At 37.2% G+C, this 144,179-nt stretch overlaps 1 non-coding gene across 1 annotated transcript; it reads right to left on the reverse strand.

Moving 5' to 3' along the window:
• Positions 1-89,162: 89,162 nt before the first annotated feature.
• On the reverse strand, positions 89,163-89,285 carry LOC123459937. Its single transcript, XR_006636669.1, has one exon. It is a non-coding gene; the product is annotated as a small nucleolar RNA SNORA31 (small nucleolar RNA).
• Positions 89,286-144,179: the final 54,894 nt, after the last annotated feature.

Here is a 144,179-nt window from a genome sequence, read left to right on the forward strand (position 1 = left end):
TTCACAATATTATTCTGCCTATCCAGGAGCATGGGAGGTCTTTCCATTTTCTCAAGTCCTCCTCAATTTCTTTTTTGAGGGTTTTTATATTTTCAATTTATAGATCTTTTGCTTCCTTGGTTAATGTTATTCCAAGGTGTGTGTGTGTGTGTGTGTGTGTGTGTGTGTATTTTTCACTATTAAAAATGGGACCTTGTCCCTTATTTCTTTCTCTGTATCTTTGACATTTGCATATAGAAAGGCTACTAATATTTGTGCATTGATTTTGTATCCTGCTACTTTGCTATAGGAGGAGTCTCTCGGGTCTCTTACAAAAACAATCATGTCATCAGTGAATAGAGCTAACTTAACTTCTTCCTTTCCAAATTGTATTGCTTTTATATCTTTCTCCTCTCTTATTGCTTGAGCTAGGACTGCCAGCACTATAAAGAGTAGCAGAGGTGAGAGTGGACAACCCTGTCTTGTTCTTAATGGGAATTCCTCCAGTCTCCATTAAGAATTATTTGGGCCTTAGGAGCTTTGTATATTGCCTTTATTATGTTAACATATGAGCCAACCATGCCAATTCTCTCCAATGTTTTGATCCTGAAGTGATGTTGTATCTCATAAAAGGCCTTTTCTGCATCTATCAAAATGATCATGTGTTTTTTGTGTTTAACCTTGTTTATGTGGTGTGTTACATTGGCAGATTTCCGTATGTTGAACCACTCCTGTGTTGCTGGGATGAATCCCACTTTGCCAAGGTTAATAATGCTTTTGATGTGTTGTTGGATTCGATTTGCAAAGATTTTGTTCAGGATCTTTGCAACTAAATTCATCAGGGAAATTGACCTGATGATTGAATGCTTCTATGATGACAGGGATGATTCTCAGTTTGTATTACTACTTTACCATATATAAGATCACAGTTTCATCGGTCAATTTGTTGCTTAAAAAAATGTACCATACTTTTATTTTGCCATAGCAAAGAAATAAATCAAAACACTTTTGTTATCTTGTTGGACATGGCCCATTTTTGTGGCAACCTAGCACCCATATGTGAGTACCTGGTTGGTAAATTATCTGCAAATATCCAGTTCCAAAGAAAAAAACATTTGGAGGTAGATTCATCACCTTTTAACTTCTCATTCAACAATAAACTGTTTAAATAAATTTAACACATTTTAAATTATTTTTAATATTTGATGTTTGGAGGTACCTCTTAGCTGCTACAATAGAAGTCTGAGCAGTTAACATTTACCAAGGATGCTTATGCAGAGCCCTCTCTTTTCTTTCTGGGTTAGAGAAACAGGAGTTCCAAAGACTTCATTCTGCAAACTCTTCCCTATGTACTTCTCCACTTCTGCTGGAAATCTAGAGGATTTATTTACTATTTATTTATTCCTGCTGCTGGTACTCTCATGGTCAAAAGTTCTTTTCAGGGCTGGAGAGATGGCTTAGCGGTTAAGCGCTTGCCTGTGAAGCCTACGGACCCCGGTTCGAGGCTCGGTTCCCCAGGTCCCACGTTAGCCAGATGCACAAGGGGGCGCACGCGTCTGGAGTTCGTTTGCAGAGGCTGGAAGCCCTGGCGCGCCCATTCTCTCTCTGTCCCTCTATCTGTCTTTCTCTCTCTGTCTGTCGCTCTCAAATAAATAAATAAAAAATTAAAAAAAAAAAAGTTCTTTTCAAATTGTAGGATGATTACATTTCATTTCCAGTTTGGTAATATGGAAGTTTCTTCAGTTTAAATGGTGCAGATCTATCTCTACCTGTAAAGGGGTGAGAGAGCATATACTTGACTTTTCTCTCTCTCTCTCTGTTTTTTATTTTTATTTTTTGGTTTATTTGTGAACTAAACTCAATTCCAAAAGTAATTAATGTTTATTCATCAAGAGAATAACTAGTTGAGATATGGATTAGTGAGATTTTAAAGAAATTTGTTTCTAACCTTTTCTTTCTCTCTCTCTCTCTTTTTATGAATTAGCTTTGTACTCATCAAATACAGTCTATTTGGTACCATTGCTAGGCTCATCCATGATCTACCCCCTCCACCTGGCCTTTTCTTGTTGAGGTATATAGGTCATGCATTCTGGAGTTAGCCCACAGTTATGGATAGAATAAATGTCTCGGCATATCATGACCCAACATGTGGCTCTAACATTCTTTCGATCCCCTCTTCCACAAAATTTCCCTGAGCCATGTTGGGTTCATTTTTGGTCTGCTTTGATGATGACGTGTTGGGGGACTCTGGGTTTATGGATCTCTGATTTGGTAGGAGTTGATTTTTCTCTGTGTTGATCTCCTTCACCCTTGTGCTAGTACCCGGTTCACCAAAAAAAAAAAAAAAAAAAAAAGCATGATTTCTTGTTTCGCCAATTGTTCTTAGTTTCAGCTGGAGCCTTTTTGAGGTATGATGGGGTGGCTCTCTCCTTAGGCTCTACATCTATCTGAAAAAGAGAAGCAGATTCTCCAACGGAGAGTAAGTTAGCACCAGGACAAATGAGATAACCCTTACGTTTTTATAGAGAATTTAATAGGTGTAGGCCCTCTTGTAGCCCACGATTGGCGGTAGCTTTATAATGGAGAGTGGGCTTATGTTTTCATATGGTTCTGACTTGTTTCCCAGCTCCAGCTATGGGTCCCATACCACTGATGGGATCAGTTAGCTAAATCAAGAGTAGTTGGTTTTCCATCATGGCTGTGTGCCACTATTGCATTTGTGTGAGCATCATGACAGGTTATTTACTGCTAAGTAGGTTGCACCATGTGTTGCTTGGACAGATATTGGTCATTTCCCCACAGTTGCCCATGTAGCACCTTCTGGCACTAGACGCACTGACTGTCTGAAGACTGACTCTTCCAGCTTCCAGCCATGCCATTCCATTTTATGTCAACCACATAAGATGTCATCAGCAGTAGGGTCTTAACTTTGGTGGGTCATCAACTACTCAGACAGAAATCTGTCTTTCTTTTCGGAAACCTTGTAGGTCTCTCTAATCAGAAGCTCATTGTGGATGATAGCCACATGCTGGTACTGGGAGTTACAGGTCAGTACCCACTAAGAAAAGGGAGAAAAAGATAAGTAATATAAAAGAGTTAGAGAGAAGAGAGAGAGAGAGAGAAGGAGAGAGAGTGATAGAGAGAGAGAGAGAAGCTATAGAGGATTAAGGTTAGTCTTCATAATAACTTCTCCAGTGTCTTGTGGCTCAGGTGTTCTCTCTAAGGGCCTGGTGAAGGTTCAGCCATTTGGTCTGCCATTTAGGATGTAGAATTTTATGGCACCATTGCCATTTGGGTCTAGATTTGTGTTTCCCACCTCTTCCCTTGCCCTCTCCTCCCTCCCCACCCATCCTATTGTCTAGTCTATGAGATGCTTGCTGGGTATGTCAGGCATCTTGGGTAGATTTAGGTTAGGGGCTGTAGGTGAGTGAGACTTTGTGGTGATTTTTTTTTTTTTTTCTGTGATTGGGTAAGTTCACTGAGAATGATTTGTTCCAGGTTCAACCATTTTTCCTCAAATTTCTTTGTGTCATTTTTTTCTTACTACTGTATAGAATTCCATTGTGTAGATATACCACATCTTAGTTATCCAATCTTCTAGTGATCTGGGTTGATACCAGCTCTTCGCGATTACTAATTGAGCCACTACAAACATGGTGGAGCAAATCTCTCTGGTCTGTGGTTTGAAGGTTTTAGGGTAGATACCCAGTAAGGAAATAACTGGCTCTGTTGGTATCTCTATATTCAACTTTTTCAGCAGTCTCGTGACTGCTTTCCAAAGTGGTTGTACCATCATACATGCCCACCAACAGTGGATGAGTGTTCCTACTTCTCCACATCCTTACCAGTATTTATTTTCATTTGATTTTTTGATGTTTGTTGTCTTTACTGGGGTAAGGTGGAATCTCATATTTGTTTTATTTATTTTATTTTATTATTTCTTGATTTGGTTTGATTTGATTTTTTTTTTTTTTTTTTTTTTTTTTTTTTTTTTTTTTTGGTTTTTCAAGGTAGGGTCTCACTCTGGTCCAGGCTGACCTGTAATTAACTCTGTAGTCTCATGGTGGCCTTGAACTCATGGTGATCCTCCTACCTCTGCCTCCCAAGTGCTGGGATTAAAGGTGTGCGCCACCATTCCTGGCATCATAGTTGTTTTAATTTGCATTTACCTGATGATTAGGGATGATAAATGTTTTTTTTTTTTTAAGTGTGTGTTTGTCATTTGTATTTCTTCTGCTGTGAACGGTCTGTTCAGCTCTTTGCCCCATTTTGTGAGTGGGATGATTGAGTTTTTACTGTTTAGACTTTTGAGTTCTTCATTGATTCCAGAGATTAGGCCTCTGTCAGTTGGATAACTAGCAGTATTTTCTCCCATTCTGTGGGTAATCTACTGACTTTGTTTATAGCATGCTTGTTTGTAAGGAAAGTCTTCAGTTTCATTTGATCCCATTGGTTGAGTGTCTGTTTAAGATCATGAGCTACTGGGGGTTTGTTCAGGAAGTCTTTTTCCATTCCTATATCACAGACTGTCCCTGTCTGTTGCTTGTGCTAGCTCAGGTGCCATCCCCTCCTTCTCTGCTGTGCCGGCTGACCACCATTGTCCTGTTGCAGGTGAGTTCAGACTGCTTCCTGGTCCCAGTGTTCCACCATGCAAGATTTTGGGCTGCCTCAGTGCTTGGTGCCTCAGTGTCCCTCCTAGCCTGAGCGCAGATAGCTTTGATGAGTTACTGCATCAGAGCTCAAGCAACTTTAGTATCCCTGCCTGTCTGGAGATCAAGTGGCTTTGGCAAGTGACAGCCAAAGCTCAGGCTGCTTGGCAGCTGTCTCAAGCTGCTTCAGATTCCCATTGTTCTTGAGCCCAGACTGATCCACCCACCTACGTCACCATATGCTGTGATGGGCAGACCACAGCACAAAAGAAATAACATGAAAAATCAAATGTAAGAAAATCCAGTTAGATCAGCCAGTCCTACAATGAACATCTCTAATCAAAACATAGAAGCATCATTAGGATCAGAATACCAAAATGAAGCTATGAGCAATGTAACCCTGACCAAGCTACTGGTAGAAATTGCAGAAAAGCAATAAAGGACCAATAATCATGTGGATGCTGCCATCACTAAACTAGACCTAATAGATAAGAAAATGGAAAGAGTTCAAAATCAGTTCATACAATGGAGTTCTACTCAGCAGTTAAAAAAAAAAATAGAATTTATTAAATTTGCAGAAAAATGGATGGATTTGGAAAGGATTATACTAAGTGATGTAACCCAGGTCCAGAAAGCCAAGCACAACATGTTCTCCCTTATATGTGGATCCTAGCTACAGATGATTGGGCTTCTGTGTGAGAAGGAGAATACTTAGTAGCAGAGGCCAGTAAGTTAAAAAGGAGATTTAAAGGGAAGAGAAAGGAAGGGAGTAAGGTACTTAGTAGGTTGGTATTGTATTTATGTAAGTACAATGATTGAGATGGGGAGGTAATATGATGGAGAATGGAATTTCAAAGGGGAAAGTGTGGGGGAGGGGGAAGGAGGGTACTACCATGAGATTTTTTTTTATAATCATGGAAAATGTTAATGAAAATTGTGAAAAGAAAAAAAAAATAAAAAAATAAAAAAAGAGATATGAGGGGAGTGGAAAAAAAAGAGGATGTCAAAAATCAGGTGGTACTGCTAAATGAAGACATAAAGAAATGCAAGGATAAATTCCAAGAAGCATCAAGAAAATCAAAAAATGATATGAAAAGGGAGCATGACAAAGGAATGGAAATTATACATAGAAAAGTAGTAGAAAATGCAAACCTAATTGAACAAGTCTAAAACTCTCTAGAAGCTCTCAAGAATAGAGTCAGCCATGTGAAGGATAGAAATTCTGATCTGGAAGACAAGATGGAAGAAACAGTTCGAGAGTTCAAATATTTCAGTAAGTTCAAAAGTTTCTGTGAACAGAACACGAGGAAATTGTGGGATACACGTAAATGTCCTAATATAAGGACCACTGGAATACCAGAAGGAGAAGAAATTCAGACCAAATATATGGAGAACTTATTTAACAAAATAATTGAAGAAAATGTCCCCATTCTCTTAAAAGAAAGGCCCATCAAGATACGAGAAGCTAACAGAACTCCAAGCAGACTGGACAGACCAAAGGAGAAACTGTCCAAGATATATTGTCATTAAGACTCTAAACATTGACAAAGAGAAAATCCTAAAAGCTGCTAGGCAAAAAACAGCACACTATTTTCATAGGTAACCCCATCAGAATTACTCCAGACTTCTCAATGGAAACCCTGAAAGCTAGAAGGGCCTGGAGTGAAACTCTCCAAAGTCTAAGAACCTATGGCTTCCAACCCAAACTACTCTACCCAGAAAAAGTATCCCTCATAATAGATGGTGAAAGAAAAAACTTTCCATGACAAAACTCAGCTTTACAATTGTATGAACACAAAACAAAACCTACAGAGAGTATTTCAGGAAATTCTCCACAGAGAAGAAACAAATAATCAGGCTAAAATGCCTACAAGAAGCAGATCACAAAAACCAAACTCAGAGTAGGCACAAAAAACTTCAAAGTCCATGAAAACACCAAAGCACATATACCATCACAATATGGCAGGGATCAAAACAAATCTTACAGTCATTACCCTGAATATTAATGTTCTTAATTCACCCATCAAGAGACACAAGCTAACAGGATGGATCATAAAAGATCTGTTGTCTTCAAAAAACCCATCTCACTACTAAAGACAGACACCTCCTCAGGGTGAAAAGGTGGAAAACAATATTCCAAGCAATCAGGAGTAATAAACAAGCAGGTGTAGCTATATTAATGTCAGAAAAAATAGATTTCAAACCAAAAATAATAAAAAAAGACAAAGAAGGTCATTTCCTACATATCAAGGCAATGATCCATCAAGAGGATATTACAATCATAAATCTGTATGCAACAAACACAGGGGACCACAGTTCATAAACCAAAACCTACTTGACAATAAAACAGAAATAACCACCAACACCATCATAGCTGGGGACTTCAATACACCATTATTAGTAATAGACAGATCATCCAATCAGAAACTCAACAAGGAAGTAAGAGAGCTCAACAAAAACCATACATTACTTAGACCTAATGGACATCTACAGAACATTCCATCCCAAATCCACAGACTACACATTTTTCACAGCAGCCCATGGAACATTTTCTAAAATAGACCATATACTGAGTCACAAAGCCTGCCTCCACATATTTAGGAAGATTGATGCTAAATACTGGTAAGAATTCCCAAAATTTGCTTGCCACTGTTCTGATAGAACTGGAACCAGCGGTTTATGGTGATGGTGAAAATACTGGGTCCATAATTACATAAAAAAAATCAAACACAAATTGTTAGAACATAAGAATAAGACAAGTTTTTTTTTTTCTTTTTGTCTTGCTTTCTTTCTTTTCTTTTTTTTTTTTGTCCTATCTAGTTATACATCTTCCAAATAATAGCTGAAAAAAAAAAGATTGTTAAAAATTCAAAGAAAGTTGTTTGTGAAGCAATGCTATTCCTATTTCACATTCAATTTTGTAGTTATCAGCATCCCCAATCCTTTTATTTGTATTTTAAGCAGAATAAACTTCCATATGATAGCTGAAGAGTGTCCAGAATTCAATGGCAACTATAGCTCATAAAGAAATTTTGTGTGTATTTCAACCTTTTTGTATTTATCACCATCCTCAATCCCTTGACTTGGATATGAGGTTGAATAAACATTTATATCAAGTGAGATACTCTGATAAGAACTAACCAGTCTTTCATCAGAAAAGTAATCTGATTAGCTAACTTAATTTAGCTAAAATTTTCGAATAAGTTCTGCAGTTCAATTACTTTTTATCCCTTTATCATTCACCACTATCAAATACCTCTAGGTTATAATTTAAGGCAATAAGAAGGCTTTACAACAGATATCAAATGTTTGGCTTACAGCTGTCCTTATGCATTCATAATTTAATTCTACAAAATTAAAAAAAAATACACACATATGTGAATATAAAGAAAAAAAGCCACAAAAGTAAAGGTTTGGGGGAAGGTTGAAGATATCTCAGTGGCAGGATACTTGGCTATCATGTTTGAGTTTCAAAGTATCAAAACTGTTTCCTTAGGTCCTCTTTAACATGTACGAACTACTTTTAGATAAGTGAAAATACTTTTACTTATACATTATTAGCAGTGACATCACACTACTGATATAAAAGTATTTGTTCAATTAACAATGCGATTGATGGTTAAGGACCAAATTTTATAATAATATACTTTTCAATAAAATTTAAGTATGGAGTCAGGCATGGTGGTTCATGCCTTTTTTTTTAAGATACATTTATTTTATTTATTTATTTATTTATTTAATTAGTTTTCTATTCTGCAAGTACAGGCAGTTTGGTACCATTATTAGGCTCATCCGTTACCTGCCCCCTCCCCATTGGCCCCTTCTCATTGAGATATATGGGTGGTGCATTGTGGGGTTATCCCACAATTATTGGTAAGGTAATTGTCTCTGCATATCATGACCCAACATGTGGCTCTGACATTCTTTCCTCCCCATCTTCTGCAAAATTTCCCTGAGCCATGTTGGGATCATTTTTGGTCTGCTTCAGTGATGAAGTGTTGGGGCCTCTGGGGCTCTGACTCTCTGATTTGGTAGGCGTTGATTTTTCTCTGTGTTGGTCTCCTCCCCCCTTGTGCTGGCATCCAGATCATCAGGAAAACAGCACCCTTGCTTGTTTCCCCAATTTTCCTTAGCTTCAGTCAGGGCCCTTTTGAGGTATGATGGGGTGACTTTCTCCTTAGGATCTGCATCTATCTGAAAAAGAGAAGCAGATTCTCCAACGGAGAGTAAGTTAGCACCAGGTCAAATGAGATAAACCTTACTTTTTTTTATAGAGAGTTTAATAGGTGTAGGCCCTCTTGTACCCCATGATTGATGGTAACTTGATATTGGAGAGTGGGGTTATGTTTGGATATGGTTCAGACTTGTTTCCCAGTTCCAGCTATGGGTCTTGTACCACTGAGGGGATCAGTTAGCTGAAGCAAAAGTAGTTGGTTCCCCACCATGGCTGGGTGCCACTATTGCACTTGTGTGGGCATCACAACAGGTTATTTGCTGCTACATAGGTTGGACCATGAGTTGCTTGGACAGATATTGGTTTGTTCCCCCAGTTGCCCATGTAGCACCTTCTGGCACTAGATATCCTGAGTGTCTGGAGACTGAATCTCTCCTGGTTTCCTGCCATGCCATTCCATTATACATGTCAGCTGCATATGGTGTCTTCAGCAATAGGGTCTTACCACTAACCTTTGGTGGGTCATCAAGTACTCTGACAGAAATCTGTCATTCTTTTAGAAAGCCTTGTAGGTTTCTCTGATCAAAAGCTCATTGGGGGTGATAGTCCCATGCTGGTATTGGGAGTTACAGGTCAGTGCCCCCTAAGAAAATAAGGGAAAAGGTAACTGATTATAGGAGTTAGAGAGGCGAGAAAGAAGAGAGACAGAGAGAGAGAGACAGAGAGACAGAGAGAGCAAGAGGGAGAGGGAGAGGGAGGGAGGGAGGGAGGGAGGGAAGATGTAGGTTATTTGATCCTACCCTCTCCAGTGTCTTGTGGTTCAGGTGTTTCCTGTATGGGCCTGGTGAAGGTTCAGCCATTTGGTCTACTTTTAGGAAGTAGAATTTTATGGGACCCTTGCGTTTGGGTCTAAATTAGTGTTTCCCACCCCTTGGATGCCTTCCCCACCCTTCCCATCCCTCCTAGTGTCTAGTCCATGAAATGCTTTCTGATTATGTAAGGTATCTTTGGTAGATTCAGGTTAGGTGCTATACATGAGTGAGAATATGTGGCGATTTTTTTTCTGTGATTGAGTAACTTCACTGAGAATGATCTGTTCCAGGCTCAACCATTTTTCCTCAAATTTCTTTGTGCCATTTTTTCTTACTGCTGTATAGAATTCCATCTGGGTTGATTCCAGATCTTAGCTATTAAGAATTGAGCCACAGGACTTCCGGTTAAGATGGCGGTGTAGGTACCACGCCAAAGCAGCCTAGGGGGGTAAAAGACCCAAAAAACTCAGCAAAATACACACTTTTACTAAAAACTGAGGTGTATAGGAAATTGAAGCGGCAGTGGAGAAATAGAAGAGTTATAGACCATACAGAGCCCGCACAGGCAGGAAAAGCGGCTCCGGCAGCTCAGCCAACCACCGCGGCCGCGGTGCAGCAGAAAACCGCCAGACTCGGCTCGAGCCGCAGGAAAAGCCAGGTGCGGGATTTTCCCCTCACACCGCGCTCTCCGCAACTCGGGAAACGTGAGGGGAGAGCGGAAGCGAGCAGCGGAGGAGCAGACCGCGAGGTAGAAGAACACGTGGAGCAGCGAGACAACCAGAGCAGCCGCGGCTCCCTCCCCTCCCCCACCACCTGAACCCAGCTCCAGCGAACACAGCAGCGGCCCGGGACCTGGCCACGCCAACTTGGGCTGACAGTGGGACCCAAGCAGGAGCAGAGTTCGGCAGCAACTTCAGCGGCTCCAGCACCGGTACCAGCGGCCCCAGCAGCAGCGGACCCAGGAGCGGAAGCGGCGGCAGATCCCGCAGCAGCGGCTTCGGGGGGAACAGCAGCGGTGGACACGGCAGCGGCAGCTTCAGCAGCGGTGGTGGCTCCAGTGGTGGCAGCTACGGCAGCAGCAGAGGCAGCAGCAGCAGCTCGGTTTGCCCTGTAGGAAAAGCAAGTGCCCAGCTCCAGAAATCAGAACAGCAGCCCGACGACCCAGGCAGCAACTTGACTGAGACCAAAATCACCCAAGGTAACTGGGATTGCACCAGGGAAGGGTCTCACTTGGTCACAAGCTGACTTGGATACCTCAACAGACCAGAAATCTAAACCTCTTTGTTGATAGAGGATCTGGTCATTATAATAACTACTCTTGCATACATACTCGGGGCTGTTCTTGATTGAATGTGTACAGTGTTTAGTTAAATTTTAGAATCTACCTGTATTTTATTCCACTCAGCCTGCTTGAATACTCCTATAGCAGGGAAACTCAACCCCTAAGAACATCTTTGTAGATACTCTGAGAGTCTTAAGAGCCACACCTAATACCTTAAGGTCCTACCCTGAAAATATATTACATCAAATCAATTGATACAGCTAAGAATACACAGCTAGCTAGAAAATCCAAGCATTAACTTAATCCAAGATGCAAAAATATATACATTATAACACAAGAAACACTAAAAAGCAAGACGATATAAATCCACCTAAAAGTATTAATGCATCAGAAATGTCCTCCAGTGAGAAAGAGTTAGAGGAAATGCCTGAGAAAGAGTTCAAAAGAATAATTATAAATATGTTCAAAGAGGTCAAAGAACACATGAATACAAACAAAGAAGAAATCAAAGAGGAAATCAAAGGAATCAAAGAAGAGGCAGGACACCACATAAATAGGGAAATAGAAATAATAAAGAAAAACCAGTCAGAATTACTAGCAATGAAGAACACAGTTAATGAAATAAAAAACTCTGTAGAAAATCTCACCAGTAGGATGGATGAGGGAGAGGACAGAATATCTAAGCTAGAAGACCAGGTGGCAGACCTAATGCAGTCCAACAAAGAGAAAGACAAACTTATAGAAAAGTATGAGTGGGAATTTCAAGATATTTGGGACACTATGAAAAGATCCAATATAAGAATTCAGGGCATAGTAGAAGGAGAAGAACTCCACTCCAGAGGCATAGTAGGCATCTTCAACAAAATCATAGAGGAAAATTTCCCCCAAATTGGGAAAGAGGTGCCAATACAGATACAGGAAGCCTTTAGAACCCCAGCCAGACAAAACCCAGAAAGAACCTCTCCTCGCCATATTATAATCAAACTTCCAAACACACACACCAAAGAAAAAATATTGAAAGCAGTTAGAGAGAAAAATCAAGTTACCTACAAAAGCAAGCCCATCAGGATTACAGCAGATTATTCAACACAAACTTTTAAAGCCAGAAGGGCTTGGAGTGATATATTCCAAGTTCTGAAAGATAACAACTGTCAACCAAGGTTACTTTATCCTGCAAAGTTATCCATTCAAATAGATGGAGAAATAAAGACATTCCATGACAAAAGCAGGTTAAAGGAGTATTTGAAGACAAAACAAGCTCTACAGAAAATACTTGATAGAATCCTCCATGCTGAACAAAAGGAAAAGCACACATATAAGGAACCTAGAAAAAACAAGCTATACTCAAATACCAGTTAACAGAAGAGAGCACAGGTAGAACCAGAAACACACACACACACACAAAAATGGCAAACATAAATACACACCTTTCAATAACATCTCTTAATATCAATTGTCTCAATGCCCCTATGAAAAGACATAGATTTGCAGACTGGGTTACAAAGCAGGATCCTACAATTTGTTGTATCTAAGAAACTCACCTTTCTACAAAGTATACACATTATCTTAGGGTGAAAGGTTGGAAGACGGTGTTTTAAGCAAATGGGCCTAGAAAACAAGCAGGGGTTGCTATCCTAATATCAGACAGGGTTGACTTTGGTCCGACGTTAGTCAAGAAAGATAAGGAAGGTCACTTTATATTGATTAAGGGCACACTCCAACAGGAGGACATTATAATCCTAAACATATATGCACCTAACATGGGGGCTCCCAAATGAATCAAACAAACACTATTAGAACTAAGGTCACAGATAACACAAAACACAGTGGTGGTGGGTGACTTTAACACCCCACTCTCATCAATTGACAGGTCATCCAGGAATAGAATAAACAGAGAGGCATCTGGACTAAATGAGGTCATAGAAGGAATGGACCTAACAGATATATACAGGACATTTCATCCAAAGGCTGCAGAATATACATTTTTTTCAGCAGCACATGGAACATTCTCTAAAATAGACCATATATTAGGACACAAAGCAAATCTTAACAAATTCAGGAAATTTGAAATAATTCCATGCATTCTATCTGACCACAATGGAATTAAACTACAAATCAGTAGCAAGAAAGGTTATAGAGCATACAGAAAATCATGGAAACTAAACAATACACTACTAAATGATGAGTGGGTCAATGAAGAAATCAAAAAGGAAATCAAAAAATATATAGAGTCAAATGATAATGAGAACACAACATACCAAAATCTCTGGGACACAATGAAGGCAGTTCTAAGAGGTAAATTTATAGCCTTAAGTGCCTATATTAAGAAATTAGAAAGGTCGCAAGTAAACGACCTAATGCTTCGCCTTAAAGCCTTGGAAAAAGAGGAACAAGGCAAACCAAATATCAGTAAACGGGAAGAAATACTAAAGATTAGGGCAGAAATTAATGAAATAGAAACAAAAAGAACAATCCAAAGAATTAATGAAACAAAGAGTTGGTTCTTTGAAAGGATAAACAAGATTGATAAACCCTTAGCAAATCTGACCAAAAGAAAGAGAGAAGAGACACAAATTAACAAAATCAGAGATGAACAAGGTAACATCACAACAGATTCCAGAGAAATTCAAAAAATCATAGGAACATACTATAAAAGCATATACTCCACAAAGTATGAAAATCTGAAAGAAATGGATGATTTCCTTGATCTATATGACCTACCTAAATTAAATCAAAATGAGATTAATCACTTAAATAGACCTAAAACAAACATGGAAATCTGAACAGTTATCAATAATCTCCCAACTAAAAAAAGCCCAGGCCCGGATGGATTCACTGCTGAATTTTACCAGACTTTTAAGGAAGAGCTAACACCATTGCTTCTTAAGCTTTTCCAGGAAATAGAAAAAGAAGGAATTCTACCAAACTCCTTCTATGAGGCCAGCATCACCCTGATCCCAAAACAAGGCAAAGATAGAACAGAAAAAGAAAATTACAGACCAATCTCCCTCATGAACATAGATGCAAAAATTCTCAACAAAATATTGGCAAACAGAATACAAGAGTATGTCAAAATGATCATTCACCCTGACCAAGTAGGCTTTATCCCAGAGATGCAGGGATGGTTCAACATACGCAAATCTATAAATGTAATACATTACATAAACGGGTTGAAGGACAAAAATCTCATGATCATCTCATTAGATGCAGAGAAAGCATTTGACAAAATCCAACATCCCTTCATGATAAAAGTCCTGCAGAGACTGGGAATAGAAGGAACATATCTCAATATAATAAAGGCTATTTATGACAAGCCTACAGCCAACATATTACTAAATGGGGAAAAACTGGAACCTTTTTGACTAAAATCAGGAACAAGACAAGGGTGTCCATTGTCCCCACTTCTATTTAATATAGTTTTGGAAGTCTTAGCCATAGCAATAAGGCAAGAGACACACATAAAAGGGATACAAATTGGAAAGGAAGAAATCAAGTTATCATTATTTGCAGATGACATAATTCTATACATAAAGGACCCTAGAGACTCTACTAGCAAGCTGTTAGAGCTGATCAAAACCTACAGCAATGTAGCAGGATACAAAATAAATACACAGAAATCAGTAGCCTTCATATATGCTAACAACCAATACACAGAGGATGAAATCAGAGAATCACTCCCATTCACAATTGCATCAAAAAAAATAAAATACCTTGGAATAAACCTAACCAAGGAAGTAAAGATTCTATACAATGAGAACTTTAAAACACTCAAGCGAGAAATTGCAGAAGACACTAGAAAGTGGAGAAACATCCCTTGTTCCTGGATTGGAAGAATCCATATCGTGAAAATGGCAATCTTACCTAAAGCAATCTACACATTTAATGCAATCCCTATCAAAATTCCAAAGGCTTTCTTCATGGAAATAGAAAAAACAATCCAAAAATTCATTTGGAATCACAAAAAACCTCGAATATCTGAAATAATACTGAGTAACAAAAATGAGTCTAATGAGGCTGGTGGTATCACCATACCTGATTTTCACCTATACTAAAGAGCCATAGTAACAAAAACAGCATGGTACTGGCACAAAAACAGACGTGTAGATCAGTGGAACAGAATAGAGGACCCAGATGTAAGCCCAAGTAGCTATAGCCACCTGATATTCGATAAAAATGCCAAAAATACTCATTGGAGAAGAGACAGCCTCTTCAGCAAATGGTGTTTTGAAAACTGGATAAATATCTGCAGAAGGATGAAAATAGATTCTTCTCTCTCGCCATGCCCAAGAATTAAGTCCAAATGGATTAAAGACCTTAACATCAGACCGGAAACTTTGAAACTGCTAGAGGAAAAAGTAGGGGAAACCCTTCAACATATTGGTCTTGGCAAAGACTTTCTGAATACAACCCCAATTGCTCAGGCAATAAAACCACAGATTAACCACTGGGACCTAATGAAATTACAAAGATTTTGCACCGCAAAGGACACAGTGAAAAAAGCAAAGAGGCAACCTACAGAATGGGAAAAAATCTTCGCTAGCTATATATCTGATAGAGGATTAATATCTAGGATATACAAAGACCTCAAAAAGTTAAATAATAAGGAATCAAACAAGCCAATCAAAAAATGGGCTATGGAGCTAAATAGAGAGTTCTCAAAGGAAGAAATACGAATGGCATATAAGCATCTAAAAAAATGTTCTACGTCACTAGTCATCAGGGAAATGCAGATTAAAACTACATTGAGATTCCATCTCACTCCTGTCATATTGGCCACCATCATGAAAACAAATGATCATAAATGTTGGCGGGGATGTGGAAAAAAAGAAACCCTTCTGCACTGCTGGTGGGAATGCAATCTGGTCCAGCCATTGTGGAAAACAGTGTGGAAGTTCCTAAAACAGCTAACGATTGATCTACCATATGACCCAGCTATAGCACTCCTAGGCATATATCCAAAGGACTCATCTCATTTCCTTAGTAGTACATGCTCAACCATGTTTATTGCTGCTCAATTTATAATAGCTGGGAAATGGAACCAGCCTAGATGTCCCTCAACAGATGAGTGGATAATGAAGATGTGGTACATTTATACAATGGAGTTCTACTCAGCGGTAAAGAAAAATGAAGTTATGAAATTTGCAGAAAAATGGATGGACCTGGAAAGTATTATACTAAGTCAGGTAATCCAGGCCCAGAAAGCCAAGCTCCACATGTTCTCTCTCACATGTGGATCCTAGCTACAGATGACTGGGCTTCTGTGTGAGAATGAAAATACTTAGTAGCAGAGGCCAGTAAGTTGAAAAGGAGACATAAACGGTGGAGAAAGGAAGGGAGGAGGATACTTAATAGGTTGATATTGTATATATGTAATTACAATGATTGTAACGGGGAGGTAATATGATGGAGAATGGTATTTCAAATGGGAAAGTGTGGGGCTGGGGAGGGAGGGAATTACCATGGGATATATTTTATAATCATGGAAAATGTTAATAAAAATTAAAAAAAACAAAAAAAAGAATTGAGCCACTACAAACATGGTTGATTAAATCTCTCTGGCCTGTGGTTTGAAGGTTTTAGGGTAGATGTCCAGTAAGGGAATAACTGGGTCTGTTGGCATCTCTATAGTCAGCCTTTTCAGGAATCTCTGTATTGTTTTCCAAAGTGGTTGTACCATCATACATTCCCAGCAACAGTGGAAGAGTGTTCCTGCTTCTCCACATCCTTGCCAGCATTTATTTTGATTTGATTTTCTGATGTTTGTTATCTTTTCTGGGGTTAGGTGGAATCTCATAGTTGTTTTAATTTGCATTTCTCTAATGATAAGGGATGATGAACATTTTCTTAAGTGTGTGTTTGCCATTTGTATTTCTTACTCTGTGAACTGCCTACTCATCTCTTTGCCCTATTTTGAGAGTGGGGTGTATAACTTCTTACTGTTTAGATTTTTTTTTAAATTTTTTTGTTACTTTTTATTTACTTATTTGAGAGTGACAGACAGAGAAAGAGGCAGATAGAGAGAGAGAGAATGGGCATGCCAGGGCCTCCAGCCACTACAAACAAACTCCTGATGCATGCACCACCTTGTGCATCTGGCTAACGTGGGTTCTGGGGAATGGAGCCTCGAACCAGGGTCCTTAGGCTTCATAGGAAAGTGCTTAATGGCTAAGCCATCTCTCCAGCCCCTTACTGTTTAGATTTTTGAGTTCTCTGTAGATTCTAGAGATTAGGCCTCTATCAGTTGAATAACCCACAAATATTTTCTCTCATTCTGTGGGTAATCTATTGGCTTTGCTTACTGTATGCTTGTCTGTAAAGAAACTCTTCAGTTTCATATGATCCCATTGGTTGAGTTAATGTTTAAGATCATGAACTACTGGAGTTTTGTTCAGGAAGTCTTTTTCCATTCCTATATCATGTAAAGTACTTCCTAAATTTTCTTCCAGTAGTATTTGTGTTTCTGGTCTTATATTGAGGTCTTTGATCCACTTGAATTTGAGTGTAGTGTATAGTGTAATGTGTGGATCAAGTTTCAATTTCTTGCATGTGGCTATCCAGTTTTTCCAGCACCATTTGTTGAAGATGCTGTCTTTTTTCCAGCCTATATTGTTCGGGCCTTTGTCAAATATCCAGTAGCTATAGTTGCTTGACCCAAAGTCCGGATCCTCCAGTCTATTCCATTGGTCTATACTCCTGTTTTTATGCCAGCACCATTGCTGTTTTTATTACTATGGCTTTGTAATATAGCTATAGATGAGGTATGGTGATGCCACCAGAGGTATTTCTTTTGCTGAGGATATGTTTGGGTATGCGAGGCCTTCTGCCTTTCCCTATGAAATTTGAGATCATATTTTCTTTTTCTTTTTTTTTTTTTAAATTTTTTTTTAATTTTTTTTGTTCATTATTTATTTATTTATTTGAGAGCGACAGACAGAGAGAGAAAGACAGATAGAGGGAGAGAGAGAGAATGGGCGCGCCAGGGCTTCCAGCCTCTGCAAACGCGTGCGTCCCCTTGTGCATCTGGCTAACGTGGGACCTGGGGAACCGAGCCTTGAACCAGGGTCCTTAGGCTTCACAGGCAAGCGCTTAACCGCTAAGCCATCTCTCCAGCCCGAGATCATTTTTTCTATGTCTGTGAAGAACACTGTGGGGATTTTAATTGGAATTGCATTAAATCTATATATTGCCTTTGGTAGGATTGTCATCTTCTCAATTTTAATTCTACCTTTCCAGGAGCACGGGAGGTCTTTTCATTTTCTCAAGTCCTCCTCAATTTCTTTTTTGAGTGTGTTAATATTTTTGTTTTATAGATCTTTCACTTCCTTGGTTAACGTTATTCCAGGGTATTTTATTTTTTGTGTTGCTATTGAAAATGGGACTATGTCCCTTATTTCTTTGTCTGTATCTTTGTCATTTGCATATAAAAGTGTTACTGATTTTTGTGCATTGATTTTTTTATCCTGCTACTTTGCTATAGGAGTTAATCACCTTCAGGACTTTTGGGATGGAGTCTCTCAGGTCTCTTACATATAGAATCATGTCATCAGCATATAGAGCTAAATTACCTTCTTCCTTTCCAAATTGTATCCCTTTTATTTCCTTCTCCTGTCTTATTGTTTGAGCTAGGACTCCAGTACTATATTGAAAAGCAGAGGTGAGAGAGGACAACCCTGTTTTGTTCCTGATCTTAATGGGAATTCCTCCAGCCTCTTTCCATTAAGTATTATTTGGGCCTTTTGAGCATTGTATATTGCCTTTATTATGTTAAGATATGTACCAACTATGCCAATTCTCTCCAATGTTTTGATCATGAAGTGATGTTGTATCTTGTCAAAGGCCTTTTCTGCATCTATTGAAATGATCATGTGGTTTTTATATTTAAGCCTCTTTATGTGGTGTATTACATTGACAGATTTCCATATGTTGAACCACCCTTGTATTCCTGGGGTGAATCCCACTTGGTCAAGGTGGATGATGCTTTTGATGTGTTGTTGGATTTAGTTTGCGAGGATTTTGTTCAGAATCTTTGCATATAAGTTCATTGGGGAAATAGGCTGGTAGTTTTCTTTTCTTGTGGCATCTCTGCCTGGTTTTGGACTTAGGGTGATGCTAGCTTCATAAAAGGAGTTAGGTTTCTTTCCCTGTTCTTCAATTGTGTGGCACAGTTTTAGGAAGATTGGTTTGAGTTCTTCCATGAAGGTTTGATAGAATTCAGCTGAGAAGCCATCTGGTCCTGGACTCTTCTTTTTGGGAAGGTTTTTTATTACTTTTTCAATCTCCATGAGTGTGAAGGGTTCATTGAGGTGATAAATCTGCTCTGAGTTTGGCTTTGATAGATGGTATGCGCCCAGGAATTTATCCATCTCCTCCACATTATCCAGTTTTGTAGAGTAGAGGCTTTTGAAATAAGTCCTGATTATTCTCCTGATTTCACTTATGTCTGTTGTGATCTCTCCTTTCTAGTTTTGAATTTTGTTAATTTGAAGCCTCTCCTTTTTTTGCTTGATCAAATTGGCCAGGGGTTTTTCAATCTTGTTTATGTTTTCAAAGAACCAGCACTTTGTTTTGTCAATTGTCTTAATTGTTTACTTGGTTTCCAACTCATTACTTTCTGCTCTGATTTTAATTATTTCTTTCCTTCTGGATTTCTTTGGGTTGGATTTTTCTTGTTTTTCCAGTGCCTTTAGGTGGCTCATTAGGTTATTGATTTGGGATCTTTCTGTCTTTTTTATGAAGGCATTGAGTGCTATGAATTTTCCTCTCTGGACCACCTTCATTGTGTTCCAGAAATTTTGGCATGATGTGTTCTCATTTTCATTCAGTCCCAGGAATTTTGCAATTTCCTTTTTTATTTCATCCACTATCCATTTATTGTTTAAGAGTGTGCTGTTCACTTTCCAGCTGCCGTTGTGATTTTTGGTGGGTCTTTTGTTGTTTATATCTTGCAATATAGCATTGTGATCTGGTGCATGCCTGTAATCTTAGCACTAAGGAGGCAAAAGTAGGAGGTTATCAGGATTGTGATTAGTTCCAGGCTAGTCTTGGACATCAGAGTGAGCTCCAGGCCAGCCTGGGCTAGAGTGAGATTCTACTTCATAAGCTGTGAGTAATGTAAAAAAATGATTATCAAAAATGTTTTAAAGAGGGCTGGACAGATGGCTTAGCGGTTAAGCGCTTGCCTGTGATGCCTAAGGACCCCGGTTCGAGGCTTGGTTCCCCAGGTCCCACGTTAGCCAGATGCACAAGGGGGCACACGCATCTGGAGTTCGTTTGCAGTGGCTGGAAGCCCTGGCGCGCCCATTCTCTCTCTCTCCCTCTATCTATCTTTCTCTCTATGTCTGTCACTCTCAAATAACTAAATAAAAAATGAACAAAAATTTTAAAAAAATGTTTTAAAGGACTTTGGTAATGGTTAATTGGGTAAAGTATATACCATGCAAGCATGAACACATGATTTTGGATCCCTAGTACCCATGTAAAAATGCTAGTTCTGGGGATTACAAAACTTCTCATTGCTTAAGGCACTTGCCTGCACAGCTCATGATCGATATGATCGATGTTTAATTCCCCAGTACCTATATAAGGCCAGATGCAGAGTTTCACATGCATCTGGAGTTTGCTTGCAGCAGGTAAAAGCCCTAGAATTCTCTCTCTCTCTCTCTCTCTCTTGCTTTTTCTCTCTCTCTCCCTTCAAATAAAAATAAGTAAATAAAATATTTAAAAATAAAAAATAATGAATCCATAATTATGGATTTCATATTAAACTGATATGCATTAGGAATTAATGTGTTCAAAGACACAGTATTTGAAAATGTATTGCATGATTGTGATCAAGCAAAGACATAAATGTGTCAATGTGGCAGTGAAGAGATTCTGGTGATCTTTTCACCACATACATACACATACAACTATTTGAATAACTACTAACTCCTCTACCTACCTTCTCGGGAGCTAAAGAAGTCAATCATATAAGACCCTGTATTGCCATATAGAACAACACAAAATAAAGAGCTACATATGGAAGTTGAAAGTAAAGTTCCCAGTGAGACCCTCTTTCAAATCCAAGATGGTTAGAGAGGCCTCCTGTTTTGGGCGATAAAGAATTAAGTCAAGGCCTTAGACTCGAAAGCTTGTACCAATATGATTGAAGGAGACTCAAGAGAAAGATAGGTTCACTTAGGTAGTTTTAGTTAGGGACAGGAGCTCAAAGAGAGAATTTGTCACCCCACCTTGGTAGGAACGGAAATCATGTTTGGTTAAGTTTCATCCACAAGAGCTGTAGGGTTTCCCTTCTGTATCCACAGTCTAATACTACATGAAGTAGGCTGCCCATTGAGAACAACCATTTGAATGTATAATCCAATCAGGTCTGACAAAAGGATCAATTTTCAATTCTCTTTAAAGGCTTGTTTTTGTGCTGATCTCTGTCCTTTCCCTGCACAGTGATCTCTGTCTTAACCCTAACTCTGTCATCCCCCTACCAAGACTTCATGAATAGGTGAGATTACTGTTGGCCTGGGAAGTTTTCTGCTTGCCTCTACTTTATTTTTGGAGGTGACTTCTCATTGTAATTACATGCAAGGTTTTTCTCTGATCTCTGAGACTGCTACCTGTGTGTTTCCTTTACACTCTATACCTGCCACATGGATTTTCTCCCTGTGTAATTTCTTTAAACTTGGTGGTACCATAGGTACAACTCTTTATTACCCATTTCTTTGAATTTCCTAGTCTCTGCTTTGATACTTTCTGTCAGCTACTATTTTCCTTTAAGCCGTCACCACTTGCTCTCTCAACTTTCTTTCATGGGAGGCTTAGGGTGAATGCTGTGCCTTCTACATTTTTTTTTCTTCTAAATCTCCTAGGTCCTATCTTTCATGAGCTTGTGGCTCTGCTCCATCCTCTACCTAGACCTCAATTTCTGTTAAATGAACATTGTGAATGATGCTGTGCCTCCCACACCAGTGTTTCCTATCTCCCATGTGCTTATTGTGACTCTGTTCCAGAATTTTTCTAGAACCTAAATAAACCCCATGATTTATGATTTCTCCCTAAATAAGCTCAATAATTCAAACTTATCCTAGAGTTCATTTTATTTATATTGATGCTAACTCTGTTTTTCAGAGTTATTCTGCTATTCTGGTCCTGGAGGCCACAGTAGTGATGGGACGTGTGAAACATTTCTGCTTTGACCAATCAGGGGTACGGGGCTCTAGAACTTCCAGCAGGGAGGCATTAGTGGGAAAGGCAATAGCTCATGTTTGGCATGGTCAACCAAAGTGCAGGGCAGAGCAGCAGCAGGGAACAGCTATGTGAGGAGGAAGCAGGGACATGCAGTTTTTCTTCTTCCTGAGTGATTCTGCCAGAAATTAGACCACATCCTAAGCCAAGCCAGGTTCTGCCTGGGACCCCCTTTGACCATGTGGGTAGGGGCAGCAGCTCTGAAGGACTTTTCTCCATTTTCTCTTTCTGCTGCAAGGTATATCCAACAATAGGTACGGGAAGAGACCAGGGCTGGATCCAAGCAAAGCAGTAGTTCATGAACCACAATAGCCTTGTGTATTCAGAGTTGGGATGACAGCATTGAAGTTTTTGGCCAGGCATCAATGAGATGTCTACAGTTCATTTCCTGTCATGTCACTTGCATCTAAATGTGGTGCAAGGAGCTAAGTGTTATACAAAGCATATGGCTCTGCCTTCAGCTTTGGTGTTTGAGGCGAACACCCTAAACATCCAGATTCTCAAGGGCTGCACCTCCACGCTTCTCCATGGCCCTTGTTCATACAATGATAAGGGTCCAGGTGAAATGACCACAGCCATTGTGTTCAGCCAAGGTAGATTCACAGACAACTCCATCCTATCTAGTGCAGCCTGATGTCTGTGCGGATTCTACAAAATGTAAATACAAGGTGTCCTGATGCTTGGAACTGTCAAGGTTCGGACAGCCTTCTAGCCTTCCACCTGTTAGTTTCATTCTTTTCTTTGTGGAGGAAGTGAGTTCTTATACTGACATTTTAATAAGGAACAAGTTCGTGGTAGATGTACAGTGATTGTTAAGGAAATTATTTGAAAAATTCTAGAACTATGATAGGAAATTGGAATGTGTAGTGAGATGGTGTGATATAACCCCACAAATGTTTCCTTAACTAGTCCTTTAAAACATTTATTTTTTTTTTTATGTTCAGTGCACAAAGACAGCTGGTAAACTGAGGCACAATAGTGAAGACAAAAGACACTATACATGTGGAACACATGTTAAAACTGTACAATAGAATAATTTAAGATGACAATGCTGGCAGATACGTCTTTATAGTCAACAAATTTGTTTACACACAAACACAGGTCTATGTATATATGTGTGTATTTGAATCACTCATTGATAACAATCTCTAAATGATTAGTCCATAGTAGTGACTTCCAGTGGTTAAGTAAGAGAATCATGTGTGGTGTGGATTCAGATGAAAGAAAGACTTCTTCATTTTTTTTTTAATTGGGACTTTCTAATTCATTTCAGACCCCATATGGTAAATGTCTTTATTTAAAAAGTCATAGAAGCAGAAAAAAAGAGAGATTATGTATGTTCTCTGTGAAGTCATACTAAAATTAGGGAATAAAAACGATTCTGTCAGATGTGGTGTTCAATTTACCATCTGGGACCTAGACTCTCTCAAAACAAACAAAAATCATAAATAAAATGAATTTTATTTTTAGCACAAATATACATGTGCATTCTCTGTTTCAGTTAGCTTGTTAAAGCAAACATTTTAGTACATACTTATATAAAATATTAAATAATTTGAAGCAAATTCATGTATCTTATTTTTCCTCACAGATAATCTGAGGGAGGCAAGAAATGCTATCATTTTGTAGCTGAGGACTCTGTATGTTCAGTTTCAATGACAATATTATAGACTTGCAATTGATAATAAAAGAGTAAGAAATTGAATGTGACCTCAACCTGCCCTGTGTATTGTACTTTCCATAATGCCTCAGTTTTATGACTGTTTTATGATAACATTTGCAAAAGAGATTTAAAATAATTCATTTCACTGTCCTACTGTTAGTCTGTCAGAATTCAAACTCAAACCTACCTTTCCTCCTATTTAGAGAGTATTATTTTACTGTGGTGTCTTTCTCCTTTATGTTTAAGCATTATTTTCTCCTGGGAATTGGAACACTTTGCAGATATTATCCAATTAAATCTCACAAATTTCCCTTTGAGGTAGATATGGAGTAATGGTTAATCACTTCCTTTCTAAATTTATATCCCCATTAAGAGCTATAGAGGGCTTTGCAAAACTGATAGCTTATAATTAGCTTTCTTGGATTTTACGGGGGAAAATTATCATACCAGTAGGGCAGCCTCCATTAAATTTGTATAATAGCATTAGAAAAGAAGAAACATAGAAATGGCATAACACTTTAAAAACATGAGCTTTAGGTTCATACTGTGATATCTAATTGGTCACAAGAAATTTACCATTATGGCTGGATATTAGACAAATTTTGTGGTACTTGTGCCACTAGCATCATATTTTCATTTTAATTTTAATGCAGATACACCACAAATATATATATATATATATATATATACACAAATACATTACATTTCTCAAAATTTAATGGAAACTATGGAAACTAAGACACTTACAAAGCTCTGATATGATTTTCTTTAATAATTTGTATAACTAGGTTGCTTTAACAACTTTTATGTTTTCATTTCTATCTTGGGACTATTGTTTCAAAAATATAACTAGCTCTTTAATAGCAAACATTTTAAAATGCATAACTTTTCACTCAATGTATTCAATATACGTGTACATTTTGTTTTGTTTGCTCTTGTTTTTATCCTAGTCACACATTATGCCCAGACATCGACATAACCCGCAACAATGTGAACTTTCACATCTATCTTCTTAGACTCAATCCTCTTTCCTATTCCTTATTGGAAAAATATCTCAGTTAGGCTGTTCTATATAGTTTAAACTTTTATGTTTTTCTTAATATACATAGTTCCTGAGAAAGACATTAACTCTATGTTGTGTTAATCAAGAACTTACAGAAAATTAATTGGATATTAATAAATGATTCAAATCATGTGTAAGACTAGTATAGATCTTCACATTAATTTACTTCAGCAATTTGTGTTAATAGAGATATGTTGGAGTGGTACCTTTATTTCACTTAAGGTTATTTTTATATGTTTCTCCAGTGATATACAAATAATAAGATGGTTTATCTTAGCCTAGAATTGATTTTTGGATTCAGACATGCCTCAGTTTGCCCTTTGGTTTTGTTATTGAACATTTTCTTGCCATCTTATAAATACAAGTATATTTATTAAATTTAAACACATAGAATGTCAGGATATGATAAAGGCAGATAAAATACCCAAACTGCATAACTGAATCAGACTTCAAACTGCATAACTGACTCAGACTTAGTAGTAAGTTTTTCAGTTTTGCTACTCATGGACAGTACTTGACTAGAATGGTATTGTATTAACCCTTAAGGAACTAGTCTCATACCTAAGCTTGAAAGAAAAGAAACAAAGCAATTGCTGAAACACTGTGATGATAAGTGTAGGGGAGGCACGATGATTATCTTCAGGATGCTACACACTGAGCAGCAGAGAATAAAGGTTGGGAGGTAGTTCAGTGGTGCAGTGCTTGTCTTGCAAGTACATCACCCCAAGCACAAAAATACAAAACAAAATGAAATGAAAACCAAAAGACCAGAGAATAAATACCCAGAGCAGTTAGCAAAACACCCATTAGAAACAAAGTAATATGGCTGGAGAGATGGCTCAGTAGTTAAGGGAATTGTCTGAAAAGCATAATGACCCAGGTCTTATTCTCCAGTACCCATGTAAAGCCAGATGCACAAAGTGGTGCACACATCTGGAGTTCATTTTAAGCAGCTGGAGGCCTTAGTGCATCTATTCTCTCTGTCTCTCTTCTATCAATCTCTGCTTGCAAATAAATAAAAAGTGGAAAACAAAAAGAAAGTAACAGAGTAAGTGTACTGAGCTTTCTTTCTACCTTTTGACCCTGCTGGTATCTTGAATTGACCAACCCCGGCAGAGATGAGGCCATCCAGAAGTTCTGGATGAATGGATTTGAGGAGATACTCCCAAAGCTTGAATAATACTAGGAAAGGGCAAAGTGTGATTATGAATGGTAAAGCACAAATGTATAGAACAGGGACTGTTAATGTATTTCTATTATGTCTTCTGGTACTGTATCTGAGCTAATTCATTTGAAGTGGCTGTGGTCTTAAGATTTACTTTTCTGGGCTAGAGAGATGATTAGTGGTTAAGGCACATGCCTGCGAAGCCTAAGGACCCTGGTTCAATTTTCCAGGACCCATGTTAGCCAGATGCACAAGGGGGCACATGCGTCTGGAGTTCATTTGCAGTGGCTACAGGCCCTGGCATGCCCATTCTCACTCTCTCACTCTCTCTCCCTCCCTCCCTCTCTCTGTCTCTCATTAATAAATAAATAAAGGTAAAATCTTTAAAAAAATTACTTTTCTCTTACTTCCCTATAACATTTATGTCTTCATAGTAATTAAAAAAGTACATATCATGTTTAGGTGACTTAGAAAGTACATTTCAATACGTAAAGGAAGTTCCAGAAAATATACAGATCAGGTGACAGTTTTTGTTGTTGTTGTTGTTTGTTTTAGTTTTTTTGAGGTAGGGTCTCACTATAGCTCAGGCTGACCCTGGAATTCACTATGTATGTCACAGCAATCCTCCTCCCTCTGCCTTTCCAGTGCTGGGATTAAAGGTGTGAGTTTGAACAAAGAAAGACTTATAGAGTTTGTTGTATATCAATCACCTATGAACTGAAATATTTCCTCCTAGGTGAAGGAAGGAACCACAGGAGGCTCAGGAAATCAACAAGTCTGGGGGGGGGGGAGTTGCAAATCCCTATCTTTAAGATATATAAACAGAAAACAACTCAGAAAGAAGAAACTCTGGGAAGATAATAAACATGGTAAGAAAAGTTTTAAAAAACAGCTTTTTAAAAAAAAATCAGATTGATGTGGTATGTGGTAGTCCTATTAAGTAGCCTGTTAAAAATCCATGCTTGCACCCAAGACGGTCACTGCGTTCACTTCTGTGATGCGCCCTGGCTGGAGGAGAACACATACTTGATGCACTTTCTGATGAAGACTCCAATGACCAAGCTTCAAGACTAGGGGACTGGGACTGTCACACAGTGGCCCAATGCTTAGCCATAGATGGACATTTATCTCACCCCCTCCAAGGCTCAGACACATCATGGAAAAGGGGGTGAAAGGAATGTAGGAGCCAGAGGAATGGGTGGAGTGTTATATAGCATTTATTTTTTTCCAAATTGAAAAATGCCTTTCTGGGGGAATGTAAAAAGCTCAAAAGACTCAGAAAGTCAATAAGTCTGGAAATAAGGTTGCAAGACCCTTCCCTAAATATATGAAAAGGGAATGCAACTGTTTAGGAAGATAATCTCCCACAAACTGGGTGGCCCTGCAGGTTTTGCAGAGAGATGCAGATTCCGTGTATCTTTGCCTATGCTGATGTGGCTTTTCAGTGACATAACCTTTGCGTCATCTATTGTTCCCCTAACCCCTTACTATGCCCTCTAAAGTAACACCAGTGAACTCACAGGTTCATTAAAACAGGTTTTGGTGCAATCATACTTTGGTCTGTCATCTGTGCCCCAGCTGTGGTAAAAGATATGTATTCTTGTCTTCCCAGGGAAAAAATAGGTTCCTGTGACAGAGATAATAGCACACTTAGTTTTAGGGCACAGAGTTTCTCTCTGTTTTACAGAGCTCTAAGCAATCTATAGGCCCTTGGTTACCCAAGCACCAGAATGGCAATCTTTGTCTTTCTATTCTCTCATCTCAGAAGGATTTCTTTTCATCCTCTGAGTGGGCTTTCTGGCTTACTGGGCTGCTTTTTAAGGCTGCTTTCCTCCAGGAGTCAGAGTGAGTATCTTGGTTCTTTTAGGATATTGTTTCTTTACTTTCATGACTCTATTAGAATAGTATGATTTACTTTGTCTGTCTTCTGTCTCCTATCATCAAGGTTTCCATCCTCCTGCAGTGACAATTATATCATTTCAGTTCCTATAGCTTATTTCCTTTCTATTTTCATTCTCTTCACAAAAAGAGTCAACTGCATAGTGTATGTCTGTGGAATATTTTTGACTCTCATCTGTATTGCTGCCCTTTGGTGTCACTGAATTACAAACACCTGAACACATAATTCCTCACAGTGTCTCCTTCTCTCTCTCTCTCTCTCTCTCTCTCTCTCTCTCTCTCTCTCTCTCTCTCATTCACTGGTGGTGAACATGGAACGAAGACTTGAGAGATTGAAGAAGAGGGAACATGTTTAGTTTTTGCTTTTCCACTTCTGTTCATGTAAACAGTAGCAGTAATAAGCTCACTGACCAAGCACCCTGGTGTAAGCATAAATGAAAGGATCTCATAGCCCTAGCCAGCAGGGTGGCACCAGAAACAGGCAGCAGCAGAAACAAACACCCTCTTATTCTCAATAGCAAAGTGCTCTTTATTATGGCTAATGTACTAATAGTACAAATGTCTTTGCTTTCAGGGCTCCTGATTGTGGCTACATATTGGGAGCATAGACATTTTTGTTTTGTTTGATACAATTTCACTGTTCCACAGCCTGGCGTGGAACTCACAACAATCCTTTAGTTTGAGCCTTCCAAATGCTGAGATTGTAGACATTAGCCACAACACCTGCCTTGGTTGTACACATCTCTCTCCTGCATATCATCTACAATGCAGATTTCAACAGCCACAGGAAAGTCCTGACCCCAACAGCCTGAGGGCCTAGGACTCACCTCATGCAGTTGAGTTCTAGTATGTAAAGAATCGATGCCCTAAGAGAACCAGGATACTCATTCTGAATCCTTCCCTGAAAGAGAGTGAGGTACATTTGATGTTCTCATCCTTGCATAACCTCCATCATTTTATGACTTACTTAAAATATTTGAAATCAAGCCAAATTGCCTATGTAGTTTATCATTTCCTGATTATATGCCAAAAAGCATCTTTTAAGTTATTTCTTTATGTCACTACTTTAGTTATAGTTAAGTTTTCACCATATAATGGTGAACAATTGCCTTTGATTTGATTGAAACAACTTTTCACTTCTCTCATTTGACAATTCAACATTACACTGCTTTTCCTGACCTCTCCCCAACAATGGAGTATTGCCAGTTGTAATGCATTCCCATGCAGCCCATTGATTGTTAATTGTTTTATTTCAAAATTCTTGAAAATAAATTAATATTTGTATAAGAACTTAAGTTATAGATAATTTACATATAAAGACATCATTAAACACTAAAACTATTGATAATCAAAGTAACTTTTATAATAAATATGCACAGGTACAGAATTGGGAAAACATTCTTTCATGCCTCTCTCTCATGTGTTTGTGGGATTATTACAATTTGTTATTCTCCAAACTGGATAATAAATAGCCACATGTCCCCATCCAATGGATATTTTTATGTTACCAATGAACCAGAGCATGACTTGTGTAAAGATGAATTGCAAAATTATCATATCCAGAAAAATTAATATGTGTGAGTTGTCTCACTTACATTTTTGCTACAGGCATTGTTAATAAGTCTCTCACACAACTATCACACATATTTATAGTTGGTTAAATGTGCTTTAAAGTTTTTAATTTTTTTATCTTTAAAAAATATTTTTATTTATTTAAAAGAAAGAGAAAACAGCAGATAGAGGGAGACAAAAGGAGAAAGAAAGAGAGAGTGTGAAAGGGCATGCAAGGGTCTCCTGGCATTGCAAAGAAAATCCAAATGCATGCACCACCCATAAACCTAGTGTTAGAGTCATGTTCACATTGCTGGCAGAAATCATCCAACCAAGAACAGCTTGTGGGGGAAAAAAGAGGTTTATTTTGGCTTACAGGCTTGGTGGGGAAGCTCTGTGATGACAGAGAAAACAATGACATGAACAGAGGGTGGACATCACTCCCCCTGTTCAACATAATGTGGACAATAACAACAGGAGAGTGTGCCCAACACTGGCAAGGGGCACTGGCTATAATACCCAAAAGCCTACCAACAATATTTTCCCTCCGGAGGTGTTAATTCTGAAATCTTTATCAGCTGGTGAACCTAGCATTCAGAACACCTAAGTTTATGGGGGACACCTAACTCAAACCATCACATTCTGCCCCTGCCCCCCATAAACTGATAACCATACATGATATGAAATGCAATGCATTTATCTAATATTAAATGTTCCCATAGTTTTTATCAATTCCAATGATGTTCATATATCCTGATAGTATTGATCTTCTAACTGAGCAATGACACCCCCCCAAAAAAAAATAATGGCACATAATAAACATTCTTACTGCAAAAGATGGCATTGGACATAGCAAAGGGATATACAACCAATACATGATTTAAAATAGCCAGGACAAACATCAAACTCTGTAGCTTCAAGTACAACATGCTAGTCAGTGACAAATCTACAACTCCGATAATTCTAACAAGCAACAAGTCTCTGGAGTTCCAATTCCACTCCTCCAGCTAGGCTACTCACAGTCCTGGAAAACATAATCCGGGGCTGGTATCTCTCCTCAGCAGCCATCTTGTGGTCCCTGCATCTCCACTGGGTCTCCACTGCAATCTACCATTCATCCTCATGGCTCCATCTGGTCTCCACACAGGCATCAAGAAAGCCTGCCTCACACTGCCAATGGCCATTTCCAAAACACAAGACTGTGTTGCAAACTCAATGACCCTCTCTTTCCTGCATTTATCATACTCTATAATACCAGGTATGGTGTCACTTTGTTAATCCAGGGGGGAATAAAGCACACTTTGAAGAACAAGACACTCCTTGAGCACTCAGGCCCTTTCAAAAGAGTCGACATTCTTCCTGTCCCCCCTGTGCAGTTCAAATGGCCCAATTTCAAAGATTGTGATCTCTCAAACAATTTTCAGGTGAGCAAGCAGCAGTTTACACCCAAAGGTTTCATTTTTGTCTGTGCCATATTCCTCTGCTCACACCAGTTTATTTCTATGAAAAGCAATCATGCACAATTTCTCAGGACATGGGCATAAAAGCAAGCTTTTCACATAAACTGCATCTAGCCCAGTCTAAGCAAAGCTCTTTCTCACCCTCATAAACCAAACTTCACATTCCATAGTCCTTGCTGCATTCAGGTATTTCAATTGTGACCAGAATAGTCCATCAAGCTGTACTTACAGCATTGCAAGGCATCTCTTAGGCCAAGGTTCCAAGTCCTTTCACATTCCTCTTGAAAATCAGCTCCATAAGGCCAAAGCCACACAGTCAGGTGTCTAGCAGCAATCACACTCCTAGGTACCACTTTCCTGTTGCAGTGAGGTTCTCATTGCTGGAAGAAATCACCCCATCAAGCTTGTGGAAAAAATGAGGTTTATTATGGCTTACAGGCTTGTCGGGGGGAGCTCCATGATGGAAGGGAAAACAACATCATGAGCAGAGGGTGGACATCACCCCCTGGCCAATATGAGGTGGACAATAGCAGCCAGAAAGTTTGCCAACCACCAGCAAGGGTAAACTGGCTATAATAGCCCTAATCCCACCCCCAACAATACACTTCCTCCAGAAGGTGTTAATTCCTAAATTTCTATCAGCTGGGAAACCTAGCATTACAACACCTAGGTTATAAGGGACTTCTGAGTCAAACCACCACACCTAGGTCCTAGGGAATCAAACCTGGATCCTTTGGCTATACACATAAGCACTTAGCATTTAAGTAACCTCTCCAGCCCTAAAATTTGTATCATTCATAGAAAATCACAAAATTTATGTTTGAAAATTTGTATGTTAAACATTAGAGAAAATCTGATTAATGACATCTCACCCTAAAAGTTTCAATAATGTTAAATTTCTAAAGTGAACATTTCTGAAAACAATGGTTTTAAAAACAAGCTCTTCCATATGGTTCCTTTCATTCACTCTGTGTTAATTACTTAATAATTATTATAAATTACTATAATTTATTAAGTTATAAATTATCAAAACACTTATGTAATGAACAGTAATCATTTTATTAAAAGTATCTATTTTTCACCATTTTTTTATTCATAACTATCATGATTGTAAACAATATCCCATGGTAATTCCATCCCTCCCTCTGCTTTCCACTTTGAAACTCCACTCTCCACCATGTCCCCTCCTCCTCTCAGTCAGTCTCTCTTTTATTTTAATGTTATGATCTTTTCCTTCCATTATGATGGTCCTATTTAGGTTGTGTCAGATACTGTGAGGCCATGGATATCCAGGCCCTTTTGTGTCAGAAAGAGCACATTGTAAGGAGTCCTACCCTTCCTTTGGCTCTTATATTCTTTGCACCACCACTTCCACATGGACCCTGAGCCTTGGAAGGTGTAATAGAGATATTTCAGTGCTGAGTACTCCTCTGTCACTTCTTCTCAGCACCATTGTGTCTTCTGAATCATCCCAGTGTCACTGCCATCTGAAAAGAGAAGCTTCTCTAACCAAAAGTGAGAGTAGCATTAATATGTGGGTATGAACATTAATAGAAATCCTTACTGAGCAGTTTGGTGAACATAGTATATGCATTTAGCCAGACAGCATACCCTTATGGATCATGACTACCCTTGTTATAGGTTTTCAGTATTCCTTCCCATGAAGCAGGCCTCCATTCAACTTAGAGGGCAGTTGGTTTACCCCATAACAGATGTGTCACTATTGCACCTGTTGGCTCATTTGGCCAGGCTGACAAAATATAAAGATTGCAGTATCCACTGTTGAGTATCTTCACTGGTGATTCCTCTCTCCCACTGAACTGCATGCAGTTGGCTTTTTCCAGCTTTTTGTCAGCTGGTCTATGTAGAGGAGGTTTTCAGCTCAGCTCCAGCAGGATTTCTCAGTTACCTTACAGTCCTGATATGTGGAATCTTCAGCAATAAGGTCTTAACATCCATTCCTAGTTGAAAACCAAGGGCTTCAGCAATTGTCGGTAATGTTTTGAGGGTACCAGACACCTCCCTGGCCAACAACTCACTGGAAGGTATCCAATTCCTGGCACTGAAAATTTTCTAGTAACAATCTATGGCTCCTCAGTGTTCCATTGTCCAAAACAGTAGGTTTCTATTTGATTCCATAATTATTCTTTCAAAGCCAAACTTAACTCTGTCTTACCTTACTTTATGTGCTTTATGGATTCTACTGTTTATAGGTATAAAGAAATATGTCACTGCTCCTTGAAGTGCTTAGTGTTCTGTATCTCAGAATATTTTTTTTTTTTTACTGCATTCTAGTTGTTGCTATACAATTGTATAATTACAAAAGCTTCAGTTTTCCCATAAAACAATGATGAGGTTCTTTAGAGCTGAATGCATAGTAATGACCACACAAGAGCAAGTCTAATAAAACTGATGTGAATGGAAAATGTGAAAGAATATTTTATTACTTTGTTCTACATAAAACAAAACCTCTCCTCTCTACTCCGTATCTTTTTCTCATATTTACATCTTACTTTCTCTCTCTAATCTTTCATCTTCTTTCTGTCCCTCTGTCCCCTCACCCTCTCTCACACATATAAAAATAGATACATATTTTTTATACAAGAAAATATTTTGTTGAATTTCACATTTGATATCATGCTTTATGTAAGAAATAGAACATGCCTCTTTTATGGTATACTATGTCCAGAGATCTATATATGTTCCTCATCTCCTGAAATTTTTGCAGATTGATTCTACTTAAAACAAGTCAACAACTCCTAGATATTTGCTCAAAGTTGGAAAAGAAATCTTAACAAATATAAAAAAAATTGAAATAATTCCTTACACTCTATCTGGTCACAATGTGATCAAATTACAAAGCAATAGAAAGCAAAGCTATAGAGCATACACAAAATCATGGAAACTAAACAATACACTACTAAATGATGAATGGGTCAATGAACAAATCAAGAAGATCAACCAAATCACAGAGTCAAATGATAATGAGAATATAACATACCAAAACCTTTGGGACACAATGAAGACAGTCCAAAGAGGGCGATTTATAGCTTTAAGTGTCTATATTAAGAAATTAGAAAGGCTGCAAGTAAATAACTTAATGATTCACGTTAAGGCCTTGGAAAAAGAAAACAAGGAAAACCAAAAATCAGTAGGCAGGAAGAAATAATAAAGATTAAGGCAGGGCTGAAGAAGATGAATTAGGAGTTATAGCATTTGCCTGCAAAGAAAAAGGACACCAGTTTGACTCCCATGGTCCTACATAAGCTAGATGCACAAGGGAGTATATGCATGTGGAATTCATTTGCAGTGGCCGGAGGCCCTGGTGCATCCATTCTCTTTCTGTCTGTCTCTCTCTCTCTAAATAAATAAATAAATAAATAATATTTTTAAAAGGATTAGGACAGAAAATAAAGAAATAGAACCCCCCCGCCTAAAAAATCAATGAAACAAAGAGTCGATTCTTGGAAAGCATAAACAAGGTTGATAAATCCTTTGCAAATCTGACCAAAGAAAGAGTGAATAGACACAAATTAATAATTTAGAGATGAAAAAGTTAACATCACAACAGATACCAGAGACATTCAAAAAATCATAGGGACATGGTAAAAAACATATACATCAATAAGTGTGAAAATCTGAAAGAAATGGATGATTTAATGTAATCTACCTAAATTAAATCAAGATGAGATTAACCACTTAAATAGACCAATAAAATGTATGAAGATCCAAACATTTATTTAAAAAAAAAAAATCTCCCAACTAAAATAAGTCCAGGCCCAGGTGTATTCACTCATGAATTTTACCAGACCTTCATGAGAGAACTAACACCAATGCTTCTCACACATTTCCCTAAAATAGAAAAGGAAGGGATCCTACCAAATTCCTTCTATGAAGTTAGCATCACCCTGATACTAAAACCACAAAACATAGAGCAAAAAAAGAAAATTGCACACCAATCTTCCTCATGAACATAGATGCAAAAATTCTCAACTAATTTTGGCAAATGGAGTACAAGGATATATCAGAAAGATCAATCACCCCAACCAAGTAGGTTTTATCCCAGAGATTCAGGAATGGCTCAACATATACAAATAGTTAAATATAATACATTATATAAATGGACTGAAGGACAACAATCACAATATCATCTCATTAGATACAGAAAAATTATTTGATATCCAAAATCCCTTCAAGATAAAAGTACTTCAGAAACTGGAAATAGAAGAAACATAGCTCAACATGAAAAATGCTATTTCTGGCAAACCTACAGCCAAGATAATAGTGGAGAAAAAACTTAAAGCTTTTCCACTAAAATTAGGAATAAAAGAAAGGTATCTTCTGTCCACATATTTATTTAATATAGTAGTGGAAGTCTTAGCCATAGCAATAAGGCAAGAAACTCACATAAACGGTATACAAATTGGGAAGGATGAGATCAAGTTATCATTCTCTGCAGATGACATGATTCTATACATAAAGGACCCTAAAAACTCTACCAGCAAACTGTTAGAGTTGACAAACACCTTCAGCCATGTAGCAGGATACAAAATAAATGCACAGAAATCAGTAGATTTCCTATATGCTAACAAACACACAGAGGATGAAATTAGAGAATTACTCCCATTCATAATTGGGTCAAAAAAAAAAAAAAAAAAAAAAGAAAACCTCGGAGTAAACCTAACCAAGGAAATGAAGGATCTCTACAATGAAAACTTTAAAACACTCAGGTGAGAAATTGTAGAAGATTCTAGGAAGTGGGAAGTCATCCTTTGTTCTTCGGTTAGAAGAATCAATATTGTGAAAATAGCAATCATACAAAAAGCAATCTATGCATTTAATGCAATCCCCACCAAAATTCCAATGACATTCTTCAAGGATATAGGAAAAAAAATCTAAAAATTCACTTGGAAGCACAAAAAAACCTTGAATATCTAAAACAAATTTTAGCAACAAAAATGAGACTGGTGGTATCACCATACATGACTTTAACCCATATTACAGAGCCATAGTAACAAAAACAGCATGGTTCTGGAACAAAAACAGACATGTTGACCAATGGAACAGAGGAAAGGACCCAGATGTAAGTCCAGGTAGTTATAGCCACCTGATATTTGATAAAAATGCCAAAAATACTCATTGGAAAAAAGACAGCCACTTTAGCAAATGGTGCTGGGAAAACTGGATATGTAATCATGGAAAGATGAAAATAAATCCTTATTTCTCTCCATGTACAAGAATTAAGTCCAAATGAATCAAAGACCTTAATATCAGCCCTTAAACTCTGAAACTGCTAGAGGAAAAAGTAGGGGAAACCCTTCAACATATTGGTATTGGCAAAGACTCTCTGAATGTAATCCCAATTGCTCAGGTAATAAAATCACAGATCAATTGCTGGGACTTCATGAAATTATAAAGGTTTTATATGGCAAAGGTCACTGTGAATACAGCAAAGAGGCAACCTACAGAAATAGGAGAAAATCTTTGCCAGCTATACATCTGACAGAGAATTAATATCTAGAATATACAAAGAACTCAAAAAAAAATAATAATAATAAGATATCAAACAACCCAATTTGGCCAGCTAGGCCAAAAGAGCCAATGGGTAAATTAGTGGCACATCTGTCATGGTGGAAACCACCTGCCCTCCAATTGAACTGGCGGCCTGCTCCATGGGAGGGAATACATCCCTGATACTTAAAACTTAAAACAGGGGTAGTCATGAGCCCTAGGGGTGTAACGTCTGCTGCTGCCTTGCTAAATGTATATATTATGCTTATCAAACTGCCCAGTAAACACTTCTCTTAATGCCCACACCCTTGTATTAATGCTACTCTCACTTTTGATAGAGAATCTTCTCTTTTCAGATGGCAGTGACCTTGGGATGACTCAGAAGGCATCATGGTGCTGGAGAGAAGTGACAGGAGTGTGTAATATCTCTAGCATACCTTCCAAGGCTCAGGGTCTATTGCAGAAGAGGTGGCGGAAAGAATGTAAGAGTCAAAGGAAGGGTAAGACTCCTTACAACGTGCTCCCCAAGACACAAAATGGCCTGGATATCCATGACCTCATAGTGCCTGACACTACCTACACAAGACCATCATAAGAGGAGGAAAAGATCATGACATCAAAATAAAAGAGATACTGATTGAGATGGGAGGGGATATGATGGGGAATAGAGTTTCCAAGGGGAAAGTGGGGGGGGGGAGAGGGTCTTACCATGGGATATTTTTATAATCATGGAAGTTGTTAATAAAAATTTGAAAAAAAAGGGTTATGGAACTAAATAGTTCTCAAAAGAAGAAATACAGATGCCATATATACATTTTGAAAAAAATGTTCTACATCCCTAGTCATTAGGGAAATGCAGGTTAAAACTAGGTTGTGATTCCGCCTCAGTGCTGTCAGATTGGCTACCACCATGAAAACAAATGACCATAAATGCTGACGAGGATGCAACAAAAGAGGAACTCTTCTACACTGTTGGTGGGAATGAAATCTGGTCCAGCCATTGTGGAAATCAATCTGGAGGTTCCTGAGACAGCTAAAATAGATCTACTATATAACCCAGATATACCTCTCCTAGGCATATATCCTAAGGACTTGTCTGACTACCTTAGAGATACTTGCTCAACCATGTTTATTTGCCACTCTATTCACAATAGCTAGGAAATGGAATCAGCCTAGATGCCCCTGAACTGATGAGTGGACAATAAAGATGTGGCACATTTACACAATGGAGTTTTACTCAGCAGTAAATAAAAATCAAGTTATGAAATTTGCAGGAAAATGGATGGATCTGGAAAGTTTTATACGTTGTGACGTAACCCAGGCCCAGAAAGCCAAATATCACATGTTCTTTCTCATATGTGGATCCTAGCTACAAATGAGAAGACTTCTATGTGAATAGGAATAAAACTCAGTAGCATAGTTCAGTAAGCTAGGAAGGAGATTTAAAGGGACTAGAAAGGGAGAGAACTAAGGATTTAAGAGGATGGTATTGGATATATGTAATTAGAAAAACAGATTAATGGGGTGAAAAAGCCTAAGTGAGATCAGGGAAAGAGACTGAGTAAAGAAAAGGAGGAGGGAGGGATAATCAAAAATCTAAGTGATATAAATAAATCTTATAGAAACACATAGAAACATACTTTTTCGATAGAAACATGCTTTTTGATTTTCTTGTGCATAGACTTCATTTGACTACATGCATATGTTATGTTAACAGCAATACATTCCTTATAGTTGCTCTATAATGAATGCTTTATAGAACATCATCTATCATCAAACATATTTTCCATTCATACAAGTTCTCAAAGTAGCATATATACTGACAAAGGGAAACAAACCAAAATATAAAAAAATAATTTTTAGAAAATATTTGTCATAATTAAGTATAAGAATATCAAAGGAAAGATTATGCCACACTCATACACTTAAAATTCAAGATATGTTATACATAATACAAACTTTGGGAAGTACTAAAAATGTATACAAAAATAAGCAACATTCATTTTTAACTATATAATGGTTATAATCAGTTTTGACCTATAACCTGCTGAATAAATTTTCAATGTTTTTCTTTTTATCTTTCAAGCATCTACAAGCGAATATCCTAGTGTAATAGATTCAAGTAGAATTAAGTGCTTGTGTGTTTCTTTAAGTTTTAAATACATGTAACACCGAATTCCAGCCATAGTATCTCAAAGATTGTAATTTAACTTTCACTGTCTTCTTATGTGCTTCAGAATTCTCAATGTACTTTTCATCCAAATTTCATCATTTTTTAAGATCTGAACAAGTATACATTTTTTCCTACATTCCAAAAAAGTGTATAGGTATTGTTTAATGCAGATATTTTTGTATCTTGCTGATTATTCCATAATTTCAGTGCTATTGAACACTCATAATTTGTCTACCAGCTTAAATCCAAGTTAACCTAATATACCATGATTATGGCCAATTTATTACTCTCTGCATACATACTATTGTTATTAGCACAATTCAATAATAGCAAACTTCCCTTTGGGTGTTTTATTATTATTAAGATATGATAATATATATGCAATTTGTCTGTTATAATTGCCATTGTATATATTACCCCTTGTCCTAAATTTGTATCATTCTCCAAAGTATTATATAATTTTTTATTAGTATTCTTTTGTTGTTGTTTTGTTTTGTTTTGTGAGGTAGGGTTTAGTTCTAGTCCAGGCTGACCTGGAATTCACTATGTAGTCTCAGGGTAGCCTCAAACTCACAGTGATCCTCCTAGCTTTCTCTCCCGAGTGATGAAGTTAAAGGTGTGTGCCACAACACCTGGCTTACCTTCTTCTTTTTTTTTTTTTTTTTTTTAACCTTCAAAATTTGGTGGTTTTTAAGGTGATTATTGATACCTTATCCTTTATGCAACATGTTGATTCTCATTTGCCTATGTCATGAGTGTTATTGTTATTAAACAAATGTGATGCAGTCCCTGAATGAACAGTATTTCATGATAAGAATATAATGCCAAAACACAATCTGATGTAGTTGTACACCTTCCACATCAGACATTGTCACACTCTTAATCAACATTTCAGTATTTTACTAGATAGAGATATTTGATCCCATTGGTTCTGAGTTATTCTCATAAGTGTAATAACCATTCAGACAGACCTTAACAATTTGCCTGTGGTATATTGTGTATATATTTTTTTCTTTTTAATTTTTACTTATTTATTTATTTTTTTAAATTTTTATTAGCATTTTCCATGATTATAAAAAATCCTGTTAATTCTCCCCCCCCACTTTCTCCTTTGAAATTCCATTCTCCATCATATTACCTCCCCATAACAATCGTTGTACTTACATATATACAATATCAACCTATTAAGTATCCTCTTATGTATAATTTGACTTAACTTGAGCTATAAATTTAGAAAACTTACCGAGGAGTCAATATACATTCACTTACCTGATGATGTATACTACATTGCTAATGAATACTTCTCAAAATAAGTTGGTTTTTCCTATGTTTCAGATGAATACACCTGATTCAATGATAGATGTCTTCATGTACTTTTTCTTACTGAAAACACGTTCTGGTGACTTCTTCTCAATAAAGCTTGAGTAACTATGCAAATTTTAAAATGATCATTATGTAATGGAGCCATTGTTTCTTGGTGTTCAAACATTTCTTATACTCTAGGTAAAGAAATTATTAATTCAATTTCTGTCTGATTTAAGGGTTTATAATTTATTACCAATGCTATATATTCTGAATGCATTGTCATGTGTGGTATTTCCCTGGACTATCTAGAATAGATCAGTATGAAATGTACGCTACTGCTTGCCCACAACTGTATTATTTTCAAAAGTTATTTGTATTCTGATAAATATATGGAGTATATGGTCTTTTCCTTCTCCTTCTTCTTCCTCTTCTTCTTCTTCTTCTTCCTCTTCTTCTTCTTCTTCTTCTTCTTCTTCTTCTTCTTCTTCTTCTTCTTCTTCTTCTTCTTCTTCTTCTTCTTCTTCTTCTTCTTCTTTTGTTTTTTCTTTTCAAGGTAGGGCTTCCCTCTGTCCCAGGCTGATCTGGGATTAACTATGCAGTCTCAGGTTGGCCTCAAACTCACAGCAATCCTCCTACCTCTGACTCCCAAGTGCTGAGATTAAAGGCATGCACCACCATGTCTGGAATCACCTTTTTCTTTCTACACCTAGATCCATAAATTAAAAAGCTATGTTAGTAAATGATAAGAAACTGTTACAACATAAAAAGGTGTAGTGCTACATAACTCAAACCATATGTCCATTTCTCTATAGACATTTACAGTGTGATCTCTAGATGGAAAACCTAAGTGCAGTAGTATCAAACATATCACTTTACATTATATATATCTGTTGGGAAGAGTTTACTACTCCACTCATATTATGTAGGTTACAGTCTCTTAAAATGTATTCAAAACAATGCCACTCATGATCTAAAAAAATATATATTTGTTTAATGCATTATATAATCCAACCAGTATGCTAGGATCTAAGAAAATCCTGTTAGATAATAATCTCAACATTTGCCAGATATAACATCTCATAGGTGCATACCAAAGAATAAAACAGGCATATGAGAACAAGTGATTATAGGGTGTAATGTCAGCATCCAGGAGGGAGAGAAAGAAGGATAGTCACAAGGATGATTATTTTTGTATTTTATACTAATCTAAGTGAAAGCTTGTGGTATTTCGTTGAATACTATGACAATTTGTAGATATTTTGAGTGAGATGATTGAACACAAAATGTTGGGAAAAGAGAGGAAATCAGGAGGGTTTTATAAATTTTGATATAAGCAATAATATAGGAATAGGCTACAGCTGAAATCCCACAGATTGAGCAAAACATGTGTACAAGAGAATTGAATAATAGCATTGGAACATTCTACTCAAGATGTCTATTTGCTATCTAATTGGGCATATCTAGTTAGCAGTTGAGTAATGGGAGCAGTGATGGGTTGAATTCATGTTTGAGCCAAAATATAAATTAGTGAGAACATGACATCCAGTTGATATTTAAAATTTACAAAAAAATCAAAGGAAATGAAAATAAATAAGAAATTTGAGGTTCAACAATAAGGAATTCCATGAAGATGCACAGAAAAATAGGAAAACCCATTTAAGATTCCTGAGTGTGAACTTTACCAAATAGTGAAACTAACTAATAACTAGCACTTACAATTCTGGAAACTGAAAATTAAGGTTTCAGATCTGACTACCTTTGCAGACAACAGAATTAACTCACTCTTGTTTAACCTGACAGAAATTCCACAGGGTTGGCCCACTATACATACAGTTTCCACATCTATAACTTGCTTCTCTTAAGCATTCAGAGTTCTTAGAATAGCTCTGTTCCTAAAGAAGAAAGAAATAATGTTTTGCTCTCAGTTAACACTAAATCTTCTTTTCTTTAGCACTTGTTATAGGCATACTGGTGCCAAGGTTGAACAAAATATTTAATTTAGTGTTGTTAGGTTTTTATTTTTCTGTAGTAGTAAAAAGCAGGTTCAGTCAGGTAGGGGTTTCAGAAGGTCTCAGTTTATCATGGTGGCATCTTATATAAATTCTTCACATCACAGCAGAGATAAAAAGCTCAAAATTTAAATAGAGTAAGTGATATTCACATATCTATATTAAAGCACTTCCTAATTACTGACAGCCACAGACAATTTTAGTTGTCAATGAAAATAATCTCCCCATACTCACATAAGGTGAGTAAAATAAGATTAAATAAAATATAAAATCTCTATAACATTAACATTGTTGCTAGGGTATAGAGTGCAAGAGAGAAAACAAGTGAAAATAGTATTATTTTAAACTTAGTAGTAAAATAAGAGGCCAGAAATTGTTATAGATCATAACACAGACTTTCAGAGAATTTGTCATTCCAAAGTGAGTAATAGTTTCAGGCACTGGTGCTCCAACATGAGTTATGCCCACCTTGGGTAAACCTCAACTATCAAAGCTTTCATTACTCTCACCTCATCAATATTTGGGAGGGCAAAAGGCTACTCAAATTAAAAAAAAAAAAAAGACATTGAGCTCTGACTCTATTTTTTTGTTATTGTTGTTGTTCTTTTGGCTTAAGAACCTTCCAAAGTAGAGTAAGAGAGATAATTTAAATGATTTTACACTAGTGTTGGTTTCCAGAGATTTCATCATGGTTGCAGCAAGCTTTTTATTTTTTCTTTTTCCTCACACAAAATAATATCAACTCTTACATTGATGTTTTGCCATGGCTTACTTGATATTTTCATTCACTCACAAAGATCTGAAATTGGGATTTGCCTAATCATTCTCATATTTCCTTAGACATTTATGTTTTTATTCCATCATCTTAAAATTTACCTTTCTCTTCTTGTTTTTCTTACATGTTAATCTCAATTGTGGTACTTTTAAGCTTTGTAGTTTGTTTCTATCAATAACTGTCATCACTCTGAAGTCTCTGATCCTTCATCATAGCAGCAGTATAGAACGTGGCTTCTAGTAGACATGTAGGGAATTATTTGCTGAGTAATTTACTGGGTCTACTTATATGTCTAACTGTCATGACTTTTATGAGAAATATATTACAGCCATTGCTATAACATTAAGAAACACTATCCAACCCATTGTATAAGCTTCCATTTTTAGTTAATTATCCTTTTATCTCTTAAAAAATAGTCTTTCTTCACATGGAATAATATTTCATATATAGGCTTATATATAGAAAATATTTTCACAGTGTTTAATGAAGTATTATCATAAATCAAGCACTAAAAATAGTTCCTAAGAAGTTGGGACAAGGGTCCCTTTTGGAGGAAAACTGAAGTTTTTAATCCCATTATAAAAAGTTGTTGGTTCTTGATATTGCAATAAGATATAAGAATATGATATTTGCCACTTAATAACTCTACATTTTATGCTCATGTATTTTTCAATTTTGTTCATTGCCAGAATTAAATAAAAATTGGACAATCAAAAATAAAATGGTGGAAACAGAAGTGATGTCATTGTCTACTGCTGTGAGATATGCATAAGTTTGTTTCTGATTGTTAAATGTCTTATTTCACGTCCTTATTTCACTATGTCTATGATATATCTAACAACTGAAAATCTGCTGCTCCAAATGTTATTGAATCTTTTGAAAAAAAATTGAGGAAGATATGATTTTCAAAGGTTAAAAAATACCATACATAAATCCTTCCTTATTCATTATTTATATTAGAAACCTTGGCAATTTTAGTTAAAAGAAACAGTTTTTAAAATGTTTGCCCATTTCTAATTATTATAAAAATAACAGTTTCAAATTATTATGCTTACTGAAAAACAAAATGAGCTCTACTATCAAAACTCTTAAACTTAAGAAAGATATATTATGCCAGAGAAAATGACTTTAGCATTACATGTATTATGAATATTTCTGAATCAGCAATACTTTTCATTACTACCAGAAAATTACAAAGATCGTCATATTACAAAGAACATATTTTCCTAATAACATATTAGTATCAGTTGGAATTAGGAAAATATGTAAGTCCACCCAAGTTGAGTAAGTATAATATTTGCAAACTGCACAAATTGAACACAGTATATATGAAAATTGAAAGAATATACATCCTTTAAATTTTCTCAAATAATATTTTAAATTAAGTATTGTACAAGATATAGAAAACATTATAATATGCATGAACGTGAGCAGATCCTGACTGCCTGGCCACTGGGAGATAAGTGCACTTGGTTAATCAGGAGACCAAGGTAATTAAACTGCTAAAGAACACAGAAACAATGAGCTACTAGGAATTTAATACTTTAAAATATTGACAAATTCAGTCCTTCTCTCAGTCAGAATACTATATGAGGTTCAAAAAAGTCTATCATACCTATTCAAATGCAAATGCCCAATTAAATTGTTTGGACAATATAAACAATGTACATGTAGAATATAGGGGCAGAAAATAGGAATGTACAAATAAATAAAATCACTGAGTTTTATATTAGTCAATGTATATCTCTTCCTCCTTTTCACAAAAAAGAAACCATTGAATATTAATTCAATTAAATTCATAAAATATTTGCGGAATGCCAAGGCACATTATTCTTCATGGTTTCTCTCCTACCCATGTAGCTAAGTAGCATTTAAAGAGAGTATTTTAGCAATCCAACATATAAAAACAATTAATGCACTTATCTTTTGACTTAGGTGCATACATATTTTGTTGTTTGAAATACTACAATACTAAGTATAAATGTTATTTGATGAATTTCATTATGAATTTTTTTCTCATTTCAAACATGTTTATGATAAGAGACATACTTATGGTAAATGAAATCCAAAATATAAAGGTCATAACATGTGAACATATAAACATGAGCACACTCACAGCAATGCTTCTTGATTTCATGCAACATCAGTAAAATGCAGCATTTGTGTCTATTAGATGTAAATATGCACTAAGTTTTCAGTCAGTATCTCCCATGTATGCTCAAATTCCCTTTGCACAGAGGCATGAAAGATTAAAATTTATTTACATTCATAATGTGTCAGTGGAAAGCCAATGCTGTTCTCTTTCTGTAGGTTCATCATCATACAGAAAAGAAACACCTCATTCCATTAGATATTAAAGCTGCTGATATGGACTTCCTACATTTGTCTGTCCTTAACCATTACCATTATGGCACTAAATTATCATTTCTTTGCTAGAATTGTCCTGGCCTGAGAACAGCCTAAGCCCATTTGTTTCAGCTACATGAATTGCTCAGTATGGTCATCTCTCTAAAGCTCTGATCTGAATGCACTGGTAAGAAAGAGGGGCAAACTGGAGAGGAAATAATTTCTAATATTGATGACTTTGCTGCTTAATAACTGTATGAACTCCATGCCAGAGATTTTCCTCTCAAAAGAAGTTACCATACCCTGCTCTGTTCAGTGAATCACTATACCTAAAACACCCATTGGATACACACAGTAAGTTTATTATTATTATTTGAAGTTGAAGACAAGTTTTATTTTCTTACTATGTAGCCTCTACTTCTTAGCATTGTCCTTGGAATTGGAAAATAAATATTTTAACAGATTCTGACCTCCTTGCTCACATCATTTTGCATGAGTACATGTGACCAGATAGTATCTGCATATCACCCTCAATGATTTTAGGTATTTGGAGGATTATTCTGCTTGTTGCCAGCTTAGGGTAAACCAAGTAACAGAACAATAAAAAAACCAAAGTTTTTGAAATTTTGATTGTACCAATCATAAATCACAAAACTTTTGTAGCAAGGTAGTGTGGCAGAGTTGTCAGGAATTAGAATAAGTTTGGAATTCACAGATAGGATTTGAGTATTTCCACTCATCAGTTCAATGATGTTTGATAAGTTACTTGAAATTAGGAGATTCCATTTCTTCAACTATAATCAAAATAGTAATAATAAATTTGTTAAGCATTTTGATAGAAATAATCCAACATTTTGTAATGTAGAATAATAACTTATTTGAATATACATTTGAAGATGAGAGTACTTCACTGATATACAGATGACAAACAGATCATTGCATGCTCCACAACCAATCAGCCAGGCAAGAAATAAGCACTCACTGGTGCAATAGTAGTATGAAAGTTATGCAGGTAAACATCACCTTTTGATTGGACTGGGCTCACTCTTTATGATGGCATTAATGCCCATGACTGTGGAGGTTATAGGCCATAGAAGATACTACTGATAAATCGCATATTGAAACTGGCTTCTCAATACTTATGTTTATATCTGTAGATTAGTGCAGCTCTCATATTTCATATAGTGAGCAAAGTTTAATGTAGAGACACATATCTGGCTAAAGTGCTGAGAGTAAGTAAGCATCATTATTCAGTTTGAAACCACACATCTCTCTCACACTTCACAAGCATAAGGAACACTGAAGAAGAGTGGGTATGAAAGAGAGAATATCAGAGCAACAGGATGTGGAGGGATGCTATGGAATATTATCTTATTGAAAAAACATAGTAATTACACTCATGTACTCCCAGCAGTTATTGTTTTCTGCATAAGACTGTGACCATTAACAACCCATCATTGATGTGGAGGGGCCTATAAGACCCTACTCCTCTCTGAAAAGTTGTGGGCTGCTAGGGAAAGAAGAGGCATGTTCTTCAGTAATGTATGCACTGGCAAAAACACATAGTCTGGTAAATAATCCTCATGTATATTCATGTAAGAAATCCTGAGCTCAATGGGACAGAAACATGTACACATGCACACACACACACACACACACACACACACACACACAGCAGGGAACTAGAAAGAGGACTGGTAAGATTTTAACAGATGAAAGTGGGATAATTAATAGTAATGGGATAGTTATGTTCACAGAATATCATATAAACATATGATATTGTCAAAAAGAAGATCAATTAAAACATTTGGAAACAAAAATAAGGGGTAAAATTAACCCCTCATCTTGGATCCATTAATTTATTGTGGTCAACACTATGGATTATTTACCAGAGGTACCTAATACTTACTCCCAATCATATAGGATTAGCCATGTTTAGCTCTTCATTTGTTAGTGCTCAATGTGCTCTCAAGAAATACAATCATGTGGCAGCAAAAGAAATTCTGTCATTTTAGATTAAATGGGTGCCTTGCTATTTGTTCAAGTGAATTGTGAAAATTCTGTTATTTTGTATGAAACAACAATAAAAGCAATGAAAATAAAATCAGTAGTAATTATAGAATAGTTAATACATATTATATATTTACTTTAATTTTCCATAGATATTTTATCAACATGACATAATTCAGTTTAAGTTTTGAGATTAAAATAAATTAGTGAGTTGAATTACTCACTATAATTCAGGTTTATCAGTTACCTTGAAACCAGATTTCCATCTAATGTCAATATTTGTTTCTTCACTTTGCTAGTGATTAATGCCGTTGGTGTAATGAGTTCATTCAATTACCTCATCCTGATGGAGCTTAATTACAAGAAGTTTTACTTTTTATCAGTCATTTCCCTTAGCAGTTTCATATCTATTATTTGTTCTTAGTGGGAAGCAGATCATGTTTTGATATCCTGAGCACATTTCAAATATTTCTAAAAATTTAAAATCCTAAAAGTTTCTCTAATTTAAAGTCCAGATATATTTGATTTACATTACTTACTTTTTCCTCTTCTCCATACTCTGGATTCAACCAATGCCTTCACATGCTGGAAGAAAGGAAAATATGACCTATCTTTCTGCCCCTCTTTATTCCCATCCTGTTTAGCAAGTAAATTGCTTGATCTTGCTGTGATTTATTTCAGTCTTCTACATATATATGAAGCTTTTTCAGTATTGAAAACTTGTATTTAGGTAAGAATAGGAGATATGAGGTTTTGTTGTTGTTGTTAAATAATCAATTGAGTATTGATTTTGTACTTTCCCTGGCTTGTTTTGCCTAGAGGGTTGTCCCTCGAGAAGAACAGAACATATCTGTGAGTCCCAACTTGAGAGTATTTTCCATGCTTCTTTTTGAATAATACTTGGTGTAAGATACATCCAGCATTAACTTTCATATATTGAGATGGCTGAAACCAATTTTCAGCACTCTGATTAGATCTTTCATTATTAAAAGGAGGATATAAAAGTTCATCATCCTCAGGCTTGGATCACAACAGACATCATGAAGCCAATAGGATGTTTCAGACATTATCTTGTATGTGTCTATCAATGGCAACATTTAGTTGGTTTGCATGTTGTACAAAAATAAGTATATTCTAAAATTTGGAGTAATTTAGTATCATTTTTAATACAAAGCGAAATAAGTGGCATTATGCAAGACTTCATGAGCATCATGGGTGAGAACCAACTAAGATTGTAAATACATGATTGTTTACTTTAACTTTTTAAATTATAAGAATACCAATAGGGTCAGGAAGGTAGCTCATTGGTTAAGAGACCTTTCCTCTTAACTATAAAGGAATCTTTGGCCAAAGACCACCACAAATTCCAACTCTCAGGGATACACATAAGCAGCTGAGAATGGCCACACACATTTGTAACACTTGTCCATCTATGGTAGATGGAGACTGGAGAATGAATGGGCTTGCTTTAGGTTGAGGGATAGATACTGTGGTGGTTTGATTCAGGTGTCCCCCATAAACTTAGGTGTTGTGAATGCTAGCTTCCCAGCTGACGGATATTTGGGAATTAATGCCTCCTGGAGGGAGTGTATTGCTGGGGGCGGGCTTATGGGATTTATAGCCAGTGTCCCCATGCCAGTGTTTGGCACACTCTCCTGTTGCTATGGTCCACCTTATATTGGCCAGGGGGTGATGTCCACCCTCTGCTCATGCCATCGTTTTCCCCTGCCATCGTGGAGCTTCCCCTCAAGCCTGTAAGCCAAAATAAAACTCTTTTTCCCAGAAGCTGCCCTGGTTGGGTGATTTCTACCAGCAATGCGAACCGGACTGCAACAGTAAAGTGGTACTGAGGAGTGGGGTTGCTGCTAGACACCTGACTGTGTGGCTTTGGCCTTTTGGAGCTGATTTTCAAGAGGAATGTGGAAGGAGTTGAAACCCTGGCCTAAGAGATGCCTTGCAGTGCTGTAAGTACAGCTTGATGGACTATTCTGGTCTGAGCTGCAAGACCTGAATGCAGTAAGAACTATGAACTGTGAGGTTTGGCTTATGAGGGTGAGAAAGAGCTTTGCTTGGACTGGGCTAGAAGTTTGTGTGAGAAGGTTGCTCTTGTGCCCATGTCCTGAGAAGCTGTGCAGGGTCGCTTTGCATAGAAATGAACTGGTGTGTGCAGAGGGATATGGCACAGAAAGAAAAATCTTTGGGTGAACTGTTGCCCGTTCAGCTGCAACTGACAGATTACAACCTTTGAGACTGGGCTAGCTGACCTGTGCTGGGGCAACAAGAAGAATGTAGACTCTTTAGAAGGGGCCTGAGTGCTCAAGGAGTGTCCTGTTCTTCAAAGTCTGCTTTATTCCCCCATGGATTAACAAATTGGCACCCTACCTGGTATCATGGAGTATAAGAAATGCTGGAGAGAGGGTCATTGAGTTTGCAACATGGTCTTTTGTTTTGGAAATGGCCATGGGCAGTGTGAAGCAGGTTTGCTGGTTGCGTGCACAGAGACCCCATGGGGCCATGAGGATGAACCGTGGATTGCAGTTGAGACCCAGTGGAGATGCCTGGACCATGAGATGGCTGCCAAGGAGCTGCCGGCCCAATGAAGTTTTCCAGGACTGTGAGTAGCCTAGCTGGAGGGGTGGAATTGGAATGCCAAAGACTTGTTGCTGGTTAGAATTATCGGACTTGAAGATTTGTCACTGGCTAGAGTTGCTAGACTTGAAGCTACAGAGTTTGATGTTTGCCCTGGTTGTTTTAAATCTTGTATTGGTTGAATGTTTCTTTGCTATGCCCAATGCCATCTGTTGCAGTGTGAATATTTATTCTGTGCCATTATGGGTTTTTTGAGGTTATATTTTGGTATTATTTCTCAGTTAAAGGATCTTGAACTATGGGGATTAATGAACATCATTGGGATTGATAAAAAAACTATGGGGGCTTTTAAAGTCAGACTGAATGCATCATATTTTACATCATGTATGGTTATCAGTTTATGGGGACCAGGGGCGGAATGTGGTGGTTTGATTCAGGTGTCCCCCATAAACTTAGGTGTTGTGAATGCTATCTTCCCAGCTGATGGATATTTGGGAATTAATGCCTCCTGGAGGGAGTGTATTGCTGGGGGCGGGCTTATGGGATTTATAGCCAGTGTCCCCATGCCAGTGTTTGGCACACTCTCCTGTTGCTATGGTCCACCTTATATTGGCCAGGGGGTGATGTCCACCCTCTGCTCATGCCATTGTTTTCCCCTGCCATCGTGGAGCTTCCCCTCAAGCCTGTAAACCAAAATAAAACTCTTTTTCCCAGAAGCTGCTGTTGGTTGGGTGATTTCTACCAGCAATGCAAACCGGACTGCAACAGATACCAACTCAAAGATATACACCGATGAGAGATAAGAGAATAACACTAGCCATTCTCCTCTAGCTTCAGATTAATATTAAATGATTTTAAAAAGATCAGTCATAGCACAAATGTAGAATGCAAAATGCTATTTGATCTTTCAAAAGCTTCAATTAGAAAACTATCAGTTAATTCTCACAGATTGTGACTCAAAGATTAGTACTAAAGTATCACTTTCTTCTATGGAGTATAGGTGTACTTATGAATTTTACTTGAAAGACACTTATGAGGCACGTCTGATATGCAAGACATGGTGCCTGATACTCTGAATCATAAACCTAAATAACTGAGTGCTGATCTCTAAATGTGTTTACAATATAGTATAGAAGACCAAGCTAAAACATCATTTAAAAAAAGGAAGGAGGGTGAAGGGTAAAGTAGGCTAATGGAACTAAAATGGACACATGGAATGACAATGATTTTTAATTTATCTTCCATTACATGAGAGTCAACAATAGGCGAGTTGCCTACATTTTATATAAACAGAAATTCTGTAGAAGAATCTCAGTTCTGACAAAAATAGTCTAACCTGTGTTTGAGATATGGCTAAACCTGAGTGTATGTACCTTTAAAAATACAAGAAGAGACTTCCAGTTAAGATGGTGGCGTAGGTACCACTCCAAAGCAGCCTCGGCGGGGGGGGAAATACCAAAAAAACTCAGCAAAATCCACACTTTTACTAAAAAGTGAGGTGTATAGGAAATTGAAGCAGCAGCGGAGAAGTATAAGAGATCCAGAGCATCCAGAGCCTGCACAGGCCGGCAAAAGTGGCCCTGGCAGCTCCACCAGCGGCAGCAGTGGTGGCGATGCACCAGAAAGCCACCAGGCTTGGTTCCAGCCATAGGAAAAGCCAGGTGCAGGGAGCTTCCACTCACAACAGATCTCTCTGCAACTCAAGAAATGTGAAGAGAGAGCGGCAGTGAGCAATGGAGGAGCAGACCATGAGGTAGAAGAACACGTGGAACAGCGAGAGAACCAGAGCAGCTGTGACTCCCTCCCCTCCCCCACTGCCTGTGCCCAGCTCCAGCAAAACAGAGCAGCGGTCCGGGACCCAGCCATCCCAACTTGACCCTACAGCATGACCCAAGAAGGAGCAGAGTCCATCAGCAACATCAGTAGCTCCAGCACCAGTAACAGCGGTCCCAGCAGCAGCAGATCCAGTAGCAGCAGCAGCGGCAGACCAAGCAGTAGCAGCTTCAATGGCAGCAGCGGCAGTGGGCCCAGGAGCAGCAGCTTCTGCAGCAGTGGTGGCTCCAACAGTGGCAGCTACAGCAGCAGCGGAAGAGGCAGCAGCAGTGGTGGACCCAGCAGAGACAGCTTTAGCAGCAGCAGTTCCAGCAGTGGGTGTGCTGATCTGCAGGGCCACAGTTGCCAGGCTTGGTTTGCCCCACAGGAAAATCCAGTACCCAGATCCAGAAATCAGAACAGCAGCCCGACGACCCAGGCAGCAACTTGACTAAGACCAAAATCATCCAAGGTAACTGGGATTGCACCAGGAAAGGGTCTCACTTGGTCACAAGCTGACCTGGATCCCATAAAAGACCAGAAATCTTAACCTCTTTCTTGATAGAGGATCTGGTAATTATAATAACTACTCTTGTATATGTACTTGGAGCTGTTTTTAATTGAATGTGTACAGTGTCTAGTTAACTTTCAGAATCTACCTGTATTTTATTCCACTCAGGCTACTTGAATACTCCCATAGCAGGGAAACGGAACCCATAGAAACACCTTTTTAGATACTCTGAGAGTCTTAAGAGACTCACCTAACACCTTAAGATCCTACTCTGAAAATATATAACATCAAATCAATTGATACAGATAAGAATACCAAGCTAGCTAGAAAATCCAAGCAATAACTTATTCCATGATGCAAAAATATATACATTATAACACAAGAAACACTAAAAATCAAGACAACATAAATCCACCTAAAGTACTAATGCATCAGAAATGACCTCCAGTGTGAATGAGTTAGAGGAAATGCCTGAGAAAGATTACAAAAGAATGATTGCAAATATGTTCAAAGAGGTCAAAGAACAAATCAAAGGAATCAAAGAAGAAATCAAAGAGGAAATCAAAGGAATCAAAGAGGAAATCAAAGAAGATGCAGGACACCAATTTAATGAAATAAAGAAGGCAATACAAGACATAAATAAGGAAATAGAAATAATAAAGAAAAAAACAGTCAGAATTACTAGCAATGAAAACACAGTTAATGAAATAAAAACCCTGTAGAAAATCTCACCAGTAGAATGGATGAAGGAGAGGACAGAATATCTAAGCTAGAAGACCAGGTGGCAGATCTAATACAGTCCAACAAAGAGAAAGACAAACTTATAGAAAAGTATGAGTGGGAATTTCAAGATATTCAGGACACTATGACAAGATCAAATATAAGAAATCAGGGCATAGTAGAAGGAGAAGAATTCCACTCTAAAGGCATAGTAGGTATCTTCAACAAAAACATAGAAGAAAATTTCCCCCAAATTGGGAAAGAGGTGTAAATGCAGATACAGGAATCCTTTAGAACCCCAGCCAGACAAAACATGGAAAGAAACTCTCCTCGCCATATTATAATCAAACTTCCAAACAAACAAACAAAAGAAAAAATATTGAAAGCATTTAGAGAGAAAAATCAATTTACCTAAAAAAGCAAGCCCATCCGGATTACAGCAGGTTATTCAACACAAACTTTTAAAGCCAGAAGGGCTTGGAGTGATATATTCCAAGTTCTGAAAGATAACAACTGTCAACCAAGGTTACTTTATTCTGAAAAGCTATCCATTCAAATAGATGGAGAAATAAGGACATTCTATGACAAAAGCAGGTTAAAGGAGAATTTGAAGACACAACCAGCTCTACAGAAAATACTTGATAGAATCCTCCATGCTGAAGAAAAGGCAAAGCACACATATAAGGAACCAGAAAGAAGCAAGCAATACTCAAATACTAGTTAACACAAGAGAGCACAGGTAGAACTGGAACCACACACACACACACACACACACACACACACACACACACACACACACAAATGTCAAACATCAATACACACCTTTCAATAATATCTCTTAATATCAACAGCTCCATGCCCCAACAAAAAGAAATAGGTTTGCAGACTAGGTTAAAAAGCAGGATCCTACAATTTTTTGTCTCCAAGAAACTCACATTTCTACAAAAGATAGATATTATCTTAGGGTGAAAGGTTGGAAAACAGTGTTTCAAGCAAATGGGCCTATAAAACAAGCAGGGGTTGCTATCCTAATATCTAACAAGGTAGACTTAAGTCCAATGTTAGTCAAGAAAGATAAGGAAGGTCACTTTATATTGATTAAGGGCACACTCCAACAGGAGGACATTACAATCCTAAACATATATGCGCCTAACATGAGGGCTCTCAAATTCATCAAACAAACACTATTAGAACTAAGGTCACAGATAACACCAAACACAGTGGTAGTGGGTGAATTCAATACCCAACTGTCATCAATTGACAGGTCATCTTGGGAAAAAAATAAACAGAGAGGCATCTGTACTAAATGAGGTCACAGAAGGAATGGACCTAACAGATATATTCAGGACATTTCATCCAAATGCTGCAGAATATACATTCTTTTCATCAGCACATGGAACATTCTCTAAAATAGACCATATATTAGGACACAAGCAAATCTTAATAAATTCAGGAAAATTGAAATAATTCCTTGCATTCTATCTGACCACAATGTAATTAAACTACAAATCAGTAGCAAGAAAGGTTATAGAGCATACACCAAGTCATGGAAACTAAATAATACACTACTAAATGATGAATGGATCAACAAGGATATCAAGAAGGAAATCAAAAAATTTATAGAGTCAAATGATAACGAGAACACAACATATCAAAATTTCTGGGACATGATGAAGGCAGTTTTAAGAGGTAAATTTATAGCCTCTAGTGCCTATATTAAGAAATTAGAAAGGTTGCAAGTAAACAACCTAATGCTTCAACTTAAAGCCTTGGCAAAAGAAGAACAAGGCAAACCAAAAATCAATAGACCGGAAGAAATAACAAAGATTAGGGCAGCCAGGCGTGGTGGCACACACCGTTAATCCCAGCACTTGGGAGGCAGAGGTAGGAGGATCACCATGAGTTTGAGGCCACTCTGAGACTATATACAGTGAATTCCAGGTCAGCCTGAGCCAGAGGGAGACCCTATCTCAAAAAAAAAAAAAAAAAAAAAAAGTTTAGGGCAGAAATTAATGAAATAGAAACAACAACAACAACAAAAAACAATCCAAAGAATTAATGAAACAACAAGTTGGTTCTTTGAAAGGATAAATAAGATTGATAAACCCTTAGAAAATCTGACCAAAAGAAAGAGAGAAGAGACACAAATTAAAAAATCAGAGATAAAAAAAGTAACATCACAAAAGATTACAGAGAAATTCAAAATATCATGGGGATATATTATAAAAGTATATACTCCACAAAGTATGAAAATCTGAAAGAAATGGATAATTTCCTTGATTTATATGACCTACATAAATTAAATTAAAATGAGATTAATCACTTAAATAGACCTAAAACAAACATGGAGTTCCGAACAGTTATCAATAATCTCTCAACTAAAAAAAGCCCAGGCCCAGATGTATTCACTGCTGAATTTTACCAGACCTTTAAGGAAGAGCTAACACCATTGTTTCTTAAGATTTTCCAGGAAATAGAAAAGGAAGGAATTCTACCAAACTCCTTGTATAACGCCAGCATACTCCTGATACCAAAACCAGGTAAAGATAGAACAACAACAACAAAAAAAAATTACAGACCAATCTCCCTCATGAACACAGATGCAAAAATTCTCAACAAAATATTGGCAAACAGAATACAAGAGTATATCAAAAAGAGTATTCATCCTGACCAAGTAGGCTTTATCCCAGAGATGCAGGGGTGGTTCAATATTCACAAATCTATAATTGTAATACATTATATAAACAGGTTGAAGGACAAAAATCACATGATCATCTCATTGGACGCAGAGAAAGCATATGACAAAATGCAACATCCCTTCATGATAAAAGTCCTACAGTGACTGGGAATAGAAGAAACATATCTCAATATAATAAAAGCTATTTATGACAAGCCTACATCCAACATATTACTAAATGGGGAAAAAATTGGAAGCTTTTCCACTAAAATCAGGAAAAAGACAAGGGTGTCCACTGTCCCCACTTCTATTTAATATAGTTTTGGAAGTCTTAGCCATAGCAATAAGGCAAGAGACACACATAAAAGGGATACAAATTGGAAAGGAAGAGATCAAGTTATCATTATTTGCAGGTGACATGATTCTATACATAAAGCACCCTAAGGACACTACTAGAAAACTGTTAGAGCTGATAAAAATCCTACAGCCATGTAGCAGGATGCAAAATAAATAACAGAAATCAGTGGCCTTCATATATGCTAACAACAAACACACAGAGAATAAAATCAGAGAATCACTCCCATTCACAATATCATCAAAATAAATAAATAAATAAATAAAGTACCTTGGAACAAACCTAACCAAGGAAGTAAAGAATCTCTACAATGAGAATTTTAAACACTCAAGTGAGAAATTGCAGAAGACACTAGAAAGTGGAGAAACATCCCTTGTTCCTGGATTGGAAGAATCAATATTGTGAAAATGGCAATCTTACCAAAAGCAATCTACACATTTAATGCAATCCCTATCAAAATTCCAAAGGCATTCTTCATGGAAATAGAAAAAACAATCCAAAAATTCATTTGGAATTACAAAAAAACCTCGAATATCTAAAATAATACTGAGCAACAAAAATAAGGCTGGTGGTATCACCATACCTGATTTTAACCTATACTACAGAGCCATAGTAACAAAAACAGCATGGTATTGGCACAAAAACAGACATGTAGATCAGTGGAACAAAATAGAGGGCCCAGATGTAAGCCCAAGTACCTATAGCCACCTGATATTCGATAAAAAAGCCAAAAATACTCATTGGCGAAAAGACAGCCTCTTCAGCAAATTGTGTTGGGAAAACTGGATATATATCTGCAGAAGGATGAAAATAGATTCTTCTCTCTCACCATGCACAAGAATTAAGTCCAAATGGATTAAAGACGTTAGCATCAGACCTGAAACTCTGAAACTGCTAGAGGAAATCCTTCAAGATATTGGTCTTGGCAAGACTTTCTGAGTACAACCCCAATTGCTCAGGCAATAAAACCACAGATTAACCACTGGGACCTGATGAAATTACAAAGATTTTTCACTGCAAAGGACACAGTCGTAAAAGCAAAGAGGCAACCTACAGAATGGGAAAAAAATCTTCGCCAGCTATATATATACGATAGAGGATTAATATCTAGAATATACAAAGAACTCAAAAAGTTAAATAATAAGGAATCAAACAAGCCAATCAAAAAATGGGCTTTGGAGCTAAATAGAGCATTCTCAAAGGAAGAAATACGAATGGCATATAAGCAGCTAAATAAATGTTCTACGTCACTGGTCATCAGGGAAATGCAGATTAAAACTACTTTGAGATTCCATCTCACTTCTGTCAGATTGGCCACCATCATGGAAACAAATGATCATAAATGTTGGCGGGGATGTGGAAAAAGAGGAACCCTTATACATTGCTGGTGGGAATGCAACCTGGTCCAGCCATTGTGGAAATAAGTGTGGAGGTTCCTAAAACAGCTAAAGGTTGATCTACAATATGACCCAGCTATAGCACTCCTAGGTATATATCTGAAGGACTCATCTCATTTCCTTAGAAGTAAGTACTCAACCATGTTTATTGCTGCTCAATTTATAATAGCTGGGAAATGTAGCCAGCCTAGATGTCCCTCAACTGATGAGTGGATAATGAAGATGTGGCACATTTATACAATGGAGTTCTACTCAGCGGTAAAGAAAAATGAAGTTATAAATTTTCAGAAAAATGGATGGAGCTGGAAAGGATTATACTAAGTGAGGTAACCCAGGCCCGGAAAGCCAAGTGCCACATGTTCTCTCTCATATGTGGATCCTAGCTACAGATGATTGGTCTTCTGCATTAGAAGGAAAATACTTAGTAGCAGAGGCAAGTAAGTTAAAAAGGATATATAAAGGGAAGAGAAAGGAAGGGAGGAGGGTACTTAATAGGTTGATATTGAATAAATGTAAGTACAATGATTGAGATGGGGAAGTAATATGATGGAGAATGGAATTTCAAATGGGAAAGTGGGGGGGTAGGGAATTATCAGGGGATATATTTTTATAATCATGGAAAATGTTAATAAAAATTGAAAAAAATAAAGTTAAAAAAAAAGGAAAGAGAAGGTTCTCTACCCCCCACCCAAAAAAATACAAGAAGATTGCTGGTGGAATGGCTTAGAGGTTAAGGCATTTGCCTGCAAAGCCAAAGGACCAAGGTTTGATTCCCCAGAACCCACGTTGGCCAGATGGACAAGAAGGTGTACGTGTCAGAAGTTTTTTTGCAGTTGCTGGAGGTGCTGGCATGCCCATCCTCATCCCCTCTCTCCCTCTTTCTCTGTCAGATAAATAAATAAATAAATAAAATATTTTTTTAAAAAAATACAGGAATAAAAGGCACTAGCTTCACCCATTCATGTACCTGCCAATCAAACAGAGTATATCCAACAATGTTTTCCCCATTTTAGAACAAGTACATAGGTACAACAAGTTCATGACGGAGCATAGCAAAAGTGGACCTTTCCAAAGAAATGATATTTCACTATGAACATGAAACATATTTCTGTCCTACATAGATTCATGTCAAAGTAAATGTTTCTGAAAATTCAACCTCAGTCTTACAAGGGTTGTATAGAATTTGGGGTATTGTTGTGCTATTGGCTTCAGTCTATATTATTGGTATTGTAACTTTATAGTAGCAGAGCATTAAAACAGATATATTTCTGTGTGTGGTTCACTTGTATATTTGAATCTGGAATGTATATTGATTTAAAGTGCACAATGAACTAGTATCACAATTGATGTTTTTGACCACAATAATGACGTAGATAATTGAGCTTGAAATATCTTGATCAGGCCAGGTGTGGTGGCCCATGTTTAATCCCAGCACCTGGGGAGGCAGATATAGGAGGACTGCCATGAGTTTGAGGAGACCCTGAGACTACTTAGGGAATTCCAGGTCAGCCAGAGCTAGAGTGAGACCCTACCTCAGGAAAAAAAAAAAAAAGTCTTGATCAGAATGGCTTTAGGACAACATAGTTTCTTTCTTAGCTGTAAAGCTGAGAAAAGGTACAGAGTTTTAGATCATATTTATAAGTGTGGGAATGCACATTTATGAATATTTGCACATGTGTTCATATGTACACATGAGTATGCATTCAATGTGATTAGGAAAATGGTGCCTTATGAAATGATCTATAGTGCTACTTGACCACACATTGCACTATGTGTAGGCATTCCAGTTCAATTATCATGTCTCTTGATAAATCTATATTCACAATATATATATCTGAATCATACAGGCAAAAATACAATGCATGACATATTTTGTTGAAGTACCGTGAAATTATGTTTAAAATTATTTTGTGAATTTTACATACCAGAAAAAGGAAACTATTTTGCTGCAGGCATCTGACCTCAATGAGTTGGAAAACTGATTTTAGAATAAGTTTATGGAATCTAAAAGAGAATAAGACAAATGTCAAAAAGTAAGCTGGTTGACATGTAGTGAATAAGGAATAAAGATGCCAGAATATTCTCAAGTGCTGAAATCAAATTTTATATGAACAATCTCAATGACAAATGAAACATAAATGAATACTTTTATCAATGAGCAGAAGTAGTTTGTGTCCTATCAACATTGTATTTGGGATAGCAATTAAAGAAGAAACACAGTGTGCATTTACTTGTTATAACGAATTTGAAGGAAACATTCAACATTAACTCTTTGTTTATCTCTTCATTCAAAATTTTATACAGGTGCACAATGCATTTTCATTATAAACCCCTTCCATTACCCAGTACTTTCTCTAATTGACCCTTGTTCAACCCTGCCACTGAGTGACATCTTCTTTTCAACTTTAATGCCTTATTTTTTTGTTTTGTTCTGTTTTTTGTTTTGTTTGTTTTTGCCCTTCCCCACCACCCATGTTGGAATATTGATAGACTGGATGTTGTGTGAGTATTGTGCAGGTAACAACAGCATGAGATTATGAGTAAAATGGTCTCTTAACATCTGGAAGGAAGTGTTCCATCACAATTCTCCCAGTTCTCTGACTCTTGCCTTCTCTCTTCCCTTTTCTTCAGTGTTCTTTGCACCTTAGAGTCTTAGAGGTCATGGTGTCTCACTTAACTCTGAACTCTCAAGAGTCACACATTATCAATATTTTGGTAAATTTTTAGTATTCCCAGCAATCACTGGAAGAAAGCTTCTCGGACCAAAGATGAGTGCAACATTAGTCTATGGGCATAAATATAAGTATTTATCAGACAATTTTATGGGCACAATTCCATTTGCCCAAAGAAAAGTAGAATCTTATCTCCAAAGATGTATTATGTTACCAACCGTAGACATTTTACTGAGTTTTCAGTAGCAGGTGTCACCATTAAAAGTAAACAACATGATTTACTTACCTTCTTTGAAACTTAGTGTTCTGCTTAGATATCAAGGATATTGCTTTTCACATACTAAACTCTTATTTATAGTTATATCATTTTTCTTCTAAGTTATTATTCCTTTTTCTTTGCACAAGAAACAAGGTGTAGTATAAGAAGGAAAACAATGAAATTCAAATGTCTGTGACTCTCCAGTGCTAGGGCTGCGAGGACATGGCCCCATGCATGGCTCATCTCACTTGGGTTCTGGGATCCAGCACAGGTCTTCAGGTTTATAAGACAAGAGCTTTGCCCAGTGAGCCATCTCCCAAGCCCCTCTTCAAGGATTTTTGATAAGATACAGAAAAGCTGCCACCATCCTAAAGATAACTTGCAAGCTAACCTATAGAAGAGAAATTGAGCATGCTGTTTTTGAGTCAATGTGCATCCATTAGCAAGAAAGTATTGGCAAATTGAAGCTACAAATGAAATAGTTGGGGAAATAGTATTTCTGAATATTGATCTTTCCCCTTCACTTCCATGGTAATTGGATCAGCTAGGAAAATATTTTGAATTACAATTTAAGCCTGATTCATTTTAATAGAAAATTTACTGACATGGTAATTGTTAGGGGGCAAATCATGTTATGAACCATAATGAGGAGAAACCCAGAGAATGTACATGCTATGAAGGGGCCTTCAGCCATAATCCAACACTAGCTGGTTCAGAAGTAACCCAGCATCTAACATTCAAATGTCCACATAGAAAATATGTTCACAGCTACAAGTAGTGAAAGAAGACAAGTTTCTTTAGGCATTACACTGAGGAGAAAGCTGATGATAGAAAGCTCTTTTTATATAAATGACCTTCAATGAACATCATGAAACTCATGTTCAATTTTTATATGTTATGTATGAGAGCCTTCATCAGTAATTGCATGATAGAGAACATCAGGAATTAGATCAGGAGAGAGCCCTATGTCTCTGTGTGAACTGACAATGAAAAGACATCTGGCAGGAAATCAGACCATTTATTTATTGAAAACACTGAAAGTAAAAATAGAATAAAGACCATGTTGTAGAAAATATAGGAAAACTTTTGGGCAAAATCTGCACATCAATGAACACTGGAGAACTTGTTAGAAAGAAAGCCTATGGAAAGAGCCAGGTGGGGTATATTCCAATACCTTCTATCCCAGCACTTGGGAGACATTGATAGGAGGATCAGAGGTAGAAGTTCAAGGCCACCCTGAGACTACATAGTGAATTCCAGGTCAGCCTGAGCTAGAGTGAGGCCCTACCTTGAAAAAGGGTTTTTCCCTGAATACTGTTACTTGTCTACTATTAAATCATCTTCTAAGACTTTATTTAAAATATTTATGTTGAAAATGCAAAACTAAGGGATAGCTTATCACCCTGATACTTGTTGCTAAACAACCTATTGTTGATTATGTACTTTCTTCCTGACATATTTTTCCTGTTTTCTTAGTTTTGCTAGAGACACCATGAAGCAGATGTTGGTATGGAATCTCTTCTTAAACATTGCATTTATGTGTAGCTTTATGTTGTGTGTGGGAGGAATAATGGGTATAGCGAGGACTCCTGACACTGTAAACAAGCTCCAGTGGCATGGCCTTTTTTTTTTTTTTTTTTTACATCTGGCATTACATATGCACCAAGGACTTGAACCCTGACCATCATCCTTTGCAAGTAAAAGAGTTTAACCACTGAGTTATCTCCTCATCCCATTTGCAAAAATGCACTGTATATGGGCTATATAATTAAGTAATGATTCAAAGAGAAATCAGTGGAAGAAATTTTCAGTTTTTCTTTTAGATTCTTTTGTTTTTTTTTTCAGATTAAACTAGCAAAAGCCCTTCCTTCTTGCCTTGTCATTGTGTATACTAACTCCCAAGGTTTTCATTTTACTAACTGGAAGAACTTTGTTTCCATGAGGTACCATATCATCCACCTATGAAAGAACCAACCACATGAAATATAAAATTTTTTTCCAGACCAGAATGCCTGATTCAAAAAAGAAAGCAGATATAAACAGATACTAGTGTGAGTAAAGGAACAGCAAATACTTATTGTTTACCAAACCTCATCCAAAATGGAAACAGTCCCTCCTAAATGGAAAGGTGAGGTGCATAAGATAGAAAATTAACAAAATGTACAAGTCTCAGGAAGCTCCTGAAAATAATGTCATTTATAAGGCCTCTCACTAAGGTTATATAAGCAGCAACAATTTTTGGAAAAAGGAGATTTCCAGAGTATCCATGTTGCCTACAAATTATATAGGGATCTCCAAGGATAAAGCTTTCCTGAGTTGTCACCAATGCTACTTTAAGCCTTTTCATGCTAAATCTGTCTTTAAATAGCTTATTATACAAAAACCTTACTCATACTACTGTAAGTAGCCACAATAAACTCACTGGTTCACTAGCTCCACTTGGGTAGAATGGTTTCTTTGGTCTGTTGGTAGTGCTCTGACTGGAATGAAGGGTATGTTTGTTAACATGTTCCCAAGTAAAGTAACACCACACTTATTATGATGGTCACAGGTCATATTAATAGATGGTTGCATCATGTACTAACAATAGAAATATATTTCTTATTTCTCTCAAGACTAAGAACTCCATGTTCAAGGCACCAGTATGTGCATGTCCAGTAAGGGCATCCCTCTTGGATGATGGACAGCCATCTTCTGATCCATGCTGATGACAGAAGAAGCTGTCTGAGGTCTCAATTATAAATGTATTAACCTACCCATGGACTGATCACCTAACAAAGTTTTCACTTACAAATATCATTTCATTGGGAATGGCTCTCAGCTTATGCATTTTTGGAAGACAGACATTCAATTCATAGCAAAAATTCATGTAGTATATCATTAAATATTCTATACTTAGGAACCTAAGACTAGTGACTTAGCAAAATATACATTTCTTTTCAAAATAATGAGTAATTTCCCTTATGGTTTCAACAACACAATCTCAAAGGCATACACTTCTTTGAGACATCTTTAAAAGAGTACCACATTACCTCCAATGAATGTTGTTGCACATATAAGAATGAGAATATTTACAACTACAGAATACTTTCATAAGAAAACTAAGGACAGAATTTGGGGGAAAAGAAGGCTATTGCATAGTAGGTCTTTGAAATTTGTGTTACACATAATCTCCATGGTTGCCAAAGAGTTAAGTCTAGCAAATATTTAAAATGACTGATGTGTATATCTTAATTTTTCTTATTTTCATTTAGGCATATGTTGCAAGGAATAAAATGTATAAAGTCTGAAAACTAATTTCAGAAAGAGCAAGGGAAAAAATAATTTTTTAAAACTAACAATAAATAATGTTACTTAAAGATATCACAAAATATACAATCATACTTTGATCTCTAATGAGCAATGTGACTGCCATATTATATTTGATAACACATTCAAGTATGTGTCTGTGGTCAGAAGATCCAAGACACTGTTTCAAAAGCTAGGTAATAAAAATTGGAGCAACTACAAGTACATTAAATATGTAATCATTTCTTATTAACATAACATTATAGTATAAAATCATATGTCATTTATATTGTATAAGTTAACCAGAGGTTAGTATGATCAGAGGTTATAAAGAAATACCAGGCCATTTTATAGGAAACATGAGTTTGTACACAGATTTTGATACTCATTGAGAATCCTGGAAATAATCTCTAAGGCCATTTAGGGACAACTGTATAAGAAATTTATGTTGTGTATTAAAAAAATATAATAATTACTTTCAATTATTTTATGGTATTCCTGGTGCAATCAGCTAATATATGAACATAATCCCTCAAATATATTCAAGAACTGTTGATTTCCAAATGAGAACATTAATTAGGATTTAATTACACATTTAAAAGTGTAAAAATAAGAGACTTCTAATTATATGAACAAGTGGGTTGCAATTTATGTACAGGGTTTATTTCAGAATGGTACCCATGCATTTCTGGTGAACAAATACAGTTAGCTCAGAATTGTCAGAGGCATGTTCAGGGGAGCTCTAATTTTGAAATGAACAAACTCATAGGCTCTTTCAAATAATAACACAAAGTATCCAAATCTTGTAAAATTTTCTTACCAAATCCAAATAATCAATAAAATGTGAAGCTATTTCTAAACATTGGGAACAGGGTAATTGTCATAGGACTATTTTGTCCAACTGTTTCTGTCAGACCTATACAGTTTTTTTTTTTTTAATTTTTTATTTATTTATTTGAGAGTGACAGACACAGAGAGAAAGACAGATAGAGGGAGAGAGAGAGAATGGGCGCGCCAGGGCTTCCAGCCTCTGCAAACGAACTCCAGACGGGTGCGCCCCCTTGTGCATCTGGCTAACGTGGGACCTGGGGAACCGAGCCTCGAACCGGGGTCCTTAGGCTTCACAGGCAAGCACTTAACCGCTAAGCCATCTCTCCAGCCCCAGTTTTTAATCTCAGTACAAAACTTCAAGATATGTTAGATAGGATGCAAATTTATAAAGTATAGCAGTTCAGAAATTTTTCTATATTATTGGTTTCATTCAAAGGTTACTTTATAATATTTTCTCACTTTTCTAGCATGGGTACATTTCAACTGATTTTCAGTAAGGATGAGTATACACATAAACAAATATTTAAGGTTGATTTTAATAACCAGAGTTGGAATTTTATCAAATGCATTGGTATATATTAATAAGACCCATACTTTTTTATTTCCTGAAGTAATTTTATTTTATTTTTTTATGTCAGCATGTACTTTTTATTTTCTTTATTTTTTTCTCAAATTTTATTAACACTTTCCATGATTATAAAAAGTATCCCATGGTACCCTCCCTCCCACCCCCCCACTTTCCCTTTGAAATTCCATTCTCCATCATATCCCCTCCCCATCTCAGTCTCTCTTTTATTTTGATGTCATGATCTTTTCCTCCTCTTATGATGGTCTTATGTAGGTAGTGTCAGGCACTGTGAGGTCATGGATATCCAGGCCATTTTATGTCTAGAGGGAGCACATTGTAAGGAGTCCTACCCTTTCTTTGGCTCTTACATTCTTTCCACCACCTTTTCCAAATTAGACCCAGAGCCTTGGAAGGTGTGATCGAGATGTTGCTCAGTACTCCAGTCATTTCTTTCCAGCACTATGATACCTTCTGAGTCATCCCAAAGTCACTGCCATCTGAAAAGAGAAGATTCTCTACCCAAAGTGAGAGTAGTGTTAATCTGAGGGTATAAATATTAAGAGAAGGGCTCATAGGGCAGTTTGATAAGAATAGTATATACAATTTCCAGATATCAGAAGATGTTACACCCTAGGGCTCATGACTACCCCTGTTTTAAGTTTTCAGTATCGGGGATGTGTTTCCCCCCACCCATGGAGCGGACATCCAGTCCAGTTGGAGGGCAGTTGGTTTCCACCATGACAGATGTGCCACTATTGTACCCGTTGGCTCATATGGGCTGCCTGGCCAATTATAAGGCTTGCAGTGTCCACTGTTGAGCATCTTCACTGGTGGTATCTCTTTGTCCCATTGAATGACATGTAGGATGGCTTCTTCCAGCTTTCTGTCAGCTGGTCTACATAAAGGAGGTTAGCACCTCAGTTCCAGCAGGATTTCTCAGTGGCCTTGCAGTTCAAGAATGTGGAGTCTTCAGCAATAGAGTCTTACCATCTATTCCTGGTGGGAAACCAAGGGCATTGGCAATGGCCTATAATGTTTTGGGGCCATCAGGGACCTCAATGGCCAATAAGTCACTGGAGGTATCTCATCCCTGGCACTGAAAATTTTCTAACAACGGTCTATGGCTCCTGAGTGTTCCATTGTCCGAAACCAAAGGATTCCACATGATTTATTTGCATCCTCTTAGATTTTGATTAGCCCTCCCTCCACCTTTCCATTAGTCAATCTCTTCCCCTGACCTCACTTTGGGCCTTTTCACCCCTGTTAATCCATTCTTCTACTTACATATACACAATACCAACCTATTAAGTAACCTCCTCCCTTCTTTTCTTTTTCCTTTATATCTTCTTTTTAACTTACTGGCCACTGCTACTGAGATTTTTTTTTTCCTTCTCCCACAGAATCCCAATCATCTGTAGCTAGGATCCACATATGAGGGAGAACATGCAGCGCTTGGCTTTCTGGGCCTGGGTTACCTCACTTAGTATAATCCTTTCCAGATCCATCCATTTTGCTGCAAATTTCATAACTTCATTTTTCTTTATTGCTGAGTAGAACTCCATTGTATAAATGTGCCACATCTTCATTGTCCACTCATCAGTTGAGGGACATGTAGGCTGGTTCCATTTCCCAGCTATTATAAATTGAGCAGCAATAAACATGGTTGAGCATGTACTTCTAAGGAAATGGGATGAGACCTTTGGATATATGCCTAGGAGTGTTATAGTTGGGTTATATGGTAGATCAATTTTTACCTGTCTTAGGAACCTGCACACGGATTTCCACAATGGCTGAACCAGATTGCATTCCTACCAATAGTGTAGAATGGTTCCTCTTTTTCCACAACCCCGCCAGCATTTATGATCATTTGTTTTCCTTATGATAGCCAATCTGACAGGAGTGAGATGGAATCTAAATGTAGTTTTAATCTGAATTTCCCTGATGACTAGGGATGTAGAACATTTTTTTAGATGCTTATATGCCATCCATAGTTCTTCTTTTGAGAACTCTCTATTTAGCTCCATAGGCCATTTTTTAATTGGCTTGTTTGACTTCTTATTATTTAAATTTTGAGTTCTTTGTATATCCTAGATATTAATCCTCTATCAGATATATAGCTGGCAAAGATTTTTTTTTCCATTCTGTAGGTTGCCTCTTTGCTTTATTCACAGTGGCCTTTGCACTACAAAATCTTTGTAATTTCATGAGGTCCCAGTGGTTAATCTGTGGTTTTATTGCCAGAGCAATTGGGGTTATATTGAGGAAGTCTTTGCCAAGACCAATATGTTGAAGGGTTTCCCCTACTTTTTCCTCTGTCATTTTCAGAGTTTCAGGTCTGATGTTTAGGTCTTTATTCCATTTGGATTTAATTCTTGTTCATGGATAGAGAGAAGAATCTATTTTCATCCTTCTACAAATACATATCCAGTTTCCCCATACCATTTGCTGAAGAGGCTGTCTTTTCTCCAATGAGTATTTTTGGCATTTTTATCAAATACCAGGTGGCTATAGATACCTGAACTTATATCTGGGTCCTCTATTCTGTTCCATTGATCTACATATCTGCTTTTGTACCAGTACTATGCTGTTTTTGTTACTATGGCTCTGTAGTATAGATTAAAATCACGTATGGTGATACCTTCAGACTTATTTTTATTGCTCAGTATTATTTTAGATATTCAAGCTTTTTAGTGATTTCAAACAAATTTTTGAATTGTTTTTTTTTTTCTCTCTTTCTGTGAAGAATGCCTAATTGCATTAAATGTGTAGATTGTTTTGGTAAGATTGGCATTTTCACAATATTGATTCTTCCAATCCAGGAAAAAGGGTTGTTTTTCCTTTTCCTAGTGTCTTCTGCAATTTCTCGCTTGAGTGTTTTATAATTTTCATTGTAGAGATTCTTTACTTCCTTGGTTAGGTTTATTCCAAGGTACCTTATTTTTTTTGATGCAATTGTGAATGGGAGCAATTCTCTGATTTCATCCTTTGTATGTTTGTTGTTAGCATATAGGAATGCTACTGATTTCTGTGTATTTATTTTATGTCCTGCTACATGGCTGTAGGTGTTTATCAGCTCTAACAATTTACTGGTAGAGTCTTTAGCATCCTTTATATATAGAATTGTGTCATCTGCAAATAATGATAACTTGATTTCTTCCTTTCCAATTTGTATCCCTTTTATATGTGTCTCTTGCCTTATTGCCATGGCTAAGACTTCCACTACTATATTAAATAAAAATGGGAGCAGTGGACACCCTTGTCTTATTTCTGATTTTAGTGGAAAAGCTTCCAGTTTTTCCCCATTTAGTAAAATGTTGGCTGTAGGATTGTCATAAACAGCCTTTATTATATTGAAGTATGTCCCTTCTATTCCCAGTCTCTGTAGGACTTTTATCATGAAGGGATGTTGGATTTTGTCAAACATTTTACTGTGTCTAATGAGATGATCATATGATTTTTGCCCTTCAGCCCATTTATATAATGTATTACATTTATAGATTTGCATATGTTGAACCATCCCTGCATCTCTGGGATAAAGCCTCCTTGGTCAGGGTGAATAATCTTTCTGATATGTTCTTGTATTGTGTTTGCCAATACTTTGCTGAGAAGTTTTGTATCTATGTTCATGAGAGAGATTGGTCTGTAATTTTCTTTCTTTTTTTTTTTTTTTTTTGTTCTATCTTTGCCTAGTTTTGGTATAAGGGTGATGTTAGCTTCATAGAAGGAATTTGGTAGGATTCCTTCTTTTTATATTTTATGGAAAAGCTTAAGAAGTAATGGTGATAGTTCTTCCCTGAAAGTCTGGTAAAATTCAGCAGTGAATCCATCTGGGCATGGACTCTTTTTAGTTGGGAGATTTTTGATACCTGTTTGGATCTCCATGCTTGTTAAAGGTCTATTTAAGTGAGTATTCTCATCTTGATTTAATTTAGGTAGGTCATATAAATCAAGAAGATCATTCATTTCTTTCAGCTTTTCATACTTTGTGGAATATATGCATTTATAGTATGTTCCTACGATTTTTTGAATTTCTCTGGCATCTGTTGTGATGTTACTTTTTTATCTCTAATTTTATTAATTCGTGTCTCTTCTTTCTTTCTGTTGATCATATTTGCTAAGGGTTTATCAATCTTGTTTATCCTTTCAAAAAAACCAACTCTTTGTTTCATTGATTCTTTGGATTTTTTCTTTGTTTCTATTTCATTAATTTCTGCCCTAATCTTTATTATTTCTTCCAGTCTTCTGCTTTTTGGTTTGCCTTGTTCTTCTTTTTCCAATGCTTTAAGTTGAAGGATTAGGTCGTTTACTTGTGACTCTTCTAATTTCTTAATATATGCTCTTAAAGCTATAAATTTATCTCTTAGGACTTCCTTCATTGTGTCCCAGAGATTTTGGTATATTATGTTGTCATTATCATTGGACTCTATAAATTTTTTTGATTTCCTTCTTGATTTCTTCATTGACCCATTCATGATTTAGTAGTATGTTGTTTAATTTCCGTGGTTTTATATATGCTCTATAGCTTTTCTTGCTATTGATTTGTAGTTTGACTCCATTGTGGTCAGATAGAATGCAAGGAATTATTTCAATTTTCCTGTATTTTTTAATATTTGCTTTGTGTCCTAATATGTGGTCTATTTTAAAGAATGTTCATTCCATGTTCTGATGAAAAGAATGTATATTCTGCAGCATTTGGATGAAATGTCCTGTATATATTTGTTAGGTTCATTCCTTCTATGACCTCATTTAGTCCAGATGCCTCTTTGTTTATTTTTTCCCAGGATGACATGTCAATTGATGAGAGTGGGGTGTTGAAGTCACCCACTACCACTGTGTTTGTTGTTATCTGTGACCTTAGTTCTAATAGTATTTGTTTGATGAATTTGTGGTCCCTGATGTTACGTGCATATATGTTTAGGATCATAATGTCCTCCTGTTGGTGGGTGCCTTTAATCAATATATAGTCACCTTCCTTATGTTTCTTAACTAATGTCGTTCTGAAGTCTATCTTGTCAGATATTAGGATAGCAACCTCTGCTCTTTTTCTAGGTCCATTTTCTTGAATCACTGTTTTCCTACCTTTCACCCTAAGATAGTATCCATCCTTTGTAGATAGGTGGGTTTCTTGGAGGCAACAATTTGAAGGATCCTGCTTTTTAACCCAGTCTGTGAACCTATGCCTTTTGGTTGGGGCATTGAAGCCATTGATATTAAGAGATAATATTGTGTTCTTCATTGCTAGTAATTCTGACAGATTTTTCTGTATTATTTCTATTTCATTATTTATGTCTAGTATTGACCTCTTTATTTCATTGAATTGGTGTCCTATGTTTTCTGTGATTCATTTGATTTCCTCTTTGATTTCTTCTTTGAGTTCTTGGAACATATTTGTAATCCTTCTTTTGAAATCTTTTTCAGGCATTTCCTCTATCTTTTTCCACGTGGAGATCATTTCTGATGCATTAATACTTTTTGGTGGATTTATATTGTCTTGGATTTTGTTGTTTCTTGTTTAATAATGTATATATTTTTGCATCCTGGATTATTTGATAATTGGATTTTCTAGTTAGCTGGTTATTATTATATGTAACAGATAATCTGATGTTATGTAACTTCAGGGTAGGAGCTTAAGGTGTTAGGTGTGTCTCTTAAGACTCTCAGAGTATTTACCCACGAGTAGGTATTATGACAACCAGATCCTCTAACTCTCCCTTAGGGTGTGTGGTGCCCCACCCATACCCTTAGTCATGACAACAAGGAGGTTAAGATTTCTGATCTGTTGAGGGTTCCAAGTCAGCTTGTGACCAGGTGAGAACCTTCCTTGGTGTAATCCCAGTTAACTCCACTCCTATTGGGTCCTGATGTCAGTTCAAGTTGGTGTGGCCAGTCCCGGGACCACTGCTCTGTTCACTGGAGCTGGGCACTGGCAGTGGGGGAGGGGAGACTGTCGATGCTGCTCTAGTTCTCACACTGCTCCACGTGTTCTTCTACCTTGTAATCTGCTCCTCTGTTGTTCACTGTCGCTCTCCCTTCATGTTTCTTGAGTTTGCGGAGAGCTGTGGTGTGAGTGGAAAATCCCCTCACCTGGCTTTTCCTGCAGCTCAAGCCAAGCCTGGTGGCTTTCTGGTGTGCTGCTGCTGCCATGATCAGCGGACCTGCCAGAGATGCTTCGGCCAGACTGTGTAGGCTCTGGATACTCTGGATCTCCCCTACTTCTCCACTGCTGTTTCAATTCCCTATACACCTCACTTTTTAGTAAACGTGTATGTTTTGTTGAGGTTTGTTTTTTGGCTTTTTCCCCGCTAGGCTGCTTTGGCATGGTACCTATGCCACCATCTTAACCAGAAGTCCATCTTGAAGTGAGATCCATATTTTGACCAAGAATATTTATTATTAAGGAAATTCTGGAAATAATAAGGATACTAAAAACAATGGAAATAATAAGGAAATAATTAGATATTTTGCTTTTATTTGAGGTACTAAATATTATTTCATAAATGCCTATGGCCATTTATATTTTTAATATCGATGATATCTTTCCCTTTATATATGCAACAAAGAGCTTCAATTTCTATATTTGTTCTTGCCTTTTCTTATCTACCTAGAATATCACAAGTATAGATTAGGACAGAGAAAAACAAAAAGAGAGGGATGACCAGAACCATGTTACAAAAATAATTTACTTAATGTTTTAATGAAAGTGTCATCCTTCAGAAACTATGGTATGTCCAAAAGGATGGTGAGAATAGAAATAACAATTATTACCTAAAAATATTTAATGGGCATGGATGTCTAAGGACACAAATCAGGCTTATTGGAAGCATCCATACAGGGAATTAATTCCATTTTAGTAACTCATGAGACTATATAGATTTATATTCTGATAAATTGTGTTGCTTTGTTCAGATACCAGTAATGTTTCCTAAGTATTTAGTATTTATATCTAAGAACAGGAAATATATATTATTCAGTATACTCTGAATTTTAATTAAAAATTTAAAAAATATTTAATAATTACCATCTCTACTACTATTCCACTAATAAGGAGCTACTTCTTTTTCCTATACTAGAGTAAGAAAATAGGAAAATTGCATGTAATTACTTTATTTAAAGGAAAGAGGACTGAGCTTCATTAACAATTTCAATTGCATAAGATTGCTACTTGTGCTACTTGAAGCATTGCTGGGAAGAACCCAAAGAAAGCAGAATGTTTTCACTGAACTCATCACTCAGGTACTGGGCTCTGAGCTAATGCTGTAGTTCACATCTTTAAAGAGGATCATGAATATAAAGATGCATGGAGAAGGACCTATGACTAGACATTACTAGTTGTACACTGTACATGCAGTTAGATGCCAAAGGATGAGCAAAAAAAGAAAAATCCAATAGGAAAAAAAATGCATATTAGCAAAATAAAATTTGTATATCCCTTCCAGTTTTTGCTCTTCCAGTTACAAAACTTAAAATGAAAAACTAGCCAGTGTGGTGGTACAAGACTTTAATCCCACCACTCAAGGAGCAGAGGTAGGAGAATGATGTATGTCTGAGGCCCTGGGAATACAGAGTGAATTCCAAGTCAGCCTGGGCTAGAGTGAAACCCTACTCCATCAGAAAACTAGAAAAGAAAGAAAAAATGATAATCTTGCAGTGAATGTTGGCAACACAATAGGGCATTGTTGAATCTCTAGCCATTCTGTTGAGAACAGATTTCACACAATTTTAGTAATAGTCAAGTTTGGGGTAAAGGATTCTTTGTATTCATTCTACTGAAGAAATAAAATGAGTTGCAAAAGCAAGTTACCAGAAGACATACATTTCTTATTCTATTCAGAAAAATTATAAAATCCATAAAATTGCATAACAGGAATATCTAACACATAATCACCAATTAAGAGCAAGCCCTTTAAGTTTCAATGTTGCTATCATTTCTCTTCTGCCTGTATAAGTCACATTTTTTGTAGTTCATGAATAAGTATAATGAATACAATTAAATTTCATTCCGAGTCAAGAGGAAAAAAAATCAGCCAGTAGAAATATATGCAAAATTATATAGCCTTGTGCAGAAATATGTATATGTACATATATATAAATGTATTTTATATTATCTATATAATGTCAATACAGCAATAAAACAATATTAATTAACACACTGATATACTAGAATGGACAAATTTGTTATTTACATAATAAACAGAATTTATTCAGAAGCATGGAAAAGCTAGTGAAGATTAGTGAATATAGATTCAAAGTAAGAAAAATTTGTCAGATGGTAATCTAAATAACAATGCTGAAATATAGTTAATGCATTTCAGTGATCTGATGTATAATAGTAAGTTTTATTATACATGTTATAGAATTACATAAGAAATAAGGAGAAACAGTAAATAAGAAAAAATGAAGAGGTAAGAGTCAAAAATGTAAAGGAAAGGATAACTAATTTTAAATTTCAAAAGACTTCATTTACTGTTGATATGGGTATTTGGGGTGCCCTTTAGGTTTTATGGATTATTTTTCATTTATTGCCATAGTCTTCTCTGACAAAATCAATCCCAAATATTGTCCTGAGAAGTTGTGCAGCATTACTCTGCATAGAAATGAACTGGGTTGATATCCATGGCACAGAAAAAATGAAATCTTTGGTCCTAAACTACTGCCCACTCACTTGCAAGTTGTTTGAGAGATTACCATCATTGAGATTGGGCCAGCTAATCTGCACTGGGGCAAAAGGAAGAATGCAGACTCTTGAAGGGGCTTGAATCTCAAGGAGTGACCTGTTCTTTAAAGTCTTCATTATTCCCCTCTGGATTAACAAATTGCCACCATACCTTGTATTGTGGAGCATAAGAATTGCAGGAAAGAAAGGGTCATTGAGTTTGCAAAATGGTTTTGTGTTTTGGAAATGGCCATGGGTGGTATTAAACAGCTTTGATGGAATTCCTAGACCTGAAGGAGTCATGAGGGTGAGCCAAGGATTGCAGTGGAGACCCAGCAGAGAGGCTAAGGAAGGCTGCCACCCTGTATAAAGTTTTCCAAAATTTTGAGTAGCCTAGCTGAGTGGCAGAATTGGAATGCCAGAGAATTGTTGCTGTTTAGAATTATCAGACTTGGAGATTTATCGTTGTCTAGAGTTGTTGGATTTGGAGTTACAGAGTTTGATGTTAGCCCTGGCTTTTTTGACTCTTGTATTGGTTGTATATTTCTTTGCTATGCCCAATGCCATCTTTTGCAGTGTGATTGTATATTCTGTGCCATTATGGGGTTTGCGGGAGGGTTGGATACTAGGGCTCAGTTAAAAGATCTTGGACTATGGTGATGTTTGAACATCATAGGGACTGATAAAAACTGTGAGGACTTTTAAAGTTGAACTGAGTGTGTTGTATTTTACATCATGCATGGCTATAGGTTGATAGGGGCCAGGGGCAGAATGTGGTGGTTTGATTCAGGTGCCCTCCATAAACTTAGGTGTTCTGAATGTTAGTTTACAAGCTGATAGAGATATGGGAATTAATGCCTCCTTGTTTCATGGACTTTTTTTCATTTAGTGCTATAGCCTTCTCTGACAAAATTAACCCAAAATATCTTACAGTGTTCTGGCACAGTTGATGCTTATACTTGGAAACGTTATAGACTCTGTCCACCAGGAAGTTGAGAAGTGGGCCTTTCTGCCATGCTGTGAAGTCTCCTTTGTAGTACACAGAGAGGGATAACATCTAAAAAGTATGACTGAAGTTTGGCATTTTTTCACCCTTATGAGCATATAACATTATAATAAACATGAATAACCATTTTCCTTTTAAAGCTAAATGCACTGAAATGACCTCATTAAATACACTGTAAACCCATCTAGTCATTTAGCATCATCTGAAAAGACGTCTATGTACCTGTGCATGTTTTAGCTTTTAAACCTTGATATGTTCTTCTACCTCTTATCTCAGAGCCAGGGGACCACCTTATCTCAGAAGGATCTTGGAGGACACATGAGTTAAATTGGCTTTGGGTGCTGAGATTAGGAGATCCTAATCCTTTTCAGAACTCTGGTCTCAAGGAGTTTAAACAGCATGTAATCACTTAAAATAACATATTGCAGTGAGTTAGAAAGAGCAAGAGAAGGCTGGAGAGATGGCTTAGCAGTTAATGTACTTTCCTATAGAGCCTAAGGACCTGGGTTTGATTCCCCATCTGTCTGTCTGTCTGTCTGTCTGTCTGTCTCTCTCTCTCTCTCTCTCATAAATAAGTAAATGTTTAAATTAAAGAGTAAGAGAAAATATACAGAGCCAAAAAAAATTGAATATCGATCCTGATTTAGTCTCAGCAGCCTTGTTGTATTAGTCAGGGTTCTCTACAGGAACAGAACTGCTAGAATGAATTATTTTAAAAAGGGGATTCATTGGATCAGCTTACAGTAGTCCAATAGCACTTTCAGGCCCTAGAATCACCGAACCTGGTAGCTGCTCAGTCCAAGTGGCCAGATGCCTCAGCAGTCCCATCCTGGCACTGCAGATGGTGCCGGAAAGCCTGGAGGCTTCCTGAGGAGCCACTGGGTTTCGATCCACGAGGGTCTTCAGTTGATGCTGGTCTTCAATCCGCACTGGTCTTCAATCCATGCTGGAAGGTAGTGAGCAGCTCCTGCAGCCAAATGGAAGGAAGGAACTGTTTTTACCCAGAGCTTCCTTATAGCAAGTCCCCCTCTGAACCGGACCACCCACTCTGGGGGAAGGGCTCACCCTGGGGGAAACACTTCCTCCTTTAGTTGATCCTTCCTAGAAGCAAGTGGATTACTAAACTGATCAAGTTGACAACACCTTAACTATCACACTTGTGTAGCACTTTTATTTACTTAGAAAATAATCACTTTGGGACCTCAGTCTCAAGTCTTAAGATGGAGGTCAGTACCCTGGTCTCACAGTAGCCAAGACAGCTGAGGTGGTATAACATCCCCCATATTAGTCTGGGTATAAATACAACTAGGGAAGAATAATAGATAGACACAGAGGTAAAGGGGTTTCTCTCAGAGTTTTGGAGGAAACTAAAACTGAAGCTAGATAAAAGCCAAAGTTACTCTAGCCAAACACTTCTGGAAGAGCTTCAGATCATATGAGAAGAGATGTCTCCCTTTTGTGCTCTGTGCCTCTTCTAAAGACCAAGGGACAGGACTTCAATGGTCTGTCTTGGATAAACTACCCATGCAAGTACAAACTTGCAGAGTAATCTCTCTTATCTTCACTTTCCTGTTTTTATGTCTCTGCCACATTTGGTTCTTCCAGTTACTAAAAGCTTTGTCTCTTTGAGTTAAGAAAGCCCATACATAAGGTCCACTTAAGATAGGTTATGGTTGCCATCTAGAAAATGAAAACATATGAGATTGATGGGATATTGTCTATTTTTCTCCTCCTATCTCTTACCCCTGTGTCAAGAGGGCAGGCTCTGAGCTAGGAGTTGGCTATCAGCATGGCCTAACAGAATGCCCCTGGGGCCTTTCCCCAAGTCATGGGAATGGACCATGTTTACCCATGGTTCATGGTTCACAGGCCTGTTTTTTGATTGTTTCTCTCTTTTTTTAAAATATATTTTTGTCCATTATTTATTTATTTATTTGAGAGCAACAGACACCGAGCAAAAGACAGATAGAGGGAGAGAAAGAGAATGGGCGTGCCAGGGCTTCCAGCCACTGCAAAAGAACTCCAGATGCGTGCACCCCCTTGTGTGTCTGGCTAATGTGGGACCTGGGGAACCGAGCCTCAAACGAGGGTCCTTAGGCTTCACAGGCAAGTGCTTAACCACTAAGCCATCTCTCCAGCCCTGATTATTTCTCTTGTAGCCTAAGTATCTGTACCTTTCAGAGTTGCTCAACTACAAATCCTCATAAACATGAGGTTTCTTGTGAACTGTTTTCACTTTTTGGATAGACACAAAAAGTCTTCAAAAATGTCTCACCCACAAAAGCAGTACTTTAAGAAAAATAATAAAATGAATAAAATAAAATAAAATACTCAGGAGTAAATATTGGACCTTATATGACTGGGAAGTCAAATGAGTTCTAATAACTTCATGATGCAGGGAGGGTCTCAATACAACAAATATTCTCTTAAAATATTACTTTTTACTGCTTTGCTCAATCTAGACAGGAACAAGCATGAAAACACAAAAGCTGAATCCCCATTTAAAGAAGGGATTTCTGTTGGTCCACCCAAATTGAGAAAGGAATAATGTCAGTTAGCACTACGACACAGAAATAGTATCTGCAGCTAAAACATCATCTTGCCTTAGCAGTTTGGTAATATACCATAATCCCATGTGGAAATTTTACTTTCTTAAACTAATTGTTTGCCCCTCTTCCACCAGTGCAGTGGCTTCTGGTCTGGTTATCTAAAAGCATTGCCTCCGTTTGTCTCCCCTAGGGTGGATCACATTTTTATCAAGACACAAACTCAGTCAGTATTCAACAGAGCACTACAGCATGCTTCCTGTTTCTGTATTTACAGGTTGGCAGAAAGAGAAAGCAGAATGTTTAATATATATTTCCCACAGAAGTTTATTAAATCTGTGACCTCCCTTGTTTGCAAGTGTTCCCAGTTCCCAAGCATATAGGGAAGAAGAGATTTAGGGAGGCTCACAGATTAAAAGACAAAGAGATCTATGGGGAGGGGACTCTTTGAGGAAAATGAGATAACTGAAGCCAGGTTCCCTCTTAAATTTCTCACCCTACAGGGACAAGAGCATTTCTTAACTTTGGATACTTTAATGTAAATCCAGGGCCCTATTTCCCTAAATTTCTTCACTATGTTATCCAAACTATTGTCACATTGAATAAATCTTGGAAAGATACTACATAAAGGAAGAAAGATATATCATACCAAGGTTATCTTGGCAAAGTAGTTCACATCATAGTGGCCAGGAAAGAAAGGGGAGAAGGAGGAAGGGGCAAAGGGAATATAAACTATATGATCTAATTTTATTTTTGTCTTTATTATTCCATCTGAGCTCTTCACCTGTGGGATGATGCCACCCACATCATAATAATTTCTCAGAAACACCCTCACAGACACACCTAGAAATGTATTTTCCTAAATCTCTTTACCACTTCTCAGTCAAATCAAGGTTAGTTTTCAGAAATCTAGCTACAGTACATTTGATATTCAAACATGTCTCCTGAAGTAAAACACTCCACTTCCATGCATGTAAAGGCTCACACTACATCATATTGCAAAATGCATTTAGTCCACCTTCAAAAATCCCCATCATCTTAACAGTTCCAGTATTTCTCAGAAGTCCAAGTAAGTCACTTCTGAGTGTCAGTGCAAATTCTTCATTAAAAAAAAAAAAAACAAAAACCTGATATCATTCCAAGAAACAGCAGTGAAGAGTTATTTAACACTTCTATTACAAAAGTAGAGAACTAGGGAGGGAGGGGGATGGTTAGGAAAGAAAGACCAGGTCATAGTGGAAGAGCAAACCAGCAGGGCAATCATTAGATCCTGTAAATTCATGACCAGCATCTGGGACATGCAGAGCTATCACGTAAACTTCAATGAGTCTGTGCAGCAATTCTCCTGTGGTATTTTCCACCTGCTGCATGCATGGGCTCTCTCTGGTAGTTGCCACTCATGACATACACCTTTATTCACCAATATTCAAGTTTCAAACCACCTCTTCTTCCTCAGTTCTGGTTGCTTCAGCCTCACAGCTTCACACTTCTCTCTCAGGCCCTAATTGTTCTAAAAATGTACTGCTTCACTAGTGAGTATCTGCATGCTTTCAAATTGTTCACACAAGCCAGTTTAAACAGCTTCTGAACAATTATCAAGAATAACCATAGCAATAGCTTATGTACCCTGATTCTGATTTCCTGAATTAGGGCAGTTGTTGATGATGATGTTGTTTCCCCATTGATTTAATAGTCACTGAGCAAAACAGGTTCAGTATTGAAGGATACATTTTGGCCCATGGCTTCAGAAGATGTTCAGAGGATTAATTCTAATTATGTAAATTGATTTCTTAGAAGGGATTTCTTAGAAGATCACCTGATGATCTAGTTGGAAAAAGGAGAGACAGAGAAAGACAGAGAGAATATGTTTCTCCTTTTCACTCTATTATATTCAACCTGAGTTTATAATCTATGAGATGATGGCACACATATTCAAGTTAAGTATTCTAAAACTTTGTTTAATTATATCAGGACACACCCTTACAGACATACGCTTATAGACACACCCACAGTTGTGGGTCATCAATATCATAGGCACTTCTCAATTCAATTAAGTTGACACTCAAGATTAACCAATCCACTACTGATATTAGTGTCAATTTTATTTTTAAATTAAATAACCTCATATTTGTAGAGTTGTTTTTTTCTTTAATGTAGGAATAATCTAATGGGATTTCTTAAGTTCTTCTGGTGACAGCCAGGAGAATAAAACAAAGTGAAGCTTCTCACTAGAGGATGAATAGCCAGCTATCAATTGAAAATATTTGGATAGTGACTTATGTTTCAAGGATATACTAAAGTTTCTGGATTGGAAAAAGATATACCAAACAACTTAGAGTAAGTTAAAGTTGGTGAATATGATTTGATGGGGAATGCTCATCATTCACAAATATTTAGACTAATTACTTAGTCTTGTCTCACAGACAGCAATAAAGTTTTTACCTTGCATATTCCAGTGGCCCATGTGTTAAAGATATCATCCCCCATATGATATCATAAGAAAGTTGTGGACACTTTGCTAATTTGAACCTCATGGCAGGTCTTTAGGTAAATCATGGGGATGATAGGATAGCAATCATTCTTCTTCCTTTCACCTTCATTTTGCTTCTTAATTTTGAGGTGAGTGGTTTTGCCTCCAATATGTACTCCCTCCATTAAATCATGCCTTGCTACAGGCCAAAAAGCAATGGGACCAATCAATATGGGTTATAATCTCCAAAATCATGAATATAATAAATGTTTTCTCATTTTAAGTTGATTATCTCAAGAATTTTTATAATAATGGAAAGTTCACTACCCCTGTAAATAAGGAGTATGAGGTATTACACATCACATAGTAAAGACTAATTAGTTCTCAAAATTGTAGCAAAACTATAATACATCCTGCATCTCTACTATAGACCATTAATTCATGAAGAATATTTTATTATTTGTGTTTGTGTGTATACTATGTGTAGAGTGTGTCTGTGTGTATGTCTGTGAGATGTATGCATATGTACTTGCAGATGGACACATGCTACACACACTTATTAAGAGAACAGAGAGAATGTCAGGTATCTGCTCACTCTTCTCACTTACTTTATTGAAATAGGGTCTCTTACAGAACCTGCAGCTTGCACCATTTTTTGGGGTAGACTGGCTGACCATTGAGCCCCAGTGATCTTGTCTGTAGCCCCCTTAGCACTGAAATTACTGACATCCATGGCCACATCACCACAACACTGCAGTTATAGCCATGCATGGCCACTACAGCCATTTTACATGAATACAGGCTTCATGCCTGGGTAGCCCGTGCTCATATCCACTGAGCTATCTGCTAGAGCTCATTTGTCTCTCTCTTTTTTTTTTTTCAATTTTTTTGTTTATTATTTTTATTTATTTATTTGAGAGTGACAGACAGATAGAGAAAGAGGCAGATAGAGAGAGAGAGAATGGGCATGCCAGGGCTGCCAGCCACAGCAGATGAACTCCAGATGAGTGTGCCCCCTTGTGCATCTGGCTAACCTGGGTCCTGGGGAATTGAGCCTCGAACCAGGGTCCTTAGGCTTCACAGGCAAGCACTTAACCACTAAGCCATCTCCAGCCCTCATTTGTCTCTCTTCTTATGTTGAATCAATTTGTCTGTCTCCCTTTTAAAAGTCAGTCTGCTACGTCAATGATTAATCTTGAACATCATTTAGCTTGTGTCCATGAGGAATACTAGAACCAGAATTAAAACACTCTATTTGCTTATGCTTCATGTAAAACATCAATTGCTTATCTGTCTGAATAATATTATATGTTCCATAAATATAGGCTCTGTGAGAATACAAAAGACAAGGCAACAACAAAAGAGGAGAAGAGTCTATTTGACATTTCTAAATGCAGAACAGTCTAAGGAAAGGATTGGTAATTAGAGTCAGTCTTAAGGTAAGTAGCATTGAAAACTATAGAATAGTGCAAATTTTACGGTCAGGTATCTAGATATAAATGTAAAAATTTGATGTATCCAACTAAGAAATTCATTTCTTATTTCAATGCAAGGAGTCACTTAGCATTACTGTGAAGTGTGAGAGCTGGTTCACAGCTAATTAGGTACAGAGGAAGCAGGGGAAGATCAAAGATGGGACCTAGAGAAAAGGAAAAGTAGAAGTTTCTGAACTCATCATTCCAATGAGACTTGAAGCCAATACAATTAAAATCTTGTAAAATTCATTTGAATAAGATAGGAAATCATTATTTTATAAACAGAGAGGCTGTTAGTTGCATAAAAGAACATAATGAAAATGTAGAAAATGAGGGAAATAATGAATAGAAAAATCATATCAGGGCAACAACAGAAGTTTATATTCAGATCCACCAGGGATTAAATTTAATTTCTTGTGGCACTGATGTGAAGGCCTCTTTATATAGAAAGATAATTATGTCCCATAGCAAATGAAATCCTCTCAATAGTGAGAAATCCAGCCCCATTAACATCACCATCTCTCCAAATCTACCATTTTAATGGTAAAAATAAAACTTGCTCTTATTGATAGGATCTTTAATTTCTGTGATGGCTATTTTTCATTCAAAATACTTTATAGGCCCTAAACTAACTAGTGAATCTCCCCACTTATTAAAATTATATTGTTATAAAAATAAAGGAAAGGGATGAAAGAGAAAGTTAGTAGGGGTGGGGAGTAAGGGGAAGGTAGAAACATCAAAAAGTTTTTAGGCTTGAACTAGTCTTGATTGTAAAAATAATATATTCTATACTTTTTTGATTCATTTGAAATGTATACCTCAATCTTCATTCACAGGTAACTTGAGCTAGATAGTTTAGATTTTGTAAAGCATACATGGCAAAATTTCTTATAAGTGTTCTAAGGGTAGAGCATATTACAAAATAAAGATTGACATATGTATTAATTACTATGTTCATGGTTGTAACAAAATGCCTCACATAAGCAACTTAAGGGAGAAAGGACTTATGTGGGCTTGTGGTTTAAGATATAGTACCCCTAGTAGGAAGGTATGGCAGTGGGGATATGAGATGTTTGTTGATATTGAATCCACAGTTAGGAAGTAGAGTGAAGAATTCTGGTGTTCAGCTCATCTTTTTCCTTTTATTTTGTCCATGGCTGTATCCCATGGGATGAGGTTGCCCACATCTAGTACAGTCTTAATAGTTCAATTAAAATGTTGTGGAAATACTGTTATGGACACACTCAGAGGTATAGCTCCTCAGTAATTCTAAATTCAGCTATGTTGACTATGGAGATTAATTATCACAGTATTAGAAATATTTTATCACAATATGAGAAATATTTTATTGGGATGGAAAGATGACTGACATTTAAGTGCACTTCATGCTCAAGCCTGAAGGATCCTGAAACTAAGAAGGTTTGAATCTCTAGATCCCAACATGGATAATGAGATATGGCCAAATGCACCTGCAACCTCCATAGCCCAGAGATCTGAGGCCCAAGAATCTTTGTAGCCATAAAAGCTCCAGAACCAGTAAAGAGATTCTGGACTAAAATAAGACTTGGTGGAAGAATTATACTATAGAAGTCCCAATGTTCTGCTCTGGCCACTATAGAGAAGTATCTCACGACCATTTGCAGTTGCACATGAGTGTATGGAGTACCACGCCCCCCCCCCCCCACACACAGAAAAATATTGTATTTGAATTTAAAAGAATGGAAATAACTTAGTTTTAGAGATAAAATAGCTTTAATGAACTAGAGAGACAGCTTTGCTGTTAAGGCCCTGGCTTGTGAATCAAAAGGACCCAGGTTTAGTTCCCCAAGAAAAATGAAAGCCAGATGTACAAGGTGGTGCATGTGTCTGGAGTTTATTTACAGTGTGAAGAGAAAGGAAGGGAGGGGGCACTTAATTAGATGAGATGTGTGTGTGTGTGTGTAGGTGAATAGATTAATGGGGGTGAAAAGGCCCAAGTGAGGTCAGGGAAAGAGATTGAGTAAAGGAAATGTGTAGGAAAGGCTAATAAAAATCTTAGAGGATATAAATAAATCACAAGGAAACCTACTTTTTTGGACAATGGAACACTCATGAGCCATATATTGTTACTAGAAAATTTTCAGTGCCAGGAATGGGATACCATCAAGTGAGTTGTTGACCAGGGAGGTCCCTGATGTCCCCCAAACATTACAGGCCATTGCAGAGGCCCTCGGTTTTCCACCTATAATACATGATAAGACCCTATTGCTGAAGACTCCAAATACTTGGGCGGCAAGGTCACTGAGAAATCCTTCTGGAACTGAGCTGATAACCTCCTCCATGTAGACCAGCTGACAGAAAGCTGGAGGAAGCCATTCTGCATCCAGTTCAATGGGAGAAAGAAAAATAACCAGTGAAGATACTCAACAGTGGACACTGCCAGCCTTATATTTTGCCAGTCAGGCCAAATGAGGCAATGGGTGTAATAGTGGCACAGCTGCCATGGTGGAAACCAACTGTCCTCTAATTGGACTGGAGGCCCGCTTCATGGGAGGGAATATATCCCTGATACTGAAAACTTAAAACAGGGTTAGTCGTGAGCCCTAGGGGTGTAACATCTGCTGGTATCTGGCTAAATGTATACACTCTGCTCATCAAACTGCCCAGTAAGCACTTCTCTTAATGTTCATAGCTATATATTAATGCTATTCTCACTTTTGGTATAGAATCTCTTTTCAGATGGCAGTGACCTTGGGTTGACTCAGAATGCATCATGGTGCTGGGAAGAAGTGACAGATGTGCTCAGCACTGAAATTTCTCTATCACACCTTCCAAGGCTTAGAGTCCCTTGTGAAAGAGGTGGTGGAAAGAACGTAAGAGCAAAAGGAAGGGTAGGACTCCTTGCAATGTGCTCTTCCAGACACAAAATGGCCTGGATATCCATGACCTCACAGTGTCTGACACTACCTACACAAGGCCATCATAAGAGAAGGAGAAGATAATGACATCAAAATAAAAGAGGGACTGATTCAGAAGGGGAGGGGATATGATGGAGAATGAAGTTGCAAAGGGGAAAGTGGGGGAAGGGAGGGCATTACCATGGGATATTGCTTACAATGATGGAAGTTGTTAATAAAAATAAATAAATTAATTAAATTATGTGCAAGAAGAGAGGGAAAGAGTGAGAGAAGGAGAGAGAGAGCACATGAGTGAGAATAGACAACAGGGCCTCTTGCCATGGCAAATGAGTTCCAGATGCAGATGCATCTGGCTTTGTGTGGGTACTGGGGAAATGAACCCAGGTTGGCGGGCTTTGCGTGTAAGCACTGTTAACTGCTGAGACATATCTCCAGCGCCTACAATATCATTTAACTGTGCTGTTTCTTCATTGATTTTATTTCATTCTCCAAATGGCTTTACTTGTTTGGGTGCATATACGTTTAGAATGGTAATATCCTCTTGATAGTTCTTTTAATGTATATGTAGAGACCTTTATTATCTCCTCTAATTTGTTTCAGAGTTCTCTTTCCATTAGCTTGGAGTATCTTTTCTCATTCTTTCACCTTAAGGGCCTTGTATTTCTCTTTATTATCTTTCTAAAACAGAGTAGATAATATGACTAAGGATTTTTTAAAGTAAGTTTTATCTTTGTTTATCTATTTGAAAGAGAGAGGAAGTTAGAGAGATAGGAGAAAGAGAGAGAATGGGATGTGTAGAGCAGAGCCTCCAACTGCTGCAGACGAACTCTAGATGTCTGTGCCCCCTTGTGCATCTGGCTAACATGGGTCCTGGGAAATCAAACCCCAGTACTTTGGGTTTGCAGGCAAGCACCTTAACCACTAAGCAATCTCTCCAGCCCTAAGGTTTTTTACCTAATAATTAGAGACTCATGAAAACAAAACAAAACAAAAAAAGCCATCAATCACCTCAAATCTATTTTTTTTTCCTGTAAAAAGACAGTGAAAATCTGAATTTATGGTGTTTAACAATACCTAATGGCTATATGAGGTATAAAGCAAAGCAATCATCCCTCTACTCAAATCTTATTTTTTGTTTGTTTGTTTTTTGTTCCCATCTGTGCTGGGAATCAACTCCAAGGCTTTGTATGGGTGTGAAGCTACTGTTTGATCACTGAAGTACTCCCCAGCCCAAGAATCCCTCTAAACAGTCCCTTTCCAGGAGGAAAGTGGCTATACTTCCCTGTGATGGACTTTGTAATATAAGCAGAGTACTTTCCCCTAACCTGAAACAACTCGCTCTTTTCACTTGGTCACCTAAATTCTAAAGGGAGGCATTGAAGACAATGCTCCCCTCCTGTACACTAGCACCCCTCTCACTCACAGTTAGTGTGTTGTCACAGAAACCTGAGAAGGCTTTGCTCCACTCTACAGACTGTCATGGAAAAGGTGGGAATGTGTGTGAGGGGAATGAATTCACCCAGAATAGGAGTGAGTGATTGTTCACCCATTTCCCCATAAAGCCACATGAAACCTTTCTCCTTCAAAAACGGGGCATTTGGGGCTGGAGAAATGGCTTAGTCTTTAAGGCACTTGCCTGTGAAGCCTAAGGACTCATGTTCAATCCCTCTTCAGATCCCAGGTTAGCCAGATGCACAAAGGTGAGGCAGGAGCAAGGTCTCACATGCCCACTAGGTGGTGCAAGTGTTTGGAGTTTGATTCATTGCCTGAGGCCCTAGCATGTCAACTCTCTCTTTCTCTCTCTCTCTCTCTCTCTCTCTCTCTCTCTGTCTCTCAAAAAAAAAAAAATGGAGCATATGAGAGGAGAGTCTACTGTAATAAATTTGGCTTCACAAAAAAAAATAAAATAAATAAAAAAACATAAGAGTTGACTCATAGGATGACTGTAAACTCTGATAAGTCTAAACCCTCCAAGTGACAGCAGAAACCCGGGGACACAGCTTCATTCCAAAGACTACTTATTGGCAAGATTTTTATTTTCTGTGGTCAAGGTTAATATTTTTTTTCTCTTAAAATCTTGAATGATGGTCAATCCACATTATGGGTAGTAATATTTTATTTGGATGTACTGATCAAAATAATAATATGCTCAAATAGAAAGCCTTACAGTGATTTTTAGAGAAGTGTTTGAGCATATGTCTCAATACTGTGGCCTAACACATAAAGTTAACAATTGCAGAAAGAAATAAGAGATATGTTTCAGATTGGGTGTGATAATGATACTTTTTTTTTTACTTTTTTTATTTTTTTGATAATGATACTTTTAAATTAAAATAATGGTATAGGAATGTTTTCTGTGTAGAGATATGACCGAAATTGAATGGCATATTGTAGTAAAACTTATTTGGTACCTAATGCAATAAGATAGAACAAGTCCACAGATAAATCCTTATATTGTTAATAAAAACAATTCTGCTACTAAGTCATAGCAAATAAACCAATCAAGACCATGATTCATTAACTTTATATCTATAAGACTTTTGAAAAATGTTATTGATGTCAGAGTTCGCAAGTATTTAAATCAGGTTATTTATCTGTGTTTCATTACTGTGGCTATGATGATAAAGGCATTGAAGAGTAGAGAACTCCTAGAATAACACTGGGCACAGAGAAACAGCTCAAGCATTGGGACACTGCCCAGCATAGCACTGTCTTCCAAAGTTCATGATACTTACAAAGACTAGCTCTAATCTTGAATCTACATGAATAACCAGACATAACTTGTCTTTTTGTTCTATATCTATTTCATCTTCTGAAATGAGCATAATAATAAAATCAAAACACTATCAGAATACAGCTGATAAAGTGATTATTACTTAATTATTAGTGTGTGGGTCAAGAATCTGCAATTTTATTTAATTCTGTGTTCCCTCACAATCAAATGCCAACCCCTTGTATTATATGTTTCAGATTCACTGACTAAGGAAGCATCAGTGGCCTGTATATCTTAGGATCTAAAACAAAATTTTCATAAAATTCGATATCATCTTACATTCTTACTGGGTCAAATTAGTACTACCACTGAGGTTAAAAATGAAGGGCAGATTGGAAGGAAATAGCTACCACAGCAATCAAGGTGATAGGGGACACGGATTTGAGATTTTCAAAGTGATGGGGTAATCTCAGAGATCACTTTTGCATTCAGCAGAATCATGGATTCTGGTCCCTTTGCTTGATAACTTCAGCACAGGTCTCAGTTGAGCCTACTTATTAGCAAAAGTGGCAGTGAACTTCTCTGAAGCTCCCACTAGCAGTTGTTTGACAGTGAGAATAGAGACTCAATATTGATAGCAGCACCATGCAGTGTAGAGTCTGTGCTGATGGGAGACATTACAAGAAACTACCAAAGTCATGCCCCATTTTTTAGATATTATTTAGGCCCAAAAGACTCTTTGTCACTTTAATCCTAGTGACTTGAGGAGAACATAGATAGTGTTCCATTAGTTGAACTTTGGAGTGTTAGTTTTAAATGTTTCTCATGTCCATGTAATGACTTATTTTATCTTTTATCATGTATTCAAATATATTTAAATATTTTAATTTGGCTTAGTTGGTAGTGGGGATTCAAACCCAAGTTTTTGGGCTTTGTAGGCAAGCATTTAACCATTGAGCATTCTTTCCAACCCTGTATTCAAATATTTTTGACTACCTGTATACTAGGTATTGTCTTAAGCTTTAAGCATACAATATCAGAGAAAATTGGTGACACTATCTGATTTGCATATTAAAAAGATAACTTTTAAACAAGCATATGATAAGTTATTTAACATCATTAGTCATCAAAGGCATGCAAATCAAAATCACAGTGTTAGCCCATCATATGCAATAAAGTAATTAAGCTACAAAAACAGTTAATAGCAAGCCCAATACAATGCTGAAAGGGAGGAAACATGATGCAGATGCTTTTGAAAACATGTCAACTCCCAAATGATTATACACAGAGTTAAGTTATAACCCAATAATTCCATTCTTAGCTATAAACTCAAGAGAGATGAAAACATAAGTCCACACATAAATTTTTTGGGGATGTTCATAGCGACATTATTTATGACTGTTAAAGATGACAATTACCCCATGTCTCCCAGATAAACAAAATACAGTGCACACAAACAATGCAACAGTTTTGAACAACCAGTGATAAACTTCAATCAGTCCCTTCTATCTGTGGGTTTCATACACGTGAATTCAACCAAGTGTGGAGAGGATATATTAAGCTTATACCAGCTGCATCTATACTCAACATGTACAGCACAGTTTCTTGTCAGTGTTTTCCTAAGCAATACAGCAAAATAGATGATCTTTTTATTGTGTCCAGTATCAAATGATTCTAACTATATAGGAGGATGTCATGTCTGTATTGTTAATGCATATACTATGTCATATTGTATAAGAACTGAAATACCCAGGCATTTTGGAATTTTTGAGTGGATTCTGAAACCAAATCTCTATGATGACACAGGAATCACTGTACTGATGCATACTAGAACATTCTTGAGCTGTGATAGTATTTGGCTATGTCAAATATCCACTCAGAGAAACTACACATGATGACCCACCCATAGAAAAGTTGAGTATAGGGATTGACATTGAAATGAATTAGATAGTTGCTTATAGTTAATGAGAGGAGGACTAGAGAGCTCAAGTTCTTGATATTAGAAAAAAGGTCTATAGATAATTATTTTCTGTCATTGCACATATTTACTAGCATACTAATCACAACTAAATTTTATATGTACTAAATTAACTATGAATGCTACACTAATTAAATCTCAAAATCAAAACAATACATACTTCCTATTGTATTGTGAATGGACTAGAGTCGTGAACCCCAACAGAACATAGAATGTAATTTCAGTAATCCAGTGAGTTATGATAAATACAGTAACAAGGGAGTAAGTGATGAAGAGAAAAGAAAGGCAATTAGTTCATGTAATGCTGTTATGAAGTTTAACAAGTAGTTTGTGAATTACAGGAGAAGAAAGAGAAAGAAGAGACATTTTAACATAGTTGCCCTAGTGGCTGCACTAGTAACTTGTTGTTGCTATGAAAAATACCTGACAAAATATTTAAGGGAGGAAGGGTTTTGTTTTGGCTCATAGGTTAAGGGTACAGTGAACAATGGAGGGAATGGAGCCACAGTAGGAGGTTGATGTGCTACTCAAATTATATTATATTTAGGAAGCAGTCACAGATGAATCCTTATGCTTTGCTTGCTTTCATCTTTGTTCAGTACAGGACCCAGGCCATGGAATGGTTCTACCCACTGTTATAGTGGGTCTTCCCAATTAAATAAATCAGTTTTCTTCTTCATTTGATGTACTCCCCAATTCAATCTGAGCCACCACAAAGACAGACAAAAGTGGAGGGGTTATTTTCCTTTTGCCTTCTTCTGCAAGCCAAACAATCAACCACAAATTGTTGAACAGTGGATACAACAATTAATCAAATTTAGAAATGCTTATAAGTTTGACACCTAGATGATACTACATATTGTCAAGATGACAATCTATTAACTATCTGTAGTCCATTCCTTGTCAACTTGACACCCAAACATAGCACTTTTAAGTCACAGCCTGGCACCCTTTGTCACCATAGACTCATAGCAATCTTATAAAATGCATTCAGTCCAACTTCAAAAGTTCCCATGGCTTTTAGTGGTCTCAAAACTCTTCAAAAGTATGAAGTATGGGGTCTCTTCTGATACTTAGGAAATCTGAGAACCACTATAAAATAAAAAATTTAAAAGCACTTATATTACCTTTAAAGTACAGTGGTACAGAGTAAACATCTTTATTTCCAAAAGGAGGTTTGGACCAAAGCAAAAGCATGTTATGGAATCCACTGGGCTCTCAAGGGCTTGAGTATCAAAGCCCCTTCAGCTTTGGCACATGCATCACACTTAGCCACTGTTGAGCATCTTTTCGGCTTTGCCTTCCCATCCTCATGCACTGGTTTGTAAAGGAATTTGGCTCTGCCATGCTTTGCCTGACCCCAAGTGACCTTTTAGAAACTTGTCACAAGGCTTCATGACTCCCTCATTCTTGTACCTTTCATGTCTACAAAGCCAGTTCCAAGTGCATGACACTGCAAGTTTTTCTGCTAGCTTTAGATGTAGGCAGCCCCCTTGGACCACAGTTGTATCATCTTCTGTATGTTGACCCTGGGGAAACACTTCACTAGGTTTTGTAGTTTTACACTTAGGAGTCCATTCAGTGGCATTTTCAGTTTAAACTTTCTTTTTTCCTATCTAGTAATACAAATGATCTTATATTTTTGTCCAGCTTGTTGTTCTGTCACTGTGGACCTGAATCAGAGCAGTGAGCAGTGATAATGACACAGCCTAAATGCTATTCTCTCTTGAGATTTCTTCCCCTGAACAAGTTAGCTAATTACTTGTGAATTCAGCCTCATTCAAGTTCTCCAGGGCATGAGCAAAATGCAGTCAATATATAATATAACATTAATTGCCTCTAGCCTAGGCTCTAGTAGAGTCCTGGTTCCCCTTTGAAGCCTGGTGAGCTATTACTCCATTGCCCATGCTTCTCTTAGCATATTACCAGCAACAGAAAGGCCTATTAAGGTTTATCTCCAACTCTATAGGGCTTTTCTAGCTCAACGTGCCAAAAGCTTTTATATTTATTTCATAAATGAGTTCCAACAGCCTATGAACCACATGGCTTTTGTCACAGTAAAGGACCAAATTCTCAGTATAAATTTTATATAGTAATTATATTTCACATTACTCTGATAAAAGTAACTTAAGGAAGGACTGTTATTTTGGCTAGTAGTTTGAGGATATGGTCTGTTGTTGTGTGAATGTCATGGCAACAGGAACATATATATCTGGTCATGCTGAGTCCATAATCAAGAGGCAGAGAGGAATGAATGCTGTCACTTACCTCTTTTTTTGATGAAAATATTTTTAGTTATATATTTGAGAGAGTGTGTCCCAGGACATCTTGCCCCTGCAAGCAAACTCCAGGCACATGCATTACTTTGTGCATCTGGCTTTATGAGGAGATTGGGTAATTGAATGTGGCCAGTAGGCTTTGCAATCAAATGCCTTTAACCACTGAAAAATCTTCCCAGCTCACTTTCTTTTCTTTATTCAGCATGAAATTCCAGCTCCTGCAATGATACCTTCCATAGGAAGGGTATGTCTTCCTATCTGAATTAAACCAATTTAGAAAGTAGCTCACAGATGTGCCCAAAGGCACATGTTTATCTATCAAGCATGTTCAATGTATTGTCTAAGAGCCACATGTGCTCCACATTATTTATGAATGTGGACCAATGCAAAAATCAGGCTGAAAACTTTATGAGATTTATGTGACTTAATTGGCAATGTTGCCCACTGCACATGTTATACATGACAGTGCCATGTTGACTTACCAAAGGTTTAGACAAACCAGGTAGGTGGTTGTTTGTAGCTACTATCAAGTTCAAAATCAGTATTCATTATCACAGTGGCTGACTGAGAAATGATGTGATTTTCTGAGAAGAGATATTTTCTGGGTATGAAAGGGAAATGAGAAAGTTAGGACCTGATCTGATTCAGGAGAAATTTAGACTTTTGCCTTAGGTTAACTACTCAGTTGAGCATTCAAATCTGAAGTTCAAAAAAGAAATAAAGCATTGGAAATTTTTCCTTGTATTAATTCATATATTAATACATACTTTATTATGCACACAATGGGGCCAGAATAACTCCATAGGACTTGATGGAGAAAGTCACAAAGCTGTCGTGCCTATTTTCATCTTTAGAAGGGCATTGGCAATGAAAGGCTCTGTGTCTTCACTATTAAAATAAAAAGCAAATTGAATATATTTAACAACGTTTACCCCCATTAAGTGTAAAATGCTTAATGCAGTAAAATATTTGCTCTAGCAATGATTGATTTCACATAAAAGGTATAGGTATCTCTACTGAAAATCAAGCATTACAGAGTTTTACTGTGTAAGGAATCTAGAAATTTTCCAGAAATGCCTTTTCTCTGGAACTATGAAAGAAAGGACCATGCAGAATTTGCATCAGACTGTACAGATTACAGATAGAATAAAAGTAAGTAACCACCTCAGTTTCATTATCATTATAACCCCAGATGTAGGGCACTACAAATTAAATATCCTGTTCTTTCTCTATTTTTTTTTATTTTTATTTTTATTAGCATTTTCCATGATTATAAAAAAAATCCCATGTAAATTCCCTCCCTCCTTCCCCCACTTTCCCCTTTGAAATTCCATTCTCTATCATATTACCTGTCCATCACAATGAGTATTTTGGGCATTTTTATCGAATATCAGGTGGCTATGGGTACTTGGTTTCACTTCTGGGTCCTCTATTCTGTTCCACTGATCTACATGTCTGTTTTTGGGCCAGTACCATGCTGTTTTTGTTACTATAGCTCTGTACTATAGGTTAAATCAGGTATGGTGATACCACCAGCCTTACTTTTGTTGCTCAGTATTATTTTAGATATTTGAGGATTTTTGTGATTCCAAATGAATTATTGGATTGTTTTTTTCTATTTCCATGAAGAATGCTTTTGGAATTTTTTTTCTTTTTTTTTTAATTTTTATTAACATTTTCCATGATTATAAAATATATCCCATGGTAATTCCCTCCCTCGCTTTTGGAATTTTGATAGGGATTGCATTAAATGTGTAGATTGCTTTTGGTAAGATTGCCATTTTCACAATAGTGATTCTTCCAATCCAGGAACAGGAGACATTTCTCTACTTTCTAGCGTCTTCTGCAATTTCTCGCTTGAGTGTTTTAAAGTTTTCATTGTAGAGATTCTTTACTTCCTTGGTTAGGTTTATTCCAACGTACTTTATTTTTTGTGATGCAATTGTGAATTTGAGTGATTCTCTGATTTCATCCTCTGTGTGTTTGTTGTTAGCATATATGAAGGCTACTGATTTCTGTGTATTTATTTTGTATCCTGCTACATGGCTGTAGGTTTTTATCAGCACTAACAGTTTGCTAGTAGAGTTTTTAGGGTCCTTTATGTATAGATCCATGTCATCTGCAAATAATGAAAACTTGATCTCTTCCTTTCCAATTTGTATCCCTTTTATGTGTGTCTCTTGCCTTATTGTTGTGGCTAAGACTTCCAAAACTATATTAAATAAAAGTGGGGACAGTGGACACCCTTGTCTTGTTCCTGATTTTAGTGGAAAAGCTTCCAGTTTTTCCCCATTTAGTAATATGTTGGCTGTAGGCTTGTCATAAATAGCCTTTATTATATTGAGATATGTTCCTTATATTCCCAGTCTCTGTAGGACTTTTATCATGAAGGGATGTTGGATTTTGTCAAATGCTTTCTCTGCATCTAATGAGATGATCATGTGATTTTTGTCCTTCAACCCATTTATGTAATGTATTACATTTATAGATTTGCGTATGTTGAACCATCCCTGCATCTCTGGGATAAAGCCTACTTGGTCAGGGTGAATGATCTTTTTGATATCCTCTTATATTCTGTCTGCCAATATTTTGTTGAGAATTTTTGCATCTGTGTTCATGAGGGAGATTGGTCTGTAATTTTCTTTTCTTGTTCTATCTTTGTCTGGTTTTGGTATCAGGGTGATGCTGGCATTATAGAAGGAATTTGGTGGAATTCCTTCCTTTTCTATTTCCTGGAAAAGCTTAAGAAGCAATGGTGTTAGCTGTTCCTTAAAGCTCTGGTAAAACTCAGCAGTGAATCCATCTGGGCCTGGGCTTTTTTTAGTTGGGAGATTATTGATAACTGTTTAGATCTCCATGTTTGTTATGGGTCTGTTTAAGTGATTAATCTCATTTTTATTTAATTTAGGTAGGTCATATAAATCAAGGAAAGCATCCATTTCTTTCATATTTTCATACTTTGTGGAGTATATGTTTTTAAAGTATGTCCCCATGATTTTTTGAATTTCTCTGGAATCTGTTGTGATGTTACTTTTTTCATCTCTGATTTTATTAATTTGTGTCTCTTCTCTCTTTCTTTTGGCCAGATTTGCTAAGGGTTTATCAATCTTATTTATCCTTTCAACGAACCAACTCTTTGTTTCATTAATTCTTTGGATTATTTTTTTTTCCTATTTCATTAATTTCTCCACTTATCTTTATTATTTCTTCCCGCCTACTAATTTTTGGTTTGCCTTGTTCTTCTTTTTCCAAGGCTTTAAAGTGAAGTATTAGGTCGTTTACTTGCGACCTTTCTAATTTCTTAATATTGGCACTTAAGGCTATAAATTTACCTCTTAGAACTGCCTTCATTGCGTCCCAGAGATTTTGATATGTTGTGTTCTCATTATCGTTTGACTCTATAAATTTTTTGATTTCCTTCTTGATTTCTTCATTGACACATTCATCATTTAGAAGTGTATTGTTTAGTTTCCATGATTTTTGGTATGCTCTATAGCTGTTCTGCTACTGATTTGTAGTTTAGTTCCATTGTGGTCAGATAGAATGCAAGGAATTATTTCAATTTTCCTGAATTTGTTAAGATTTGCTTTGTGTCCTAATATATGGTCTATTTTAGAGAATGTTCCATGTGCTGCTGAATGTATATTCTGCAGCCTTTGGATGAAATGTCCTGTATATATCTGTTAGGTCCATTCCTTCTATGACCTCATTTAGTCCAGCTGCCTCTCTGCTTATTTTTTTCCGGGATGAGCTGTGAAATGATGAGAGTGGGGTGTTAAAGTCACCCACCACCACTGTGTTTTGTGTTATCTGTGACCTTAGTTCTAATAATGTTTGTTTTATGAATTTGGGAACCCCCATATTAGGTGCATATATGTTTATGATTGTAATGTCCTCCTGCTGGAGTGTGCCCTTAATCAATATAAAGTGACCTTCCTTATCTTTCTTGACTAACACTGGACTAAAGTCTACCTTGTCAGATATTAGGATAGCAACCCCTGCTTGTTTTCTAGGCCCATTTTCTGGAAACACTGTCTTCCAACCTTTCACCCTAAGATAATGTCCATCCTTGTAGAAACGTGAGTTTCTTGGAGACAACAAATTGTAGGATCCTGCTTTTTAACCCAGTCTGCAAACCTATGTCTTTTTGTTGGGGCATTGAGGCCGTTGATATTAAGAGATATTATTGAAAGGTGTGTATATATGTTTGCCATTTGTGTGTGTGTGTGTGTTTCTGGTTCTACCTGTGCTCTCTTGTGTTATCTAGTATTTGAGTATTGCTTGTTTTTTCTAAGGTCCTTGTATGTGTGCTTTTCTTTTTCTTTTTCTTCAGCATGGAGGATTCTATCAAGTATTTTCTGTAGAGCTGGTTTTGTCTTCAAATACTCCTTTAACCTGCTTTTGTCATGGAATGTCCTTATTTCTCCATCTATTTGAATGTATAACTTTGCAGGATAAAGTAACCCTGGTTGATAGTTGTTATCTTACAGAACTTGGATTATATCACTCCAAGCCCTTCTGGCTTTAAAAGTTTGTGTTGAATAATCTGCTGTAATCTTGATGGGCTTGCTTTTGTAGGTAACTTGAGTTTTCTCTCTCACTGCTTTCAATGTTTATTCTTTGGTGTGTGTGTTTGGAAGTTTGATTATAATATGGCGAGGAGAGGTTCTTTCCATGTTTTTTCTGGCTTGGGTTCTAAAGGCTTCCTGTATCTGCCCTGGCACCTCTTTTCCAATTTGGGGGAAATTTTCCTCTATGATTTTGTTGAAGATGCCTACTATGCCTTTGGAGTGGAAATCTTCTCCTTCTACTATGCTCTGAATTCTTATGTTTGATCTTTTCATAGTGTCCCGAATATCTTGAAATTCCTACTCATACTTTTGTATAAGTTTGTCTTTCTCTTTTTTGGACTGTATTAGAGCTGCCACCTGGTCTTCCAGCTTAGATATTCTGTCCTCTCCTTCATCCATTCTACTGGTGAGATTTTCTACAGTTTTTTTATTTCATTAACTGTGTTCTTCATTGCTAGTAATTCTGATTGTTTTTTCTTTATTATTTCTATTTCCTTATTTATGTCTTTTTATTGCCTTCTTTATTTCATGAAATTGGTGTCCTGCATCTTCTTTGATTCCTTTCATTTCCTCTGTAATTTCCTCTTTGACTCTGTTGATTTGTTCTCTGACTTCTTTGAACATATTTACAATCATTCTTTTGAAATCTTTCTCAGGAATTTCCTCTAACTTGTTCTCACTGGAGGTTATTTCTGATGCATTGATACTTTTAGGTGGATTTATATCATCTTGCTTTTTAGTGTTTCTTGTGTTATAATGCACATATTTTTCCATCTTGGATTAAGTTAATGCTTGGATTTTCTAGCTAGCTTGGTATTCTTAGCTGTATCAATTTATTTGATGTTATATATTTTCAGGGTAGGAGCTTAAGGTGTTAGGTGTGGCTCTCAAGACTCACAGAGTATCTAAAAAGGTGCTCCTAGGGGTTGAGTTTCCCTTCTATGGGAGTATTCAAGTATACTGAGTGGAATAAAATACAGGTAGATTCTGAAAGTTAACTAAACACTGTACACATTCAATCTAAAACAGCCCCAAGTATGTATGCCAGAGTAGTTATTATAACAACCAGATCCTCTATCAACATAGAGGCTAAGATTTCTGGTCTGTTGAGGGATTCAGGTCAGCTTGTTACCAAGTGAGACCCTTCCTGGTGCTATCCCAGTTACCTTGGATGAGTTTGGTCTCAGTCAAGTTGCTGCCTGATCGTTGGGCTGTTGTTCTGATTTCTGGAGCTGGGCACTGGATTTTCCTGCAGGGAAATCCCAGGCTGGCAACTGTGGCCCTGCAGATCGGAGCAGTTCCCACTACTGGAACTGCTGCTACTAAAGCTGCCTCTGCTGGTTCTGTCAGCAGCTGAAGCTGCTGCTGCTGGGCCCACTGCTGCTGCTGCCTCTGCTGCTGCTGGGTCTGCCATTGCTGCCATTCCTGGGTCTGTTGCTGCTGAGTCTGCCTCTGCTACTATTACTGGTTCTGTTGCTGCTGGGGCTGCTGTTACTGGTGCCAGAGCCCCTGATGTTGTTGCCAAACTCTGCTCCTGCTTTGGTCCCGCTGTCAGCCCACTTTGGCGTGGCTGGGTCCTGGGACTGCTGCTCTGTTCACTGGAGCTGGACTCAGGCGATGCAGGAGGGGAGGGAGCCACAGCTGCTCTGGTTCTTTCACTGTTCCACGTGTTCTTCTACCTGGTGGTCTGCTCCTCCATTGCTCACTGCCACTCTCCCTTCACGTTTCCTGAGTTGCGGAGAGCACCAGTGTGAGTGGAAGCTCCTGCACCTCGCTTTTCCTGTGGCTGAAGCCATGTCTGGCAGCTTTCTGGTGCATGCCGCCGCGGTTGGCAGAGCTGCCCGCTTTTGCCAGCTTGTGCAGGCTCTGGATGCTCTGGCTCTCTTCTACTTTTCTGCTGTTGCTTCAATTTCCTATACACCTCACTTTTTAGTAAAAGTGTGTATTTTGCTGAGGTTTTTTGGTCTTTTTCTCCCCAGGCTGCTTTGGCGTGTTACCTATGCCGTCATCTTTCCCTCCCCCATTTTAAAGGTAGATTTCGAGCCCTTTCTCTATTTTTTAATCTTCTTACTAGTGATTATATTTTTAACATAAGTTGAAAACTAGTTTTAATAATTATGGTATTCACAAAATAGCTTAGATAACTGGATGAGGAACTGAAAATATAAAATGCCTGTAATAATTTTCTTTATAATCTATAATCAGTAAGAATTCTTCACATTTCAGGCTGGAGAGATGGCTTAGTGGTTAAGCGCTTGCCTGTGAAGCCTCAGGACCCCGGTTCAAGGCTCAATTCTCCAGGACCCACGTTAGCCAGATGCACAGGGGAGTGCACGTGTCTGGAGTTTGTTTGCAGTGGCTGGAAGCCCTGGCACACCCATTCTCTATCTATCTATCTACCTGCCTCTTTCTGTCTTTGTCATTCTCAAATAAATAAAAATGAAGAAAATAATAATAATAATAATAAAGAATTCTTCACAGTTCCAGTCAATGCATCTGGGTTTTCACTCTTCTCCTAGATTTAAGGTGTTTGCTCTACTCCCAGACCAGTGTGAGAAAACAGATGGCCAATTTAACATAAAGAAACCCAAGACAATTTCTTATCTCTAAAGCAGGAATGCAAAAAAAGAATGAGTACATCTGTGCTCAAAACAAGTATATTTGTCTGAATTTCTTTTATATTCTTTTTCTTCAACTCTATTATCACAAAAAGCACTATCTTTCATTATAACATTTTCAATCTTGTTACTTTTCCTACCTCTTTCCCCCTACCACCTTCCTCTTGTCCACGTCCCAAAACTTAGCCTGTCTCTACTTTCTTGCTGTTTTCATTTGTTCTTTCCCTAGGCATACACAGTGGGATATTACTCAGCTGCAAAGAAAAATGAGGTTATGGAATTTTCAGGAAAATGGGTGGGATTTTTCTCTCTTTAATTCAAATCTTTGTCTCTACCTAGTCTAAAGGGGATATGGCCCTGGGGTTCTACCTGTCCTGGAGGCAAACAAGAGACTTGGGGCAATGTGAGTATGGTGATACTGTCATTATACAGAGTGGCAGTGACAGGCGTGATGAGAGTGGCAATGATGGCAATGAGCAGGGTATACAAGCCATCACTGATTGGTCAGTGGTCTCCATGACAAGGCCTTACCTCAGTTGTCATCTCAACAGAAGAATTTCCTAAGCACTGGCTAGATTTGGTGAGGGTCTATGTTTGACAAGTTTTACAGAAAAAGTAGTATTAACCTTTGACCTGCAAACTCATATCAGGTCATATTAAATTTGTCTAATCCATTATAGTTACTAGGTAAGAATCATATCATTAACTTAACCATGGGAACAGTGAATAATTTCAGAATCCCCAAGGGGTTTTCCCTTCAATTAGCATGATATGTGTTAATGTATGTTATAAGCTATAAAAAAAAATAAACAAAGGTTAAGGAACATTAAAGACACAAAATATTTTGTATTTCTCCATATTTTAAGATTCCATGCATATCAAACAGGACACTCACTTTATAAGCGATATGATCCTATTCCTTATGTGCCTGAAAGCACTGGAAAAAGAATTTGCAAGTATTTAAAATAGAGATGACACTAGGCATTACTCTATTTTTATTTCTTAGGATTCTATTATTTTTTTAGCTAGTTTGTTTTGATTTTAAAGGGAAAGCTTTTTAGCAAGTTACCTACCACATATGTTATGATTCTTTCCAAAGTAGCATAAGCATTTCTCTTTGGCACGGTGTGCTACTTTGCCTTCTAAGCATATCTCCTAGGATTTGCAATGCTTTCATGATTGTTATTTTCCAGTGCATCTGGAGATTTATTCAAGAGTTAAGAGGTTTAGCTTATTGTTTGCATGTGATTTTTGTTATATCAATTTGAGTTTTCACTAAACTGATATGCAAAATATCTTACATAATTTCCACTCTTTGAAATTTATTGAATTTTTTTTGAAGCTTAATTTCTGGCAAGTTTGAGAAGTAGCTTTCTGAAAGAAGCTGATTTCTGTGTTTTCAGAGGAAAAATATAAATATTTACATAAACTAACATAAACATTTTGTCAATTCAGCTTTTATGTGTGAGTCTCTTGCCTAACTTTAGTAGTATAAGTAATTCAAGCAGCATTAAAACAATTTGGAGTTTGAGTACTTAAATATACAATACTTCCTTTAATATACAATATTTTGCTTATTTTAATTTTTGTATTTTCTGTTTTGGTTTCTATGAAAAGTGAAAAGAGACAACTTGTTAATATAATTTCCTTAATTGAAACTCAGTAAGATCCTGGGTTGAGGGTGTACTCAGAGCTACAGTATCTTCTTAGCATACTGAAATAACAAGGTTAAATTCCCAACACTCCAAAACCAACACAAATCCCAAAATCCTACAAACAAGGAATAGATAAAAATATTAGTATGAACAATGGACGGTTAAGCTGAATTTACTAAATATCTGGCTTGCTAACAAAACAATGACATAAAATAAATACCAATTTTCTTTAAACCACTAAGAGAGAATTGTTTCCCATTTAATGGGATAGATATAGTTAGATATAAATCTAAATCAAGCAAATGTGAGTTTATTTAAACATATATCCTGTAACTCAGATATTTCCCTAAATTAAGTTGTCTTTACCTTAATCATCCTGAACTAACTAGAGGCTTACATTTATTTATAATGTGCTGCCTAAGAATGCATGTATCAAAACAATGTGGATAATAACACCATAAATTAAAGCCAATCCAGTTCCCCATGACTAATAATCTGTGAGTTGATAAACACTATTACAGAATATCCTCTAAAATCATATGAAATATTTTTTTTTATTTTTCCCTGATTATGCATAAACAAACATCATTTCAAATTTCTTAGGAAGTTCAGAGAACTCTATTGAGTCCTAAAATGACAAAACTATTTCATCATAGTTTCCCATTCATCTAACTAGTGCCATCATGAAGAGTGACAACTTATGTTATAAAAAAAAAAAAAAACCCTCTGGAACTTTTAATTTCTTTCCTTAGACAAGCAATTAGATACATCTGACTTGGCTGATTCTGAGAGTCCCTGTTCTGTAAGTGACTCCTGCAGTTGTGATTTGTTTGACTCATGGCTGAGCCAGCCTTTGCCAGTGGCATAAGCACTTTGCTGCAGTCAATGAAGTTGATAAATGAAGTGCCCTTATGTAAGCAGGAACTATTAATAAAACTGCTCCTAATGGGTGGCCTGACAGCTATGCAAGCTCATACACTGACACACAGGAGAAGAGAAAGGGCATATTCATCATTGTTCTTTATCGATCAGCAGGACAGTCTCATTTTATGGACAAAAACTATAGCTAAATATTGTATTTTATTGTCTTGGTCCAAATGTTTGCTCTCTCTAACATATGCAATAGATCATTAAAAGAAAAAAAGAGAGGAGATGTACTTAGCTGTGCTTGTATGAGGCAATGATAACATGTGATTTGTTGTGAGCAATCCTTCCTTATTTCCAGAGGAGAGTAAAGGAACAAAACTTACACTGTGCAAAAAAGATTTTGGTGATTTGAATGCCATATTATTCTTAATATGACACACACAATCACATGGTTAATGTAGTTTTTCTTTTTTCTTTTTTCTTTTTTGTATACACTTTACCAAGATATAAGTTCTTAAATTTAATTTTAAGTTTCTCTTCATTATTTGGATGTGAAGGAGTAATTTGTAGGTTCATGAAAATAGCCTTTCATACTATTGTGTAACACACTTAACTTTCAAATTTAGATTTACAATTCAATCTGTTAAGATTTTTGAGCCTTAAAGTGCTTTTAACTTTTTTTAATTTGATGATTTTCTGTATCTTCAAATGGTAAAGTCTTTTTCTTTCATTTGCTTTCAATCTTTTTATTTAACCTTGTTTTTAAATGTTATTTTTGCTACATGTACATTTAAGTTTGAGTCATTATTGGTTTTGTTTAGCATTTTAAAGTTTTGCTTTTTGAATTATTTGGTGTGCATTGAGTATGTTGAGTATCCTAGTTTCTACCAGTACACATCTTGTGTGTTCATATCTTATGTGTCTGGCTGTATTCAATTTTGTCTTCTATATTTCAGGTGGTATGTATCTTATAAATTTTCCTTAATATTTATTCATCTTTTTCTTGCTATGTTGCCTCTCACATGTAAGTTGAATAACCTATTTTCATAATTCCTTTCCTTTGATATCTTTTTAGAACATTAGAACCCCATAACAAGTATTATATATATATATGTGTGTGTGTGTGTGTGTGTGTGTATACACATATATATAGTATTATATATATATATATATATATATAGTATCATATATGTAAAAAAATATATATATATGATATAAAGTTTCATAGATCACTTCTACTGCTCATTTAGCAATGGTATTCACTAAGAGTCTACATACTATTGCTTTTTTCTTTTACAACTCCAGCAGTGATATAATGTATGGCTCACTCTGATGTGCTTAGAATGCATATTTATAGTATTCTCATAGCTGTTTGCTCTATATTGGATAATATTTCTATAACTTGAACCTAGATATATGTTGAAAAAGTAATGCAAATATGAACTTTCCCTGCATATTTTTCAAAAGGAAATTGTCTATAAACTAATTCTTTTATTATTTTCTTATGTATTCAATCTCTTATGAACTCATTCATTTATTTAATTTATAATGCATTTAACATATGCATCAAGGAAGTGTTATATGCATATGAGTTTAGTAATAAGTTATAAGTAATACATTTCAAATTTATCATTCTATTTTACCATTTTGATTTTGCTGAGAATCTTGAGTCAGGTCATAATGATTAAGTGTCCAGGAGTTAGAAAAACTGGCACAGATTGGAATATGTATGTTGTTCAGAAAACAGGTCAGGTTGGAAATGGATTAAGTATAGTTATTGAGTTTCTATAATCAGGGAGAAGGAAAAGGGACATTCCTGATTAGTTTATCATTTACTAATTGTGCATTCAAACAAATGACTTTATCAATGTATTTCTAAGAACTTTAACTGACAAGCCACCTTTACACACTGTTTTGATGTAAGGACAGAACTTTGTTTAATCAATCCTGTTTTTATTTTTTACATTTTTTTTTCAGGATTAAAAATCATGGATTAGGCCAAGCACAGTGGTACACACTTTTAGTCCCAGCAATTGAGAGGCAGAGTAGGAGGATTGCCATGAATTCAAAGCCACTTGGAGACTACATAGAGATTTCCAGATCAGCCTGGGCTAGAGTGAGACACCTAAAAACAACAACAACAAAAAATAATAATAATAATCAAAGACACATTTCAAGTCAAAACATTTCAACTGAAGCTTCCCCCTTAAAGGATAGCAAATTTAAAGCCAGAAGTCGATGTCTGAGATGTCTGCCGGTGGCCTAGAGTCTGTTCAATAAACTGTTAACACTCTAGTTCTATCAGGAATTAACAAAACACAAGAATAAGAGAAGAAACACTGAAAAGCTGGCACATTCCACTTTTGGTCCTCAGTAATATTGCAAAGGCCAACTTTTAAAATTTTTTTTATTTTTTATTTTTTTATTAACAACTTCCATGATTATAAAAAATACCCCATGGTAATACCCCCCTCCCCCCACTTACCCCTTTGAAACTCCACTCTCCATCATACTCCCTCCCCATCTCAATCAGTCTCTCTTTTACTTTTGATGCCTTGATCTTTTCCTCCTCTTATAGATGGTCTTATGCAGGTAGTGTCAGGCACTGTGAGGCCACGGATATCCAGGCTGTTTTATGTCTGGTGGATGATGTTGTATATAAATGTACAGTTATACAAAAAGGTAAATTGTCAACCTTTTATTGATAATTTATTTGGCTCATGTTTATTTCAATGCTTTTATTAATTTGGTTTTGATGACAGCAAACTTTGATATTTCTTCCGGTTGCTAAGTTAAGGATGTCTTAGCATAGAATAAGCCACAAACATATTTACCACTGTCATTTCCTTTTGGAAATGCATGTTGCTGTTCTTCTATATCTAATGAAAAGTTTATTCCATATTCACATCTCAGCTACATACACACATAAACATTTTTATCTTTTCAGGCCTAACAGATTATCACAATTCCTTTTTTTGTGTTTCTCACATTTCATTTCACTATATTATATGTCATAATATGTTGGAAAACAAAAAACAAGAGGCTGAATTTTTTCAAATCTTATGCTAGATTGATCTCTTTCATTGGTGTAATTAATTAATTAATCCCAGATAATATGCAATTAATAATTTAACCATCTTTAACTGTTTCCAAATTTATCATCTGCAGTGTTCCAGTGAACATTCCAGTTATACCACATCACTTTTAACTTTTTAAAGGCACTTAAAGGTACTCCAGGCAAACTTGTCTTTGCACACACTATTCTCTATGATAATGTACTAATAACATTTGTTCACACTGAAATATTGCACTTTTTACAATGTCATGACTCCTAATGTCATGCAGTTACCTTATTATCACACTGTTTGAAACTGTTCAAAAAAGGAATACATTTTATTCATCATTATTCTATAATATAGCAAGATTTCAGACACACAAATTGTACTCTGTTAAATCAATTAATTAATGTTTTAATGCACCATAATTTTAAATAAATGAAACACCATGAAAGCATCATAAATTTATTCTAAAGTGTGTGTTGTCTTCAAATTTGTATGCTAATAAAATTAACAGTACCATAAATAATATTTGAACACAGTTATTATTCATCTTGTGTACCTTTTTATGGAAGTAACTTTGAATAATGTTGTATACTGAGAGCCATGAGATGAAAAGTGTTATCCCAAATTTAGAGGTTTGAATTTTTTTCATGAACCCCCCAGAATATTATAGAGACACTGCTTTCAGTGTACATGGCTATACACACTGGAACTTCTAAGAGAATAAAACAAAATTGATTCATGTAAAGATGGAAGTCTCTACTGGTTTAACTAATTATGCATTTGGTATTATGTTGTTATTAAGGACTTTGTTACTGTACATAATTTTCTCAGAAAGAAGAAAGGCAAATGGTATACTACTTACTGAGTGTTTCTCAGCCGAGTCCTTTGCTCTCATGATATTACTGGCTGTCACTTATGTTGATTAGCTGTAAAATGATGGGTTATTTTTTATTTATGGACTCTTGCTTTTTCCATTTTCTTTTCACAGCATGAAATTAGGATGCAGCAACATAGGTAACAAGCTTTCCTTTTCAAGTGAAGTCAACAGGTATTTACTTCAGCTGACTTTATTCATTAAGAGTTATCAATGGACTCTGTGGCTTTGTGAGAATGTGAGCCAAGGAACCCTTTGACAGCTGTTCCCTCAGGACAGGGAAAATTTGATCTAGAAATAGAACTTGGCAGCATTTGCCTTGAAGGATGCTCCAGGGGATTTTGCAAAGGAAAGACTCTCACAATGTGCAGGGTATCATTATTCTTTTTAAAGAAATGTGTATCATTATTATTTAACATTTCTTTTGATTGAGAACAAAGCATTGCATGCTGTTAAAATCACTAAAAGAAAAATCCAGGGTATTTAGGTATATATCTTACAGTGTTCTATTCTTTTCTGTTTTGACGAGGCCACTGACAAGTAACGCTGCTTTCCAGTGCCTCGTGCTACTGTCTTGCTGTTTTCCTAATAAGGTCAGAATCCCAATGCTGTCCTCATGTTGAAGCCAACCTATCAGGAATGATGGCTCTAGGTGACTGAAGCCAGAAACATCTTGGAAGGCATCAGTGATGCTTCTGTCAGATTTTGGCAGAAGCATGGTTTTCAATAAATTTTAGCTACAGTTTGCCAGTTTGAATGCATTTCTACCACTGTAATAGGAATCATGAATTTTTCATGCCACAGGTTTAAAGCACTTTGCTTTCCAGGCTTTCACTTTAAAAGCATAATTTATGAAACATTGGTAAAATAATTAAGCTGGAAGTGTTTATGAAATAATTACTTATTTCTCAGGTAAGAAGACTATGGAATGTGAAAATTACATTACTAACTACCATCGCAACACTAGCTTGTAGCAGAACTGCCATAGGTCCTACAGCCTCCAGGTGTTTTTTCTCTATGTCTTTACCAAGTAATTACTTCTCAGCCCTTCACACGCACATGTGTGCATGCATGCACGTGCACACACACTAACACACACACACACACACACACACACACACACACACACACACACATATATAGTCACACAGTCATACTTTATACATTACCTTCTGACAACTTACTACCATTTCATTCAGACACATGTTTATATCCTTCTTCCTCACTAGAAAGGAACTTTGAGAAGAATATTTCTGCTCTGTTCACCACTGGAAACATAATAACTCAGGGATAAGGTTTGTTTGTACACAGTAGGAGTGGGACACAGAGCAAAACATTTTCTGATACTATTTAAGAACTGAAGTGTTTTTGGCATTGATCCTTGAACAGACATAGCTCTTTGTCTCTATAGCCTGTTTTTTTTTTTAATATTTTTTGTTCATTTTTTATTTATTTATTTGAGAGCGACAGACACAAGGAGAAAGACAGATAAAGGGAGAGAGATAGAATGGGCGCGCCAGGGCTTCCAGCCACTGCAAACAAACTCCAGACATGTGCGCCCCCTTGTGCACCTGGCTAATGTGGGATCTGGGGAACCGAGCCTTGAACCGGGGTCCTTAGGCTTCACAGGCAAGTGCTTAACCGCTAAGCCATCTCTCCAGCCCTCTATAGCCTCTTGACACTGCCTGCTCTCCATCTTCAGAGTCTTCTTTCCCACGTTCCTTCCACCAGCTCCTCCTCAGCCCATATAGTGACTCAGTTTTGCTTTCTCCTTTGGATGTGCATGATGAACCTGCACTAAACCAATGACAAGCTGATTTCCATCTTCACACTGCCAGTTCTCTCTCAGAAATGACATAGTGACCACCCAATTATCAGCTTGTTCTTGTCTCCAGAGGAACTATCATGATAGAGTGGATATGGAAACGTCCTTGTATTTAAGTCGATATTCACATTTGACTTAAGCCTCTAGCTTCAGTTCTCTCAAATAAAGACTAATTGTACCTTCAGGTAGTGTTGATAAGAACAGAATATATCAAGCCCCTGTTCTTTCATTTCTCATCTTTTATCTTCAGCAATGAAAAGTCACAGCCTATTTTTTCTCATAGTCAACCACCAACTTCTTTTGTAGGATTTACATTGCCAACAAAGATACTGATATAGATGCCAATTCCACTTGTATCAATTTCCCAGGGAACTGTCTTTATCTCTAGCTGTTCACTTCTTCACTATCTGAACATAAATTCTGTCTCTTGCTCATCTTAGTTGGAAGATCATTTTCCCATTCCTAGAACCACTTTATCAGTAAGCCCTCTTTCTCAGAGTCTTTCCTTTCTTCCTTGACTCAAGCCATAAGCCATGTAGTAAGATAGATGTTTTTCTTACATCCTGTGTTATCAGGATTATCTAGAGGCCCTTGGGCCAGCTGCAGTCCCCCAAGGTGTCCCAGGCAATCATGGTCGTAAGAATAACTCTTGGGAGACAGCTTCTGTGAACAGCTCTTGGTTTATTGTCAGGGAAATGGGTGTATAAGCAGTTGAGGGTCCTAAGGGGATTGGATGTACAAGATTGCTTGCTGATGACTAATTAGCTATGGGAACATTCATTCCAGCACATAGTGATGGCAGGGGGAGGAGCTGTGCAAAGGTGCTGGCTGATACTGTAGAAGGAGTTTCCTATACAACTGGCCAAAGGCCAGAGGGTCATGGGCAAAGCCAAAGTCTTATCTGAATGTCCAAGTGTCCCATGCTTGGAGAGGTCACTACCTTACTTCCTGCTGATCTCAGGGTTTGAGACTTTGTGGGGGGGGGGCTCACTGTGACCCTCAAGAATGGAGGGAGGATCCTGGCTCACTACAACTCCAAGAATGAGGGGAGTAGCTCCCCTTTCATTCCTGAGATATGACCGGTGGTTCAGGCTGCTGCAACCCCTCCATGCCCTGGGGCCTTCATGTCAGACAGCTTAGATTTGCTTTAACCCAGGGTCCTGCTTATGTCTGACACTGATTGACTGAATATATATTAGAAGAAGGATTTGTTAAATTGGCTTACAAATATGGGATGGGTAGCCCAACAAAGGCTGGCAGGCTGGGCACTGGAGAAGCTGAGAATTCTGTAGTTGGTCAGGCCAAGGGGCAGGATGCTCCAGCTGTTGCTGTCTAGTGCTGAAGGCCTAGAGGATTCATGGAGAGTCACTGGCAAAGAAACTGGGTTTTCCTGCCAGCAAATGATGGCAACAGCAACATCAATGGTATAGATACACTCACCAACAAGAAGCAAAGGCAAGAGGCAAGTATAGTAGTTTGAATTTCTGGCCCCAAATATATTGTGTTCTATTAGTTTGTAGCTTGGATCTGCAGCCACCTGCCTGGAGGAAGTACCACTGGGTGGATCTTAAGGTGTGGTGGTCAGTTTGAAATTCCAAAGTAAAGATATGCAAAGTCCTTAGTTCCACCTGGAATTCCTGAAATGTGCTGTGTGGCTTTTGGCTTGTGACTTCTCTCTCTTTCTGCTTGCAAGCAAGGCTGCTTTTTCCTAGGCCTTTTTATAAAATAATAATAATAATGAAGCCATTCAGGAAAAAAGCCATTCAGAAATAATTTCAATTTTTTATTACTCCGATGCATTATTTCAGGAAGCATATGCATCATTTCTCAAGGTTGCTTAGACCAAGCTCCCATGGCTCACACAAGTATATTTTCATAGTTGTGACAAAATGCATAATACAAGTAATAAAAAAACCAAAACTGTTTAGGCTCACAGTTTCAGGGGTTATAGTTCATGGTAAGTTGGCTCCATTGTTTCATGACCTCTGGTGGGAAAGAGAAGAATGGTAGAGCTATGTGCCAGAGCAGACTTATTCATTGCATGCCATCAAGGAAGCAGAGAAAATGAGGAAGGAACCAGGGACCCAGTATATCTTTCCAATATACCCTCCCATTGACACACTTCCTCCTACCTGCCCCTATAGGAGTCTTCATCTTTCTTATTCTCACTCTCTTTGCCTCCTCACTTCATCTTCTTGGACTCGTGTGTTAAATTGTTTGCTTTCATGCATTCAGCATATACTGTCCTACAGGAGGAAGGTGGATGAAGACAGGCATGCCTCAAAGACTTGAACATGTACCTCCTGATCTTCAGCCATTTCTCTTCTCTTTGCTGTTTTTCTCATCTAGCCTATAATGATCAAGACACCCTTTCAATATCTTTTCAGTTGTTTTGTTTTTATTCTGAACTCCTTTAATTGCCACTTGTGTTCAGCACTTTGAAGAAGTGGCTATGATTTTCTATGCTCTCACCAGAGATTCATTCTTTATCCACCTAGAATCAAGTTTTTTTTCCCCTTTAACTATGATCTAAAGATACCTTTTGAACATTATAGAAATGTTATGCATATATTTTAAAATAATTTTATGTTGATCTGTCTATACTTCAGTTTTCTGTTTTGAAATAAAACAAAAACATTAGAAAATTTCTGACTTAATTTTCAAATAACCTATTATTCTATTTATTTTAAATTCTACCTGTGCCAAGTACTACAGAGAGTATGTTGAAAGTAATGTTTATTTGATTTTCAAGGAAGGTGGCTTTAAAAATGATGTTAAAATGAAGTTTAAGGATTATATAGAGTTATAGACTTGTATTAGTCAGGCTTCTGTAGAGGAACAGAACTGATAGATGAATTGCATTAAAAGGGAATTTATCAGATTAATTGACAGCAGTCCAACAATAGCAGGTTGAAGTCCTGAGAATGAAGGGTCTTGGTAGCTGCTCAGTCCTCGAGGCTGGATGCCTCAGAAGTCCCAGTCTGGCACTGAAGACTGCAGGCTTCCTGGAGACCCTTTGGTCTTCAGCCCACACTGGAAAGCAGCAAGCAGTGAGCACAAGCAGCACCTGCGCTCAGGTGGGAGGAGGGCGGGTACTTTCCTTCCCAGAGCCTCTTTAGATAAAGCGCCCCCTACAAGAGGGGCTGCCCACTCTGGGGGAGGGGCTTACCTTGGGGGAAAGATTCCTCCTTTAGTTAATCCTTCCTGGAATCAACCTCAGAGACCCACTTATGAGGAATGCCTATGGATTCCTAAACAGATCAAGTTGAAAAAACTTAACCATCTCAAGGCTAAAATCCTCAAACCACTATTTCTCATCCATGTTACTGGTGAGGGATTAGCTATGCTCTGAATTATCCACTAATTATGAGAGTAAGATAAAAATACAACTGGTCTCAAAGTGTCTTTTTTTGTGTGAATTAAAAGAGTAAACCCATGGAAAATGAAAGAAATGCCTGGAACTGATATAATGTAATTTTAAAGTCAGTGAGAGCTTGATTGATTATTCAATATTGGGTTATATGGTGACAATGGTGAGTAATTCTTAAGATTACAAACATTTTGAATGGTGAATAAGTATCTGAGAAAAGCTTAGTATCAACGCTTTTATTCAAGACATGTAAACCAATTGAACACAATAGAGAATCCAGAAACTAACCAATAGTACTTTAGCAAACCAATTTTTGCCAAAAGGGCTAAACAAATTCAGTTGGAGCAAAAGAGAACTTATTCAACAAATGGTGCTGGCAAAACTGGATAGCCACATGCAGAAGAATAAAATTACATCCATATCAAATCAAAATAGATCAAGGACCTCAATCTAAAAACAGACACACAGAAAGTTCTGGGGGAAGAAATAGACAATACATATTCCAGATATATGCATAGACAAAAACTTTCTGAGCAGGACTCTAATATCATAGAAGATAGCCCAAGAATTATGAAATAGGATTACATAAAATTACAACATCCAAGACATGAAATAAACCGTGATCAATGCAAAGAGATAGCCACCAGAGTGGTTTTATGGGGCCCAGTGTCACAAAAGTAAGACCTTTGACTCATTGTATATGAGGCAAAGTTTTATTGGGTAAAAAAATGATGGAAAAGAAAAAGGAAAAGAAAGAAACTGATGCATCAGGTCTGCATCCCAGAGGTCGGGATTTCAGCATGCAGCCTCTAACTGCTGGCAGTGTCAGCTTTTATTAGAGAAAAATACATAATTAGGCAGAACTGAGGCAAGAGATATACTATGCTATGTAAAAATAAAGGTATTTAAAAACAGAGAGGTACAGGAAGGTCATGTTACATTGCACAGAGGGGATCATCCCATTTCTTGGATAACAGAAAACATCTGCATTTTGTAATAAGGTCCGCGATAATGATTCCTGAGACATTTTTTTTAATCTGTCAGGAAGGTCAACTTGGGTGGTGGCCTCCACTATGTGTGCATTAATGCAGGGGCTGCACAGGAGGATGTTTAACCAGGACTATTGTGTCCCTTTACATTCCATTTTCCAGGGGAAGAAAAATACGTGCCACCTATCCTTCAGATAAATGCAAATCAAAGCAACTTTAAGATACCATTTCAGCCAAATCAGAGTTGCCATTAACAAGAAAATAGAAAACAGGGCTGAGGAGATTGTTTAGCAGTTTAGTTGCTTTCCTGTGAAGCCTAAGGACCCAGATTCAATTCCTCAGTGCCCATGCACTTAAGCAAAATATACAAGATGGCACATGCGTGTGGATTTTGCAGTGGCTGGAGGCCCTGGCATGCACATTCTTTCTTTCTATCTCTATCTGCCTCTTTTACCCTCTCCCTCATAAATAAATAAATAAAATGTTTAAAATTATCCTTCACATTAAGAAAAAAGGAAACAGTCAATGGATACTGGCTAGGATGTGGAGAAAGAGGAACCTCCAAATACATTTATATTTGTATTATTTTTATTTCATCTATACAACACTGATGCTATTTTTCCTAGAAAGCAACTTGGAGATAAGGATATGAGAGGAAAATCGAAGACAAAATATAGCTTTCCACAAAGTGATACAAGAGAAGAAATATAAGGAGGTTTCTAATAGAGATAATACTTAAGTCACATCAAACACTTTTGCATTTGCCAAAGCCCTTCAGAGAAAATTAAGGGGTAAATGGGAAAGCCTTTTAAGTGTATGGTAAACAGGGGAGCACACAGATTATTGTGAAAGCTAAAAACCCTAAGAGGGTTTGACTTCTCATTAGAAATCAATAATTCCCAGGGAAAAGATTCCAGATGTTTCTGGAGTAGAATTCTGGGAGGTAGAAATTTATTGCTACAATTTGCCGGTTTTTAAAAGTACATTCATGTTAAAAAAAAAAAAAAAAAAAAAAAACAACTATATCGCACTTGTGTGAACATCACATTAGGTTGCTTGCTTCTGAGTTGCTTAGATTTGGGTTGCTTGGACAGTTGTTGGCCACTTTACCCCAGTAGCTCAAGTAGCGCCTTCTAGCACTAGATGGACTGTCTGGGTCTTAGTTCTCCTCCAGATTCCAACCAGGTCTCTCCATGGTTTTCAGCAGTTGGGTCTTACTATTAACCTCTGGTGGGTAATACACTGCTCTGACAGAAATCTATCTTGTTTGTTTTGGGACATCTAGTAGGTCTCTTTGATCAACAGCTCATGTAGTGCAATAGTGGCATACAGCCATAGTTAGTAGTCAACTGTTCTTGGATTGGCTAACAGATTCACTTAGTGAAAAGGAAACCATATCTGGAGCTGGGAACTGGAAAACTAGTCAGAATCATATCCAGATAATGATTTTGCTTTCCATTGTCAAGCTCCCACTAACCTTGAGCTATTAAAGGGCTCTACACCCTTTAAATGCTCACTAAATTAATAAGGGTTATCCCATTTAACTGGTGCTAACTTCACTCTCCATTGGAGAATCTTCTTTTCTTTTTCAGACTAGAGCTGGACCTAAGGAGATAAATGCACTCCACCCCGACCCCAGCTGAAACCACAGAGGAATTGGGGAAATGAGCAAGAGTGCTGCTTTCTTAGTGAATCAATATCAGAACAAGGGTGAAGGAGATAGACACTGAGAACACTCAACACCTACCTAACCAGAGATCTAGAGGCTCCTAAGTGCCCATCAGTGAAGCAGACTTAAAATGCTGCCAGCATGGCTCATAGAATTTTGTAGAAGAGTGGGGAGAAAGATTGTTAGAGCCATAAATTGGGACATTTTGCACAGAAACATTGCCCCTCCACTTAATGCATGGCCTACAATCTCTATGGGGTAGACATGTATTTCCAAAGAGGAATGCCTCATCAAAAAAGGGGAAAAAAGGAGGGAAAGGATGGTATCAACACATGCTTTTACATACTAAATATATCTACATTGAATAGACATTAAAAAAAATAAGAATAAAAAACCTACAGAATTAAATATAGATTTTGTGAAAGAAAAAGGATAAAAGTAACATTGGGACTCAGTACATGAACAAAGAATTAAGACACATATATGAACAATGAAGATACAGTATATGATGGAGAAATTAAGGTACTTAATGTAGCAATTTCCTCTAACTCAATTATACTAATTAGTGCGTAGGGATTTGAAGACATATCATCAATAGTAAAACCTAGTTGGGAAGATGAATGTGTCATTATTAAATAATCTAACACCATCCTAATTGCTCTGTACATCTCTCCACTTAGTTTATTCTGGTAGCATTGCAGGGTTTGTTTTATTTAATTATTATTGGCTTATTTTTCAAAAGTAAGGAATTTGTTGTTTACCACCTTGCTGAAATAGTGATTTAGCTCAATAGAATATACATTCCTTTAATGGTGTAATATATGCTTAGCCTTACATTCCTGGTCTTTTTTATTTTCAAAAACCATGTTATTTGATCCTTTTTAGTTACAGATTTATCTTACTTTTTAATTGGATTAGCAGAAGCTTATAAACTATGCTCATGATGGAATTCTGACATAGCATTAAAATAACTTGTGTCTCTGCCCCAACTCTGCATCCCTTCATGGCAGCTTTACGAGTTGTGTGAACCTGGGGTGTACCCGTAGAGATTTCTCGGTCATTGTGAAGAACTCTTGGAAAAAAAAAAAAAATGCTTGACCACCTTCAGCAGTTCTGGAGGATGTCATATTTAACTTTGAGATTAACTTGCTAATGTTGTGTTTACATTTATGAAACAAGCTTTTGAAATATGGTAAATGCTTAATTTGCATTTTGCTATCACAGAGTGAGAGCTTATTTCCAGTAGGTAAGAGCCATGTGGCACTTCCCCCCTTAGGAAACTGTGAATCATATCTACCCAGGAGCAGGGCTCATATATTTAAGAGGAATCTGATAAAGAAAATTTGTCCATTGTCACATATTCTTACCAAGGCTAAGTGTTAGTGTCACCTCCAAATCCCAAGGCATTCATATGATAATAAAAAAACTGCATTTCTTAAGAGTATACCGCTGGAAACACAGAAGTTCATACCTTAGTCTGAAGCTTAGATTATAGATTTAAATAATTGCAGATAGCAAAATAAGCATAAGTTGATTTTTAAGTGATCCAGTATATACAATACATCTTTACACATTTAAGTTGTAGCTCACATAGGTGGGATTCTTAACAAGGGCTCGTCCAAATGTAGCATTTCTGAAGCAAGCTTTCATTTAGATGTCTTTTTTAAAAAATTTTCTTGAATTGTATTTATCTGACTATTTCCTGCTGACACTTCATTACTGGTAGATTTCTCTTAAGTTATTAAGTTTATTAGACAATGCCTAATGCTTCATTTTCTATTTCATTAGCTTTTAGACCTTCTAATGTATGTGAAACTAGCATATAAACCATAAAATGAAATGTAAATATAAAAAGTAAAATTATTTATTTACATTATTTCTCCTCAGAATGAATACAGGAAGGATAAAGATCAATTTTGAGTGACAAACACTCATTTCGACTCTCAAGTGCTGTCATTAACAATCACTCTATCTTGAGAAAATTTCTCTTTAATTTGTGTGTTTGTTTGTTTGTTCTCCCAGGTAGGTTCTGAACCTAGCCCAGGCTAACCTGAAATTCACTGTGTAGTCACAGGGTGGCCTAATAGAGCGATCCTCCTACTTCCACCTCCAGAGGGCTGGGATTAAAGGCATGTACCATGCCCCTCTAGAAGATTTATTTCTCTGTATATAGAATTCACATATCCTAACACTTTTTAAAATACTCAACACATACATCTACCCATCTTAACAAGTTTAGACCCACAAACTATTGTCAAGTCAGTTCTCTGAAAATTCTTAGCTCTTCTGTTCTTCTGTGCATACTGTGTTATGCTCCACAACTGTCAGTTCTATAGAGACACTGGTATGTGCGCCCATCCCTTTCTCTTTCTGTTTCATACTAATCTCCTGCCACACATTGAAAACCTGTTTCTTCCTCATGATTTTATCCCTGGATAATCTCATAGAACCTCTTCACACTGGTTACTTTCTATAATTTTCCATTAATTTCTGCCCTCTTGGGTCTTTGTATCCACTCTTGTTTAGGCATCCACTAGGATGCTATGAAGTTATTCCACATATAATAACCCTAATAATCAAAGTTCCCTACATTCCAATATGATCTTTCCTGAATCACCAGATATTTTCAATTATTAAAGCTCTAAACCTGGATCCTTATTTTCCCTTCAAAATCTCTATTAATTTTACTTTGTATCATTCTGATGTTATCTTCTTGGGTCAAACTTTTGTGATTTCTTGGTTCAGGTACTGTTAAATCATCTAATATCTTATTCATGCTATTTCTTTGTAGCATATTCTCTAAATAGTAGCTACTCTAATCCTTTTTGATGAATGCCCTAATTAAAAATCCCCAAATACTTCTAATTATACAACTCCAAAATGCTTACATGACTCCCCAGCATGAAAACAAAAGGTATCAATTAACTTGCTTCTTAACTGATTTACTAAGAAAAAATATAAAACTCTTACAAGGGCTTCCTGTAGGGTTCAGCAAACTAAAGGGCCAGATGTTAAGATTTTAGACTTTGAAAGATGTACATTCTCTAATGGAATCACCCAACTCGAAATCAGCCATCCACAGGACATAATGAGTATGGCTGCATTCTACTTAAAATTTATTTACAATAGCAAGCCCTCTTTTATAATTTACTAATGCTACTTCAAAGGAATATAGCACTCACAGAAAAGTCTACATGTAGACACTTGGCACCACGGATATATATATATATATATATTTTCTATTTGTTATGCCTTTCCTCGCCCACCTTTAGTAAAATTTGCCTCCATGTTGTTCCTAGATGTACCAGGAATAAACATGACTGAAGATGTTTACAATTGTTGTCTTTGCTGTTGCTTTATAGAAGCTGTGTTCCAAGGTCTCAGGTGGGTGCTTGGACCAAAGAGGTCAATTAAAAAGCAATTAAAAGTTAAGGTATATTGACAAGCTCTTAGGACTTTTTTCACCTCCTGACTGAAGTTTACTGATTCCTCTGTTAAGTACACCATCATTCTCTTGGCTCAACACTCATTTCTCCTCATCCTACTTTTTTCCCCTAACAATCAACATGTTTAGATCATACACATTTGTTACTGAATCACAGTCTGCATCATGAGAGTGGGGCCTTTTGGGTATTTTGTTTACTGCCACCAGCTGTTAGAACATGGTAGGGATTCTGTAAACATTTGTTACTCCCTTCTTAAAAGAGACAAAGTTTAAGTTGTAGGGAAAAAAAGAGGCTTCAGATTTCTGAACTATGTTAGATGGAAAGGGTCTGAAAGAAATTGATCCTAACACATTTGACTTCAGGTAGCAGGATGATAAAACAAATTAAAACAGAAAAAGTAGTATAAACCTGGGTATTAGTTTCTTTTGAAGTCAATGATCCTTGAGCCTAGGTAGTGCAACTGAAAATAATGGGTTCAAGTCTTGGTGAGTGCAAATGAAGTGAGGCAAATGAGTCTGGAATTGCAATACAGTTTTAGACCATAATGTAAGGGTCACTTAATAAACTTAAGTTCTGAGATATTTTGATGAAGACATAGATGGGTAATAAGGTTGTAAATAGGCAGGGCATATTGACAACATGGGTAAAATAGATGAAATGAGTCATGTCCTCAGTGGGATAGATAGAATGGTGTGAACATTTATCATGCTATTTATAATGCCGTACAATTTATTTAATTTCAGATTACTGAAACTATGGAAAGTGATAATGGAGATAAAAGGAGTGTGGTGGTTTGATTCAGGTGTCCCTTATAAACTTAGGTGTTCTGAATGTTAGGTTCCCAGCTGAAGGAGATTTGGGAATTAATGCCTTCTGAAGGGACAGTATTGTTGTGGGCAGGCTTATGGGTATTATAACCAGTTTTCTCTTGCCAGTGTTTGGCATACTCTCCTGTTGCTATGGTCCACCTCATACTGGCCAGGGGGTGATGTCCACCCTCTGTTCATGACATTTCCCCCTGCCTTTGTGGAGCTTCTCCTTCAGCCTGCAAGCCAAATTAAAGCTCCTTTTCCCACAACCTGCTCTTGGTTGGGTAATTTCTATGAGCAATGTGAACTTGACTGCAATAGTAAAGTGGGACCAAGAAGTGGGATTGCTGCTACACACTTGACAGTGTGGCCTTTTGGAGCTGATTTTCAAGAGGAATGTGAAAGGATTTCAAACATTGGCCTAAGAGATGCCTTGTAGTGCTGTAAGTACAGCTTGATAGACTGTTCTGATCAGAGTGTATAGACCTGAATGCAATAAGAACTATGGACTATAAAGTTTGGCTTATGAGGGTGAGAAAGAGCTTTGCTTAGACTGGGCTAGAGGCAGTTTGTGTTAAAAGCTTGCAGTTATGTCCGTGTCCTGAGAAGTTGTGCAGGGTTGCTTTGCATAGAAATGAACTGGTGTAAGCAAAGTGATATGGCACAGAAAAAAATGAAATCTTTGGGCTTAAACTACTACCCACTCACTTGCAAATTGTTTGAGAGATTACAACCATTGAGATTGGGCCGGCTAACCTGCATTGTGGCAATAGGAAGAATGTAGACTCTTTTGAAGGGGATGAATGATCAAGGAGTGTCTTGTTCTTCAAAGTCTGCTTTATTCCCCCTCAGATTAACAAATTGGCACCCTACCTGGTATTGTGGAGTATAACAAATGCAGGAAAGAGAAGGTCATTGAGTCTGCAACACGGTCTTGTGTTTTAGAAATGGCCATGGTCAGTGTGAAGCAGATTTTGCTGGCTGCTGCATGGAGACCTCATGGGGCCATGAGGATGAAACATGGCTCACAGTGGATACCCAGTGGAAATGCAGGGACCACAAGATGGCTTCCAAGGAGAGCTGCTGGCCCCAGAGGAAGTTTCTCATGACTACAAGCAGCCTAGCTGGAGGGGCAGAACTGGAAATCCAGAGACTTGTTGTTGGTTAGAATTATCAGACTTGGAGATTTGTCACTGACTAGAATTGTTAGACTTGAAGCTACAGAGTATGATGTTTGCCCTGGTTGCTTTAAATCTTGTATTGTTTGAATATTTCTTTGCTATTCCTAATGCCATCTTTTGCAGTATGAATGTTTATTCTGTGCCATTATGGTTTTTGGGGGGGTATTTTTTGGTATTGTAGTTGTTAAAAAATTCTTGGACTATGGGGATATATGAACATCATTGGAATTGATAAAAAAAATTTTAAGTTGGATGACTGCATTGAATTTTATATCATGTATGGTTATCAGTTTATGGGGGTCAGGGGTGGAATGTGGTGGTTTGATTCAGGTGTCCCCCATAAACTTAGGTGTTCTGAATGCTAGGTTCCCATTTGAAGGAGATTTGGGAATTAATGCCTCCTGGAGGGAGTGTATTTTTGGGGGTGGGCTTATGGGTGTTATAGCCAGTTTCCCCTTGTCTGTGTTTGTCACACTCTCCTGTTGCTATGGTCCATCTTATGTTGGCCAGGGGGTGATGCCCACCTTCTTCTTATGACATTGTTTTCCCCTGCCATTGTCAAGTTTTCCCTCAAGCTTGTCAGCCTTATCTCCCTATTTCTCTCACTCTATTTTTTTCTCTCTCTCAAATATTTTTCAAGAAAAGATATTTCCTCTAAGAGTGGACAACAAACAAATAAAACTATAAAAATTTCTCAAAGGCCCAAAGTGTCTTATGTAAAATCATAGAGTAAGTATATTCAGTAAAATTAACATTCATTTGAAATGGAATAGTAACATTCACTGAATGCATTAGAAGTTAGTGTTGTAATATATTTTCCATAGTTTCAGGGCCAATAGGAAACTGTTGAATTGCTCAATTTCTTTTGGGCAAGGTGCACCCTTAGAAACATCCTCAAAATTAAGGATGGAATTCTATAAAGTTCACATGATACAAGTCATGATGACCTGTGGGACAGATGACTGACTACCTTGCTAGAGATCACTTTTTTTTTCCTGTAAATAGAGGCAAACAATTAGGATTCCTTATTTTTTAAATTAACTTGATAATAAAATTAATTCTAATTAGTTTAAATTAACTTGTTAATGTAAGGAAGAAAAGTAGAACCAGCATGATGTTACCACTGGTCAGTTACTATTGCAGGTTCTGAAGGGTATTCCAAGGAAAAGATGAGTTCAGGAACTCTGACACAACTTGGCAAATACCTAAAAAGGAACACTGACAGCAAGTATGGGGTTAGGAAAGGGAAATGTTTCTAAATTCATTGGATAAGTCAAAACATTACCAGCTTTGAGCAACAAAACCAGCTCAAACTCACACCTCAAGGACAAACCTACAAAATTATACTCACCAAAATTTCATAAGCAAACATTGTTATGTTGCTTCTGTTCAGTAAAATGGCATAATAGGAACACAAGTAGTTGGTCTCAGTAGTTTCAGTGTGAGATTTTCCTTTGTTCATAAACTTTAACGAGATTTCAGTGCTAAGAAAGGATGGGAGGGCGAGAGGGGAAGAGAGAGAAAGAGAGAGCAGAAGAGAGGAAGAGAGAGAGAGAGAGAGAGCCTGCTTATGAAAAACAAACAAAAAAGGAAAAGACCCATGGCTTAGGCAGAAGCCAACCATCCTTGAGAAAGAGCATGACTGGTCCCAAGACCTGAGGTATTGGTATATTATCTACCTTGCCCAAATCTACCTGATGCCTGCTATTCTCTAATTTTAGGTTTATAGTATGTTTTACTTCACCTATATTAATTCTCAGCATTGAACTATAAATTACGGGGCCTTTTTGCTATTTGTTTGAAGATCTGTGCTTGGCACCATAATTACTTACTGGTTTCATTACTCTCCTGTCTCAAGGGTAAGAACATTATGATAATACCAGCTGATATCGGGGTTAATGGGTACCACCAGGAGTTCCAAGTTCAAAGAACTGTGCTTTAATTTCATAATGAGGAAATGACTCATTTACATAGCAAGAGATTTTTGGCACATTTGCTTTTCTTCCCAGGTTTCTTTTTTTTCTTTTCTTTTATTTTTTTTAGCTGTAATTTATAGTCCTACAAAATAAACTTTTTGCTCCATATCTCATTACTATCTTAAATGTCCACCTTATAGTATGTACAGTAGTGCTATATTGAACCATGAATTAATTTCAGACAATTTTTACTTGGTCTGTTCAGGTGAAAGTGGGAAAAGCCAGTTTTAGAGGGTTTGGCTCAGGATTTGAAGCCTTTCTCCTTGTTTTTCTCGTATGCCAATTGTGTAAGGCTTTCTGGACCTCACAAGCTATCCTATTTTCCTCCCTACACTCCACTCTGGGAGCTGTGGTCCCTGAGGTGATTTGGGAAGCCACAGGACTATGATATCTATTTTTGTAACTACTTATTGCTATTTGGTTATAGTCCCCACCTAAAGGATATCACAAAACCCTCAGCTTAACCTATCTAGTTGCAGAACAGGTGCATTCCTCTCCTGCACTGTGTATTGGCTGGTACCCCTGCAGCATAAGTTTAATTTGGAACTCTAGTGACTTATATCATGTAAGTTTTTCAAGCAGGTTGCAAATGTAAAGCCCAAAATATAAGAGAAAAAAGAAAAAGGTTGGCAGTAGGCCCAGAAAGGGTGTTAGTCACTACAACCATCAACCATAACCAGACATTAGTTTTCAAATTGTACCAAAAGAAACTTTTGTTTGTTCTTTGTCTTGAAAATACCTGTCATGTTTGATGATATTTCGGAGAACCCATTGTACTTGCCCAAATTTGCTGACATAAAAGCACCATTTGACTTTAACATAGAACAAATTCAACCTGGAGCAGCTGTCAGCAAATTCTGGGTTTGACAACTCCAAAGTGCTACTACAAAAAGTGAATTTAAGCATTCCTGCATCACTGAAAGTTCTTGAACTAACATAGTTATCTTCTTAGTGAGTTTTAGCAACTTTCCTTTGGTGAGTAAAAGAAAAGAAAGCACAATTGTTTTATTTTATTTATATTCTTTTTTCCTTTATTTTTATAACTTTTCACTCACTGGGGAAAGTACCAGAAAGACAAGAGCCTCTTGTGAGATGAGAGCAGGAGGTATAAGAAAATCAAGATACTTGGCAGATTTAGGCATGGCCAGTAAGTATGTACCAGCTATTAAATGATGTCTTGGGGGTCGTTTCAATTGGGTGAAGATGGTTACCAGAAAGGATGGCTTTGTAGATCTTTTGAAGTACCAAGTCCACCAGCATAAGTGGGTCAGAATAAGAATAAAAGTTAGAGGTGGTAAAATTTTATTTGTAATACTAATAATCCTTTAGGCTATAATGCTTACCTTCTTTTTTAAAAAAAAAATTTTGTTTATTTTTATTTATTTGAGAGTGACAGAGAGAAAGAGGCAGATAGAGATAGAGGGAAAATGAATGGGCATGCCAGGGCTTCTAGCCACTGCAAACGAACTCCAGATGGGTGTGCCCCTTGTGTATCTGGCTAACGTGGGTTCTGGGGAGTCGAGCCTTGAACTGGGATACTTAGGCTTCACAGGCAAGTGCTTAACTGCTAAACCATCTCTCAAGCCCTATGCTTACCTTCTTAACACCATGTAAGTGGTCAGCAATTAGCCTCCTTTGCTTACAGCCAGTTAAACCTCCTCAGAATTTATTCCTATTGCCTTATCAGGACCCTTTAGCTCCTTAGCTTTTACTGTAGGAGTTGCATCATTTGCTGGGATAAGTCATGCTCTACTGGCTGTATGGCTTTACTCCTTTGTCAGCATTAAGGGCATTCCTCTCTACAATTAAGTTTTTTTTTTTTTCCTTTGCATAATGCAAACTACTTAGAATCTAAGTTCTTGGATCATCATGACCTCTTTGATCATTGGGATTTACTGGAATTGTAGGTCCCTTTAAGATCAAAGAATAAACAGAAGCCCATTTGAATTAAGCCTTTGGGACATTATCATGCAACATACAACACATAACATATACTTAAAGGTGGCACAGAAACATACTCATGACAAAATATCACATCATAGACAGGCTAGTAGCTGAGGAAACATACATGGCAACAAACAATTAGCAGAAATCATTGATTATGAGCAATCCAACAGCTCAAATATCATCTAGCAGGTTTGTACCTCAAAGACTTAACCTAAACATCAAGGGAATTTCAGGGTTACAAAATACAAAAATGAAGCTTGTTAGGCAAACTTAGTTGAAAGAAGCAAACAAATTTGAGATGGTTTATGGATGACAGGTACCTAAAAGTAAATCAAGGACTCCCCTTGAGCCTGCCTGTATGAGGAGAATTCAGGTCATTTTTATCTTCTTCCCTCAAAAAGAGTCTTTATAACCTTTACTTTTCTAGAGGTCAGAAATATCAGAAAAGTCTGGCCTTTTCAAATATCTCTTCTTTTCTAAAGTAGTTCACTTTTTCTAGAAGAGATTACATTACTAGAAGATTAAAATGTTAAATTACTAGATAATTAATATTTTTGAGAAAATGACCCATTTACTCAAAAACCTGATGCTGGGGGAATTAAGGGGTAAGGCTAAACTGATTAGTTCATCCCCCCCAAGTAGAAAACTCCCTTCAATTACTCTCAATCTGCATCTCTAAGGTATTTTTTCCATTTAAAAAAAAAAAAAACAAAACAAAACTCTTTGTATTGGGTTTCCTAGAGGAACAGAACCAACAGAATGAAAGTAGGGATTTATTGGATCAGTTTATGGCCATCTGCCGGTCAGTGAGTCAAGGAACTCAGTAGCTGCTGTGTACAAGTGTCTGGATACTTCAGCAGTCCCAATCTAGCACTAAATACCTGATGGCTTTCTGAAGAGCTACTGGTTGTCAGTGCACTAAAAGTCTGAGGAGTTTGGTTCTAATACCAATGAAGGATAGCCAAACAGTAAAGATGCACATTCAAGTGAAGCACTCACCAGCAAGTAGCACTGGCTGCCATGGGGGGAAGGGATTCTTTTTCAGAGCTTCGGACCTTCTCTGGGAGGGCTACCCACTCTGGGGAAAGGGCTCACCTTGAAGGAAGGACTTCCTCCTTTATTAAACCTTCTTGGAAGCAATCTCAGAGACATATCCTAGAGGAATGTCTGCGGATTCCTAATCTGATCAAATTGACCACAGAATTTAACTATCTTAAGTCCACCTCTTGTCAACTTAAAACAAAACCATATCTCCTTGCATCATACTGAATTTCCAAATGAAGATGGCAACAAGGTGATAAATCCACCTAATATGATATAACTATTCTACATAAAATTGTAAATGTACAATCCCCCCCCCCCAATATGATGCAAGGTCCCTTGAGGAATGCTTAGTCTCTAATATCTAATAAGTTAAATAAAAATTCAACAACAGTTAACCAGTGATATAATCTCAATTGATATTAATTACCTAATAGAGAAATATAGGAAGAACAAAAGCACCTTAATATTGGTGTTCATATGTGAAAGCACTCTTAACAAAGTAAGACAGAAATACACATGGCAATTACAGTACTAATTTTTGTAAGTGGTCATATGGCCTTGGCTGTTTTTTTGTAACTACCTTCTTTTACTACCCATTCTAATTTCCTCCACCTTCAGTAAGGACCTCAGCAGCTCTTGGTTCTTTGCCTGGAGGGGTGAACCAAATCTTCATTCTTGAAGGATCTGGACCATTTATCACATTTCCTTGATTAAGTTGTTGCAGTTGTCCATTGACTTTGATAACTGGGCATGGTAACACCAAGTGACAACCTAAAGGCTTTCCTGCACTCCAGACATACTCTTCCTTACCTCCATTGCAGATGATCAGTTCAATTTTCCCCTGATAGTCTGGATAAATCACTCCTGCTAACACTAACTCTTTCCTCAGCTTGTTGACTAGAGGACATCGGGAGCTGAAAGTTGCCAGGGGAAGTCTAAGTTTCAAATTCAATGGATTTTTTTTGTGCCTCCTGGCAAAAGCACTATATCCTCTGGAACCAAGACATGTAGGCCAGCAGAGTGTAAGGTTGTAAGAACAGGAAGGATAAATTTGGCAAATGGGTCACTTGAGGTAATGTTAAGTGGTACAATTCCAATTTCACCCCCTTATTCCTGGAACTATGGATCCTAGCTATAGGAGAAACAGCACCCTATATAAGATGATAGATAATTCAGAGCATATACAGCCTGCTAGAGAACATGTCCCCAGCCCTATAGGCTAATGCCCAATATTTGGCTCAGTAACTGTATCATTAAAAGGCCATTCCACCATTCTATCAAGCCAGCTTCTTCAAGGTGGTGGGACATATGGTAAGACCAATGAAGTCCATGATCATTTTTTATTGACAACTTCCATAATTATAAACAATAAACTATGATAATTCCCTCTCCCACATTCTCTTTAAAAAATCCAACCTCCATCATATCCCTTGCCCCTTCTCAATTAGTCCTTTATTTTGATCTCATAATCTTTTTGTATTATGAAGGTCTTGTATGGGTAGTACCAGGCACAGCATGGTCATAGATATTGAGGCCATTTTGTGTCTGCAAGATTGTGTTGTAAGCAGTCCTAGCCTTCCTTTGGCTCTTACATGCTTTCTTCCACCTCTTTCCTGAGCCTGAGCCTGGGAAGGTGTGATAGAGATGGCTCAGTGCTCAACAGTCCTTTGCCACTTCTTCTCAGCACTATGGTGACTTTTGAGTCATCCCTGTAGTCACCACATTTTGAAAAGATCTCTAACCAAAATAAAGAGTAGCATTAATATAAGGGTATGAACATTAAGAAAAGTGCTTACAGTGCAGTTTGGTGAGCACAGGATATGCATTTAGCCGCACAACTGCAGGTGTTACTCCCTATGGGTCATGACCTCCCCTGCCATAGGCTTTTGACTAGGTTTTCAGTACCAGACATGAATTTCCTTCCACGGAGCAGGCCTCCAGTCCAATTAGAGAGAGGTTTGTTTCCCCCATACCAGACACGCCACTATTTGGCATGTCTTGCCAAACATAAGGCTTGCAATGTACATCATTGTTTATCACTACTGATGACTTCTCTCTCCCATAGGGCTGCATGTAATGTAGCCTTTTCCAGTTTTCTGCCAGCTGGTATAGAGGGAGGATGTTTAGAGCTCAGTTCCAGCTTGATTTCCCAGTGACCTTGTAGTCCAAGTATATAGGGTCTTCAGCAACAGAGTCTTGCCTTCCATTTCTGGTGGGAAACCAAGAGCATTGGCAATGGCCTGTAATATTTTGGGAACATCAGGGACTTCCCTGGCAAATAATGCCCTGGAAAGTATCCTATCCCTGGCACAGAAATTTTTCTAGTAACAATCCATAAAATTAGTTGTTCATACAGCTTATTCATGACATCTTAAATGACCATGAGCCAAATGCCTTCCTTTCTTGGCTGTGAAGTGACTTCCTTGGTCAGAAGCAATGCTACATGGAATACTATAATGGTGTATAAGTCATTTTATATGCCCATGGATGGTAGTTTTGGCAGAATCACTAGGTGTAGGAAAAGAAAATTCATAACCAGAATAAATGTCTACTCCAGTAAGGACAAAACACTGCCTTTTCCATGATGCAAGTGGTCCAATGTAGTCAACCTGCCACCAAGTTGCTGGCTGGTCACCCCATGGAATTCGACCATAATGGGGGCTCAGAGTTGGTCTCTGATGCTGTCATATTTGGCATTGAGCAACAGCTATAGCTAAGTCAATCTCAGCTAGTTTAGCTTCATGTGTTGGGCCCATTCATAACCAGCATGCCTGCTACCATGGATATTTTGTTCCTGAATCATTATATGACCATGTGTCTGGCCAGTTTTCTTTCCAAGCAAAATGTATAACCATGTGTACTGACTTGATTTTTCCCCATTTTGAAAATTTCCCTTCATCAGAGCCCTCCAGAATTGTCCCACAAAGGATCTGTAAGGCTAAAGTTATCCATTTCTGGGAGGTTTCTGCATTACATGCTGTACCTTCTGCAAACCATGCCCTAATCCTCTCCTCCTCCACCGGTCAATCATATGGAACTAAACATGATTCCATAGGTGCATGCTTGGGGAAAGAAGGCATCTATGGGTTCCTTTCCACTGAGTGAATCTCTTTGCCAATCAGAAAGCCATTGGTTACCCACCTTGGCTGAATGCCATTGTTGCAAATGTATACACATACTGCCAGACTAGTGGCTTTCTTATAGCAGTGTCTCTTGCTTGCTCACAATGTAACTGCCTATTCTTCCCCCAGCAGCATATGAAGCTCTTTGCAGCACTATATTGTCTAACCATATCGGACCTGGCATCCTTTCAGATTGAGTCAGACCTCTGGATGATCTGCATCAGCAGCATATGGTATCTTTAGCAATAGGACCTTACCTTTCACCTCAGGTGGGTAAGAGAGTGATTTGAAAGAAGCCTGTCATGTTTGTAAGACCTCATAGGTCTCTCCAATCAAGAGCTCAAAGGGGGTTGTAACTAATATCTGGTATTTTACAGTTAGCTTTATTCCCACCTTCTCCAGAGGCCTTGTTTCCAGGTGATCCCTCCAGAGTCCTGTTGAGTGTCCAGTCTTTTAGTCTGCAATCCAGTAGGAAGATTTCTATGGTATTAATTCATTTTAGGTTTAGTTTTGTGTTTATCTCCCCCACCATCCTATTCCTTTACTCCCATATCCTTCAATCCCACTTATATGTTGCTCAAGTTACTTGTAAAGTATGCCGACAACTTTAGCTGTTTCACTTTAGAAACCACAGATGAGGGTGAGCATGTAGCATTTGTCTTTCTGTGTGAGTTCATTGAGTATTATCTTTTCCAAGTCCTTCCATTTTCCTACAAATTGCATTATATAATTGTTCCTTACTACTGAGTAGAAGTCCATTGTGTAACACATGCTATTTATTTATTTATTTTTTTTTTGTCAAATGATGGGTGTGTTGATTCTAATTGATAGCTATTGTCAATTGAGCAGTTATTAACGTGGTTGAGCAAATATCTTCACAGTGAAAAGCAGAGCCTTTAGAACAGGTAAATGCCCAGTAGAGGAATGGCTTGGTCATTTGGTAGCTCTATTTTTACCTTTTTTATGAGTCTCCATATTGAATTCTACATATAATTCTACATTATATAAGTGTGCATTCCCACCAGCAATGAATAAAGGTTCACCTTTCCACACATCTTAACTATCAGACACAGGCAGGACCCTGGGTTCAAGCAAACCTAAGCTGTCTGACACGAAGGCCCCAGGCTAGGGAGAGGTCAGAGCAGCCTGAACCACCTCATGTCTCAATGAGCAGACTGGTATTGGAGCTCATTCTTGTGGGTTGCAGTGAGACAGGATCCTCCCCCCATTCTTGGCGGTGGCAGTGAGCCTGGAGCCCTGGACAAAATCTCAGACCCCAAGATTGGCATAAAGAAAGGCCCCTTCCTCTCCAAGCACAGGATACCTGGACATTCACATAATAATTAGGCATTGCCCATAACCCTGTGGCCTTTGACCAGTTTCCTAGGAAATTCCTTATATGGTATCAGCCAACACCTTTGCATCCCCTTCCCCTGCCATTGCCTAAGTGCTGGAATGAATGCCCCCATGTGCTAATAGGCATCAGCAAGCAACCTTGTACATCCAATCCCCTTAGGACCCTCTTCCCACACTCAACTGCTTATAAACCCATTTCCTTGACAATAAACCTAGAGCTGTTCATAGAATCTAACTCCCGAAAGTCTACTTTCACACACTCACCACCTAGGTTGGCTGGGCACCTTTTGGGGGACTGAGGCAAGCCCCAGGTAGAGGACCCAGGAACTCACACTTCACCAACATTATTATTTGATTTTTCAATGATTGCCATCTTTTGTGGAGTAAAGCAGAATCACAGAGATGTTTTAATTTGTGTGTTTCCTGATGGTTAAGAATGTTAAACATTTTCTTAAGTGGGAATTAGCCATTTGTATTTCTTCCTTTGAGCATTTCCTATTCAGTTCCCTGCCCCATTTTGTGAATGGATTGTTTGATTATTTTCTTATTGCTTAGTTTTTTAAATTCTTTGTAGAATAATATTAGGTCTTTTTTCAGTGGTATAGCTGGAAAAGATTTCCTCTCATTCAGTGAATTGTCCATTGGCTCTGTTTATGGTATGTTTATCTGTACAAAAGCTTTGTCTCTTCATGAAATCACATTGGTTGAGTGCTTGTTTAATTTCCCTAGCTACTGAGTTATTCAGGAAGTTTTTTCCCACTCCTATATGGTAGATATTCCCTCCTCCTCCTCCTTTGTCTTTTCCAGCCACTACTTTGAGAATTTCAGGTCTTATATTGAGGTATTTAGTCAATTTGGAGTTGAATTTTGTCCATGGTGAAAGGAGTGAGTCTAGTTTCATTTTTCTACATGTGGTTGTCCAATTTGTCCAGCAACATTTGTTGAAGATGCTATCCTTTCTGCTGTGTATGTTGTTGGCTCCTTTGTCAAAGATCAAGTAGCTGTGGTTATTTAAATTGAGGGCTGGCTCTTCAGTGCTGTTCTGTATGTCTTTATTGGTCTACATGTCTGTTTTTATGCCAACTCCATGCTGTTTTTGTTACTCTGGCTTTGTAGTTTCATTTTACATTGTTTATGGTGATACCTCCTGATGTGTTTCTTTTACTGAGGATATTGTTTGATATCTTTAGCTTCTTGTCATTCCTTGTAAATTTTGAGTTTATCTTTTGTATCTCTGGGAAGAATCATGCGGGGATATTTATTGATATTTCATTTAATCTTTGTATTACTTTTGGTAGAACTGCCATTTTCGTAGTATTAATTCTATGTATGTAGGATCACAGAAGATCTTTACACCTTTTCATGTCCTCCTCGATTTCTTTCTTGATCGTTTTTATGTTTTCTTTATCTAAGTCTTTCACTTCCTTGGTTAGTGCTATTCCAAGGTATTTCATTGTTTGTGTGTATGTGGCTATTAAAAATGGAACAGATGGGCTGGAAAGATGGCTTAGCAGTTGAGTGCTTACCTGTGAAGTCAAGGGACCCTGGTTCAAGGCTCAATTCCCCAGGATCCACGTTATCCAGATACACAAGGGGGCATACATGTCTGGAGTTTGTTTGCAGTGGATAGAAGCACTAGCGTGTCCATTCTCTCTCTGCATCTGCCTCTTTTTCTCTGTGTCTGTCGCTCTCAAATAAATTTAAAAAAATGGAAAAGACACATTGACTTCTTTTTATGTTTGTCTTTTGTCTATAGGAAGGCTACTGATTTTTGTGTGTTGATTTTTGTATCCTGCCACTTTGCTGAAATCAGTTATGAATTTTAGTTTTTTTTTTGGTAGACTTTTTCTGGTCACTTATGTATAGGATCATGTTATCTAAAAATAGGGCTAATTTGACTTCTTCCTTTCCAATTTGTATTCATTTTATAACTTTCTCATATCTTTTTGGTTCAACTAGAACTTCTTATATTATGTTGACTAGCAGTAGTAAGAGTGGCACCCAAGTCTTTTTCCTGATTTTAATGGGAACTCCTCTAGTCTTTCCTCATTAAGTGTGATTTGAGCTTTCAGTGCTTGAGTATAGCCTTTATTATGTTGAGATAAAAATCCCTCAATACCTAGTCTTTCCAGTGTTTTGATTATGAAGTGGTGGTGTATGCTGTCAAAGGCATTCTCTGCATCAATTGAAATGATCACATAGTTCTTGTATTTAAGATTGTTTATGTGGTGTGTTATGTAGTTCAATTTACATATGTTGAAGCATCTCTTCATCTCTGGGATAAAAACTGATTTATCAAGGTGGGTAATGCTTTTTGTGTGTTGCTGAATTTGGTTTGTGAGGATTTTATTTAGGAATTTTGTATCTAAGTTCATTGGTGATAAATGTCTATAGTTTTATTATTGTATCTCTGTCTGATTTTGATATTATGGTGATGCTAGCTTCATAGAAGGAGCAAGGGAATATTACTTTTCTCCAATTATGTTTAAAAACTTGAGAAAATGCGGTTTCTGTTCTTTTATGAAGGTTTGGTAGAATTTGGCTGAGGATCCATCAGATCCTGAACTTTTCCTTTTGGGGAGGTTTTTTATTATATTCCCAATCTTGATGGATGTAATAGATTTGTTTAGGAGATATATTTTCTCTGAATGTAGTTTTAGTGTGTGGTAAATGTCTATGAATTCATCCATCTTTTCCAGATTATCCAATTTTGTGCAGTAGAGGTTTTGCAAATACATCCTAATGATTCTTAAGTTTCACTGGTGTCTGTTGTGACCTTTCCCTTTTCTATAATGAAAACTTTCTAAGCTTTATTCTCTGGTCTTTGGGTTTTATTTCCTGAAATTTATAAGAATCTGGAGGGCACTAATTCAGTGGAAGAAAGGCTCCAGTACTCTCAATTCCCACATCAGTGTTAGGAGGAAATGATTAGGCAGAGAGCTAGAACTTTTATTGATGAAATATTAAGCAAATTAAGATGTTTTCTTTTCAGCATCTGATGATCCAACTAATTCCAGCTTGGATTTCTCTGCTTTGTAGGACAGAATTAAAGGAAGCTGAGTTTATATCACTTACGACATGTCCTAAACGGATAGCAGAGAAATAGAGGGCCTCTGGGTTTGGAGGTCCATATGCAGAGCCCTCAAGAAGACTTAAAGGGTTGTGGAATACTCCAGTCCCAGCATGTTAACAGACATTCCTTATAAAATCATCATCGCATAGCAGAGGAAGAGAAACACAGACTTAAACCGCCAGCCTTTATCGGCTTGCTCATTATTGGCCAGAGTTAAAATTAATCTCTACTCTTATATTAATAAGAAATGAGTTCCACAGTAACCTTCCTGGTGCAGGGATGTAAGCTCTTGTCATGGACATCTCTTTATCTTGGAGGAACAAGGTCTGCCTCATAACAGAATCTAGACATTCCCAAACAACTAGGCCTGGCAGAGACGTAGCCTGACTATGGAAGTATCCTCCCCTAAGTACCATCCAGATCAGAACTGCAAATGAACACTAAGTATCCCCTTGAGGCTCATGTTCAAGAGAATGGTAGAAAATCTTCATGACAAGCCAAAAGTAAAAAAATAAAGTTTAAATGCCCAGAAAGGTATAATGGAAGTCAAAAACAAAGTTAAGGAGAATCAAAAAGAAAGACAAGATCAGGGAAAGGGGGGAACTGAGGGAGGCATACCTGTTAGCACAGAGAATGGGGCATTCCAAATTCCTTTGCAGTTGGCGTTCTTCATCACGGAGCTGCTGGAGGACATGGTGGATCTTACAGTAATGGACAATCACTACTGGGTCAGGGAAAGTTAATTTCTTACTACAGCTCATGATCAGATTATTCTATCATGGAATTCTTCAAGGGGTCCTGAAACTAGCAGCTTTAGTCTGTCTGTCTTGAGAGTGTAGCTTTGAGGGGCTCTTCTCATATTTCCAGAAATGAGTAGAAAATTGAAGGTGTAAAAAACATAATATTTATATTGATTGATTTATTGATGATGGAGAGAGAGAGAGAAAGAGAGAGAGAAAGAGAGGAAGAGAGACAGAATGGGCATGCTACGGCCTCCAGCCACTGCAAATGAAGTCCAGCTGCATGCACCACCTTGTATACCTGTTTTTACATGGTTATTGGAGAAGTGAGCCTGGGTCCTTTGGCTTTGCTGGTAAGTGCCTTAACCACTAAGTGATCTCTCTAGCCACAAAAACATAATCTTAACTAATGGCTGATTTAGCAGTGATATCAGAGTTGGTGGGCATTGCTGGATATTCTAGGGTCTTTCATCGTTGAAAAAATGATTGAGCAGAAACCCACAAAGATAGCAGAAGCAGAAATATTTAACTAGGATAAAATGCATTTCCAAAGAAATAGCAAGCTTCATCATCAGAGTTCCCATCACACAAAAGTCCAGGATATTTATGTTATTTCAGAATGAAGACCAACTCATTTGAATAATTTGTGGTTTCTCTGTCTAACATAGATGCTGCCATGCTTGTTCTCAGTGTGACATGGAGACTTACAACAATTCATGTGCCCCATTTTCCTTGGAATCTTAAATACACAACCAGGGATGCATACTTTAGGATTATAATAAGCCATGGGTTACTTGAGAAACTTTGGAATGTTTCTGTGCCTTCACCCATGATGGGAGCTGGTTTAGCTTGTCTGGGCTGGGATGGGTGGGGGTGGGGGGGAGATTCCAGCTTTCTTCTTTGACAAATTATTTTTCTCATTTGATAATTCTCTAATGTTTTATAGATGTCACTCTCGGTCCCCTTTGTAGCTTAGCTTCCAGAATGATGATATTATAAAGGTGAACCACCATACCTAGATACCACTATACTTTCAAACAGTTTTATTGTCAGGAAGACTAACTCACCTGAATTGAGAATAAGTGTAAAATATGAAATGACGCTTGAGTGTTCAGTATCTTATGGGCAGGAAGCCGTATGAAAGAATATTCTCCAAACTATTTACTGAAATTATTGCTGTGAATTATACATGTTTTAAGAGAATGAAAGGAAAAATTAGGGTAAGGAATCAGATCTTTCTGTCATTGATACCATTTGATTCCTAAATTTCATTTATATTCAGGTCATATGTGCACATTACAGTTAAAAAATGTGGACTGGAGAAATGCTTTAGCAGTTAAGGCTCTTGCCTATGAAACCTAAGGACACAGGTTCAATTCACCAGAACCCATGTAAGCCAAATGCCCATGGTGGTCTGGTGTTGGTGTGCATGGCTATAGGCCCTGGTATACCCATTCTGTCTTTCTTTTCACCTCTTTCTCTAATAAATAACATATATATATATATATATATATATATATATATATATATATAGTTAATATCATTATCTTAACATCAATATTTTCTTATTAGAAAATTACTAAATGGTTATTGACTGAATACCTACTATATGCCAAGCATGCTATAAATATTGTTTTTATATCTTTTATAATTCACAGAAATCCTAAACTTCAAATAGCAATGGCAGAAAACATGAATCTCTCTCTCTCTCTCACTTTTCTCTGTCTCTCCTGCCTTCCATTCCTTTACCTCCCTTTCATTCATGTCTGTCTCATAATCCTGTATCTGTAATACATTCATCAGAAAATGTTTTCATATGAAATCTCAGGAACTATGCCAATACAGGTCTTGTACTCATGTTTTATGATGCTAAGTGAAACTAGAAATGTAAAATATATGGCCAAATTATGGTCATTTAACCAGCCATATATCTGAACATCATGTTATTCTTGTATAACCTCTGTCTTTTACAGACTTTCTGTTGAGATTAAACAAAACGAACCAAATTTCACATTAACCTTGAAGACAGAGAAATGTACTTACCAAAGTACAAATCTAGGCATGTTCATCCAAGGAAATAGCAGGGCAAGATCCCCGAGGAAGGAGTTCATTGTGCCACTTGAAAATTGTTCAGGATAGATATGGTGGACATGACACAGAGAGGCCCAGATCTCTCTCCAATCATGTAACCTTTGGCTATTAAAAGTTCCTTTGATTGGCATAGGAAGTCAAGTGAAGGTTTATGAATATAAGAGTGACATGTACATTTCCAAGGATTAACAGCCATATTAAGTGTTGCTGATCACCCAAGTAAGATGTTTACAAAGAGTTCCATGTTTCAAAATAGGTAAACCAGATAAGAAATGAGTTTGCAGATAGTGGAGAATGTGGGAATAAGACAGTTTTCTCTTTGACATTTATTTGTTCAAAGGGAAGGGATTTTGGAGTCATTTTCTGAACTACAGATGAAAACTGCAAGATAAATGATATTGTGTCTGGAGTCATACTGCCTGGATTCAGATCTGTTCCATTCTTTTGATCATAGTAAACCAGAGGATTCATGGCAGTTTACAAGACAGGAACTGTGTAAAGTACTTATAATCTCTAAGACATTTTAAGATATATATCTGTCTATACCTATACCTATCTATGAAAAATTTTAAATATAAGGAAGATAGAAATTGTCATGAAAAATTCAATGGAATGGGACAAGGGGAATGAGATCTAGAGGACAGCTGATGGTGACAGAAAGCACTAGCAGGCATGGCTCATCCATTTTACCAGAAGGGGAGTCAGGGCATGTGTGATTAGGTATTTAGTTGACTCTGTCTTTCCTGAGAGCAAATTTATGAGGGGAAAAAAAAAACAACCTCTCTGCCTATATTTGGGCATGTATGATATAAATCTTGCTGTGTAGTAGGACTGTGATATATTCCGGACATGTTTATTTGGATTATAAAATTGTAAAAAAAATTATTCCTTATCTTTACATAATTATATTGGCCTTATTACACAATACATTTTCAGCTATTTTATGAATAACAAAAGTTCAGATCAGAAATGTACTAAAGAAAGTAAAGTGTTTTTTTAATTTGCTTATCTCTCATTTCTTTCAATATAATACAGTATAAACAAACAGAAAGCGCCTATAATTTTAAGGACTAAGCAGTATCTTAAGAATACATGCTTGGGCTGGAGAGGTGGCTTAGCAGTTAAGCACTTGCCTGTGAAGCCTAAGGACCCTGGTTCAAGGCTCGATTCTCCAGGACCCACGTTAGCCCGATGCACAAGGGGCACACGTGTCTGGAGTTCATTTGCAGTGGCTGGAAGCCCTGGCATGACCATTCTCTCTCTCTCTCCCTCTCTCTCTCTCTGTCTCCCCCTCTTTGTCTCTCTGTCACTTTCAAATAATGTCTTTTACTTAAGTAACAGACATTAAAATCAAATAATGTTTTACCTTAAAATAGCCATAGATTAAACTGATAAGACAATTTTTACTGGTTTTATGGTCAACTAACATATACAATAAACCACTGATTTGATATGCCAGTGCATTTAATCCTAAGCTTCTTATTGATGTTTTGATTTTGCTTTGGCAATCAAAGTTAGAGATACTTCCTTTCAGAAAACTTGAATCAGCATGTGGTTCATGCCATTATGGTTAGGTAGCATTTTAAAGTGAACACACATATCTCTAGGGAATTGAGCATGAGATATGAGGGGCAGATTCTGAAATTTCAAGTCAATAATTATGATCAGATTTATGTACCCCTTCACTAGATGATTTGTAATGTAATCCACAAACTATTTGAGTAAGTCTGTTGAAACTTTGAAGGGATACCTGGTTATATTTTTAATTCCCAATGTTGCCTATAATGTCTGAAAAAAATCTATAAATTCTTTTTGGAATATTATATACATTTATGCTCAAGCCATTTACAGAAGAAAATGTAAACAAATGATATAAGTGTTTAAATATTGCACTGAAATGGATACTTCTTTTATCAAAATAAAACATGGAAGCAAGAAATTCTATAGTATGTGCACTTGAAGCTAGAAAAAAGTACTCACAAAAGACTATTGTTTACATGGTAGGGACAGAAATTAAATCATCATAGAATATAAATTACTATGAAAAACATAATGAGTGACTTTCTTGAATATAAACTTTTATTTCTAACCTTTCTTATGCAGATAGAAATACTGTTTCCTTATGTTATTTCATATAAAAGTTTTCATCTTCTCTTTTGTCTAATTTATGCTCTCCCTCCTTCTTCTTCATGCCAACTATTATGTTTTTATTATTACTAAGTGTACACACAGAGACCAGGCAGCCCAGTGCCAGCAGCAGGGGTACTGGGTCCAGGGAATTTGTAGCTGTGGAAGGAACTTGGAGCTCTGATAGACGCACTCTGCATGTGCATCCTCAGGAGCAGGGCAACATGGAATTGGAACCCAGGGGTAAGTCAACCAGGAAGGTAGAGCAAAAGTCCTGCTTCAGCAGCATTCCAGGAGAGTTCAGACAGCCCAAGCCAGCCTCAGGGGTACTGGGATCAGATAACTCTGAGGTGGGGAAAGAACCAAAAGCTCTGGTTTACTCACTCCACATGTATTGGTATCTTCTTTCTCTAAAAGTACCAGTATTAGTATTTAGTGTCTGGGCTGTATTGTCAATGTTATAAGCATTCTAATACAGGTTTTCCATGTGGAGGCAGATATAGGTATAGGTCTGGCTGTGCTCTTGTCAAAGTTTGATTAAAAACCAGGCACAGACTGGGTATCACATTTCTTTGATTCTTGCTCTATTTGAATTTCAAAATCTATGTCATTAAGAAAATTTGATTGCAATGCTTTTAAGAATATGAAAAATAAAAGTAGTTTGAGCTATTAAGATAATCATGACAATGGAAATATATCTGTATCTAGATATAATTACTTATATGGGCATAGCTATAGATTGAGATGCTATTATCCATATTATTTTACAACATGTGGGAAACAGAAACCATTGTTTTCCTGTCCATTACTATTTTAATGTTTTGATATGCAACATTTGATAGCCATACAGTGTTTTCAAAATGTTAGAGAAAAAGTTTGAGATTTGTCAATATGGAGTCAAATTATATAAAAAGTGACAGAAAGACACACACAAACACATATAGTTAACTCAGTGTTAACTCAAGTATATTGGTATAACATTCCTCTTCAAAACTTGTTGTTACATGGTCGGTCACCCATATTTAGCAAAGAATTCAAATTGCTTATTGAGGAAAAAGAATTTGAGGTTACATCAAAAACTCCAGATATCAGATTATCTAAAATAAATAGTTTATTACACAAACTTTTTGCATAACAATGTTTGGTGTACATAACTGGATTTTATTCAGTAGTATGGAAAAATTAAATTATGAAACTCACAAGAAAATGGGTGGACCTGGAAAGAGTTGTATTAAGTGAAGTGACCTAAGCTTAGAAGAAAACAAAACTGTTTGTTCTTTCTCTTATGCAGACACTAGCTTGTAATATTTGCAAGTGTGTATATATAAGGGAAAATTGTAGTTAGATCTTTAGATATATAATGGTAACAAAAAGAAAGTGTGAAGAGTTGATTAGGAAGAGAGTAAAAGGAGGGGCAGAAGCATACATGTGGCATGAAACAGAAGAAGGGAGGATATTGATGAGAGGGAAGGCAAAACAGAGGAAACAAGGGAAATGGGTAGAGCAAAAAGGAATTTATTGGATTAGTTTAAGGCCATCCAAAAATAGCTGTCTACAGGATTGATAGTAAAGAAACCTGGTAGCAGCTTAATCTACATAGCTGGATGCTTCACTAGTCCTAATCCAGCACTGAAGACCTGGAGGGTTCCTGGAGAGCTGCTGGATCAGGCTGAGTAAATTGGGTTCCAATGCCAATGAAGGATAGCTGAACAGGGCAGGTGGGCGTACAAGTGAATGCCCTCACCAAGTAGCACACGCAGCAAGGCAGGGAAAAATGGGGCTGCTTCCTCTCAGGTTTCCTTCCACCACTGGGAGGGCTATCCACTCTGGAAGAAGGACTCACTCTGGAGGAAGGATTTCTCCCTTAAATTAATCCTTCCTGGAAGCAACCTCAGACACACCAAGGAGGGATGTCTGTGAATTCCTAATCTGAACTACCTGACAACAGAACTAAACTATTTGTTGTAATCAGATTTGCATTGCTGGCAGAAATCATCTGATCAAGAGCAGCTTGTGGAGAAAAAAAAAAAAAAAAAAAAAAAAGGTTTATTTTGGCTTACAGGCTCAAGGGGAAGCTCCATGATGACAGGGGAAATGATGGAGTGAGCATAGGGTGGACATCACCTCTTTGCCAACATCAGGTGAACAACAGCAACAGGAGAATATGCCAAACAATGGCAAGGGGAAATTGGCTATAACACCCATAAGCTGACCCTCAACAATACACTGCCTCCAGGAGGCATTAATTCCCAGATCTCCATCAAGTGGGAACCTAGCATTCAGAATACCAAAGTTTATGGGGGGCACCTGAATCACACCACCACACTATCCCAAGGTGAGGCTAGTATAAACTAAAATAAATTGTTTGTAAAAATGCCAAAATGAATTATATCTAAGTTTCTTTTTGAGAATTAGTAAAATAAAACCAAAAATAACAATGTTTGGTGTCATTATAAATCTGATACATATCAGCATCATGTGGTCACTGTAGATTATCATTCCTCCAGGACTTCTCTCCTGTTCCTATGGTGAGAAGAACAGGTGAAGCAACTCCTATGAACTCTTGAATCTGAATGCACACTTTCCATAAAGAAAATATCAAATACTATTTGAGAAATATTGCTTTTAGACAGAAATGAGCACAATGATCAGGTTTCAGTTTAGAAACCTCTTTCAGCAGATATAAGAAGTATTTCCTTCATTAAGTGGCTTCTAATCAAGTATTTTGTTCCTTAAATGGGAAAGTGATTGCAATACCATATCTACTCATATAAAATATAACAAAATTGATTATAACCCTTAGAAGTGTTTTCTTTACCCTGAAATATATTCATCTATTTTAAAATTTAAGAAAATGCTGTTTATTTTAACTTAAACTATAGTAATAAATGTCAAAATAATACTGAAGATGCACAAGTATTACATCTTTAGGGAGGAATAAATAGAGATACCCTATTCATTATTGCTGTCACTAAGTAATCTTCATCATCCTTCTGTTTCATCTCCTGACCTTATCAGACATTGATACATTGATCCCTGGTCAATTGGACAGTGTGGACTTCCCCTTGAAACTGTAAGCTTACAGTTTCAAGAGGAAGTCTGTCATGGCAGGGAAAGCAAGACAGGGGCAGGAAGCCAGTATCACATCATCATGACAATAAGGAAGAAACGAGTTATGGAAGCTGTATGCTCAGCTTGTTCTCTCCTTTTTATCCATACAGGATACCACATTCACAGATTACTACTATGTATAGTTAGATTGGGTCTTGATCATATTGATCAATTAATCTAATCTAGAAAAATAACTAATATACATGTCAAGATATTTGTTTCCATGATGATTCTAAGTCCTTTTAAGTTGACAATCTTAAAGATTAACCTTTGGGCTGGAGAGATGGCTAAGTGGTTAAGCGCTTGCCTGTGAAGCCTAAGGACCCCAGTTTGAGGCTCAATTCCCCAGGACCCACGTTAGCCAGATGCACAAGGGGGTGCACGTATCTGGAGTTTGTTTGCAGTGGCTGGAAGCCCTGGCGTGCCCATTCTTTCTTTCTCTCCCTCTCTCTGTCTCTCTCTCTCTTTCTCTCTCTTCCTCTTTCTCTGTCTGTTGCTCTCAATAAAAAAATAAATAAAAATAATTAAAGATTAACCTTTAAGACAACCTTAAAGGTTTACCATCATATCATGTCAACTTTATGAAATCAGGTCATCCTATTTAAGATCAAATAAAGTGTATATAATAGATATCAGAAATAATTGTTAAATCCATATGTCTACAGCTATGAGAAAAGGGTACATGTGACAATATGTATAGATGAATTTATCTAGCATGGACATGGTGAATATACATATACTAAATTGAATGTTCTTAAAGGTACTCATGAGTACAGAACTGAAGACAGAGAAAATTCCACAGCAGTAATCCCAGCTTTCCTGTGTGGCTTTTCAGGACATATCAGATATAAGAGCCAGGTTATTTTGTTTACAGTTCAAAAACCTCTGTATTCTCCCTGCCTCAGCTTGATTCCTACAGTGAGATCAACAAGTTATGGAAAACTTCTTTGTTTCTAATCATTACACAAGCCTGGTTCACTTGGGATTGATGTGTCTGACCATAACACATTTTTGTTAACATTGGAACTCAAGAATAAATGGCCAGGAGGTCAGTCCTGCCAGATAAAAATACTAGGGCTCTATTAGTCAAAAAACTTTCACAGGCAAAGTGCCATACAGTATAAAAGGATATATATTTTAGAGAATAAAATTAAGACCATCTACAGAAGACAGCAGAAAGAAAATATGTATCATATAATGCTAGAAGTTTCTGGGTTTGGAGGCCCAGCTAAAAAGCTCTTTTTAAAGATCATAATCTAGTTTTAATTGTTGATATGAGCTTATATATTGGTGAACATTCAAAAACCATTAAATTTATCTAAAACATCCTTAGTTAGGTTTCTTTCATATCATCAAGTGAATCATGTCAAACACTAGGGGTGTTTTCAATATGAAAGGATGCCCCATAGGCTCATTTGCTCAAATCATTAACCCCAGCTTGTTACACACTTCTGGAAGGTTGTAGAATCTTTTGGCAGCGGATCCTTGCTGGAGGATGTTTGTCAATAGGGTGGGTCCTCAGATTTTATAGTCCAGCTCCAATAAGGTTCATCTTTCTCTAAAAACCTCTTGCTGATATGATGATGTGACAACCAGATTACTGTTCCAATCATTCTTTTCACACCAGGACAAACACTGCTTTGAAACTATGAGCCAAAAAGAAACCCTATCCTTCCTTATGGTGCTAATTATTGGACAATTTGTCCCAGCAATGACAAAGATACTGATAAAAGCAACATATGTGTATGTATGTGTGCATGTCTTTGTGAGTGTGCTTCTGTGTACAGTTTTTCCACGTTATCTACTCCTTTGAAATTATTTGCATAACATTTTCACAATATACCTTTATTATATCTATTGAAAGATGGAAGCATAAAAATATATTATCCAAATGGCTTTATTGTTACTAAAGCAATTGAATTTACACTTACTCTCAGAGATTGAATTTTCAATGATTTTTCTCCCTTTTGGTTTACATATCTATGTTAATGAAGGTAACTGTCCTTTGTTTTAGAAGAATAGAAGATGCTTATTATCATGGAAGATAAGGATCATTCCTCAGCCCAGAATAAGAGACAGGCTTGTAAGCAAGCACCTTTAACCACCGACCATCTCTTTTGTCAACAAAATTGCATGCTGTATTAGATAATAGCAATGGGTTCTCAAACATATTTAGAGACCACAAAAATATGTGGTTTCCTATATGCAATGGCCATTGTGTACAAAAGAAAATTATGCAAATAAACTATGGGCTATGATACATATGCTTCAGCAGTGATGAGGACAACTTGAATCCTCTTCCAGAATTCACTCAGACTTCCCATTCTTTTTTTAAAATTTTACTAGTTTTATTTGTTTTAAAAGATTATATACTTTTGTTCCCTCCCCATATTCCCATTTCCCTGGTGTCCTTCTCTGTGGGTTTATGGGATTCCCTGTGGGGTCACGAAGGCTCCAGTCAGTTCCTATGTAGTATTGGGTGCACCACGCCTCAGGGTATTCCTGCTCACTCTGTGCCTCTTACAATCGTTTCACTACCACTTCTGCAATATTCCCTGAGTGGTAGCAGCCTGTTAGCAGTCTGATTTAGTGTTTAGTTCTTTGCAATCTATAGATATCTGCTTTGATATGCTTTGTTTGATCACCTTCTCTGCCACCATCACCATGGAGCTGGTTGTCAGGCTATCAGTAAGAGGACTGTTCATAGTGCTGCTCCGCTGCAAGTTCTCTTGGGCCCTGGTAGATGTGGCAGATGTGGCAAGTCTCGTGATGGTGGAACATTATCTTCTTGTCTTATCAATGGATCTTGACTTAGTACCATTTTCACTGCCATCTGTAAAATAAAGCAGACTGTCCAAACAAGAGCACGAGTGCTGCTTCCATGCTAAACCTGACAATCATCACCAGGGTGAAGGAGATAGACCCTGAGGATACTCAATCCTATCAAAGCAGAGCTCCAGAGGCCCCTAAGAGTTCATCATTGAAGGAGACATAAAATTCACCTACCACAGCTCAGGCAATTTTGCAGGAAAGGGGCAGGGCAGAGACAAGGGAAAAGAGGGTATGAACACATGATGCATCCATATGAAATATGTTGTTAATAATAATAATAATAATAATAACAAAACATAAAATAAACTTTAAAAAAGAGAGAGTGAGAAGAGTTTGTGTTAAAGGCGTTATACAAAGTTATTTGAGAGATTTGTGGTATACAAGCCCACTCTTGTTTTCCAGAGAGTGGAGGGGGCCTTTCTCTGAAGACTGAGTTTCCTGACTGTGGAAATATCACTTGGTTTCTAGTACCAGGTATGAATTGTTTTCCATTGAGCAGGCCTCATATACACAGAGGCTTTTGTCACTATAGACAAGTGTGTACTTCTTGTTTGGCTGGTTGATTTTATAGCATGCAGGGTCCCTTGTTTACTCATATTGGTTAATATTTTCTTCTAACAGCTCACATAGTGGCCTATGGCATCTTCAGCAATAGCATCTTACCTTTTAGCTCTTCCATGTAATAATTTTTTTGTTGTTGTTTGTTTTGTTTTTTCCACTGGCATACATTGTTTTGGTGACCTCATGTATCTTTCTGCCAACAACTCAATGTGGAGAGCAAGCTCACTCTGGGCCTGGGAATTACCAGCCAGGGTTTGTGGTTTGAAGAAGGTTAAGCTTATTTTACATTCTGTTCAGACTGCCCTCACCTCCCCCTTTATTGGTGGTTATATCTTGTAGAATGCTAGTTAGAACTGATATTTCTATGGAACTGACCTGTGTTGTGTTAATTTTGTGTAAATGCTTTCCCACCCTCTCTAGCCCCATCCCTCCAAGACTACCCACCCCCCATTTTCTGTCCTGTCCTAACTTGTCATGTAGCTCCTCTCCCTTCTCCCTAGTTCTTCTCTCTACTGATGGTGTTTGTCTGTGTCCATCTGACCTCACATAGAATGATTATTTTCCCCCAACTTCATCTATTTACCTGCAAATCTTATTTTATTTTATTTTTTCATTTTTCCTTATTACTAAGTAGAATTCCATTGTGTATAAGTACATCTTGATTAACTGTTCATTCATCAGTTGATGGACATCTGGGCTGGTTCCAGTTCCTAGCTATTGTGAATCAAACATGGCTGAACAAGTATCTCTGCAGTAAAGGTTGAGTCTTTAGGGTATAGGGCCAGAAGTAGTATTTCTGGATCAAATAGTAACTCTGTTTTCACCTTTTTACAAGGCTTCATACTGATTTCCATAGCGGTTGTACAACTTTGCACTACTACCAGCAATGGGTAAGTGTTCCTCTTTTCCAATGGCTTCTCCAGCCATTATTGTCATTCAAATTCTTGATAAATACCATCTTGACTAGAGTAAGATGGAATCTCAGAGTTGTTTTGGTTTGTATTTTCTGATAATTAAAGGTGCTGAACATCTTAAATGTGGAATAGTCATTTGTATTTCTTCCCATGAGAATTCTCTGATCAAATTTCTACCCCATTTTTTATTTGATTTTTTTTGAATGCTTTGTAAATTCTCAATATTAAATCTTGATTGAAGGTGTAGGTGGTGGAGATTTTTCTCCTATTTAGTGAGTTATCTACTGACTCTATTAATAGTTTGTCTACGCAATGGCTTTTATTTTCATGAGGTCTCAGTGGTTGAGTATTGATACAATTTCCTGTGCTACTAGGGTCTTATTCAGGAAGTCTTTTTCTATGCCCATATCATAAAGTATACTCCTATCTCATGTATTATATTGAGGTCCTTAATCCATTTAGAGTGTACTTATTTATAGCTAAGTAGGTCTAATTTTATTCTTCTACATGTGGTTATTCAATTTCTCCAATACTATTTATTGTAGATGCTCTCTTTTATCCAGTGTGTATTTTTTGGCCCCTTTGACAAAGATGTGGTAGCTGTATTTTCTCGGATTTAGAGATAAGTCTTCTATTCTATTCAGTTAATGTGTATGTCAGTTTTTGTGGCAGTGCTATGCTTTTTTGTTTACTATACATTTGCAGTATATCTTGAAATTAAGTGATACCTTCAAATTTATTTCTGTTGTTGAAGAAATTGAGCTACCCAAGGCCTTCTGTTCTTCCACATGAGTTTTGAGACTATTTTTTTTTTTTCTATCTATCTGTATCTATCTATATGGTAGTTTTGGTAGGATGGCCATTTTCACAATATTAACTTGGGTAATCCATTCGCATAGGATATCATTTTATCTTCTCACATCCTCCTCAATTTCATGCCTCCATGGTTTTATATTTTCATTTTACAGATCTTTCACTTCCTTAGTTAGTGATATTCCAAGATTTTTATTTATTTATTTATTTATGTGTACATGTGTTTGTGTATGTGTGTGGGGGGGGGTATTATAAATGAGATAGTGCTGCTTACCCCTTTCTCTATATGTTTTTCCTTTGGTGTATAGGAAGGCAACTGACTTTTATATTTTGACTTTGTATCCTGCCATTTCACTGAATGTATTTATCATTTTTGGACTTAAGATATGTCTCAGTGATTAAGGCACTTGTCTTTGATGTCTAAGGACTCAGGTTCGATTCCCCAATACCCACATAAGCCAGATGCACAAGGTGGCACATGTGTGTAGAGTTCATTTGCAGTGGCTGGATGCCCTGGCATACCAATTCTCTCTCTCCCCTCTGCTTTGTTCTCTTTCTCAAAGAAATAAATACATAATAAGTTATTAAAATAAAAGAATTTATCATTTTCATAAAGTTACTGCTGGAACCCTTTGGCTCACATATATAAACTCAAGTCATCTGTAATAGCGCTAGTTTGAGTTCTTTCTTACCAATTTTATCTTTTTTACTTGTTTCTCTTTTCTTATTACTTGAGCTAAAACTTCAAGTACTATGTTGAAAAGCAATGGTGAGAG

Source organism: Jaculus jaculus, chromosome 3 (assembly GCF_020740685.1).
Source record: "Jaculus jaculus isolate mJacJac1 chromosome 3, mJacJac1.mat.Y.cur, whole genome shotgun sequence".
In the NCBI taxonomy this organism is placed as follows: Eukaryota; Metazoa; Chordata; class Mammalia; order Rodentia; family Dipodidae; genus Jaculus; species Jaculus jaculus.